The sequence below is a fragment of the Corapipo altera genome, unplaced genomic scaffold (assembly GCF_003945725.1).
Source record: "Corapipo altera isolate COAL_440 unplaced genomic scaffold, ASM394572v1 22, whole genome shotgun sequence".
In the NCBI taxonomy this organism is placed as follows: Eukaryota; Metazoa; Chordata; class Aves; order Passeriformes; family Pipridae; genus Corapipo; species Corapipo altera.
Genome location: NW_020884886.1, coordinates 7,472,903 through 7,617,081, shown reverse-complemented (window position 1 = coordinate 7,617,081; position 144,179 = coordinate 7,472,903).

Here is a 144,179-nt window from a genome sequence, read left to right as displayed (position 1 = left end):
GTGTCACTCAACAAAAAAGTCTGGAGAAGATTCATGTGGCAGTATAAATTGGCAACTAATATGTGGTTTAATCTTATGGTCTTCTCAGCAACTTTTCATCACTCACGTTCCAAATCTGTCAATACAGTCACATTTACTTCCATCAGCGACTTCCATTCCACAGATAGTGGGACTACTTATGCACTTGAAATTAAGCACATATACAATCATTTTAAAAACACAGTCATGAATTTTTTTCTTCACAGTATTTAAAATAACTTGATATTATTTGCTCAGTTCTTAAAGACCTCAGGGTTACATAGCTGGAAACAGGTGTTCCTGCACTTATTCCTGATGATAGGCTGATATTGACATCATGGTTGTGACCCCAGATTCCAGGAGACACATAATGCCAATGTCAGAGCAGTGTATAAATTCTTTTTAAAGAAAAGAAACACATTTTTTAGAATAGAGCATATGTAAACATGAGAGATAGAATTTTTCATGTGGAGATGAATGCTGAGGGCTCATGTACAGTGAGGTATTTATTGTCAAAGGTGTTATCTGAATTCCAGAATTATTTCTACTTCTCTTTTCACAATAAATAACTCCCCTGTGCCACTTAAAAGGCCATGACACTCATTTAATTTCATTTCATTTCATGGAGAATGAGCAGCTTGTTACTTGGATGAAGTAGAATTTACTCCCAAGTGTCAATTTTTTCTTTCCAATTATGAAATATTTTAAGATACCTGAGAAAATATCTTTTATGCAATATGTCAGATGAGTTTTAAATGGCTTGGATAAACTTTTTTCTAAAATAAAAAATAATTATTAACTGTTTACTCATTATTTCCAAATTTCTTTTTGCTGTTAAAAAAGCCATGCTTAATCTTTTTTTTATTTTTTTTCTTCATTTGGAAATATTCTCCTCTGAGATCCTGATCCTTTGCAAGTATTTGGATACATTTATTCAAATCTTATAATGGATCAGACTCTAGTGCCATAGAGAGGTATATAAGGCTGATCTAGATCTCTCTTCTTTATCATTAGCAGCATATCCTTCAATCATGGACATGTGGTGAGCACATGAAGGTAGAATGTTTGATTTTATTCAAGAGTATCTTCCTGGTTTTAACTTTTGATGGTTTGTTGCTCAGAAGTTCTGAAACAGATAAAGTGATATTTATTTTTCTCTTGGCTCATCAGGAAAATTATGTCTGTATAATTTGTGGGTTTTTTTCAATTCTCTCCTTTATACAAAGCAACTGTATAAGGTCACACTACTCATCTCTCCAATGGTAAGCGGTGATGCCTGGGGAAGAGCAGTGAAAAGAGGATGAATAGTCTGCAAGACTTCCTTGACATACTTCCATAGCCTTCTCCCTCTGATGGTGATGTTACGGTGGGTGCACTATCAAGAAGCTGGTCTTCATGAATGAACATATTAGCTTGTTTTAGCTATAATGAAATTTTAAGGATGCCAGGTTCAAAAGTGCAAGAATTCACCAGAAAATGCCACAGCTCTTTGCCATGTGTTTCCCTTAAGAAAGAACTAGACTTTGTGGATGACCTCATGGGCCAAGAGGCTAAAGAAGTGGATTGCAAGGCCTAATCTAAATGACAGGTGTCAACCTGAAACTCCATAACTTCATTTGTGCCCTGTGCTCCGCAGTGAAGACAAGTGACAGGATCACACTAAGAAGAAGTTGGCTGATGACAGGATGCTGTAGGGTGATGGAGCTGGAAGTCCACTTCTACACCTCAGCAGAGGGTGGAGGACAGAGGTACTTCACAGTGGAAAATGGGAACTTGACAATGGCTTATCCTCACACCCGCAGTGGTAATGCTATGGTGGCTTCACTTGTGTGGAAAGCTGAAGGTGGTAGCTCTCCCAAATCCTTTTTCTATAGGAACATAAGAAATGTGGAACAGACCACAGCAAGAGCAAGCAGCCAATCTGCAGCTGTGGGACAGGGTTTTAGTGGGGAGGTTAGCAAGTAGTTGGGTGATTTAGAGGATTCAGAATAAAACAGCAGTCTGAAATCCTCCTTGGGAGGACTTCAGTCAGTTGAACACTGTGATTGGAAATGAAAGGAACATGTGGAAAGGAGTGTGAATGAGTCTCTTTCCCCATGTGACTATCATTTGAAGGGGAAAGAAAAATGAAAGGCAGGAGAGGTTAAACTGACTGTTAAATAGAAGCATATTTCTTGCACATAAAGTTTTATTGTGAGGGTTGTGTTTATGGGCTTAGTGAGAAGGGCTGATTAAATGGCAGGTTAATAAAGGGACAGCATGTGGTTTCTGAACTAGGTGGAAAAAAGTTATAAGGTGGGAGAGAAAAAAGGCTGAGGGCCAAGTATGGAAAGAGGAAATCTTACTTTGACACAGCTCATAATCAGTGCTCCTTATTTAGTATGGAGGAAGCTATTGCTGAGAGGAAAAATAAATGTGGTGTGTTCCATTGCTTTACCACCAAGGCTAGTAAATTCACTACTAGGATCTGATATCAGACTATAGTCGATACCCCTGGTAAATGCAACTTGTGTGCCCTTAAGTTTCAAAACTTCTAGCCCAGCAAAAAGAAAACATGTTATGACAGGATCAAAGTCAAATATAATAAAGATATAAAGAATTGAAAGTTTTGTACATAACCTTGGATGTTAAAAAGGATTTTTTTGTATTTGTAAGTGACCAAAAATTGAAGAAAGAAACCGGGAAAAAATTTACAGTGATGTTTTTAGTAGAAATCTGTATAATAATGCAATTATAATATCACTGACTAGTAGAACAATAGATAATGTGATCTGGTTGTGATAACCACTGCAGAATTTCTTAAAAACTGTGGTGACAGATCCTCCAAGCATCTAAGACTTGGCTTATTAGTGTAATTGCCATAAATCTACACTTACAAGAGTACAGAGATCTCAATTATCTGAAGTAGTTCCTTTTATTGCATTATTTCAGCCTGCTGTCTTTTCCAGTTTGAAACCCTTGCCATCACTCTTATTATTGAAAGCTAAAATACGTATGATTTATCAAAAACGGAAGTAAATCCATTTGCTGTTTGTACATGCATGCACAGGTACAACTGTCTAAGTGTCATAACCAAATTTTGCCAAATCTTCTACACATCTGTGAAGTCTACATTGGTGTTTGCCAGGCAAATTCCATCTGCTTGTATCTGTGCTTATCCTTCTCTGTTGACTTAGCATTTCCTGAAACACAACCTGCTTTGATCTGCGGTCTTGGAAATGCCTATTTAGTATAGCAAATTGTCACTTCAAATGCTTCATCAACACTTTTGGTAAATACCACTGTTTCGGCAGAAATCCATTATTTTTAGGGAAATTTAGATTTGCTTCTCTATAATGCAACATTATGGCAGGATGCCCTCAAGTGGCAAAATACAGACTCCACCCAGTAAAAATTAAAGTGGTTAATATATAGATGTTCGCTGTTAGGAGCCACACTGTTGGTTTAGGTATTGACGCTCTGGATGAACCTAAATATCTCTTAGTTCTAAAACAGTATCAGGAAATGAATTAAAATCACATAATATAACCTTTGCAAGATGAGAACTAGGAGATGAAAGACATTCTCAAAGATAAAAGGTGGTCTAGCTTTTAGCCTATGTGGTTTGATTAGCTTCTTGCCTACAATATTGACTTCTAGTTATTTCACAAGACTAGCAAAATCTTCATATAATTCCTGGCATTTCTAGATAAGGTCTATCAACAGACAGTGTAATTGCATGAATTCTTATATATTTGCATTAATTCAGGCATGAGCCTTCTATTTCAAACCCATACTTACAAAGCCCCATGAAAGTGAAGTACATTCAAATATTCATAAATAATCACAGGTTTTAGGGTTTACAGATTTACAGGTTTTATACATTCACTGTTTTTTGGCAATACAGTGCGCATTGACTCAAATAATTTTCTGAATTCATAGGAAGCTGGCTTGCATGAAGTAACAAACCTGGCAACAACGAAAAAAAAAATATTCAGCAGTTGGTATGAATTTATTTTTTAAATTTCTTTAATTCTTAGTATGAATTTTCATTCTCTTCCCCCTCAAAAAAACCCAAACAAAACCAACAAAATACAAACCCAGAAGATTTGACTAGGCCAATTTCTTTTTTTTCCCAGTATCCCAACAGAAGCTTTACAAAGAATACCATTAATGCTTTGGTAATATAGTTAGTTCATCTTACATGAGATTAAAAAATAAAAAATTAAAAAAAAAAGAAAGAAAAGAAAAAAATTTGTAGGTAAAACAGTATATGTAACTTTGGAATATTCGTTAATAGTTCAAATGCCTCCATGATTACTCTGCTAAATAGAAGAGAGTGGAACTTCTGTGGTTGCTATTTCTTTCCCTTTAAAACAGTGCTTTTTAGCTAAACAGATGTCAGCTACAAAAATATTGGAAAATAAGTGGAAAATGGTTCAGCTAATCCTAAATTCTTCCTCTTTAAAGTCACTGTTATATCTAACATCTGAAGTTTCACTTCATTAGGTCTGTAATCTTCTTAAAACCTCCTTTTTCCATGAGAAGCAGAAGTATTTCCACAGAAGTTTTTTTAAGTAGGTAATTCTACATACATTCATGAGGCTGATGTGACATCATCTGCACTGCTCAAGGACAAAGGACTTTTCTTTATTAAAACATCATGCTTTTCAGCATCTTACTAGGCTAAGTCCTATATTATTTCTAAAAGTACCACACAACATTTTGCATGAAGCTTAAGAAGTTTTAAAAAATGCAGATAACCTTATTCTGATCTTTGGGGGAAAACAAAAAAGAAAAAACAAACTCAACAAACCAACAAACCTACCAAACAAACAGAAAAGCTGTGAAAAATCATTAATGTTACCACAGGTGTGGGAAATGATGCTAGAATAATTCCCTTTTTGCACAACACTCTTTCTCTGACTCCCCACTCAGGCAGTTACGTGCCCACATAATGTGGTCCTTGCCCTCTTACTCTCCCCTTCTGACTGCCTGGGTCAGTCTTTACATAAAAGAACACAAGTTCCACCTACAAAGCCGTCTCTCTGTCTTTATTTTCATGGCAGACACTTTTATATCAGAGTACTTTCATCACAGTGGCACCCATACCAGAGCTACAATACTGTAGTTAAGGGTCTGTTCTTTGGCATTTCTATTCTAAAGCACTATTGTATGAGGTTGCTCAGCAGCTAAAATTCCTTCCATGCTGAGACTTGGCATAGAAGTGCTTAGCTCCAAAGCAATTTAATTTTTTTAAAATTTTGTTTTTAACCCTTGGGTGTTCCTTTGGAAAATGCAAAGGTGGAAAACAATAAATGCTGGCTGTCTTTGAGTGATTGCTGGATCTGTGATGGTGTGGGTTTTGTATTGATACATTACATGTTGTTTGTCAGTAATGTAGTTTTCAGGGACTATGTGAAATCCGCAAATTGCCCTCTATGAAATAAGTAAAACAAGATCCAGTAGTACTTCTGTCTGAATGGATGTTACATTTGCTGAAGTGTGAAGCTACTCTCTTATAGCAATCATTTTTAAACATTATGGTGATCATTATTTTAGAGGTATATATAAAAATAAGTATAGAAAAATCAGAAAAGTTTTAATATCATAATCGCTTTAACCAAGAGATTTAGGAAATAAAATAGTTACCACATGGACTGAAAAAGTACTGGTCTTCTCATCCTCTTCATGGAACAGTCTATGGAGCAAGGTTCACTCTGAGGATTTCACACCATCCTTTGAAGCCATTGTTAGGAGTTGCTCATGATGGCAAGGTGCCAGACTGATGGACTTTTGGTCTGCTCTCGTGTAGTTAAGAATGGAAAGGGTGCCGAGCAGCTTAATGTGGATTAATGGTGACACTTTAAATTATATCACTGTTATTTTAGAAAAGTCAGGAAAACTCTGAACCATGTTACATCAGAATATTGATTTTCAGTTCCTATACACCCACAGACATTGCTAGTAGTAGGAAAAAATACACAAAAGGTTTCAGGGTTGAGGACTTTTCCATTTTTTTTAGGTGACCAAAACCTGGGAATTTTGTGTTAAGAATTGCTGGCAGATTATACAGATTTCCAGGAACAAACACAGGCACTAACTCACAGTGATAATTTTCTACTTAAGATGATGAAACTTGAGTATTTATTCCCACATTAGAGAGAAGGTGAAGCTGTAACATCCCAGCTGTGACATCCTCATGTACAAAACAGCATTGAGGGCAGAACTCACCCACTGTGGGAAGGGGTAATGTGGGAAGCCATATAATTTAATTTGGACATTACAGTGATGCTTGAAATCTGTCAATAGCACATAATTTGCTGAAGATATACTGGTCAGAATCCTTTATTTATTCTCAAATGTAGATGACAAAGGTAAATGATTTACACATTTTCCACAGGTTACCTCATTGGTTATATCTAAATATAACCAATGTTATAACCAATAACTAAATATTGAACTCTCTAAACTGCTTTTTAAGATGTCTGTAGGCCTGTTTGGAAGAATGTTATACAGGTATATAGGGCCCTCAATTCTTTTCATCTGCCAAGCAGTCCTCAAAAGCCCAGTCATGCTCTGAAACTACTTTTTCACATGTTGTCTTCTGAATAATAATCTTTTATTTACTGTCTCTTACAGCCTTGCTTGTATAATTCAGCATATCTCTAAAGACAGAAACAATTAGGTATCAAATGTAGTCTATTCTGAAAAATATTTGTATTTCTGATATTTTTCTTTCCCAACTTTTCAGTATAAGTCCAAAAAATATTTATACTTTTAAAGGCATCTGTATCTCTATCATCTATATCTAACTAGACAAATTCAAATACTGTGTTCTCTTTGATGCTGCAGTTTCTTTGGGAGGATTACAGGTGGTGGAAAAACTGTGGATATGCATAGGATGAGAGCTGAAGAGTGAATTCTTCCCAGAATCGGGCTGTTATTCCTTTTGGGAATATCTAGCACCTCCAAAAATACATAGGCAAGGTATTGGTGGTCCAAGAAAAAACCCCAAGCATGTGAGAGGTAAAGTCCAAACCCCATGTATCTATATTGGCGAAACCATACCTCCATTACTTTCCATTTTACTGGAAAATCAAACAGAAAAGTGTAATTGGAATAGCAGCAGAACTCCAATTGTGAATCAATTGTCTGCTGGAACAGTAAAAGGAAACCTTTTCTAAATATCAGCCAGCTACGCTTTTCTTTTTGTGTAAATATCCTCTTTTTCAACTTAGTCGAGTGTAATAATCATCTCTCTTCTTTTAACAAAATGTACAAAATATCTGAAGCAATTAGACTGCATTACTGTCTAATTACAACAAATGGTAATTTTCAAATCCAAGCTACTGTATTCTCTGTAGCTATATAATCACAAATTAGTAAGATCTTAAATTAGTGGGCTTCTGCTGGAATCACTGGCCAGGTCTTTAAGTACAGTAGAGCAGTGTGAACACACGTCTGTAATACACCCAATTAGTAAATAATTCTGTTAATCATTACCCAATTAAAGATTGCTTTTCTTTCTACACCTTTTTACTCATTTGTGTGAATTTGGATGTTCATGAATATGTATAACCTGTAGAATTAAAACAAGATGCACTCACTTATAGAGTATTATTTATGAGTTATCAAACTGAAAAGCTCTTCTTCACACAGTGGCTATTTATGAGGTTTTTAATTGTGTAGCAAATGCAGGTGATGGATGTGTAAAGATTAAAACCAGATGTCTTAGTCATTTGATCCTGAAATTGTCAGTTAGTGGCACTACTTTTTTTAACTGTTTAATCATTTCTTCTTTCAAAAGAATGTTCTGCATTTTGCTTTAGTGATGGGCACTATTTCCTGCTTTACAAGCTGTGAAGACTGATGAGAAATTTTAACAAATTAAAAAAGAGATTAGGAACATTTTGATTAGACATTCTAATTGTTAAAAGAAAAATAAATACATCCCAAAATGACAGGATAGGGCCACTGTGTAGACAGCTGGAAAAAAACCTCCACATTTTTGTAAAGAAGTAATTACACTGAGTCACTAAATTATTGGAAGTACAGAGAAAAATGTAGAAGCAAATTCTTATAAGAAATTTGGTATAATGTGTATTTTTAATCTCTGAGCATGTTTCATGTAAATAAAACTCTGATTTCAGTTTTAATTGCAGCAAAGTTTCTATAAAATTATAGAAATTTCATAGAATACATAGAACTAGATCATGATTCGGTTTCTTTATAAATAAAGAAATTATACTCCTAAGGATAAATTATTTATATGATTTTAGTTATTAGTTTCCACTTAGTTATTTCTTTCCATTCTAAAACACCCGCTTTTCTCTCTGAAATATGTAAGCTGTTTTCTTCATGTTCTAGATATAGGAAACATACACAAAAACACGGAAGATTCTCATCAGTTGACAATGGGGAGGAATATTTAGGAATATGAAGTCATTATAAGACTATTTGAAACAGTAATTGGATGTGTCTGGGAAAAAAAAAGAATTGCGTCTTAAGCTTTTGCAAGGATGCCTACCAAAGTACCAGTACAACAGTCCTCATCTCAGTTTCTGTGGGCAGTGGCAGTGGATGCTACTTAACAAGTATAAATCCAAACCTGAATGTATTTAGAAAAGAGTCATAAAGATAACCAGGTGAATAAAATTTTACCTTATGAGATGAGAATTAAAAAATCTTAACTTAGCACCAGCTTACTTGAAAAGACCTGTAGCAATGGAATGTCTCCTTTTTCTCCAAATGGTATCTATACCCATGTTTTCAATCTTGCATCCTCTATAGATAGCTACTATCTCAGTTGCAGTTAAAAGATCACCAAAACAGTGTATGTGTTTTCAGAATTTTTCATGTGTTTGGTGTATAAATCTAGATTGAAAAAAGAGTGAAAATATAGTCTCCGTTTCTTGGGTGGCTTCTGTTATTTACTGCTTCTTCGCCAGCAAGGTGCAGGTTCGCTCTTGCAGCACTGTAGCTGATCTACTCACAGTCAAAGTGAGTTTATACAGAGCGAGAGTAATGTAGCGCAAGAGTTGAAACTGATAGAGCTTTACACGTTCAGCATACAGTGAGTGACCAACAGAAGGTTTGTTTAGTGGGTTTTTTTGGTTTTGTGTGCATTCCAAACACAGCAACTTGAGTTTTTCAGGGTTAAACTGTCTGCCATATCTATCTGCACTGTTCTTTTTCCCCCTGTGATATAAGGGAAAAACCAGATTATTGCCATTTGCCTCCAGCATGGATGTACCCCTCTCTTTTATCTCCAGTCACTGTACAAACAGGAAAAAAAAAAGTCGTTTGCTCATGGATCTTGAAATCTAAGGAGTCTTTTTAATGTGTGAAATCTAGATGAGAGTCACTACTTGAACTGCTCACAGCTCATGTATGATTTAACAAGCAACAGCGGGGGTATAAGCATTCCTGAATCTCCAGAGGCAGACAAAGCAGTGGATGGATAACACCACACTCCTCAAATCTCACTCTAGATCTAAATGTGAGTCTTCTTGGACAATGGTGTGTATTGGGTTGATAAAAGATGATAAAATGTTTGCACTTCTCTAAGTACTTGTGTGTGAAAAGGTTGTACACCTGATGTTTAGGAGGGCTAGATTTCAGACACACAATTCTTTACAGCATTTGCAGCTAGGTCTCTTACCTGTTACAAGCTGTTGATAAAAAATAAAAAAAAACGGCCTGAGATTAGCTCAGTTGGTTAGAGTGTAATGTAACTAATACCAAGGTTGTAGGTTTGATCCTGTGTGGGCCATTCACTCAAGAGTCAGACTCTATGATCCTTGTGGGTCCCTTCCAACTCAGAATATGTTGTGAAATTGAAAGATGTGGGTCACCTTTACAGCTAAGCCACCCACCTAATGTTTGGCAAGAAACCTCAGTGGAAAAGGACAATATTGCAAATATATTCATGGAGATACTCTAATTGTTTATGCAACAAGATGGCCCTGGAAAATAGATTGGAATATTCAGGTTTTTTCTCATATGTCATCAGAGCTAGTAAGGAGTAAGTCTTTAGTGGTCAAGCTTTGGAACACTGGCAGAGAAGAAGAGAAGCCATGTGAAAAGGTTAGCCAAAAATGTCAGGTTTAACTTTAGACATAATGCATTCACTCAGAACAGAAAATCCGTAAAATAGATATGGGACCAAAATGAAACCAGAAGCCAACCAGAAAGCCTAATCTTTCATAGAGCTCATAAAGTTATCGCTCATTCTGTATCAAAATATTCCTATTTCATGGTCACTTATTACCTGGACATTAAAACAAACTGATTTACCTTCTGCAGATGCTGGGTACTGCTGAGAAATCAGTCCACCTGGTTAGGTGCCTGAATATGAACAGTAAAGTTTTCCTTTAGGTAACTCTGTTTCACATGTTTTGCCTGACTTAAAATGTCCCAAAGCAATGGACATAAAGGAACTGAGATGTTTTGTATCTGCTCATTCAGTGATGGGGTCACCACAATAGGAAACATTAAGTATTTGGCAATTCAAATCAGGGACTGGAGCTGCAGCTCTCAGCATATTCTGTCAGATGGACTTGCAAACTACTGAGCTGTGCAGACCCTGTGTTCTTCAAAGATGCTTCTTTTAAGGAAAACAACTGATTTTTTTTTTTTCCATTAGACCGCACAGTGAATGATATTCAAACATGTCAATTAAAAACAACCTAATGATTTTCCTTCCCTCTCTACTTCATGTTGCTTTTCATAAGATGCAGATTTGAAAGTTCCCAGAGAAGAATAAAAAAACAGGTTTTTATTTCCTTCTTATTCACACCTGTTAATTTATATTACAGTAAGATTCATTCCTTTACAGTAAATTGAAACGATTCACATCATGGTCAGAGCACCAGGTGTGATTAGGCAATTCATTTGACTAAAATGAATACAATTCTTGTGTTATTTGATGCAATGTATAATTTCACTGTATTAAAATACATCTAAAGGATTATAATTCTCTAAGTTTGCGACCATGCTCCCTAATATAAAAATCCATTATGCTTTTGAGTAGAACACCAGAAAAACTACTCTTTTAAGCCCATCTGTCTTTAATATCACAATGGCTAAACAGTTGAGTGAAATCTATTACATGTAATTTTTTATGGCTTTGAAAGTTGTAGCAAGTCCAGAACAAAGAGTGTTAGCTGACTTATCCAGCTTTGACACTAGGAGAGGTTTTTCTGTATAGGTTCGACATTCAAGACCTTCAAGCATCTCTGCAGGTAGAGACAGAGAGCAGAAGCCAAGATTCCTGAATACCTTTGTGATGCCCCACAAACTCAGTTCTGGTGGAGGATAAACCTGGAATATTTGTGTTACTCAGCAGAGTGTCAACCATTTTTAGCTACCAATGCTTTCCTGCCTCACCCAGGGCAGGACTAGTGAGGTACCTTCTCCCATTGTCCTTGCTCCTCCCTGGAAACATTCAAGATCAGGTTGGAAGAGGCTCTGAGCAACCTGATCTAGTTGAAGATGTCCCTGCTCATTGCAGGGGAGGTTGAACTAGATGATATCCAAGGTCCCTTCCAAACCAAAAGCATTCTATGATTCTATAAAGCATGACATGAAATTTTCTTCAGTTTATGTAAATAAGTAAAGTCTTACTAGGCAGTACTGTAAACCCACAGTGCATAAAATTTCAGAGTTTAAAAAATTAACAAGTATTTACTGAGTGGAAATATTTTAATTTCCTGTTACTTTAAATCATTTGTTACTTTAACATCATTTCTGAAACATTTAAACAAGAAATATTTATGCCTCTAAACTCATTCCAACAGGACTAGCATCAGTGCTATAGATTTCACTAGAAAATATCAGATTTCTAAATTTACAAGAGGTGTGTTTTAAAATAAATGTTGACAGCTTGAAAGTTCATCACCGAAAAACAGTTGACAATAGTTGTTTCTGACACGTCACATTCTTATTGAATTTCTCTACTATTACTGGATGGTTTCGCAGGCATACATATTTTTTACACTTTTTTTAGTTTCTTGTGAAAATAACTTCAAAATTATAATAAAAGATAGAGTTGAATGGAAAGACTGCAGAAAGTGCTAGCAAATAAACCAAAAGATATAAAGTAAATAGTAGATTTGAATTTCCTTCCACAGCAGTCCTGACATTTACTTATTACTTCCCTTTTGTCTGTAAGGCTTATAAGGGTTGTTCTATCTTTTCTATAACCTCATCTGCAGTAAAATTAACTACAATATTAATCACTGGCAGTTCAATTATTTTCATGGTGCAGCTTTCAGGGTGGTGCCACAAAGGAATTAAAAGTTACTTCAACTAGTCATCTTTCTTATTAGTTATTTGGAATTTTAAGATATTGTCACATAATAGCAGTGGAGAGAGACACTCATTCAAAGAAGGGAAGATTGTGAAATACAGAAGTGGAAAATCGCCTTACAAAATTTGGTGGAAAACCAAGTCATACATTATCCACCAGGCTTTGTGCTTCACTTACTATGAAATATAGAGAGCTTATTTTTCGGTGTTTGGGTTTTTTTCCCCACTATACCTATGACAATAATTCTAGAAATACCTTTATTGTGTGCAATTTCAGTAAGAAATTCAGGTATGGAATAAATCTGGGTTTCAAGCTAATATAGCCCAACAATGATTGTGTCCAACACTTTCGATGACTGTTTATTGAGCAAACAGGCTCTCCCACTCCCCAGGGCTTCCCATGCTCCCAGGAGCTCTGAGGGACATGGCAGAAGAGGGGGTGATATTTGCATTTTGGGCAGTGCAGAAGTAAACAGCTGTGTTGAACTACAGCTTAAAAAATGATCATCCCACACTTGTTTTTAGGTAGTAGAGTCATTTTATAAAAGTCCTGATCTGACTCAAATATCCTTGGGAAGAAGTCAAAGGCCATGTCAGAGGCAGCCATTCAAGCCACCACGTGATTTTGCAGTGCTACAAATTTGATAAATGTACTCTTTCTGAAAGATTCAGTTAAAACAATTATTGTTGAAGTATCAAATTTAAGAACAAACCTTTCTTCTTAGCTTTTTTTCCCCCCCTACTGCATCTTGATCTATTGTCAGAGTCTCCTAGAACTTCAGATAATTTTAAGGGAGTAGATCAACTAATATTACCATCACTGAGCATCAGCAAGGATGATACTTCATTAGCTACTCTTATTTCTACTTATTAGCTACTCTTCTCATTTTCAATGAGAAGAACTGCCTAAAAATAATAAGGTTATCAGTTAATGTGAGTGAAAAGATGTGACTTAAATTATTGTTTCCTGACTGTTCAACAGAGGAAAGGCCCACTGGCATGATGTTAACTTTGAAGGTAAGGAGAATTAGATGAAAGCCAACAGCCTTTGGTTTTCACATTGTGAGTTTCAAGTTTTAGATGAAAGGTCCCTGTGACAGCCATGGGAATACTTCTATTGCATCAGGATTATTTTGAATCAGTGCCTATGAACATCAGAACCATAAGTCAGGTGTAAGACATAAGTTGGGTTGGTGCTACAGCCACAGCAGCACAGAGGGTTTTTTGAGGACAATAAATTAGATTTTTATATACTCTATTCTCTGGTTGGACTATGACCAATTCCTACACTTACTATAAAGCAGACTGTGCCAACTCTGTAGACACAACTTACAGAAAAAGGACAACAGACTGCAGTTTAGCATGACTAATAGAAACTTAATCAACCTACTATACTTAGAGGATTCTCTCAGGCTGCCTTGTGTCCACTAACAATTTTCTTTAAGAAGGTACTTATGGGGACAGAACTTTTTAAGAGGAAAAACTGATAGATTAGCTAAAGTTTAATTCCTAAAAAAAAATTTAATCAAACACATTTGTTCTGCCTACCTAGAAGATAACAAGCAAATAAGTAAGAACCACCACTCATTTATTATAATCAAATGTCATCTGTTTTAGTTTTGAGACATATATATTGACTTCACTAAGACTTCTAACATCTTGCATGACTGGTTGACACTGCCACAAGATGAGCATATAGATGGATAAAAGCAAGTTCTGAAGTTCATTGTCAACTTAAAAGAATGTTCTAAGTAGGACTGCACAAAGATCTGGATAGAAGTTATTCAAGAACATTACCACTAGTGGTATTATAGAACACAGACCCTGCTTTCACAGGCTTCACCGGTGGCAGTGACTGCAGGTATACTTGAGTATAGTGCTGGGATTCAATGTAATCATAAAATCACATAAATAATCCTTGAAAATATAGAGCACAAATCCAGAAATGTATTTTTCATGTAGAAATTTGACATGTTTGACATGTAGAAATAATCAATTGTCTCTCATAGGAAGGGTCTAAATTACCCTTATGGGTAATTGTATGAGGATATACACTTTTTAGCAGATCAAAGACTGAACCTGAACCATGGATGTAGCACTGCTAAGGGAAGGCAAATAACACCAGTGTGTATAAATAGTGTAAATGCAAAGCAAATTAAGTGGCCCTTTCAAACTGAAGTGCTGGCCAGGCCAGTACTTTTCTTAGCTTGGACATAACAGTCCAAAAAAGATTTTGACTAGCAGAGGGAAATCTCAAGGAGAGCAAAGAATAAATGCAAAGATCACAGTGATGGTCTTGTTTGAATCCTTGAGTTGTCAGACAAACTGCAAAGAGAAAGAAAACAACTCATTCTCATGTCCACCTTAGTGGGAGCATTACAGTATCACAGAATCAGAGTTGAAAGGAGATTTGACACATTCTTGCAGGCAGTATCACCCCTTTAAATATATTTTGTGTTAAACCTTGAGTTATTAGTCTGAGTGGAAAACTATTGTTAAGAGCTCCTACTCCGACATATAGAAAGCTCTTTCTCAAGGAATCAGATCACAGAAGACTCAAATGACAGAATAAATTCTTATACAAAATGAATATATCCTAAAACCTGTTATGTGACAATTGTTATCATCCCTTATTTTGAACATCAATTGTATGCAATTTCTGACGATATTAGCAGGCTAAGAGTGTAGGCTGAGAATTTTCAAGAACCCTTTAAGAAAATCAATTTTTCCCTTCACAGTTTTTCTTAAAAAAAAGATGCACTTAAGCTTTCTCTATTCAACAGCCACTTAATACTTATTATTATTTAAAATTTAGCAACTGCAAAATAGTCTGAAATCTGAAAAGAATGGTAAATATTACTTTATATAAATCCTTAAAAGAAAATATAACCACTCAGATTATTCCTGATAAAATTAGGCCCAGATAGTTAACCTTTCAAAACAGAGAACAAGATAAACTATCCTTCAAGAGAGCTTGCCAGGCAGGCATAAACTGTTCTTACAGGTTATCATTATTGCTGCTGTAGCCAAACACAATTTGATATTTGATCTATGTTATGTGGAAGAGATATTACTTTATATGGGATTCTAAAAATTATGCCTGTTAAATTGCAGAAGAAACTGAACAGGCGAATGGAGAACTGTGACAAAGCAAATAAAGTAATTGTTGAGTAGTCAAGAAAAACTGTTATATGTCTCTGTTCAAATCCTGATTCTTATACAACAAAATGCATATTTTTTTTCTTCTAAACCAAGTTTTGCAAATAGGACATACTTGGTCCATCTTTGAGTTTAACTCCTCCCATTTTTGCCTCTTTACAGAAAAGGAAATGAGAAGGGATCCTTATTTGAGTTTACTAACAGTATTAAAAAAAAAAAAAAGAATCAAAACATGATCTGTCTTCCATAAAATGGGCAGAAGACCCATCCTGACTCAACCCCAACTCCCCAGGAGTTCATCTTACATGAAATGCAGAAAGCAAAAACACATCTTACATCAAAAGGATGCTTTGTTCTACTGTAGAGTAACAAAAAAAAAAAAATCCCATTTTTTCTAAATACTAATTTTCTTTCCAATTTTATCGTACATTTTTTAAAATCTTAAAGTTTAATACAATTTACAGCCTTCTAAGGTTTTCCCCTTCCTCTTTAGACTTGGTTAGTTTAGCATCTTCTGAGAGGGATAAATTCATCATTGTTGTCAGCTTCAGTAATAAATTTTCATTAAACAAGGAAAGTGAGAAAATTAAAAAGAGCAATAATAACATGCCAGGTAACCTAAACATATATTATAAAGTCTACCCTGTGCTCTTTTGAACTGTTGTAAGAAGTGATCTTGAATGGAGAGCTGCACTAAGCTTTTTCTAAGATCTGAACTGCAGAGAAAGAATTCCTTTAGGAAAAAATCTTTTGAACTTTATATATTTGAATCAACTGTTTTATCTGGAAAACTTGTAAGAGCACTTTTGCTACATGAATTTAGAATAAAAATAGCATATTTAATTTAGTGTATATACATAGTTGGAGGAGAATTTCTGAAACTACTTTTCTTAAGCTCTCTCTAAGCTTTCAAGGGCTTATAGGACTTCAAAAAATAGTTTACATTCCTACAGTTTTAATTGAGCTGTATGTGCAGTTTTACAGAAAAGGAGAATTTTGAAAAAAAACATTCAAATGTCCAGCATATCAAAGGTAGTGTGATAAAATTTTGTTTAAGGTTAACAAGCTGTAACTCACATAGTATCTTAACTAGTGAGAAAAGCCAACAGATAACATTTTTTTCTATTGAGAAAACAGTTCTGTATCATATTCATATTTAAATGTCCTTGAACATTTCTTTGCATCTGTATTATATATAGTGATTTTTAACACACTGATTCAAATTATATAGTAGATCAGATTATTTGGCCAGAAAACACTCAGATCAGGTAGTCCACCTTCCTTCTTACTTCTCCCTGAATTAATTATTGTTTTAACTATAGGGTGACGTCTAAATGCAAAACATTTTAAGAGACGGAGAACTCACAAAACCCCTCGTAGTCTGTTCCAATGGCTATTAACTTTTACTACTTAAAATGTTTAACATATTTCTGGTTTAAATTTTTCTATCTGTAACTCCTACTATTTGGCTTTTGTTCCATTTTTGTTATGAAATTTTTCAGTCCCTTAAGATTTACTGTGATCAAATCTCTCCATAAGCTTTTCTTTGATACACTAAAGAAATAGATTTACAGTCTTTGACTATAAGCCACGCTTTCCAACACTTTGATTATCCTCCTGGCCCCATATTTAATTGTGTTCCTGTGGTGGATTTGCATTCACTTTAGAGAATTGTGTTTACTCTAAAACAAGCATGTCTGATGCTGTTACTTACATTACAAATTATGCCTATGATGACAATACAGTGCTCTTTATCCTGCTACACCAGTTGTATTGGGTCTGCCTGAGCTGGAGTTCATTTCCCCATAGTAGTTCTCACAGTTCTGTACTTTACATGGGTAGCTAGAAGGGTGTTGATAAAACACTGGTGGTTTGGCTACTGCTGACAACAGCACCAACACTGCAACATTCCTTCCTCAGTTGAGGACAAGATCCTGGGAGGGGGCACAAGTAGGCCCAGCTGACCCAAGCTGACCAAAGGGATATTCCAGATCATATGACATCAGCTCAGATATACAAGCTAAGGCACAGAGCAGGAAGGGGGGCATTCATTGTCTAATGGCTGCTGAAGCCCTGCTGCTCGGGAGTGGCCGACCATTGCTGCTCGTGGGAAGTAGAGAATAAACCCTGCTATCTTTCACTTCACTTCGCTCTTGTGTGTGCAAGCTTCTGCTTTACTTTTTGCTTTAAATATACTACCTTATCCCAACCCACGAGTTGTTTTCCCACCTTACTCTCTCCCCTGTCTGACTGGGGAGTGATAGAGCGGCTGGGTGGGCACCTGAAGTCCAGCCAAGGTCAACCCAGCACATCACTGAATATAATTCATCAGTTTCATGACAGTGTTAGTCTTGAGTTTAATAGAAAGAAAGAGTCTGCTGGAATTCTCTTTTCAGCAAAAATTGTTTCAATTCAAACTTTGACTTCTTTTTTGTCCGGTCTTTCCCAATTAGTCTCTCATCACTATGTTCCAATACCACTGGGATACATTCTTCAAAAGTATCACATCTTGATGTGATGCTCATCTCCCATACAAAATAATGGTAAAGCTCCTATTAACCTCCAGCAGCAGAGAGGAGGGAGTGAAAAAATTTCTGAGGGACTTTAGCTCAATTAATTTCTTCTTGATACTTCATAATACATTTATTGAAATCTTACTTTAAAACATGGTGCCACCAAAGTATTTCAGTCTGCAAAGCATTCATTGAGTTGATAGACTAGAAAGTAACAATTAAAGATATATAAATATATATGTGTATATATGTCTCAATGTAATTAGAGAAGCAGTCTTTAAATCCTTAAAAAGCACCCTATCATTTAAATCACTCTGTGATTTTAAGCCCTCTATCTTTCTAGACCCAAACAAAGTTTCAAAGTTGCTGGGAACCTTTAAAAGTCATATCTGGGGGAAATTGGATAATGTAATGATTTTAGAATAGAGTTTAAATTTGCTACTAATTCAAAGAAATTTTTCATAGGTTGTGTCAGTTATCTACTGTTCATGGTTATGCCTTTAAATTTCCTTGTGTCTTCTCATTAACTATTCACTGTGCAGAATGAACAGAATACATTGTCCTTCAAATATTCCAACATCTATATTAGAATTACTAGAAAAGCAGGCACTGGGTCACTGTAAATGCATCTTTCCATGGAAACAAGTAGAAGATGAAAAATTCTACAGAAGCTATTATGCTTCCAATTTCAGTTTCTCTGGAGGATGGTTTACCATAGGGAACAGGAACAAGTCCTATGTTATCTGAAAAGTCTAACAGATTTTCCTGTGCTATGCTTTACACCTCTCATGTGATTTTGCAGAGAAGATATTCAGGGGATGTAGTGATAATGAGGAACAATCTGTCATTTTGTTAATTACCTTTCAAACAGATGTAGGCTGCTATTAGGCTACCCTTAACCTCCTCTTAACCCAACTAAACAACCCCAGCTCTCCCATGGTCTCCTCATAGGGTCTGTGCTCTAGGCTCCTGAACATCTAGTAGTACTCTGCTGGATGCTCTTCAGTTTCTTAACATCCTTCTTGAACTATGGGGCCCAAATGCAGTAATTTATAGCAATGACAGCACATTCAGTGTCTTATTCACAAAGACAGCACAGCTGGCTCATGCTGTCTGGTGCTCATCATAACCTCCAGGTGCTCTGAGAAGGGCACATAGCAGTCAGGCTCTTGACTATTTATTTGTTTATAGAACTTTAAGGTATTATCTTGATTCTATGAATGTTTATTTTTTGATGCTTCTTCTTCCAGTCATACATTCCAGTACAGAAATATTTAAAACAGAAATCTTAAACAACAGACTACCAGAAAACAAATAAATAAACAAATAAATAAATATTCTTATACCATTCATTATTCACAAAACTGTACTGACTACACTGCTGCTAAGAGAGGTTGTAGCTGTATATAATACAGCAAATGACAGTTTATGAAATTCTGCATTCTTCAATTCATCTTCAATTAAATAACAAGATGAGAAGTGAAGAGCAGGGATGGGAGCAGGGATGTAAGCAGGGATTGTTTTCTCCTGATAAAGGGTCTCCATACTCTGTGCAGGCAAGGACATCTTATGAGAATCTTGATTATAATGTTTTTCCACTAATTAGTGAATTTTAAGTGAGATTCCAGATTTCATAGCTGAATATTTTAAAATCACACACTATGGTTTTGAGTCATTAAAATGAATTTCTATTGCTAGTTTGGAACTACCCTCGTCCAGCCCAGTGATGATGTCTAGAAAAGTAAGGGAGCTAGGAAGCCTGAGCTGTGCCATTTAAATTACTTCTAAGAAGCCCAAGTGGACTCTGACATGAAGACTAGAGGCAAGACAAAATTACTGTCTCTGTTGGTGTGTATCTAAGCCCCTGCAGAAGTGAGATCAGTAAGCCAGGAGAGGTCTCCAACATGCAACATGTACCTTTTAGATGCTGCAGCAGTGGAACTCCTTGGAAATCTTTGCTATCACCTATAAATGTTCCCTAGCCAAAGATCCCCAAGGCACATGGTATGAGTCCGGGGACTACTGATTATATGAGGATTTTGATATGTAACTCACAAAGTCAAAAAGTACTTTTTCCAGAAATACTCTAGTGCATATTATTTGTATTTTTCAGAGGGGAGAAAACCATTAAAAACAGACATTAGCAGGAAAGAGGATGTTGTTAATGTGGCACATGATCGCAATCTTATAGAGGAGTTCTAAGAAAATTGTAGTGTTTACTTTGTGTTTTGAGGTCAATATGCTTTGTAGTAGACTCCTTTCCTTTTATTTTAATTCCTAAGTTTCCCTGATGTCAACTATGCATGCTTCCATTTCTTTGCATCAAAGAGGGTATCAATCTATTTTCTTCTGTATTTCAAGGGTTTCTCTTCTGAAGTGTTACTTCTGAACTGTTACTGTAGGTTACTTCAGCACAGTATTTAATAGATCTTGCCATTCAAGTGACTATCCATGTTTCAAATTACACTTCCTTGAATTGTTAACCCAAAGTTTTGTACGATATTTTTAATGTTAGAAACTACAATAATTTTTAACATCTACCTTATTATTTCTGTATACTTGATGATTCTCTGTAAGTTACAGCATGTTATTAACACAAAGTCAGGAGAGATCCCCAAATCTACCTTTGAAATAGCCTGAGTGTCAGTGTATCATAGTTTATTATCATTCAGCTATCCTACATAGTCTCATGTAGCATTGCATTGAAAATTCATTCCAGAATTCTTCTTAAACCTATGAATTATGAAATTAAAAAATTTACATTCAGAGCCAAAAATGAGTGAAGTAGTCACATTCAAACTACAGGGTTTTAAACTCCAGAGTTCCTCCACTTTTATATTGGTATCACTTCATTTGAATCAATGGTGTGATATCTTGGAGAATCAGTATACAAAGGGTTAGTGCAGAATCCAGCTTTATTTAATCTTCATTAGTGATCTGGAGGTGGAAGCAAACAGCTCATTAACGGAATTTGCAGATGCTAATAAATTGAGAGAAGTTATGTACCCAAGGGAAGATTGCAAAATAATAAAAGGGCATCCAACAGGGGTTTAAAATGTGGACAGAAAATAGCAATTTAACTCAGGAGAGCTTATATTAATACAACACAGAAAGTAATTAAAAGCACAAATAGGAATGCAAATTAATTCCATACCTTAAAGTAGAGAATGAGACATTTCATCAGCAGAAGAATATCTATTCTCTTAGGTATTTGGAAAGGAAAGCACATAACTAGACTTAGTATTAGAACTCGTCATCAATGATAGGCAAAACAGACAGACAAAATGGATAGTTAGAGGCATAAGGCAAGATGCTTCTACTTTAGGATTTTCAGTGTACTGATGAAGTCTCTAATTCACTATTTGTGCTCAGTGAATTCCAGCAGTGGATTTTTCACAACTTAGTTGTCCAAATATTCTAATGTTTTAATCAGTCTTTCAGGAAGATGACTGGATTTAATCTTGATGAAAATTTATATGATAATATGTAGTTTGGAGTTTGAAAATAACAAGACTTTTTTATGTCTTTTGACCTTGATTAATTTTTATGAATTAGTAAAGATTAATAATTCTGTTAAAATACATAAATTTAGGAATTGCTGCTATTAAATAAAGAGCAAGTATTACATTCCTTTGACTCAGTAGGAAGTACTCACAAAGCTATATTGGTCTTTAACTAAGTTTATTTACAGAAATAAATAACAATGCTATTATGTTTTAAATTATACATGATTGGTATAATAATTCATTTAAATGTCTATCTTTGCACCTCTGCAGCTGAAGACAGTGATGTGTCAAAAAAAATAAAATCAGTAAAAGCAATATAAGAAAATATTGTACTGCTTGCTTTGGCTAGCTGTAAAGTTACAGCCATGAGCTCATGAGGACATAATGCCATTCAGATGTGAGCCTGAGTTTTGATAAAGGATTTGGACAGTTAATCCCTATTTTGTTTATATTTAAAAAGTTAAAGTTAAAAGTGTAATTAAAAACTTCAGTTTGTTTAGTTCATTGTCCAAACATAATACAGGTTACTGTATACCTAGCATGTTTTGCAGCAGTGTCTACCCTCCAGTAATTTCCTACCCAGAGCACTTTTCTCCTTGTTATCTTTTCTCCCTGTTTATTTGTTCAATATTCATATCAAACCAGAAAATGTTCCTTTTCTATTCCAAATACAACCACTCTTCTTTTTCTTCCACCCTTCTTTTATTAGGATGATGTTTACTGCTGTAACATTTCCTCTGCTTTTCTCTTTCTTCTCTAGTTGCATTGAGGACTATTTGGAATGATTCCCTCTGTCTCTAAAGACTCTTTAGGATCGGATTAGCTGATTAGTTGATTATCTCATAATTTTTGCAGCCCCTTAGTTGGTGATGGCCATTTTGAGCTTCACTTGATATAATCTTCTGTCATTGCCACTCAAGCATATGCGTAACAGCTGTGAAGCTGCAGAACATGCAGGTTTTGGCAGTTATCAAGCTCTCTTTGCATTTGAGGCTGATGAGATAAAAAAGAGCTGTAGCATCCTGAGACACAAATGATCACATATGGGGGAGAAGGAAAGGAAGTAAAGATTATGTAGGCTTTGACCTTAAGTGCACGTTTTTGTGTGACTAGTTGCCTAATGATACACATCTGTGAAATCAGCATTGTATGCCCTCTAAAAAAGGGCAGTTCAATTTGCTGATATTACTGTGGAATGACATGATCTGACCAGCATTTGTAAAGTACAATCAAACTTGAGAAAAATGAGGAATTCTGGAAATACATAGGCTTAGCAGACAGGCAGAGGAGGATGAGCAATGAAATGGAATTTCAGCTAATATGTGTGGTATGTCTGGAATCCCTGTCTGAGATATAGTATTAAAATTGAATTTCCCAGAAGAAATATAGGATTGTCAGAGAAACACCACTGGCAGCATGAGAAAAAAATAGTAATTCCTTTCATTCCGCTATTTATCTGCTTTACAAGCACAAATCAGTCATTAGGCTTTAATATAAAATAGTTAACCTGTCTCTTTCCCCTGTGCAATTCCTCGGGTATCCAGTTTGACAATCTTCTTGACTGTCAAACACACGTACCTTGGAATTGCACACCCATACATTTAGGGCCAGGTTTGCTGTCTTTCACCAACTGTCTTTTCACCAACCCTCTTATTCATCACACTGGGTCAGGTCATCAGACTAGTGCTGGTGGGCTTGCTTGGCCGGCTTCCATGTGTGGCAGCTGCAGAGTGCTGACTGTGATTAATCGTGTTGCATTTACCTTGCTATATTAATTGTTTTGCTTCGCAGACAAAATAAAATCTTTCAAAACTTTTAGGTCTCTAACAAGACACAAGTTGCCATTTCAGTTTCTTTGAATTAGTGTTATGGCACTGAGAAATGGTGTTACTCTCTTATTTTCCTCTTATGATTATGACCCAGGCTACTGAGGATCATGAGGTATCTTCCACTCAAGTAAGCTAGCACTGTTTTGAAGATTTTAAAATAAATTTATAATTAGAAAATATCAAGTTTTTTAATTTATGGTTTCATATTTTCTCCAAAAAATGTTTTTTATCTGTGAAACTCTTGTGATCAATAGCTTTTGCAGTTTGTACAGAACGTAAAGCCAAATTGGCTGAATGCCCTTCTTTTCCCCTCTCTCTTTTGGCTGTAATTGAAAAAAAATTCATACTTTTTACATTTTTGAACAGAAATATAGTCTGGGATGTGAATAGGCTTCTACAGGATTTATTTCCTTTTTGTCCCAAGTGTTAAGTCCAACATGATATTCCTCATAGCTAAACTCAGGGTTGTATCTTTGGCTGGTTATGGTCAGAGTGCTTAGTACCGTTCTGTTGCACCAAGTTCTATCTTGTTTATTCTCTTCAAAATCCATCCTAAAGTTTTAGTTTGTGATTTCCCATCAGAGATTAGTAAGTTTAGTAGTTTCCCCTGCCAAGAAAGACAACACTGTTTCATGGATTCCCACCCTCAGAGTCCTTTCATCTTCCTCACTGTTGTTCATCTGATACATGGTGGGTGAGCTGATGATCAGAAATTATCCACTTGAGTGATGGAGGGAGAGAATAGTGTTTCTTTACTGATATCTTAATTAGTTCACTGTGGAGAAAGAGATGTACCCTCACTGACAGAAGGCAAACAGGCTTGTATGGTGAGAAGGAGTTTCGGAGGGGAGGACAGAAATCTGTTCTGACAGCAGAAAGCATGAAACTCACCTTTAGCATCTGGTCCACAGTTTGCTGGGTGAAATAAAATTGTTCCTATTGGGTTGGAATCCCAGCAAATTCTGAATCACTTGTTGCTTTTTATCGTGCCCTCATAGATTTACTCATGATATTCATAGATGAATGCCCCACATAGGTGTGAATGTCCAGCAATAAACATTATTTCACTGTTTTAGTTCAGTATTGTCCAGACAAATCATCACTGAATCTAGTTCTTCTCTCATTTTTGCCTGCAAAATCATAAGAATCTCTGCTGAAGACAATCAAATTATGGTGCTGCAGAAGTGGACTGAAGAAAGCATCAGGGTGATGGTTCTTGGTTGGATCATACCCACCTTGCATCTAGCTGAGGATGGGATGACATAACTACCCATCTACTTTTTTATTTCTGTTTCAAAGCTTCTAGATCAAGCAAGTTTCTTGTATCCCAGGAAAGTTATTGTCTACCCAATGTGTCTATTGAAAACAAAAAAAAACCCACAAACAAACAAACAAACAAAACCCCCAAAATTAAATTCTGTGTATATGTTGTCCTTCTATTCCCCTGTGAAAGGTTATCTGTTCCTGAGTAGCAAACTGCAAAGAAGCTAAAGGCTGAGGGAGCTGGGATTGTTCAGCCTGGAGAAGAGAAGTCTCAGGGAAGACCTTATTGCTTTCTACAACTACCTGAAAGGAGATTGTAGTGAGGTGGGTATCAGTCTCTTCTCACAGGCAACTAGCAGCAGGACAAGAGAACACTGTCTTAAGCTGTGCCAGAGGAGGTTTAGGTTAGACATTAGGAAGTTCTTTACTGAGCAAGTGATTGAGCATTGGAATGGGCTGCCCAGTAAGGTGGTCCGTCACTGTCCCTGGAGGTATTTAAGAAAAGACTGGACATGACACTTGGTGCCATGGTCTAGTAGACATGGTGGTGTTAGGTCAAAGATTGGACTCTATGATCTCAGAGGTGTTTTCCAACCTAGCTGATTCTGCAGCTCTGTAAATGTTCCACTAGATTTATCTTCACTGGTTTATGATATTAGTACCCTTGGCTGTGTGCCTTGCCTCTCTGCTCATGTTGAATATACTATAATGGATATTTTCTACCCTAAATCCACTGCTTTTCATTACTTGACGTAGTATGTTGATCTGTGAACTTGAATGACCCAGGTAACAAAGTGTGTTTCCTCCTACCTCTGCTGCTATGGGCCATTAAATTCTGATAAAACAGATAAGCAGTGGGTATCATGTTTTATCATATAGCCATTAAAAACACTGATGAACATCTGTTAGAGTCCTAAGAAGCCATACTCTCAGCATAGTTTGGAGCACAGAGGGAATTCTGAAGCCAAATCTTAGCCTTAGAATGCCGAAAAAAAGAAGCTATTTTAGATATTTTCTCCCATCTCATACCTCTCAAAGTTCCCCTGAATGTTTTTTTTTTTCATATAAAAGGCTATGCATTGGAAGAAATCAGTCTGTTATCAACTTATCTACATAAGGTCATGAACTTTCACTTTTAGGTTAATGTAAGGTACCAAAATTTTTTCCTGCAAAAGGCACCATGAGACTGCCAGGCACACTGACAAGCAATTTACTTTTGATTCAGTATGTGATTATATATATATGTGATTATAAATATTTCAATGCATATAAAAACAAGGAGATTGCAAGTTTTATAGTAAGACGATCATAATATAATGCAGTATTGTCATTCATGATTAACATTTGTGCAATATGACTGGTACATGTGAAGAGTTGGAATGTTTTAACACATCCCTTTAGAAACTGGGACAGAAATAAAAGCCGTGCAGACAGATAAAAGTGATAAATAGAACACATCAAATTTTCCAATACATTGTCTCTGAACTATCGCTGTCACCTGGTTTAAAGGCCAAATAATTCAGGAGAAGAAGAAGTAGCTAAGAGTGACCTAAGAGTAAGAGGGATCTCCTGGTGGAAAAGCAGTTCGAAATACATCTGGTGTCTCCGCTGCTGACAGGGGAAACAAAGCAAAGCTAAAAGCAGGCTGTATGGCTAAAACAGCAGCACTTTGATCTTATACTGTGCTTTTAAACAGCTCTGCATCCTTCAGAGCCTGGCATATGTTAAATCAGCTCTTATGTTTCTCCATCTACATGTGGGGACAAATGTTACTACAGAGGAAAACAGGGCTAAAAAAGCTCAATAGTGAGTTTCAAAAATTACGTACAGAGCACCCTTTAATCCAGTCATGCTTACAATCAAATATCTGGCCTTGTAAATCTTTACTGTTCTCAATGAGCAAGAATTTCAACAATTACTGAGCTGCAAGTGCATGTTAAAGCCTCCCAACCCCCAGGTATATATCCAAGATTAGTCAGAGAATTATACTACAAATTCTAGTGTCTAAAGAAATCTACTTTAATTTTATGGTTTGTGAGATATATAAAACAACTAAAGATTCATATTTTTTCTGACTTTGTTTTATGGCAGTTATATTCAACAGATACTGTAATGTGATACATTACACAGGAAAATCCAAAAATTTGTTAAAATATTTGTCATTTTGTCTTCACAGAAACTTGCAGTGGCATAACGCAGTGGTGGAAACATATAAGATGGAGGCAACAATCAGTAATAAAGGCACTGAGGGACAGATTTCATACTTTCTTTCTAATGCTTGAAGGCATTACAGACTCTTACAAAGTTTTCTGCTGAGATCCTCACCAGCTAAAAAATATTAGAGCTGCCTTGATCCTTCAGTTTAATTTTCAAAATCCTTGAGCGGATATGCCAGCTACTCTGCTTCACCTGGATCACATGACTATAACCAGAACAGTTCTCTAAGTCTGTTGCCAAGGTTATTACAGTTTACAGAAGCCAAGCTACATTCTCCAGCTGAACTCACTCCTGAACTCTTGTACTGCAGCTAAGTTTTAGCATGGACAAGCACATTTGCCTTCCATTTTTCCTTATTTCACTATATTCAAAGTGTTACAAGTGGAGAGCACAGAAGAGGGCACAGGAGAAATTATTTCATCTGTGCCTGCTGGCAGATCCACCTCTGTGTAGCTCCCAGGCTGACCCACATCACTGCCTCCTGTGCTGAGGAGGAAGGCAGTAAACCTGTCCCTATATGACAGTTGGTAAAGAACTGGCACAAATTTTCCTCTTTGAAGTATTCTTCATACTTTCCTATCTATTTCCATTCTATTTATTTTCTTAACAAAGAGATTAAAGCATAGAGTGTAAAGCAATCATACTTCCTGTGAGGAAAGTCTGGGGTTTAATTCAACTGTCTGTTCTGGTTTTGTTATGTGTGTCTATTTTAGGAGACCTAAGTGGTAATCACAAAAGGAAACTAAACCACAAGTGCTTGTCTTTCCAACTCACGTTCAATGATATAATTTCCCTGGTAGCTCAGTGCCTAATTGCTATCAGCACTACTGAGAAACACCAGTTGCACAACTTCAGATATTCCATATACTGGTATTATTTTAGGTTGTCTTAGCTGCAGACAATTGATTTTAAGTAAGACACTCTTTAACATCTTGTACCTTCTCCCTGTTTGTGTTCATTTTGGTTGGGTCAGCAGTTTTGCAATAACTACAACCTTGTTCATTAACATCTTTATTGCCATTGCGACGACACTAAACTTGACACTGAGTTACTCATCAACATACTGAAAATCCTGCTCTGGTGGTAGGAGAACAATCGAATTGTCAACAAAGATCAGTAAATTAATGTTAACATTTCCTGTTTGAAATCTCCAGTTCTTCAAACCCTGTTCACAAAACAAGAAGAAAGAATTAATCAAAAACATTGTAAAAGCCTGATTAGAATTTATGTATTGTAGCGGGCATAGAAAAGTTTTTGCAAAAATGAGTCCTGAAGTGTTTTTACATATTCTTCTACTTACTAACATGTTACGAGAGACTCAGACATTTTTCACAAAAAGTTTTTTGACTCACTGGAATAATTTCTGTCTTCTTTCTCTTGCCTTTCTTTGGCTTCCCTTGTTTTATGACTAATTTTGTATTTATATAGTAATCTTTTTTATGTACTTAGATACATTAGTAATATACCTTTTCAGTACTTGTACTTTGGTATGAAGTCTTCAGATTAGGGGTTTTTTTCTTCGTTATGCATTTTTGCAGGAGTAGAAAAAATATAGGCTGTCATTATTTTTGTGAAAAGTTTGAGGATGGAGATTGTACCAAAAAATATTTCCCACTCTTTCTGATGTGCCAAAATATTTTGATTTGATTGAAAATTTGATTCCTTTAATGTGCCCACTTTACCCCACAGTCTTTGTTTAGGCTGTATATAGCGGTTTTAAAACAGAGTACCAAGGCAAGACCAAAGGCCAGGTCTGCAGTCAAGTCAAAGGTATAACTGCAGTACGAGGTAGCTGATTCTTCACATGACTAATGACTCAGATCCAAATATTGAAAATATTAACATCCACCCATCATTTCTCTGTCTTCCTTTGACTTCTGTTGAAAAATATCTGCCCTTCAAAGTATGTATTCCCATACTGTGAAGTATCACCTGGAGCTTGAAGGAACAGTAAGTATGAACAAGACAGTTATTCATGATCCTCTTGAAAATAAGTGTTTCTTGCAAGTTATACAGATGTAGTTAGAGAGATGCCCATCAACTCTCTAGTCAGATGGGTACTGATGGTATAAAAGCATAAGAAAAGTCTAAAAAATCTCCACCCATGGAAAGAAATTAGAAGATTTTTTTCCAAAATACATAAATAAATTCAATTGTGGAGATACTTTTTATTACAACAGTTCATTATTTTCCTTGCTGATTTTTTTTCTTTTTTTTAAAGAGGAACATGGATTTTTCTAGTGCACTGGTTTTTTTCTGGGGGGAGGGCAGCGGTGGTGGTTGTTGTTGTTAACTAAACACAGCAGACACAAAGCCAATACCAGTAGTCAACTTCCTGAGTACCCAAGAACAGAGTTTGCAGACTGCTCTAGGATCCCTGCAGGAGTTCAGCCTCTGTTGGAGAACTACTGCCAGCAAAGAAGAGGCTGCATAAATCTTGCCACTGAAGAGGCAGAAGGGAGTGGAGAAACACCATTTGAAATTGCAATTAATCATAGAATCATAGAATCAACTGGGTTGGAAAAGACCTCCAAGATGATCTAGTCCAACCTTGATCCAACACCACTGTGGTTACCAGACCATGTCACTAAGTGCCACATCCAGGCTCATCTTCAAAACCTCCAGGGATGGTGAATCCTAATATGTAAGGGCTGATGAACCTGTAATGCTGTATGTACAAGATCTATAAAGATATTTTCCCAGCCTGTCACATTCTTAACATACATTTGCCATTCCTAGAGAATTGCTCTGATCGAAAGGATGGAGTGGATGGGAGGGTTGGGAAGGGTCTTCTTACCAAGTATTTTTCTATTTGTTGAAGATATGGTTGTTCTAATTATGTTTTACAGTAGTCTTTACTTAAAAAATAAACTCTGTCAGCTGCATTTGGACTTTCAAGCTCTCATCTCTGTTTTTTACTACTCTGTGGATGGCGTTTTCTAAAGGCTGCTTTGATGGCATGGAGGTGTTGAAATTTTTGTGTACCAAGAAATTGTGTGGTTTAAGTTCATTTGGGCTGAATGGAAATAAATAAAACTCACTCCTGTGGCTGTAACTGTTGTGTTTTCTGCTTATTTCATTCATTTTCTGCTTATTCCATTCAGGAAGAAGTCTGACAATCCTCTGAAAAAAAATATTCTAGAACTGAGGATGATTATGCAAGGAAGGAGGAAAGAAATGAGGGGCGTCTGGAGGCAGTATGGAAGTCAACATCTTGTTAGAGCTCTGCCTCAAGCAGAACAGTCTGCAGAAAATCTGATGTTCAGCAGAATCGCAACAGCTAATGCTAAAAAACATTATCCCTTAGAGCTTCTGGAAGAATATAATAAATGTCCCATTTATAAAGCAGGGAGATAAATTTTGCCTTGGTTCTCAGTCAAATAATTCTGTTTAGACCTTGAATTCTCATTCAAACATTGGCTGCATAATATCTTTTTCAGGTAGCAAGATGGTTAATGACCAGCTTGGTCAATAGGATGATCAATTCTACTTCAGGTATATATTTGTTTTGCCAAAGAGTATTCACAGTGTAATATTTGTTATAAAAATGTGTGTGTGTGTGTGTAAACATACTTGGTGATTCTCAAATGTCCATATACCAGAGGCTTGAGAAAAATAATTATGTAAAAGTGGAACATTAAATATGGTATATCCCACATAGACCAAATTATATCGCTATTCCAGTTTCAAATCTATGTAATTCATGCCAAAATGTGATATAAAGTTAAATGGAATTCTTCTATTAAAAGCACAGCAACAAAAGTGGGAGGGAATATTGTTCTTTTGATAATAACTAGATTTTGCCATGCCTAGTTCTTTTGCATGTATGCTGACAACACCTAATCAATATTTTAACCAAGTACTAGTCAAAAAGTGTTACCAGTAAGCAAAATAATATTTTGTTTATTTAAACTAAGTACAAGTTGAGCTCATTTTTGAATCTGTAGAGGATGTGATGAATATTGCAAAGGGTAGTTGTTTGTCTCTTTCACACTGTCCAGCGTTCACAAGAAATACACCATCTTAGATCCTTAAGATAACATGCCATTCATAGATCCACGGATCATTGTGGAGTGCTTTTTTCAGGTTTTTTGGCTGACAAAGGAATTGTTTTCTCTATGATAGAAGATGTGTGCACACACTAAGCAAAAGAAGTTGAACAGGTAACTTGCGGACTTTCTAACTTGGGAAGGCATGCTAATTTTTAGGTTTGCAGAAAGTAGGCAGGCAATATATAACAAAGAACCACTTCTAGTTCCTCATTTGAGAAACCTAAAGAGTAAATGTGAGAGTACTGTTAGTTCTTACCGTACACACCTTTAAATCAACACCTAAGCTATGTAATACATTATTAAACACATTTAATCAAAGTAAATATGGATCCTTGGCTGAATATTATTCAAATTCCAACACTTGAAGGGAAGGACATGCTGTGATTTTACAAAGACATTGAGACAGCTCATTCTGACTAACCACAAGGTGCAGTCTGACATTTCAATCAGTTTCTAATCTACTTCTATTATCAAATGAAGAGAAAAAAATAGGTTTTTTTGTTCAAAAAACATTTCAATAGACTTAAGTGAATGAATTTGATGAATGGTACATCATGTACATGCTTTATTTAGTATACAGATGCCTCCAATTTTCCCTTATTAAAAAAAAAAAAAAAGAAGAAGAATAGTTTTCAATCTACACAAAAAGACTTGTAATAAGTAATATGGCTTAAAACCTGCAGGTTTTTGAGTGCATGTTTGTTTTACTTACTGTCAAAAGAAACACGGTAATGTTATGAAGTACAAGTGCTGTCTCCCAAGATGCCTGGAGGGAAATCTTGAACCTACTGAGATCAACAGGCATTTTGTCCTTAACGTCAGTGACTTAAGCTTATGTGTGTTTATGTGTCAGAACAGTGACTAGAAGCACAAAATCTCAGTCCCACTTGGGAGCTATCCAATAGTACAAACCTAAGATATAAGTTGAGTAAATACAGAAAGAAAAAACTTTCTTCCACAAGATATGTAAACCCCAAGACTCAGCAATCTAAACACTAATGATTTTGCTTAGATTTTTCAAGTCTCTGTGTCACTTTCAAGTAGCAGAAATAGAAGTAATTTATTCCTAAACAGATCCAGTGAGAATATTAGCCTCTTATGACTCTGATTCCAGTAGACTTTTATTGTCCCCATTGATACTATGCTAATATTTTCTATCGTCCATTAAAAATGTATTATAATGTTAACTAAAGTCTCAGCTTTTCACAATAGTCATTGTAAGAAACAATAGGTAGGTTGCTGAAGGCAAAGCTTTAATTTACATGTGGATTGAAGGTTATGACTAGTACTTAGGTTATCTGAACACCCTAGTAGTAATGTCTCCTGAACTCTATGGAAAGAAATATTTACTTAGGACTGTATAGGTTTAAAAACACCTATACCATATTATGCTGTCTTTAAAAATTAGACTTCATGTTCCATGAATGGAAAATAGTGTTTAAAAACTGCGGAAAAACAAATTGAGTTCCATGTGAAGCACATTTTTCTGCAGCAATAGACATACCATAAGTAATGGATTTATGTCTGACGCCTTGCACTATGAAGCAATTCTTGACAGAGATAAATCAGCCTGAGAAAACTGAAAAAAGCATGAATCAAAAGAAAGGGGGGAAAAGAGAAGGTATTAAGACCAGACAAGTACAAAAATAACTAAGTTAACTGAATAAACATTATGAAAACAAAATATAGCCAAGGGAATAGTAAGGAAGTAGCATAAATACTTCAAAGTAAGTCTTATTTTCATAAAAAAACAATATTATGATTAGTCTCAGTTTTCTAGCCTAAAGGTATTTTTCTAAAATTCTTCTGTACATTATTCATATTCTTAGTATAAAAAGCCATGTTGGCTCTGTGATGATTGGTAGCAGGATAACAACAGAAAGAGCTGTTTTGCTTTCTGCTTTGCATTCTTTCATTAAAGTGAGCTCGAATGGTAAAGTGGCAATGGAATTTGGCACTCAAGTGTCTACCTTCAGTCTCACAGCTAGAATTTGATTCCCAGCATTCATAGCATCTTTTGAAAATGATGAGTCAGACAGATGCTGGCAGACTTCCAGATCTTGGTTACATGTGTGAAAGGACACTGTTTTTCTTTTAAAGAAGAAAAAAATCTCAGATGTGCCCAGAGAGAAGAAGGATGAACTGAATTTGCATTAGAAACCCCTGCACTCAATTAGGGAGTAGAGGAATGTACAGTACCCATAAGAATTTATCTCTTGCATTTCAAACTCTCAATAGCAGAGGAGGACAAACTTTGTAATGATGATTTTTTTACTTTAATGAAAAGTTTTGTAAGGTTGAAAACAATCCTTTTAAAAAATGAATATAAAATAGTATAAGAAATCTATATCTTGAAGCTCTCTTTTCACCTCTCACCAAGTGCAAATTAACTTAACTATATGATCTCAGAGTTTTTTTTCTTCATTGATACCTAAATGAGCCAGAGATAGTATATGAATCTTCTCCCAGGGAGAAATAAGTGAAAAGCTTCAGGCAATGGCGGAGGTTGAATATTACCTGTACCACCAGCAGAAGAACGACATTGCCCAAAAAACCAAAAACTGAGGTGTGGAACCTGGATCCAATCTGGATTCCAAAAATCCCCCAAATTCAGGAAAGGTTGGATATGATATCTTTCATTTAAACCGAGGTCTCTTATTTCTGATGAACTAGAGAAAGGGGTAAAGGGTTCAGATTCATTTTATGCCATACACAAGGATGACCTCTTCTGGTCGAGGACAAAACTGTTGAACATTCTCCACTGATTTTTCAAACCTATTTTTTAAGCTTAAGTCCAATTATTTCCATCTGAAAGGAAGTACACAAACTGATGACTTTACTCATCAGAAAGAGGAAAAGCCCAAATGTTTCTATTCTATCAATTTGAGGTGTGCCATGATTTACAGGTATTTATATTACATTTTAAGTTACTCAACAACAGACTACTAGGTTCTCTGATTATCATTTTTAACTCTTCAAAAGTTCAGAGTGGAAATCTGCAAGAAAAAAAAAAATAAAAAAAGTGTGGAATTTGTCAACTGTATTTGCAGATGCAACTGATGTAATTGCATACAGAAATATAAATTCCCTGCTGTATTTCCAAAGGATGTGGCTTTGTCAGTAACTCCTGCTCAATGTGGTTGAAAGGAACTTTAGGACCATCCCCAAAGAGCATCATAGGCCAGATAGTGTTGGGTGAGAGTCCAGAAGACTAAAGTGAAACCATGATCAACAGAGATGTCAGTGGGAGGTTTGTAATTAGCTCCAGCACACCACAGTTCATCCCGTGCCTTTAAAAAAATTTAATCATATTTTAAGCTATTCTAAATAGACAATATCACATGTGCTGGAAAATTATTTCATGTAAAACAATAAACCAATAACAATTATTATTTTTATAGTAATAATTTACTGAGATTTTCTCAGCAGAAATGTTTTAAAAGTTTCAGCAAAGTAGTAACATGCATAGACCTGTAAATGACCATTTTCAAATAACTTTGAAAACTGGCTATCTTCTTTTGCTATTCAGATGAGATTACAGATATAAAGTCTTTGTTATGGTTGGTGGTTACCATAAGACATATATAAAATATATAAAAGGCTGCTTAAATATTTTCAGTGCAATGACTGAGTCTTCTTAAATATTGTAGATGTTACAACAGATGAAGTTCCATCTGTGGTTGGTAGTAATGCAAGTTTAATTCAACATCGTGTTAAAGTCATTCTCTTGCTGATGGAGTTTCAATCTACCAGACACTAAAAGGGCCCTCTTCCAAGGCAAAGTTAGAATTTTTTTTCCTGGGAGTGATGAAAGCTGTGAATACCACTGCTGCCCTTTTAATAACTGATATTTTATAACATCAGTTCTCAGATTCTGAGTTCTTGAGACACAGAAGCAGCAGAAAGCTAAATTAATTTTTTATTCTCAATTGCTTTTTGAAATATTCTTTGCAAAATACGTCTGTCCTTATGTCTGAAGAGCCAATCCATCATCCTTGAGCTTCCTGGATAAACATCTTGATTATTTCTAAAGTTTTATTTACTACCTCATTATTTTAGGCTTAAAAATTAACTTAATAGGAAATAGAAAATACCAATGCTGCAGTGTTAACTGTACTTGAGGAAAAAATACTCAATCTTCCCTTCCACTGAAGATTGCTGTTAGAAGCTACCAACAGATGAATATATCTGAATTTCCAAGAGGTACAAATGGGACAAGTTTTACTGTAGATCCAATCCAGGAAAAAATTTGATCTTAAAAGACTTAGATTATTCAGTGCTGTGAACTTCAGCCCAGCTTGGACACAGATAATAGAGTTATATAACTATAATTTTATTGATTTAATTCATCTAGGATTTCTCTTTGTGGTTGAAAAGGAGCTTTAAATATATAAGGGAAGATTTGGTCACCAAGAGTTGAAATGCTTTACTTTATTGAGGAAACATCTGGAAAACTTAGATACTTTCATATACAAAGTTGGCAACATCAAAGCAGAACTCCAATCATATTCAGATATAATTGGGAATTCACTGAAAATCTTTCCGTTATAACTTCTAAACTTCCCCAGCTGCTAAGAAAAACACTGTCGCACCACCACCGGCAGTCACACACAGACCTGTTTGAGAGCTCTGACTCATACAATTCAAGTGGCTGGGAATCTCGCTGCTGCTGCAGGAAATGGGCAATTTCCAGGATACCTCTATTCAGGGGAAAAGCCTTTGTTAAACACTTGGCTTTTTGATTGAAAATATGGAGCGCGGTGGGATTAAAGAAAATCAATTCAGTTGCCCAAATGAACTCTCGTAAATTTGCAGCTTGTTGCCTGGTTCCTCCTGTCTCTCTAGGGGAAAGAGAGACAGAGAAGCATTACCACTGTTGTTGGCTTTTGGTTTAATTTTCTCACGTGGATTAATTCATCGCATTTAACACTGAGAAATAACTTATAAGTAAGATGAGCGTATATCTGTGGCTTTGAAAAGGAAATACTGGCCTTGAAACACTGCTTTCTTTTTTTTGGTATTCAACAGCAGAAAGTCCAGGAACAGTCTGTGAAATGCCTCTTCACCCTGAAGGGCTAAATGTTTGGTATGTGCTATCAAAAGCATTCATTAGTGCTATTGTACTGTCTGATGTCTGATTTTGATGTGTAGGTGTAGATTGACTTCGTATGAGCGTCACCATTTATTTTGGAAATTTCAGTTGTGCGTTCAGCCATAGAAAATAGAGAAATAGAGAAGCATGGATAGAGAACAAAATAGAGAAGCACGGATAAATTGTATGGAGGAAATATAACACAAAGTCTGAGACATTGTAGAATTCACGAACATTCTGACAATCTTACTTTACTTCAGATTTTACTATTCTGCATCTGAATTTGTGTTAGATTTTGTAATGCAAGCAAAAATTCACAATTAATAAAATATTTTTTTTAAAGAAACAAATGTACATATAAAATGGGGCAGCATGCAATAGTATTTTCAAAACTCAGGGTTTGCATCATCACAGCTGGATACTTTAACAGTGACAATTTATCAATTTAGAAAAACATTCACAGAGAGTTTTACAAATTATTTTACAAGAAAAGGAGCCAAGTTTCATTTTTTATCAATACAGAGGAAAAAGGATATTGGAGGTTAGGTGAAAGACAATGTCATTACATTGTTTCTTTTCTAAATTTTGCTTCTGCAATTTATGCGTTAGTTGGTCTCACCTTCTGTTACTCTGGCGCAAAATTGCTTTGTTGATCACTCTATAGGAAGCAAAACCCTTTTTCTTTGAGGCAGCATTGCTCTTCAGTCTCTTTAGGTGAGATATTGAGTTTCTCTTGTAGAGGAACTGCCATCTGAGAAAAATCTAGGAAATATTTTGCCTCTTAATGGAGGGTACTTGATCTATATGCTTAATTTTTCTCCTCTACATTAAAACACAAATGTTATCTTACAAAATGCAAAATTGCTTTTATCTTTTTACCTGTGAGACTTACTGCTCTGAGGGACTCTTGAATTTTTCCTATCCTCTTTGAGTATTCTATTTTTAAGTTGCTAATGATCTGTACGTGTAATTTAGTCCCATGAATTAGTCTTGGAATGATCCTATGGTCAGTGTAGAGCATACAGAAAATGTCAAAATAGAAAATACCAAAACTGAAGTAGTTCATAGAGGAAGAAGAGCAGTCAGTTCTCAGGATCTCATCTATTTAAAAGTGAGTATAGTTATATAGTACCACCTCAGTCAACAATGAGACACATGAAACCTTGATACTACATTTGAATTTCACACATCAGTAGAGTCTGATATTCTGAGCACTTTTGCTTAAAGCATCGCTAATATAGCTTGTCCATATCAGGCAAACCTGCAATCCTTTATTTCCTAAATGTCACACTTTTTCACTTTATTGAATAACCACAATTATTCTATACAATAAATACTTACAGGCTTCTGTCAAGAGATGTTGAAACAAAATCATCAAAAGCTTTGTCTATCTACTGTCTTCCCAAAATTTAATTTTCCAGTGATAGATTCCTAAAGATCTGAAGGTAACTGCAGTGAGAACCACTTGGCTGAAGCACATCCCTTGAGTCTTCTCTGGTTTTAAACAAAACAGCACAGTAACAACAAGGTTCAGATCTCAATCATCAGGAGAAGTTTATAGTCTGACTTCCAAACCTGTCTCAAAACCTCATCCACTTGGCTATTTATTTCCTTGTGTGAAGAGAATTTCTCATTCATATGAGAAAAAGTGCATGGGCATTTATTCTCACCTTAGGAATCCTGTACTAGCTAAAATCCTCCGACAAAGAAGTCAACCAGGTCTAACTTCAAAGCTAAATGTGTCCTCAAAGCTAGGACATATTAGATCCTCTTTAGACCATAGTTTTTTTTCTTTTTTGTGAGTCTGTTGGATGAATTTTAGGTTTTCATAAAGTAAATCAAGCGTCTAAAAGACAATAAATATCTGTGATATCTTCTTAATCACAAACGAGATCTAAAGTAATATACTGTCCCATTTCAAGTATTCCATAATTGTAACTTTTGAAAGCATTCCCAGTACATACCACTAAACACTTTTATTAATCTGTCAGGAGGGGATCATATTAGACAATCATTTAACTGGGGTCAGGGTTTCTGTTTCAGACAAGATTGGATTTTAGAGTTCCTCCACTAATACACTGTTACATCATAACTTCAATATATGAGATGGGTCAGTCAATGCCTACTCATAGTGGCCTCCAGAAAACTGCCATCTCTGCCTGAACCTTTCAAATAATTTATATACTACAATGAAGAGGACTGTGGGGTTAGGTCATCACCTGACATTCTGGGCAACACATTTCGGGTCAGAAGTCAGGTCAGCATCCATTCCTCTGCATTCCCACAGATGGTTAGATATCACTTCATAAATCAGGCAAAAGATCAAATTCTAATACATAGAGTAAACCAAAAGGTGTATTTAAAAGTCTTGTACCATCCTGACCAGGATTTCCCTTACCAAATAAAAGATTTAACCTCTGACTTCAAATCTGGAACCTACATCATGAATTTAGCATCTACAACCTCAGTGATTTGTTCATGCAGCAAGGTTAGCTTGCCACAGTCATTTTCTCAACTGTCGATGTAGGTTTCATGTTGGTGTATATAGAGTCATCTGCTTTTCAAGATTATCTTCTAATGTTCCTTTCAAAGTAAGTCTTCTAGTCTGATACTGTTCCTTTGATTCTTACAGAATATTTTCATTTTGCTTCTCTTTCTGCCTTTTGTTAACAAGGCCAGTCACAGACACAACCTGCTGATACAGCTACAGAAGGGGCATCTTGAATGCCATAGTTCAGACATGGTAGTCAGCTAAATATAAAAGAAATATGATGATTGGTAACTACTTCCCAAAATTCGGACAGTGCTATTGTGTTATGGGAAGGGAAACCCTCCCATCCTACTGCCATCCACAGACCTCTTTATTAGTACTAACCTGCTTCAACCCCCACCCTCCCAGGCGAAGGGAAAATACCCTAAAACCTTCCACAGTCATAAACATATATGTAAGTTTCTATGACTTTTTCTATGACTTTTGGGGCTGGAAACCCACCAGCCCTGGATGAATCCCAGCACCTGTGCATGACTTCCTTAAAAAAATAGGACCAGCTGCCTTTTTAAGGGCCCCAGAACTCCCATGCTCTGTATTACTAGAGTGGGGGAGAAACAAATTTCTTAAATTTTACTTAAGCAAGCACTGGAGTAGAAGATAAATTAGAACTTATGAACTCATGAACAGGAGGTTAAGCTGAAGGCAGAAATAGAGTAAGGGCAAAGTTGGGAGGCAGTAATGGGATCTGCTGTAAATCAGGAAAGAACAGTGGGGGGAAAAAAAGAACAATAAGGCTGGAGGAAAACAAGTATTCTGGAGAAGATGTAAAACACAGGCTAGGAAGGAAAATGAGGCATGAGGTACAGTAGAAAAAGGTAGACTAGAATTAATATAAACATAAGCAGGGTATATATAAAGGTGGAAAGTCACTTCTGCACGTAAATAAGGAAAATAAGATCCCAGCTGTTGAATTAGTGTGTTATATTTAGTTGGTTTAAAGTGAAAACTGGAAGAACTTGCTTATAAGTAGCAGCCAACTTAGAAATTAGTTCAAAAGTATGGTTTGGACATGGTAGACCAGAACAGCTGTTCAGAAGCTATTACTGTCCATTGTGCAAATTTTTCTTAGTTCAGTGCTTACTGGTTTAATAGAGTGCTCAGTAGGAATCCTTATGGTCCTCTCTATTAATCTTGCTGTCAGCCCTGTACAAATTCCATACTCAAGAAAATATCCCCAGCCCCTCCCCTACACTTACAGCATGACAAGAATGCAGAAGGAGTCAGACCTACTCTTCCAAAAAGAGAAGGAGGCTGCACAGTGAAGATACTCTGCACTGCAGAGGTAACGGAGGACAAGGAGGCACATTGCTGTACCTGGCTTCTTCTCATTCCCTTTCTCTTTATCTAAACACCTTATTTTTCTTTTTTCTTGACTCTGTGATGCTTTTCACCAGAGTTTTCGTCTCTTCCAAAGTGAAAGAGATCTGTCCCTCATCACGCTTCACAACACCTGGGACACAAGAGTTCTCTTCACTCATCCTTATCTGTCTCTTCCACTCAAAATGACCATATAAGTAGAACTTCTAGCCCAAGGACTGACAGAAATCTTCTTAATGTTTGTTTGCATGAAAGACATCTTTCAAAGGATTACTGCAGGAGATGATATAATTTTTCATTCTGTGGTCAAACAGAGTGTATTTATATATATATGTGTATATATATATATCTATGTATATATATAACTTTTTTTTTTAAGCTTTTGGAATGGTGCTTCTTAGGCAATGCCCATCTACAAGGTAGTGGGTACAGTTGCTTCAAATAGCTAGAGCAAAGGTTGCATTGAAATTGAGTGGGATTTTTTCTAAAAATATCTTCATTATCCAGTATATGCAAAATAGATCCTGAAACTTAATTAATTTCATGTTTTCCCTTCATTCCTGTGCACGATAAATTGTCAGTGAGTTTTTCTTCCAAATTAAGTAAGCTTTGATTTATCTTTGAACTAGATTCCAGGCTAGGGTAAATTTTTCCTAATTGAACTGTAGTCCCTAGAAAAACTGCAGAGAGATGTTGACACAATCTTAATCACTGTGGTTCTGATGGTTTGTTTAGCATAACTGTTTTGAAATAGCGAATTTAGAGAAAAAATCTGTGCATATTGCACTCAGAAAAGCACATGAAGTTCTGTGACTGTATGTAGTAGTTATTGCAAAATGCTTAACTTTCATCTGGAGTTGATTGGTCCTTTGTATATCATACATATTGAAGATTGCAATCTAGCTCATCTCCCTGTACAACCAGAACTTTGGTATCACAGCAGAGCTTTGTCCTGGATAGTGCCCTGAAGTTCATCCTCTTCTGAGATTACTCTATGAAGAATGGTCATTATCTCTTCCTTTTAAAAATGCTTTTACTTACCAGAATCTTTCATGGTGCGTCTAAGTTGTGCATCAGAAGATGAGACTGAATTTTCCAAGTGTAGTAAACAGAATGAATAAAGCAAAAGACTACAGAATGCTATGTAAATTATTTACAGGATTTAGGATGTTTGGTTATGTCTTGAATTAATCAGTATGGTTTTAATTACACTTGCTACAAATGGAACACATTTTTTACTGAAGGATCAAGGAGCCAAATTTGAAGATAACAGACTTTTCACATGTTTTGTACCTTCTGTCATGACAGATCAAGCTATCATTCACTGCTTGATGTGTATTACTCTTTTAACAGTAATGTTAGTTTTCTTCAGGGCAATGTCATAACAAATAAATATAAAGCATAAATGTGATGTCTTTATATCCTTAACATCTGAGGTGTGAGATCGCCTACATTAGCAACTGCCCTTGAGCTAAACAAGATAGCCTGAAAATTCAGATCTGTAGAAGATTTTACTGTTATTGTTATGGTTAAGTATTTATAGATAAAGCGGTGCCAACTTTTACTACATATGTATCTTGGATTTTTTGGATTTTGTTCAACTTCTAAAAGCCTGTTTTGACAGCACAGATTTGTCTATGGGTAAAATAGCTTAAAGACGGCTAGAATGCAGCTTCCCATGTAGTTGAAAATAACCTATCAATTTGAAAGGTATTCTGAAAGAATGATATAAGAAAACATTAACAGACAGACATGGAGTTGCTTGGAGTAAATCAGCACAGCTCTTTCAAATCCAAAGAAGCCACACTGATTTATACCAGATGAGGATCTGCCCATAATAAAATCAGTTTAAAACTTAAATATTTATACATCTGACGTATTACAGAAAGTTTAAAAGTAAAAGACTTTTCTTAATCTCTCCAGTCAAAGTCCCATGACTTTTTGTGGTTACTGCTATGTTTCCACCATGCTGTACTTTTAACCAAATTACTGGCTCTTAATTTGTTGCAGGCCATGATGTATCTGTATCTGCGTGTAATTCTGAGCTGAAAAAATTAAGCTGAATAAAAATAAAATTATTTATTTTCTAAAAGAGCTTTACAATTAACAAAAGTTAATTGTCTTTGAATTACATATACAAGCTGATAACTAGAAAGGTGAGACATGCTAACATCTAACATCTGAGCAGTGAAAAGAATTCTCTACAAAAAAATCTAGGGACATTTCGGTGCACTTATGTCCAACTGAATGTTCTCCATAAATTTGATCTTGTCACCCTTTGAATTCTCCCTCTGGGTGGTATTTAGGCCCCAAGTTCTGTGTATTGCTTTTCACAGATATGTTCTTTTATGAGGCAATGGTTTATTCTGTGTTGGAGTCCTTGTGTGCAAACTGAAGATATTTTGATAAAACCCTCAATGTTAAAGGTGTCTTCTTGAGGATTTTAAAGTACAGTCTTGTGTCCTGGTCCAAGTATACCTCAAAGAACATGTGATCCAGTAATGTTTTGTATAGTTCTTTATGCTGGTCTGTAGTCCAGATATTCTAGCAGAAGTTATCTGGAAGCTTGGGACCATTTTTTTTTTAACACAAAATAATGAGTCAAGTCATCCACTTGGAATAATGAAAAGAATTCCCCCTCCTCCATGAAAACAGCTCAGCTTAGTACACTGATAGAGCAGAAAAGAAAATGTAAATCCTCTGAACTTTCACAGTGTTGTCTGATTTTGAAAGTACTTAGTACATACTGTGCGTTTAGGTAGTTGTTCAAGTGTTATTACAAGTGTTTGGAGTTTCTTTACACAAATAGCTATATCAGGACAGAGTTTCAGAAAGTTAAAAGGTGGTTCAGCATTGCTGAAATGTCAGCCACTTAGTCTTTGGTTTTGCTTTCAGGAAGCAAACATAAGGAGTTCTCCACTGCAGACCCATTTCCAGGGCTCACTTTTTCATGCAAATATGCCTGTACATTAGCTCCACATCTGGAGCTGTTGATCTTTGATATTTATGTGGGTTTAATGAGTTGCTTAAACGAGCATGCACTTTTCAATGGTCTTTTAGGTCAGTATGTAGGCTAGCCACCTTAGTCCCACTATAACCCAACCCTTCTACATATTAGTTAAAATTTCCCTTTGTAATTCAAACTATGATTGTTGCTGTTCTGACTTTCCAGATGTTTTACTTGGCTTAGATTAATTTTAAAACTTTTTTTCAATACTAATATCACTAATTTGAACCATCCAGGTCCACTAATTATAGATATTTCAGAAATCAGAACAACTTCCCCACATATATGCTTGTTTCCATAGAAATATATGTAGATGAAAAATTAAGGGTTGATCTATAAATCTAAATAATAAAATAACTGTATAAGCCCCCTTCCCCCTGAAAAATTAAAATGCCTGTGGCCTTTTAAAATAGTAGCTTCAGAGTTTTTGTTCAGGGTAAGACACATTGGGAAATGAACTATGTCTATATGTTCATATTTTTATTATGTAAAATTTCCTTGAATACTCTTAAATGAGGTAGAGTTCAAAGTAGCTGTTACACATAGAATGAAAATGTTTTAGGCATTGTGTAAAAGAGCATATTTGATGAAGGATATCTTTTCATCATATCAAAAGATTACAGCCTGAAGTTTGTTTAACACCTCAAGCATATGAGACAAATGTTTATTTTAGATATATACATTTTCATCAAGTATACTAGCCCCTTTCAGTTTTTGATATATTTTTCTCACTTGTACAATCCTATCAGATATTACTTTATTAGTGTATTAATTTATTTTCCATTAATTAAGAGAGAATAATCAATGTGCTATTGAAATTCATGGATTACACCAATTTGGGAGAAACTTATTTGAGATTACAGTCACAACAGTGCATGATTTTTTTATGGTTCCTTTTGTTTTACTCACATATGCCCAGGAAAGCATAATCATATATATATATATATATATATATATATATATATATAAAGTATGACTTATCTGATTATAGTATTATGTCATTTTCTAACCACTCCTCTATAAGGTTAACCTTTTCCCTGTTAGAGGATCATGTTGCAATAAGGATGAATGGTAACTTCTAAGTTACCTTTGTTGGCATCAGGAGCCCTTAAGTGTGGGATCTGCAGATGACAAAAGATAATATATTACAGAAGCTGAGCATGCCTCAACTAAATGGCACAGTTGCATCTAGTAGTGTAACAGACTGTCACATTCAGTCAGACCATAAACAATTAGGCAAACAACAAAAATTATGGATGAAAGAGAGTCTAGGGATTTGTCCTGAAAGATATTGCAGCTAAACTTTGACAGAAAATATTTGGGAAAGAATTTTAATGCTGCTCACCCCGAGACAAAAAGGTCTCACCAGCTAGCCTCTCAGGGTACTCAACTACTCCATTTTATCTAACTCCAGCTGTCGTGATCAGAGACCAGGGAGCAGGTGTCCCTCCCTGGAAGGAAGGGTCAGGGCTCATGGGAAAAGGGGAACAAGGAGATTTTATAAAGCCCGTGCATGGAGTTCAGCTAACAGCTGATGAAGAGAAGACGTTGCAGGTAGGATGCACACACTAGGAAGTGAATAGAAGCTATAAGAATCTTTTCAAAAGAACGATGTTAAATCTCTATGTGGCTAGAAAAAGATATAATTTTGGAAGGAAAATACCTCACTAGGACTATTTTTATGTCCTGCGTATGAATAAGAGGGTGTCATTTAATGGGAAGGGAACCTGAGGAAAAAAAAAGAAAAATATTTCTATCTCAAATATTCAGGTTTAATCCAGGATTGTGTGGAGACTGTAGATAAAGGCCAAATCTTGCCTAAATTTACTTTGAAATATGAAAATATTTAGAGCTCAAAATGCCTTTCCTAACACATCTGGAATCATTACATCTTAAGAGTTTTATTCAGCTATTTTTCACTTTCTGAGATGAACTTCACCATTGTTTTTTCTTTAATTTTTTTCCTTATCATCTATAATGCTTGTCAACATTTATGACCTTAAAATGTGTAATAACTTCAGACAGAATTAATTCACTCATGATACTTCTATGCTGAAGCAAATCACCAGTAAAATTAACACTCATTAAAATCAAAAGTATTTAAAATCTAATATCTCATGGCAAAACTCTCCATTTAATAAAACCCAATTAAGATGCAATTAGCTTTATAAGTGATGTATATAATATCTAAGAAGGTCAATTGCTCTGCACTTTATAACTCTCATTTGTTTTCAGATTAGCTAGTGTAATAAAATTTAGAATGGTATTTAAACTTTTCACTTTTAGTATTTGTTTCTATACGCCTCCTTTATTTAAGCATTTTTTAAAAAAGGAAAATAAGAATAATTCATTGTGAATAATTCTGTATTTATTTTTCTGTTCTTCATGATAGCCACTAATGGTAGAATTTCTAATAATAAACACACCTATTTAAAGAAATCTCTTACTTTCAAAAATGCCTAAGTAGTACTTTAATCCACATAAATCAGCATCTTCTGACTTTCCAAGATACTCAGTCAAACTGTAAATAGCTATCAATGGGAGGTTAGACACCTGTTTTATGGTATGATGGATTACTTCTCTCTAGGTAGCTTTTTCTCCTTACTGATCTGTGAAAGATCTGAACAGTTAGCTGAGATGAATGCCTGGGTTCCACATCTCTTACATGATCTGGTGACACGAATCACCACCAACTATATGTAGTAATTTTATTTGGAGAAAATTGGTTACATTATAAATCTTTTGTACTAACTCCGGATAGCAATAAGATCAATTTCAAAAATTTATGTTGTTAAAACAAATGAAAGAAAAAAATCTGTAGCAAAAGCCAGTGTAACCAGTTTGATTCTCATACACATGATATAGCAAATTATGAACCAGGTTGAAGTGGAAACTAAATTCTCAGCTATCTCTTCAGTTGGACTTCAGTGTAAACTATTTAACATCCTTATTTCCTTCCTGTTCATGTTACCAGGATTTGTTTTTCTTAATTACTGATGGGCTGAAAAGATATTCTCCCTTCATTTGATATGCACCTTTGAAATTACTACTTCTGAAGGAATGAAATATGTTTCAGTTCTTCTGCTTTTTATGTATCTGTAAAATGTCACCTTAGTTCTATCATTTTAGAATTTCTCTTCCTCCTATTATGTTTACACTACTTTAGATGTTTAGCTATAAGTTATTATCTCATACATTTCCTTCTCTTTTTTTGCATTTGCATGAACACATTTCCAATGCTCTTTTTTTCCCTGTCAGTTGCTTTCACTTCACTTTGAAGCCAGCAAAGTTTTAGTAAAAGTTGTCTTTGATTTTGAATTTGGTTGAGGTTTGGGTTGTTTTGGTTTTTTAAATTATTTTTAAATATTCTAATAATTTAAAATACAAAATAATATTAAAAAAAATTAAAAATACTTTGTTCTTGGTACTAGATTTTCTTGTTTCTTAGGTTGTGATGGTAGATGTTTTATTTACACTCATAAATTACACCACAGATATAGTTCCTAGCAGGTAACTATGCTTTTCAGTTTTTTAATAGAGAGAAAATTGGTACATTTTCTGACTTCACTGCTAGTTTTTATCTGGGAAATATCAGGTAAAAATTACCCTCTGGCCTTATGTCTGCTAAGTTATAATTACAGAGCAAGCCAGACATTGTCAAGCTTGGAAGAATTTAAATACCTCTTGTTTTGAAACAGACTTTTTTTCTCTAAAAGTCTTGGACAAGTTATTTGGTAGCTTCAGAGGTAGGTATTACTTTTTACGTGAATGTGTTTTGTTATTTTGTTGTGGAATGACTGAATCTGTATGAAACCATTTTGGATGCTCAGGATGTTTACATACCTTTATGATGATCATTGTAAAAATATCTTAGGAAGTGGGATTATGTGGGTATACACACACACATATATATATATATATAAAAAAGTTGTATTTTAACCAAAGTCAGAAACCTGAACCTAGATTTGTCCCATACCCAACACATCTGAGTGCGAGGTAAGGCTCAGACACGGGTTCTGCATGTTTCTGGAGCATGACGGAGGAGGCAATGTGGGTACCCCTGCCCTGGGCAGCACAAAGATGCAAAAGAAGGCAGCACCAGCTGTTCAGAGTGTGTTCTCCATCACCCCTCACAGTGATGTCAGTCATCTGTCCCCTCAATCACTCAGTGCACAAGCAGCCTGTGCCTCTGGGGCCTGTAACCTGAGCACGGGGCAAGCCAGATTTGTGTCATTCAAGTGTGGGTTTGGGGCGGTGTACCCTCTTCTTATTCTAGCTTCTTCAGAGACACAACATATTTGTAATCTATCTATATTCCATGAAATGGAAAACACTGCTGAAAAGTAGAACTTGACCTTGCTTCTCTTAATGACTTCGAGTTTCTAATGAAATAGTTGGTTTGCTTTTTTTCTTTTTTTTTTTTCGCCCTGGTTTCTCATACTTTACTTTTCATGGAAAAATTTAAAATAAAAAAAAAGAGAGAGGGAGAGAAAAAGAGATTCTCATTTAAAAGCAGATGTATTGAAACTGATTAATACCTTCGTGCTTAGTCTTTTAAAGAGAAAAGTATTGCTTATAAAAAAAACCAGCTTAACCCCACCAGGAAATTAAGACATACGTAAGTAAAAAAACCTGTAAGTGATTATCACATTCTCATCTGCATAGATAATTATAAGTACTCTCATGGAAGGTTACAAATAATGAAGAAATCTTTATTATTTCTCAATTATTTCCCTAGTTTTTGATTTATTTTGTCATGAATCTCTTTCAACTGTCTGGACTAATAGAAGCAGATATCAAACACATTTTTGTAATCTCTAATTAGTATCAAAGCAAGCCCAGGACTAATTTCTACGAGAAAAACCGATTATAAATAAGTCTAGATCTATTTGTGCCCTTGTGACTAGAGTCAAAGTTGACAGCTTATTGGAGCACTGGTACGTACAAAAAATTTAGGATCATAACTCCAGAAGAAGAGTGTTGGTTTAAACAGATCAGAAGTTCATTTTTTTTATTTCGGTTGACTAATACCCTTGGAAAATTACTTCATGGTTGTTTTATTTGATGATAAATTTGTAAGAGTCATTGCCTGTAGGAATGTGGTAGATGAGAGGAATATGGACAGTAATAAAATCCAAGCAGAACAAAAGGTCCACAGAGGGACCTCTGTGACAGTTAAACCCCCTTATTGATTGATGTAGCATTTACTCTCTTCAGTTAGGAAATAAGTACTTGGACACTCTGATTTTACTGTCAGCTTTTTACACCAGCTTCATAAAAAGAAGGAAAAAGAAATACTGTTTCCTTAGTCTGTAATTTTGGCAAGAGAAAAGAAATGGTTAAAGCCATATAATCACAATATCTGCATGAAAATCCTGGTGATTTTCATGAACCGTGAACCTTACATGATCTGTAGTGCTTTTCCAAGAATAAGGTAGTTTATACAGTAGATACATATGAAAAGATAACATAATTTTATTAGTATTATCATTATTATCGTGGCTGATGATTATCATTCACCGATATAGAAATGGAGTTTGGATGGCATTGCAGAAGCTCAGAAAGAAATGGCAGTTCAAACAATAAGTTGTATGACCTTTGGATTTCAGAAAAGTGGAAATAGAGAACTTAAGATACTTCCCCTGTAATTGTATATTTGATAGAAAATATGCATAGAATTAAAAAGGACATCAGCTAAAAATGTAGTCATGTGTTCATGAAGGGTAATTAAAACAGATAATATGACTTGACTGGAAAAGGAAGGACAGGGTGCATGCATGAAAATTTAATGGAATATTTAAGTAGGGTTTTTTTAATTACTGAAATTAACTCTATTTTTTTAATAACTTTTAATCTATTCTATAAAATTCTCTACTGGTACCAAACTCATTTTATAGGTTATTTTAAAAGCTAAGTTGATCATGAATAGGTAGCCAGAGTAGGATTTTAAGACTGTTTCTGTTTTTCTATTATTTTTGTTTAGTATTTCAGGACCACAGAATATTAACAAAGGACAATAGGCATTCAGTCCAGGGTGTGATTGCTGTGGGGCCGGGGGTATTTGAACTTTTAGACATCACAAATATTTTAGAGGCATTGGAGGAAACAATGTAAAGTGTCATGAGTATTTTCTTTTTCTTCATTTTGGAAGTATTGTGTAGAATCAAAGACTGTCAAGAAATAATGTGTGTGTGCTGTGGTGAATGGCACCACCACTGATAAAGGGCAGCAACTCTGGTAATGTGCTACATCAAGACAAACATTTGGAAGAAGATGAGATTATTCAAACACAAAACATTGTCATGTATTTGGATAAAAATATGAACAGTTTTATGAATTCTAGTTTCTAATACTCTTTATCCCTATGCATGATTAACCTGGGAAGCAAGTAAGAGGAGATCCAATGATCTTCCAATGCCCAGGGCTCATGGTAGTTCCCAGGCCCAAATTAGTGTGAAGATAGAAAAAAAAGTGGCCTAAAGGAAGGAAGACAACTTATTCATGTATTTTAAAAATGCATTTAAACCTTCAGTAGGATTTTTAATTATTGTTACAGGAGATGATACCCACATACTAGTACCATAAAAATATGGATAAGTACACAGTGTTTTTGAAACATATTTGTTTTTGCTGTTTTTGAAACATATTTGATCTGGGAAATCAGGGCAGTAGTTGAATGCCAGGGAAATATATACACTATAAAATAGGACTTGGAATTCACTAATAATATCTCTCCTAAACACACAGTCTAAAATTCCTGAGAATAAAAGCAACAATCTGGTCAAAAAGCAAATTAGATTTACTCTCAATCATTTTTGTGTCAGGAAAGATCTTGACTCTTCTGTTGCCATAAGAGTCACCGCAAGGCAGGCAATGCCCTTTCAAAATCCAAAGCCCCTCTGCCTTTGTAGCTTATTTTGTGCCAAAAATTTAAAAGCTTCCTTGATTTCTTTTTCTGTTTTATTGTCACATTTCTTCAATTCTGTCAAACTTTTTTCCTTACAGTTCAGGGTTTTCAAGCCTCATAATGACCTTTCTAGTTGACCCTGACCTGTTCTTCATGTTTTCATGATGTGGTGTCATACTGTTTCGGTGAAGTGCATTCTCTTAAGGGGTTAATGTTCCCCTGCCATTCAGCTGTTAGTTTCTCTTGAATTTCCCACTAGACGTCACAAAGGATAACAGAGATGTAATAAAAAGGTCACGCAGGTGCTCCCGCAGAATATGTTATCAAGTCCTACCAGTGAAGGAATGTGAGTAAGCCTATTTGAATGAACAGTGAGGAGACAATAAAAGAAAAGACAGCAGGCAGGTTTGCACTAAAAGAGTAAACAGGATTTACTGTATTCAAAGAGTCTGAAAAATTACACTCATTAACCATGTATCAAGTAAATCGATAATATCATTATGTGTTACAATGAGAATTAGCTTTAACAGCTATTTCATACAACTCAGCAGGGACTCACAGCTAATTCAATTTTTACTGCATTGTATTCACACTAATATTCCTTCGAAATGGTATTATTTTTGGTTTGCCCTTCATTTATCTCCTCATCTTACTCAGTACATCTAAGAATATAAAATATACAGCCATTAAGAAGTGTAGCCTTAACATAAGGTTCATTGCTACTGCACTTTGTGTCAAAACGCTGAAAACCAAACATTGGTCTTACATACTCCCACTGATGCCTTCATTAGCCAGTCAGCTTTCTATTCTGCAACAGATCAATGACGGCCCCCCATGCTTCCTTAAAACAGGTCATCCATGAGGAATGCTGCAGTAAGGATCCTTCTGTCTACCTCTCTCCTTGCCTTTGTTTTGTCAGAGGCTTCCTGGATGGCTATTATTCTCAAGTGCAGCAGCTGCATGCTTAATTGCGAGCCAGCAAATGAAAACAACTTGATGTTCACACCTTTAGTGTGCTGCATGGCTTAATTTAATAAACAAGGGCAGGAAGGAGGGAGAGATACAAATGGGTGCTTTGTGAGAAAATATCCAATAAATATGGTTGGTGTGAATAGAAAATTCATATACTGTTGACAAAACAGAATAAAATGTAAGTAGTGAGTTGTGGCAAGACAATATAAGAATGACATTTAAGACTTTCAGTGTGCAAAGACTTGTGGCAGAAGTTTCAGCCTTTATGTGAGAGAAATCAGGGCAAATATTCAATAAAGCATAACCAAAAAAGTATGTAATAAAATATCAACAGTTTTCCACAGGGTCATTTTCCTTGATAAAGAGATCATAATAAATTTATTTTATTATCTAATTTTGTTTCTTTTACTCCATGAGGATTTTTTAATAGAAAGTCATAAGCAGACCAAGTTTTTTTGTGCTAAAAAAAACCCAAACAAATTTCCAGAGAGAAAATGAGGAAACTAGAGAGATTTAGGGAGGAGAATTGTATATCATTTGTTGCATCGCAACCATTGTTCTTCTAAAATTTTGTCCTATATCTGACCATCTATTCCTCTGGACAGATATACAAGGTACTAAACCCTGAGACACATGAGATTACTAAATCTTACACAATAGTCATTAAAGTTCACATCCACAAGCCATTTCCAGCATCCTAGTGTATGTGGCAAATTAAACATATGCGGCAAACGTGCAGCCCAGATTTCAAACATTGCTTCATAATGTATTTAGCCTATGGTAAGGCTAGCGAACACTTCTGAGTTTCTTCTTTTTCTGAAATTTGAGGTTGCTTTCATTGCTTTCCTGACTTTTATCCAAAATGCACTTTTATACCATTCAAATTAAATAATTTAAAAATATGATATTTCCTATTTGACACCAAGTGAAAGTCTGCCAGTGATCAATTTTAGAAATTGCTCATTAGAATTTATTTATTGAATTTTTTGTTTGTGTCAGATAGCAAATAGATTGAGAAAATTATGCACATATGAGTCCAAGACCAGGATATTAACTGCTGGTGATTATTTGGTCATTACTGTGCATTACAAAATAACCCTTTAGTCATCTTTGATAAAAACAGTCAAATAATTACTTCTCATACGGCATACAGTGTGTACAGGTTTTATTTGAAACCCAGTTGTCCTCTCAGTGTTTTATGTATACAGTGATTTTCGGGGATCCAGACAAACACCTGGCTTCTAAACTTGCTTGTTGCAGATTTTTTTGCACATGATTGTGTGTTTAAAGTTTGGCTGAATAATAATAAAGTAGTTATTAGGTACTATTGGGTAGTTAAAATATAGGAACACGTGTGCTGTTTTTAATTGGGGTTTTTTGTTGTGGGTTTGGGCTGTTGGTTTGTGGACATTTTTTCCATGAGGGAATGCCTAACTGGATGGGGAGGCACCTCTACTGCAGGCTTGAACTGGAGATTGTTTTCAATTGAAAACAAATTTGCGGAAGGTCAGAATGGGTCACTTGTGCGATAGTGAGTGTTTCTAAATTGGCTGTTTTCTTGGTGGCTTATTAAGAGCTTGGTTTAATGTTTGTCAGTCTTTTGCATGTAGAATGTTGCTGTAAGGGACATAGTATCAAAATGCATAAGAAACTGTCCTACCTATGCAAGACACAGTACTGCAGTTTTTGTTTTCAGTTTTCATTGAACAACATTGCTCATTATCAGAAGACTGAGTAGGTTGCCAAATACGATTTATTTATTGAGAACTGATAACATCTGTACAAGTTACATGTTACTTCAATTGAAAGTATTAATAAAATGAAATAAAGATTTTTTAAAATAGACAGAAATTGTAAGAAATTCATTTTGAGAGAAGTCACAAACCATGAAGCAAAAGCCTAGAAGCAGAAGGAAAGAAGAAAGAAAATAAGATCAGAATTGTCAATATGTACTGTGAATAAACCCTTCTGCCACCTCACCCTTTTATATCCAAAGTTGCTGTTTGGGACCACATCCTCCCACATACTGTTATTTGACTGTTATTTGACCAAGACAAAACAACAGAAACCCACAAGATGGTAACATGCAGACTCTGCTTCTGTCTTCATCACTCTCTAGTTTCATGCATTCATTCATCTGCAGCTGCCTTCCCTCATCTTTGAGGCTACATCAAGGCTTCCTGCTGCTAGGCTGTGGCGAGACGTCTCAGCTCAGACATCCTGGAGGCAGAATGAAGGCACCCATGAGTGATTGAAGGTAACAGATAGATGGACTAAGTGCTCATTAACAATACGTGTGCCTATGAAAAATCTGGTGCCCCAGGCCAACTGTCCATTTGGCCCAACCCCAGCATTTAACAGTTGCTCAAAAATATTTGTATTCCATTAGTTCATTTTTTCCACATATTTAGTGTAAAGGATTGCCATAATGGGTTCCAGCTTTTGAACCGGATTGACCTATCTTGTCAAAATCAGAGTCGTGTCAGCAGAAGCTGGAGATTTGTGAAAACTCCATGTGAAGCCTTCAGTACATGATGTATTTCAATACAACTTATTTTCTCTCCCTGTATAGGCCACTGTCTGATGAGCACAGGGTATTCTGTGACGAATGTGTGTGTAGTGAACAGCAACAGAACACAAGGACAGCAAGCTGAGTTATAAACCATTTTATTCTAATAGAATGTACCTTGTCTTACCTTCACTAGGTACACAAAAAGTGTTTGAATTGTTGACCTATTCCTCTCTCTTATAGCTTGTTTTTGGGGAAAAAAAATCTGCCTAAAAATGAGCTGTGGCATTCTCCTATTTTTTAAGACATTACTTTCTGGAGAATAATTTACAGTAAACAAAATAGTGGAGGACGGCTTGCCAGCTAAAAAAATTAATTACATGAAAAGATATAACTAAGATTCTAAGAATGCTATAGTTTCAGAAATTACAAGCAATGTTTGATTATGTGTGAATTTCCAAACATTTTTTGATAGCTCTGCACAGAATACATGAGCATAATTCTGTCAGACTTCCATTTCTCAAATCACTTTTGTTTCTGTCAGACTCTAGGAATTGATTTTGTCATGTGTGAACTCAATAAACTCATTGTAAAGGCATGTCCTTCCGACAGCATTTGTCTCATCTTACCAGTTCTGGGCACTGGTGAGAAGCACTGGCCTTGCAGTCAGCTGCTCAGAGGACTGCTACCTACCAGTTCATGTCTCTACACACAGTTCATGCGTGTTGGGCTCTCTCATTCTCCCTGCAGGAGACGACAAGGTAGACCTTTCAGTTCTGCCATGTTTATTTTCCTTCTGTGATTATGTTGGAAAAAGCAGGCCGAACAAACAAGGTTGGTGATACTTGAGATACTTCTTACTTTCTGTAGGTGCTCAGAGGCTCCAACAGCAGTTTGTGGTGATCCTCACAGCCCTGTTTCCTACACAGTCATGCTTCCTGCTAATGGAGCAGCTGGAGAGTGACTCCTCAACCAGAATATTCCTCCTGAAGCTGTGGGCAATTTTTTTATTTGCTTGCACTCAGTATCAACAAACTGTAAGTCAATATTTACTGGAAAACTGTGCAGGGAGCAGACATTGCTGTTCTTGTAATATTTTATAATGTTCTAATTAGCATAAGGAAGCCAATAAAGCCCACAAGATGAAATTTCTCTTCAGACATGGGTTTTTAATCTATAATAAATTCTGCTTGCATCCATTTCATGATAGCAGATGTCAATGCAAGGGGAAATACTAACAGACTTCTACTACAGCTACACTTCTTTCTGAAGTTGTGGCCCCTAACTCCATAGGCAAGAGAACCGAGTGGCTCATGTCCCTTATTTCCAGGGTGAGTCACTCTAAAGCCAGCAGGTTACTTCCACTTGTCATAGCTTTTAGTCCAGGTCTGTGTGAGCTTTCATGATGCCCTTGTAGTCTTAAAGTATAGGGGGTTTTGTTTGTAAAATCATTCCTCATGTCGCATTATAGTGTCACCCTGAGGTTACATGGTATGTTCAGCAGTGCCATTAAAGGGAGTGTTTGGTGTCCACAGCAGAAGGCCTGCTGAAATAGCCTCTCAATGCTGAAAGGCTGGAAATAGCCCAGCCAGGTGTAGCTTCATCCTTTTACCCATGCCATCAGCAAGGAGGGATCTCTGAAGCAAATTATCCCTAGAACTATACATAGGTTTCATCTCAGAAAGGAATGCAGACATAACTGAAAGTTAGAATGTGAGTTATCTGGAGCTTACAGCCTAAAGTTGTCCCATGACATCCGTATGTTACCCAAGTGTTGAGCCAAAAAAATCATAGAAATGTACATTAAAGTAAAAAAAAAAAAAAGAAAGTTTATAGCACTGGCAGTATTTTCAGGGATAGTGCCATAGTTCTACATTTTGTCCCCTGTTCACAACTTTTCATGTATAGCATTATCTGTATGGTAGGTTGTATGATGGTACCATCTTACTGAACAACACTGTGTATAAAAGCAAATGCTTTCATTAGATACTTTTGACAAATTTTGTTCAATTTGAGCCATCATTTGTTGTCAATATTGTCCTTTTGTCATTCTCACATCGGTTTATAATATGTTTTATAAGAATATTTTAATGAAGCCTCTACAACAAGGATATCGCAATCCCAGGTTGGCAAAGATATCACGATCCCAGGTTGGCACTTCCAGGGCCCTGTAAAATTACAGGTAATAGTAAATATAAAAATATTGTCTTGTAAGAGTTCTTTTTTTCAGCAAATTTATTTATTGCATATGACCAATCTGAAGCCGATTTCTACTACTTTTTCACAACAATTGCACTCTTGTCTTGCTTATCTTTCCATTTATTCCATTCCTATTTTTCTTATAGGTCTTATAAATGCTAATATATGATATTAAATAAAACCATATATAACAATTATTTAAACTAAAAATTTGTGTGTAGCATTCAACCAATAAATGGTAAAGTGAAAGGTAATGAAATTCAATATTTCTTTTATTATCATAAAAGAAAAAAAGAGAAGCTAGAAACATAACCTGGAATATCTGGGCTATTTCCTATCAGGTAGAAAAGCTCACCTGGGTCTTATATAGAAACTGTATACAGAAACCTTTGGAGAAGAAGAGATTGAGAAGGTAATGAACAAAGGGCACCTCACAGAATGCTGGGGCCACCTCCATCATTCACCTTCACACATCCCAGAGGACACCAGCCCTTTCAGCCACCTCCTCCTCATCATGTATCATGGATGTACCACCTTGTAGACAAGCCTAATCCATGTCACTTACTGTTGGGTCAAAATCTGACTCTTTAATTACAGCTGAAATAAAGTGGGCAGCTGGAACAGATAGAAGCAACTTTCATTACATAAATGATCTGGAACAGAAGCAGATGAATGGAATGAAAATTTTTGCACAGAGGTGATGGGCACACTAACACCTCCACTTCAGAGGTAAAATGTGGATAGTTTGGGGGATTTTTTTAGATAAGTGAATTTTTGTATAAATATGTAGCCCTCCTTACTGTTGCAAATAGTCAGCTACCATGGGAATGCAGCATGCAAGGTTTTGTATTTCACCCCAGAACTCTATCCACATATCCTGCTATAGCAGGATTATAGTAAATAATCCGAAGACTGTGTAACATTAATAACATTAATTTCTATTTAAAATAGACTTTGTAAATATTCCTCAGAGAGCTCTCAAGAGTATCTTGTCATATTGTGAGATTTTCTAAGCAATGACAGATTTCTAATGACTGATAGAGAGTGGTATTACTTTCCAAGTGATCAGTGTGGTTTCCTTTCATCTTTGAGTTTCTATGAAAGAAACCTCTAATTTACAGTCTAATATCTTTCTTCTGTTCCCATATGCAGCAGATGGCACATGTAACTACATCCTATTTTCTAATTCCTATGTGACATTTATTATTCATCAGAAAGGAAGTTAAAAATATTATCTTTTCAGCTTCTAGTTTGGCTAATCAAATAAATTAAAGAAAGTATTTCTTGAAAAAAATCATATTTGAAGACATAAAAACTATTAAAAACATAGCATAGGGACCACCCAGTGGGGCAGCAGTATATTTTTCTATCAAGGAGTAGTTCAATGAAGAAAGCACAACTGTTGAAACCTCTCACAACCATTTTCCACTATGTATTTTTGTGTTCATCTGATCATATTTCTTGATTAAGTACTAGGGGAATTGGAGCAATGCACAAGTACCAGTGATCATATATTCAAACATACTCAAGTTTTCTTCTATTTGTGATCACAGAATCATTTTATGAGGCTCTAGAGAAGTGCTTATTAATGCCTCTTTCCAAACTGCAGGTAAGGTTTTCACTTATTTTTACAGGTAATTATCTTTGCATGTATCTTTAATTAAAGGAAATTATTGTTGTTCAATTAAGTGAAAATCTGTATTTTTAAGTGGGTATGTCATACTATAGTACATCAGTACTATAGTATATCAGACATAAAGAGTGGAAGAATCTTGGACAGCAAGGCAAATCTGCCTGAGAAATAAAAAAAGAATTCCTTGCTGGTAGGTAATTTTTCTTTAGGCTGAAGTAGTTCTAGTGTTGGGTCATCAAAGACACTTGAATGTTTTAGAAACACAAATTCTTGGTATTCAAAAGGGCTTTTTCTCCTGGTAAATGATATAAGATTTTTATTGTTTAAATTATATTGTAAAAGCAACTAGATCTTTCTCAACTCACAGAACATGAGTTCCAAGTTTACCTAACACTGATACCATGTAGAAGTTCTGGCCCTGACCTGGAGTTTGTACACTTTCTAAACTGTTTCCGTCACTAATGATGCAAAAAAATTTGGAAGTGCAATTCAGATTTCTGCTTTGGTTTTAAAAAAAAAAAAAAGTAGATTTAACCTAGAATTTGGTGTTTGTTTAGTTTTCTAAAGTAGTAAGATGCTTTGGGCTATGCCTTCCTGCTATATCTTCTCAGCCTCTTGAGTGGGAAAAGATCAGTTCCATGGTAATGCGTTTTTTAAAATCACAGACAGCTGTTCTTAAATACAAAAGCAAGTCACTGGGTAAGATATCTTACAAAATACCTGGCCTAAGGAAAGACAAATAGTATTTCTTATTAATTCATACTCTTGTAGTAATTGTAGTAACAATAACTAAAAAAGACTTCCATGTGGGATCTGTTTATTTCCATTGTAGAAGTCACATGTATCTTGCTGCGTGCTAATAAGCACCTAAAGGACATCAGTGCATGACTTCTAATAGATTCAACATTCTTGAATTCAAGGCATATATACACCAGTTAATCTTGTAATTATTCTTCACTATACACCATCTCTCTGAGCAATCACAGATCCAAATTTCTTAGTTATTGCTTTAATATTGATAATTAAATTCCACTGGCTATAAAGTAAGGTGTGTTTAGCAGAGGTTACACTAATGTACTATTTTAATCTCAATTACCTTTGAAGAAAGTCACCCTGATAACAGCAAAAGAAGATCAGAAGAGAAGCTATAAATTTGCCTTACTTCCTAGTTATAAAACATCTACTTTTATCTTTTTTTTTTCTTTCTAAGCTCCGGAAGGATACAGTTCCTGATTACTTAATACCTTCAGTGATGCTTCTCAGTGGTCTGCTGAGTGATCCTGACACAGATGGATCCAGAATCTTCAGGTCTTGGAGCCATACTCTTTGCCAAAAGGCTATTGTCCTTGTTAAACCTTGTAAAAATTTCTGCCAGAATACAATTATCCAAAAATAATCATAGTAAGGGAGAAAATATGAATATGACTTCTTATGACCTTGAAAGTTTTAATATAAACAGCTTCCCAAAAAGAGGTATCTTTGTACAAGAATCTTGAAACATTTGGAGTCACCTTAAGAGTAGCAAACAGAAATCAGGATGATCGCATAGGGCTAAGTGGTTCTGTTGTGATCCAGGTCTTCACTCATGCTGTCTTCTCAGTGAACAAAAAGGCTCACCTATTTTATTTAAGCTTACAAGATTTTGACACCTTGGTTGATGAAACTTGGGATTCATTTTCAAAAGGCTTACAAAAGCTAATTTTCAAAAATCTTATAATATATTTGAAATTGACTGCTATCTTTATCTGTAGAGTATAGCTTCTTTTTTTATTTATATTTTCAAAGTAATGTTAACCAGTAAGAATGCACAATATCAAACCTTAAGAATAAACCCCTTGCATATAGTCCTTTCAATGTTCATGCGGTAATAACGCCTACTACTAATAGTCTTTTTATCAAAGGCAGTACATGTTTTCAGTTTGAATCGTTTTCTATACCTATGTCCCCATCCAGTTCTTAACTAGTTATTAAAATAACTGAAATTTATTTTCTTCAATATTAAAAAAGCTACTGACAGTTGGATTAATAGGATCATACTCTTCAAAGTTCCTGAAAGTAATTTGCCTCTGAGAGATGGAAATAAAACAGTAATTATTAGTCCGAGGATTCTGTAGGTTAATCTAATTAAGAATCCAGACTTGTTATGTCTTGGTTGGAGTCCTAGTACCAAAAGAGCTAATAGCTCATTTCACTAGAATTTTTTTTTTGCCATCTGCCTACAGAAAAAAAAAAAAAGATTGCTACAGTACCTACATCTTGTATCACACTTCCATAATGCTTCATATTTTTGCTACTACATCCAGATGGGCTGCTCATTTGCTCTGTAGTTAGTAATATTCTTCAGGCCTGATCATAATGGGGGAAGAAGATTTGAAGTATATCTTGCAATTTTTAAATGTATTGTTTTCGCATATACAGCGGCCTTGACCCTCTACCTCACATTTTCTCCTTTTCCCCAACTTTCCCCGTACCTCCTTCTAACACTGTACTTCAGATACCATTGTCATTCATAGTCTGATAGAAGTCTTGATAGATAGGTATTAATGGAATAGCACAATCTTTTGTGTCTTTATTTCCAAAATATTACTTTTTTTTTTGTTTTATTGATACGTATGCATATAATCTTCTTACTAAATTTGATTGCCATATAGTTGCAAGGCTATTTATCTGGTCAATCATGGTACTTCCATAAAATTCTCATCTGTTTGGTAATAACTGACTTCATATTTATTATTTGCTAATACTGTAGTTCTGAGAATTTAAGATAAAAATTGATTTAGTCTTTTTCAGTAGAGCCTACCTTATGAATGCTCTTCAGATACAAATAAAATAATCCATTATTAATTTGGCTTCATTTGTTTTAGATCATAGTTTTCATTTAAAAAAATACTCAGTAAATCTTTTGGTAAAGGAAATGTCTGCCATGCATATATGGGTGTTTTTTCTCTCAAATTTTCTGTACACTTCCTGCTCATCAAATTTCATTCTATTGAAAAGTCTAAAGGGGGGAGTCTAAATATTATTCTTTTTTCCACTGATGGTAGGCTGAGAATTAAAAAAGCAGATACAAATTCCTTCAGCCATTTCTGAAAACGCTTAGATTAAAATGTTTCAATTAAACAAGGCTAAAGAGAAGACAGACAAAATATCTGCATTTGATCATCTCCTTTAGTATGATCCCGTTCTTTGTTTTCAGTTTTATCAAAAGGAAAAGAAAATCCTTGTTTGGCTCTTCCAAAGTAACTACTACTAACAAGTAATAAATGAAGCTTTTAATGCTTGAAAGATAAATATAATCTAAATGTTTTATATTTCATAGCTCCCACAGAACAGTTCTTTGCTTGATCAAAGCCTAGTCTGGCCAACAGACCCACTTTTTCTACAAATACTGTCATTCAGTCATTGGTAGCAGAGACCTACTGTATGTTTATGGTCCTTTTCATTTTATCCTTTGTTTTTCCCATCCAAATTAAATAATAAAGTCTTTGAGCCACAGGGGCCCTTAAAGGCTCCATTTCTCCCTACATTCATTTGCATGTAGGCACAACAAAAACAAGACAAAATGGATGCTATCATTCAAACATATATAAGCTTCAATTTATAGCTAGTTGTTGAATTCTCCTTCCCAGCAAGTGCTCACTTTAGGAAACAGGTGTCCGAAATTAGTTTTGGATTGGGTTATATGTTCTGTGTTTCTAGAAATACAGCTCTTTGAAAAATGTGAATTAAATTGAAAAAGGCTCTCTGAAGCACACGTGCACAAGGTATCCTTTAAGTTTGATCCTTTAAGGGTGGAATTGTTCACAGTAATATTGTTCCTATGTTGGTGCAGTGCTCTCCATCCATAGATCCAGAACTGCACTCATGCAGATGGTGTTCTGAAGACAAAGCTGCCTTCCAAATCCATTGTTTTTTGTCCCTTTAATAAATATTCTCAGAAATTAAAATCTAATGAAATGAAATTATATAGTTTCACAGGATTTTGTCTTTTTATCCTAGTAATCATTTGGCCTTTCTGCTAAAGCTTTATTATTCTCAAACATAATTCTATGATCCCCATACAGATGAAACACTAACACAGATGATAATGTAAAACTCTCCTTATTATTCCTCATAAGAACTTCAATAAATCATTATAGTGTTATCATTATTCAGACTTGTTTTGACAAGGCTACAACCTTCATGTTTCAAAATGAGTTAGGTCTGAATTTATCTAAGCCCAGGGTACTTTATGTGTTCTGAAAATGTCATGAAATTTTCGCTGCCATATATCTTCATAGTACTAATTTACCGCCAGAACCATATGTTCCTAATCTTAGATTACAGCTGTATAAAACGCTCAAAATTGTGTTCATTAAAAGTATGCCTGTGGTTAGGTCAGCCTATCTATATTTATTTTAGGTATGAGGTAGAATTCTTATTCTATTGCTAGTCACTTCGTAGGAACTGTAGCACACATAGGAATGGCACAGAGGAACTGAGAAGAAAAGCAAATGTGAGTATGAGAAATTTTTTTGTCCATAAAGGGAAATTCATATTCTTATTCAGAGGGATGGGTATACATTAAACATTTGCTCAATCCCGAAATATAACTTAAGTGTTGGCATAGAAAGAAAATGCCAAAGGTAACGCTTCAAAATGTGAATTCCTTTTCATAAACATTCAGGGCTATAGTTTTCATTCTGTTTAAGAAGTTGGAGAAAAATATTGTCAAGTACACTGAAGCAAAAAGCATCCAAAAGAAAAGCATCTGGAAAAAAAAAAAAAATTTGAACCTGTGAGCTTATGGTTGCCTTTCCTACTCTTCTCTCAAAATTGTGCATGAAGCAGAGAGATGCTTGCATATATACATGTAAGAGAATTCTTCGAAGGGAATTCCAGTGCAGTGTGTGTTACGAGCAATCCCATGCAGTAATGTTAATTTATTTTTGGTGTTGTTGTTTAAGTAAGTTAAATAGATGCATAAAACTTACATGAGTTGTTGGCACGCAAGTTATTGCTTCCTAGGGACTGCAGCAAGTTACTGAAACCTTTTTGAAATGATGTCATGATTTTTTGTAATTGAATATGCATATTTTACATGTTGGAGCCTGAAAACCACTTTTTTTGGCAGGCTCTTTCAACAGATGCAAGTGCTGGGGCCCTCTTCTAGGAGGTCTTACAACATACATAAGTCAATATTTGTGCATAATTTATAAAACTGAAGAGTGGAACATGGCTTTTCCATCAAATTTACACGATCATATTTCCCTCACTTTGTTTTTTGCTTCACAGGATGTAAAAGCCCCAAGACATCTTGGGGAAAAAACCCTATAATATAGTATGAGAAACTAAACATTACTAGCTAATTCTAGTAGAAATTGACATTTTTTTTCTGAAGGAAAAGTACAAATGGAAAACAGAAACAAAGGGGAGTATTGAAAACTTGTAATTAGTCTTTCAATCCATACTCCCAAGTCTCTGAATGTTTCTCTTTAATTAGCCTGTCTTTCAATTTCTTTCAGGTTTTGATGAAAGAGATAAGCACAGGTAAGGTTGTACTGAACAGAAACCATTTTCAAAACATGTCTGAAGTGTTCATAATATCGAAACATGTCTGAAGTGTTCATAATATTAGCTAAAGAGTTGTCTGCTCTTTATAATGCCTTTGTTCGTTTCAACTATAAGAAAGGGAAGACACACAATAAACATGCTTGTGAGGAAAGTGAATTGCTGTGTCTCAAACATGATGCTATAATGACTGAAGGTCACTGAATTCAACCCACTAATTTCTGCTACCACCATACTGATTAGAAATCCATTGAAAAAACCCCATGTGTTTAATACATCATCAGTCATTTTCTATACAGATCAAAAGTCAAATAGATATTAAGATAAACATTGTTTAATTTTTTTGATTGCTGACAAATTATCAACAAACAAATCCAAGAATTGGATTATTAATTTATTTCTGGTATAATAAAAATCCTGCACTAAGTGCCCTATATATAAGATCTTGATACTTCTCATTTTGGAGCAAGGAAATACTAAAATACTTTTAAAAATCTGAAAAAAAGAATTTATGATTTTTACAGATTCAGAAAACATCTTTCTTTGGCTTTGTTTATCTTACTCAAATTTTATAATGAGTAAATAACTTTGCTTTGCAGTGAAAATATATTAAATCTATTACTGTTGCTATTAAGTAAAACTCTAAATGACAAACCTTTTAGAAGTCACTAAAAACCATAAAATTGGAATGAATATAAAATTCTTTCATGCAAACTAGAGTCGATATCCAGATCTTGTCAAATGCACACTAAGTTAATTTTTTGACTGAAAACTAAGAGAGAAAATCTTCAATTTCAATTTAGATATGCTTTTGGTATGAAGATTTATTTATATAGCTCTAGTTTTTAGTTTAGCCTTCGTTTTATACATTGAGTAGGAAAAACCTTTGGTAACAAAGATTTATTGCTCCACAGATAACAAATGAACAACCATTGTGGCAGTATCACAAGAAGCTCTTGCTCTTGCATGGTGATGAACAGCTATCCTGATGACAAGCATGGACTGCCAATTTTAGTAACAGTTTTCAGTCACAAAGTTTAGATTTGGACATGAACTTTCTAAAGAATACGAAATAATCTTTTAGCCTTTTAGTTTTGGCTCCTTTTAATATGAGGAACTGGAGAGTTTTTCACAAAATACACTAGGTATTGTGCTTCTGTGCACATTTTACCTATAAGTGAGCTCATGTACATAATGACTCCAAATCACACTGCAAAAATCCATGAGTGTCCAGCATATAAACTAGCTGTTGTCACTAATTATAGCCACCAGATCTCATTCCCGCTAGTCAAAGGACTTTTTATTTCACGAAAGATGTCTGGAGATCGGCACTAACCAACTGTTGTTTTAAAACAATCCTGTCTTGAAATATCTGAAAGAATAACTGGGAAAATAGACCAAGACTTAAATACAGCTTTCACATTCCTGACAAATTTTATTGGCATTCTGCTGTAGACACTGCTTTTAACATCTTGCCGTTATAAATTTCAAATAAAATCATAATGATGTCAAAGATATGGTGTTAGATCTGGCATCAAGAACATCATTTACATATACAGTGATAAACTTTCTTATATAATAGAGAGAAGTAGCTAAGAATTCAGCTTTATCAAGCATATCATAATACAACTAGAATAATGAGTCTAAGGACAATTTTCCAGTATGCAGATGTGATTAAATTGGGTGGAACATCAAGTAATGAGAAGTAATAAAGAAGAACTCGAATCACTGAAGAAATATGCCAGAGCTAATTTATGGTAAATAGGCTTTGACAAAAACTGATATATCGTAAACTGCTAAAAGAAAACTCATCTGTGTGAATGGAATTGTGCAGAAGTCTTCTCATTTCAGACAGACAATCCACACCTCTGTCAATACCCTATACAGTATACTTTACTTATATAAATGGCATTTTATATGTAAATATTGTTCCAATTTAACATGCCATGAAAAGAAAGACTGTGAAGCATCATAAGGAAGCCAATGGAAAGGGAAGAAAAAAGAAAAAACATAGGAAAGAGTGGGAAAAAACAGAAGTACCAAGTATTTCAAGTTCTGTTGAAACGTTCAAAGCTAGATTCAAAGAAAGATTGAAGAGGAAAATCCTGCTTTAGTAGGAAGAGTCAGTAGACTGAATACTCCCTTCTTTTCTATGTTTAAATCCTTATTATTCTTTGTGAGATTACTGAGTTCTGGTTGCTTTTTCAAGTGGAAAAAATGTTGTTAAATGTTACCTTTGAAAATGTAGAAGCTTTTTCCTCCTCTCTTTTTTTCTGCATCTCCTTACCTTTATTGAAAATATAAGTCTCAACAGAAATGGATTTTGGAAGTTTAGTAAAGATAAGTGTTTCAAACTTTAGCTGCTTACCTAAAACTTAAACCAAAGTAGCCTAGAAAAGTCATCGAAATAAAGACCCTGTACTACACACATGTACCAAAACATACTGGTATGTTATTCTGTGTGCATTTGGTGACTGCTAGCCCATATGTTTAGACTTCACCATGGAAGGGCTCTTCAGTCACTCTAGAACGCCTCTCTGACCCTTTTTAATTATCCAGACTGTCCCCAACTGCAGTCTAATTCTCCCCTTTATTTACCACAGTCGCCACCCTTGTCCTGAATGCAACTCCAATTTAACAATTTGGTTTACCTTCAGAGTGAGATAACCAGTTTCTCATCTCTTCGGCCTCATGTCTGAGCAATAACCATGAATGAAAGCTAATGCTAAAACTCTACCAGTACCTCCTTCTCCTGTGTAGTACAGAGAGGCAACCGGATTCAGGAGAGCTCTCATTTTGCAGCATTTAGTGTTTTCTTCATGATTCTGAAATGTACATTTATGAATCCAGAAATGAAATTAAATAACCAAGAGCTATCTACAATCTATTGGTCAATGTACATAATTCTCAAATTATTGAAATCTAATGTAAAGCAGAAGAATGACATTTGTTTTAATTTCTTGATACTTGAATGCATCAGCTTCTTGTAATAGCTATCATAGGGATAAGTGTTAGTGCTTCAGTTTTCTTGACTATTGCAGCTGTGAAATCACAAAATCATTTGTGAAATCAACTGCAAACTGGATGTCTTTGTGATTTTCTATTTGTATCAATTTCAGGAATAAGTCTGATGATATATTAAGATGAAATACAAGTAGAAAAGACCTGATCTTCATATCAACCATTTACCATAAAATGAGTGAAATGTTTAACATAATAGAACTTATGCTATACTATTTCTTGTTCTTTCTATGCTGAATTAATATGACAGTTCTTTATGGTTTAGGTTTTCATTGTTAGAAAATGGCTGCCATATATAAAGTAATAGAGGGCACACAAAGCCTGCCTGTATCATTTTCTCTGTGTCTTTCAAAATAACCTCACCTAGAAGGAAACTAGTTTCTACTTTGACTCTGTCTCTGAAGTATACCAGCTCCCAAGGGAAGGGGAAGTATCGATATATTTGTCAAGATAAAAAACCCACACTGAAACATGTTGTATGATCTTATAAATTAATTTTTATATAATCATTGAAAATATGTTTAATTGAATAAAGTGTTGATTATGCAAAGTATACAATCAGTAAATTTCCATAGTAGTGGAATGCTCTGAAACCTGTACTAAATTAAATTAAATGTAATTTAATAAAAACAGGGAAAAATTTGTATTTCCAGGAGTAAAAATTAATTTGAACTGAACATTATAAAATACCCACATATCTCACCACTATCTTCATTCTAACACAAGAATATTTCAGGACTTCTGTCACACCTCAGGAGGATGAATTCACTTCCAGAAAAGCAGCGTAAAGCAAATACAACCAATCAGATTCTACTGTGGTTATATATGCATTTTTCATCAAGAAATATCATAGTTATGGGGTTTCAGCAGGGATATTTTACTATCAGGGAAAAAGGGAACCTCTATAGTAGAATTAATATAACCTTGAACAAATATCTCTTGAAAGAGTCATGAGCAAAAAAAAAAAAAATTGAAATTACCACAACTATTTTAGGGCTGTGCTAATACTAGTACCGCTTTTGCCAATTTTCTGTTTTCCTTCATTTCTTTCCCCGACCTCTCTGTATCTCTTGGCTAACCTGATGACACTTAGACTGTTGAGATTGTCTTCTTGCTGTTTTGAATATGTCTAGTCTGTTTCTTTGATGTATAGACACATATTTCTAACAGTAATTATTATTAGAAGCAGTGCTGATTAACCACTTGTGGTACTTTTGAATTTTCTCAGTCTTTTTAATAAGCAAATGTATGAAGTCAAAGGGAGCAGATTACAATAATTCAAAATCATATGATTCGTGTCAGAGAGAGTGCCAATGACTGACTCTTTTGGATAAATGCCCTGACTTGTTTATGTTTGGGGTTCAGAAAAATTAGTGATGAGAATGGAAGCTGAAGGAAGCCATAAGATCTCTTCATTAAGAATAATTTTTTCCCTTCCAAATAAACAACATTTCATCATTCTATAAGACCAAAGATATTAGGTCCAAAGAGTTCTATTATGAGCCATCGAATAACTGAAGTTGATAAAGAGACACTGATTTCTGTCAGCCAAGGACACACAATCAAGGAGTGTTCATTAGCTGCAGAAAAGAAAGTGATACAACTGGCCATATACTGGTTACTTAAGTGCCATTATCTGTACAGTGCTCTGACTATACTGTATCCATGGTCACTGAAGATGGTACTTCATAAATTATTTATAAACTTGAAGATACTCTTAATGTTCAGTTGGAAAATTAAATGGATCCTTGCCCCTGTCATACTTTCCTTTTCTGCATCTGAGGTATCAGTTTTAAAACACCTGACAAACACACAGATGTGCCTTTGAGCACCAACAGCAGGATTTGCTGAGATCCTTCTCTGAACTTCATGGTTAACCACTCGCTTAACCACCTACCTAAATGAACACATCACTGAGTGCTAGCTCTACAGCTTCTCTGTGTAACTGATGAAACAATTGTCAATGTCAGAACCACAGGCAGATTATCCTTTCCTTAAAATGGTATAAGAATGTATTTTATAGCACAGATGTTCAAAATGTTCTTCCAAGTAAGATATCTCAGCTTGTTGTTTTTTTTACTTGTTATTGTTAATAATAACAGTAATAATAATCACCACCATCATCATCATTTCTATGCTAACTCTATCAAACACATTCAAACAAATTCTCTTTTCAGATGCATATCCCTCTGGACACAATATGCCTTTGAGGGAAATCTTCAAGCAGTTCTGGTTTGCTGCATATACAGCCCAAAGCATATCCAAGGTTGTCTGTGTTCTAATTCCAGCATGTGGCTATTTTGCAGCACTGCGAAGGGTGTTTAAGCTCAGGTAGGAGTGAGTTAAGAGGTTAGCTCCTTTTTGAACAAGCATCATATTTATTTTCCTCTTTAGACACTTGGCACAACAACTTTCGTGGATTGCTGGGTTGTTTGGGGTTTTTTGCATAATAAATATTGGTTTGTTTTGATAATAGCTGGAGGGTATCTGTCAGTTTGTAGCATGATCTTGGAAATAAAAGAAGCATCTACAGTCTGGTAAAATAGAAAATAAATCTCTGCTCAATTTATGAAGCTCTCTAAGGTGCTTGTGTTGAATATTCAAATAAATTCAGAAAACACTGAACTACAAGAGTTTTAAATGTGCCTTCAAGAGGCAGAGTCCTTGCTTCTAAATCGTGTTTTGTTGACTGTGATAAAAATATTTCTCATCTTGCTCTAATGAGAGCCCAGGTAAATGAAAATATTCAAAGCCCAAATAAAAAACTAAAACACATAAAAACTCATTATAGCACTCTGGTCTATAAAAAAAATGCTACTACTTGATGATGGCAAGATAAGTAATAAGAAAGTTGCACAATTGAAAACCATAAACATTGCTAATAAGTGTGCTTTCAGTGTGTTTAATGTTGATAATCAGAAGTTTATTGTGCTGGGATCCTTCTTTTTAATGACACTTTTAAACTAAACAGAGATTTCCAGGAATATGGAAAATATTTTTTAATATTGGTGACTCTAGGGAATTTCAAGAAATAGAGGCTTATAAGATTTATTTTTCTGATTCTCTTTTGTCTGTCTGTTAAAGTATGTTAAATTCAAAATCTCTAGTACAAAAATTTGAAGTATTAATAGCCTCAAATTATTTTGGATCTTATGGACATAGAGTTTGAGCAAATTTTCTTCTCCACACTTGACCCTTAGTTTTATAATAAACTGATAGTTTAACAAGGGATTTGACCAAAAGACTGAATCAGTTAGCATCTTCATGTATAAAAATTCTTATATTAATAATTTTGTAAAATATGAATATAAAGGACTTGCAGCTGAAACATTAATTATTAAACGGGAAGTAATCAAATGAAAGATTTACTGAGACTGGAGTATAGCGGAAGTAAAAGGGAAACATCTAAATCTTCAATAGAATAATGAACTTTTCTATAATTTGCAACCTAATGTTTCCACACACTAACACATGCAGCTCTCTAAGTGACCCTTGGAGAATCATACTTTTTCTTACTACAGTTGAAGTTTACCATCATAAGACTTGAGAAAATATGGCCACTAGTTCCCCAAGAGAACTGGAAAACCTGAAGCTATACAATAGTTCAGAAGATGAGTGATGGCAATGTCCCATTTCTGAGCTGACTCTTCTTCTATGTGCATCTGTAGAGTTCTCACCAATCACAATATAATGTGATACCATGCGCTAAAATAGAGTTTTCCTATTGACTTCAATGAAACAGGGATTTTGCCTACAATTGCAGCATTTTCTTGTATCTAATCTGTTCCAGCACATCTGGCGATATCTCTTGTGAGACATGATTTTATTCTGAATGCATTACTATCAGGATATACTGGAGGCTGACTTGAGAGCACCTGCCCCATTGAGGTCTCTGCTGTGGAAAGTGCTGCTGGTCTTGATGCCTTAAGGTCCTTTTAGTTTTTTGATTTTTCTAATTTTTATAAGTAGTTATATAGCAGAAGTAAATTTAGAAGCAGCAGCATTTCATTCCTTTACCCTTAGCAACTACCTCAGAAACCACACACATTCCCCAACCCTATTACCCCTTTCCATGCTCCCCATATCAATTCTATCCCTGGATTCCATTAAAACATGTTTAGTCTCACTCTAAGATAGGCCTGTTCTGTTTGGAGAATGCTTATATCTTAGCCTAAACCACAGAACACAGTCAGAAACCAGGTGACCGTGTACCCCTTGTACTCTGAAGAAGATGAAGATTGATGAAAAGAGGGTCTCAAAAAGCCCTCAGTCCCAATTCCCACGGGGCAGACCGGGGGTGGATCAGAGCAAAAGCCACAGGGTGGGAAAACCTCAGATTGGACAGGCAGTATTATAAATTGTAACATCTGAGACATGGGGGCGCGTGCGTCTTGTAATCTTATGCCTTGTTACAGATTTAAATCCTTTTCTTATCTCATCCCCAATTAAATTGCTTTGGAATTTTTTTCCCTCAGCTCCTTTAGGCATCATCTTAGGTTGCTCTCCACAGTGACAGGGAGAGCAATAGAGATCTACCTCTAGAGAGATAGATGAAACTCAACAGCCACACCTAGCAAGAGCTGCTATTGAATGTAGCTATGGTAATCAGAATAAAGTTATGGATGCCAGTGCTATCACTAGCCCTGTATCTATACACCCTAATGGCAAGCCCACGTCAGTGCAAGGAAGAGAGGTCTCACTAGCTAAGGAATACAGATATGGAAACCTAGGGTATCTCATCATCAGAAGTGCATTTTGCTGTCTTCTCAGACTACCAAGACACTCTAGCCAGAGTTCAGTGTGGCTGAACCTTCCAATCCAGACGAGGAAGACAGCCAGTTCTGTTCAGGTGACTGAATTCCTGGATCCTTCTGGCTCTATCCCAGTATTCTTCTAAGAGCAGTCTGAAACCACCGCTTCCTTGTCTCCTCTCTTCCAGACTGGCACAATGTGCTGCCATGCTAAGGTGACTGGAGATACACCAGCATCACCACCAACTGCAGCCCATGCTAAGCTGTGTGCTACAGCACAGTGTGTGTGTAGTGGACACAGATCAGGTCACAGCAAGTGCCAGAATCAGCTCAGGCATGCTGCAAAATTTGGTAAAAGAGAATTTTTCTTGATAGTGCTGTCTGTGATACACTACAGGTACTGGATCCTTCAGTACCTCCACTGGAGTAACCTCCAGAAGCAAACAAGCCTATGAAGCTTTTGTCTACCTATTTGAAAGACTATGCTTTAGATAGCCACAGCCACAATACAGAGCACATGAGTAACCACAAAATTACTCGCAAGAGTATAATTAAACCCTGTTGTTCTGAATAATTTGTATCTATTGCATTTATAGCCTTTCTTCTGGCTGTATTTCTCCTAAGAGTCTTTTGGAGCTGGTAAAAAGCCAGACACATTGAAATGGTGGAATGGGATTTCGGTCTCAAGATAGAGCTGAATGCTCCATGTACAGTATGCATCTTTAAACAGCAGCAGGTAACCAGTATTTTGAGCAGAATACTATTTTTTTCTTTTAAATATTACATAAGTTAAATTGGAATATATGAGCTGTGACAAATATTCTATGGTTACCATTTTTAATGTTAATTTTTAAAAATTTTTTAATGTTTAATATCTTAATTGGATACTACACATTGAAAAAACTTATTCCTGTATATGTTATTAATTGACCTGTCATTGAAATATGTATACTGTTTCCATAATGTTGATTCTTCATTTTCACATTGTTCCAGGAACTCAAAATAAAGATCTAGTATTTTCTATATTTCTCTTCATTGTTTCCAGATATTTCAGTGTATGCTTTTGCTATTTTGTGTAGGTTTTGTGCAGTAAAGTTAAGTATGATTCTTGTGGGTCCCTTCCAAACTCAGCATATTCTGTGATTCTGTGAATGCTGATTTATCTGCAAGAAACACATGGAGGGAGAAGACTCATCAGGCACCTGGGGAAGAAAGTACACTTTTCACAAATGAACTGTTAATTTCTTTCTCATTTCAGCACCCATGAAGTCAGGGACTTTGGAGCAGCTGTGAGGAGAATGATGGATATTCCAAACTGGTTACCATTGAACTCCTACAATTTTAAAAGGTCATAGAGTGAAGAAAATGAAAAAACTTTGTTCTGGCCAAAACAAAGTTACCCTGTCATGGCAATCAAGCCAACAAATAGCTTTGTGCTCTTATCACACAAAATCCTAAAACTATATCTAAAATATTTTTTATTTTTATAAGGCTGGTTTCTCTTTAATTTTTTGAGTTTGCTTTATTATTACTCTGTTTTCATTTATCTTGTGATCAAAATTTGATCTCAATGTATTTGTATACTTCTAATCTCTTATTTACACATATTTTGCATCCCTCAAGTACCCAGGCAGCACAAGTATTCCCACACAGTCAACAAATTTATTCTCCTTTTACCACCCCTTCTTCTCTATCAGTTCTGTACCTATGACCATAAGAAAGATAATTAAGATTTTGGGGTTTTTTCAGCTGTAGTTACCTGTAAATTCTTGTTCTTTTCAGCACTAAACCTTATTTTCTTCTAGTTGTCAGTCATATTTCTGTGCACGTCTAAAGAGAACAATACTTTCAGCTAGTATCTTACATGAACATTTTCTACTCATTGTTTTCCTTTGACTACGCAGTTATAGAGCCATGAAGGTAAATATTTGCCTAACTTCTGTTTAGACCTGACTTGCTGATTAAAAAATATCAGAATACGGACCTCTGAATAAGAGTCAGGTGCACAAATATCCTTGTGAATTTTCATCAGTAAAACAGAAATATTCTCACTGTGAAAGCTGAACAGTTCAGGTAGGATTCTAAGCAGTTTCCACTGAGAGTCTGGCAAAGATCTAGTAAGTGGTGACTCAGAGGATCCTTTGTAACCTGATGTTACAAAGAATTAGTTTTTGTCTTAGTGCCCACTTACATCTTTGTTATTTTTAAGCCATAATGAGCTATTTCAAGGCTCTTTGTTCCCCATATCCATACTGCCAGAACTCCTAAAGAATCCCTACCTCTCATACAGGTAACAGTACTTAGCTGCATCTTTTATTCTTCCTCTTACACACAGGAGAGCTTTTCTCCTCTTGATCAGTACAGTTGTTTGGCTTTTTTTTCTAAGAACCTTAGAGTTAACCTTTATTGAATAAGAGTAATCAGAACTTCACACAGTATAAAATGAGGATTCACTAATATCCAGCACATGGTTTTACTGGAAACCTTCTTACATGATAGGATTGAATTTTCTACAGCTGAAACAACAAGTATTTTGCTGTTATTTTGCACTCAACTAATACATCTTGATTTTTTAATTAAATGTAAATATCCAATATTTCTAATGAGTCTTGGACCAGTTCACTTCATAAGAATAACATGTTGTGGAAAAGTGTTGCAATGTTCTATGGATGAAATGTTGACCTATCAACCTCAGTATTCTCCATACAGATTTTAAGACATGGTATGGGCATGTAAATAAATGAAGAGAATAGATACCAAAAGACCTGAAACTGGCTGTTCTTATCACAGACTCTTGTGTGATGCTAAGTGAGACATAAATACTAACAGCATTGTCTCCCATAAACTATGCTTGCCAGCTTGGTTGCACTAAACCCAGTTGGGAAGTGTAAGGTAAACTTATGCAGATATTCTTTCCAAGAATACCAAGCAAGTAGAAGGATTAAAAAAAAAAAGTTTATTTCAGATGTAAGGACCACTTTTTTACAATCCAGCATGCATTGGACCTTCAGGGGCGAAGGAAATGCCCTTCCTCCTCCAGGCTTCTTGTGTATTCTCTCTCTCTTCCCCCACCCTCTCTGGCCCAAAGAGGCCTTGTACATGTCTGCAAACATGTTATCTCTCTGTATACCACAGAGAGAAATATCTTGCTCACAGTTTTTCCCTGTAACTTTCTGTGAAATGCAGAAGAAAGGAAAAAAAATCCAACCCGTTTGAAAAGGCATTTTGCAGTTTTTCTAAGTGAAACAAGTCCTAGCTTACTGTTACAAATTCTTTTGCAATTACACCTATCCCTATCTACACAGAAAGAAACATCCTTCAGTGACCACTGCCATCCAGATTAAACATTCATAAGGTCCAAGAAAATGGGAAGGAGTTCTTTGACAGTTTGTGATTGATTTTCATCAAAAAGAGGGACAAGATCTCTTCCCACTGTCTGAGACAAATATCTTATCAAAACAAACAAACCAAACCAAAAACCACTAAGTAGCCAATTCCAATCCTTCCCTCCTCCACAGATTACACCTGAAGTAATTATGTAAATTCTCTGGAAGCGAAGTTTAAATGAAGTAACAGTCCTCCAACATGTCTGTTAGAAAGAAACAAAGGGTGCTCAAAGTAGAGACTGGGGACACTAAGTTTTCCTGAGGTGAGTTGGATGTATTAATGAAGGTTATCAGCAAGACATATCCTGGCTGCAAAAGGAGTATACGAGGTATGCACCCTGAAGACCCAGTGGAAGAAAGTAATCCAGTCTGCTCACACCTATGGTCTGGCCACTTCAGTGCAATTTCAGGTAAGCAGAACTGTGATGCTTCCAAGAGAAGCCATGTGTAAAGACACTGCCTCCAGAACAGCACAGCATTACATCAAAGCAGCTCCATAATAAGACCTTTGGGGGTGTGATCACCAAAAGATGGAGAGGGGGAAGAGAGATGGGGATGAGAAGGCAAGAGAATTGGAATGTTGAATGTTACTATAAATTTGCTAGTAAGGCACTAATTCTCATCTGTCTTAAGATTGTTTAAGTAGAAGGGCGTAAAATAATGTCATGTAAATTTTACTCAAATATAAATGTTTTTCTGTCTGTTTGTATACTTCCATTTGCTATTCAGAACTAGGAGTTCATTTGTATAATAAATTCAATGCTGCAGGAACTACTGAAACAACTAAAGAGACACTAAATCAGTGTCAATTCCTTTTAATGGATTAAAATTAAGAATCACTTATGAATCCAGACAGTTTTATAACTTCTGAACACTAATAACATGGATAAGGTATCCACCACTAGCTTGGCTTTGTTAATTCAAGAGCATGAATTCTCAGTTAAGAAATAATTTCCGTGACAAGGATTTATCAGAAGACATCATAAGGAATCAGAATTAAAAAGCTTCTGCAGATGACTGGAACCTTTCTAGTAAGTATTTTTACAAGTGAGAAATAGTCTAAACATATATGGTCCAGTCTTAAATGGGACAGATTAAATATAAGGTAAAACTAGATTTTTTTGCCAGAATGTCCAAAGGAGGGCCATGAGAATTGTGAAGGGTCTGGAAGGGAAGCTGTATAAGGAGAGGCTGAAGTCACTTCTTTTGTTCAGCCTGGAAAAGAGGAGACTGAGGGAAGACCTCATTGCAGTCTACAACTTCCTCATGAAGGGAAGAGGAGGGGAAGGTACCAGTCTCTTCACTCCTGTGACCAGAGACAGGACTCAAAAAAAGGGCATGAAGCTGAGTCAGGGAGTATTAGGCTTGATATCAGGAAAAATTTTTCACCCAGAGGGTGGTTGGGCACTGGAACAAGTTTCCCAAGGAAGTGGTCAGAGCACCAAGCCTGTCTGAGTTCAAAAAGTGTTTGGACAGTGCTCTCAGGCACATGGTGTGACTCTGTGAGACCTGCATAGGGCCAGGAGTTGGACTCAATAATACTGATGGGTCCCTTCCAATTCGGCTGAATCTATGATTCTGTGATTCAATGCTAATTATTATAAAGTATCTGATGTAAGTACACAGTTTCTCATTACTAGCCCAAACTTCTCTTTGCTAAGGACTCAAGACTTCCTTTGACTCAGTAGATTCACAGGATATGCACATCTAAACACCAATTTTGTCCCAACTCCTCCTTCCTTCAGAAGGGATTTACCAAATCTAGAAAAAGTGTGACAACTGTAGCAAAGATGATGAAAGACATTCCATACTCCCAATATAAGGAATTACTGGAAGAGTGACACAAGAGGGTACTATAATATAAATCTAAAAAATTATGAAATTACAAAATAGTAAACCTGGAAAAAGATTAAAATTAAGAATCACCCAAAGATGTGATAAAGCAACAAGTAAAAAAGGCAGGAAATAAAGAGTATTTTTTCACATAGTGTGTGAGTAAACTGTGGGATTTATTGTCTCAAAAATAGAAAGACCTAAACTATGAGTGCAAAAAGTAATTAGACACATTTATTGAACAAAAGCCTGTTATGAGCTCCCTAAGTTGCTTGAGCTGCAAGGTTATGATTACTGTCCGTAAATAGTACAAGAGTATTACTCTTGCTTTTTGCACTAAACGTCTGCTATGAGTCACTTTCAGAGAGTCTTGGGATAGATCAAAACTTATCTTACCTAATGTAGTTGCTCTGCACATGCTACGTGTAAATCAAGGAGTCTGACCTCTTGGCCCAGCAAGATACTTAGTTCATTACCTTTAGTTCTACTGTCTGGACTTAGAAAGTACCCAATGCAGTTTCCATAGCACTTCATTGCACCAGTACCCAAACTAATCCTTGTGATTCAGTGGAAAATACTCAGTTCATACAAGTCCTAAGCTTTCCTTCATTGGATACCTGTGGGTATCCAATGCTTCAGTTAGTAGAAGTTTGTTCTTTAGTTTAAATGCTGTCAGATACACAAGAATATGGTTTAGCACATTATAAATCATCATTTTTGGGTAAACTGTGATCATCAAATCCCCATCAAATGCTTCTGATTTAGCTTTTTCCTTACACCTTTGCTAATCTTAAGGTTTCTGCAATAAAGGCTCGAGAGGTTTTGCAGTGAGCTGTATTTGCTTCCCTACTCCCTGTCTTGTGCATTGCTTTTGGGATTGAGAGGATCTCAGAAACAGCTTCATACAGATATGGAATTTATGCCTGATTTTTTGAAACTCAGAGATTAGTAGGTTTTATTACCTAATTTATGTCTTTGTTGAAAGGTTTTGCTAGTAGCTAATTTTACCTGCACAAAATTAGGTATGCTTAGACTTCAACAATTAATTCAATATGAAACTTTGCAAAAGAAACAATGTCTTCCTATTTCCAATATTTTTTGCAACTAGATCTCTACAAACCCGTATTGACTTTCTGAAATAGAGTTTGTACCTCAAAGAGCCCAATTTTCCCAAGGTCAGATTGCTGTGCAAACTCAGATATGATTTATGCATGGTAACATAGATCAAAAGTGTGTCTGAAGAAGGACGTAATTATATGAGACAAAATATGAAAAAATAATGAGGTCGTTTCCTATTCAGGTATCTATATACAGGTCTTAATCCTTTCCAGGGAAAAGAAGATCAAAAACAGGGTATTTCAGATCCAATTTTATGTCTTGTCCTCTTGATTCTGAAACAAGGTTTTCAAAATAAATAAATTAATTAATTTTGGACTGCACTGACCTTTTCTCTCTGAGAAATAATGGGATATAAATTAAGCCACATATACACAGACAAATATAAAAGTACACATATATATCAGACATAAATACAGATCCAAAAGGTCTGTATCTGTATCTGTATCTGGATGAGCACAATTTTGAATACAGTAATAACTAATGAAATGTATGAAAATCTCAATCTTGAGTAATCGTATGAGGATAGATAAGCAGAAAACAAAGGATTTTGTTAATACAACTGAAAAATATACACTTTTTCATTCATGACACTAAGGTAATTCCTAAAATCCTGTAAGTACAGTGTAACTTTAAAATTAAGCATTAGGAACACACTAAACCTTTAAAAAGAACAAGTCAAGGACAAAGTCAGATGCAAGTTATAATAAAGCAAACATAACCTTTTAGTAAGACAAATTTGAATATTTCCCAAATCTGAAAAAAATTATACTCAGTACTGTCACAGGTGAGGTGAAGTAAATCCACAGACAGTGAAAATTAAAAACCTGAAAGATTGCCTTATGCCTCACTCAGGTATCTGTCACACTTGCTCACTGTCTCCCTCCATCACACATCAGGTTCCCTAGGTCTCCAGTCCCCAGATGGGAGGTGGACACTCACGCAGGGAAGTTGGGCAGGAAGTTGTACCAGTATGTGCTGTGCTTGGGCATCATCAGCCAAGGTCCCCAGACATCCCTCAGCATTTGCATCCACGCAGCTCACTGATCTCTGCAACCTTTCCCTACTCCTCAGATTCCTTGTCCTGCCAGGATCCTCACCTTCTACTTCCTGTACTTCCTGCCCTTCCCCCTGACGATTCCCTCCTCCCTTCCCATCTCCAGTTACATGACTGACCTTCTCTTTTTTCACTCAGTAGATTAAGGATGTGACACTTTTGTTTAGTCCAGGTGTTATAAAAAGGTATAGCCAACCCATACCAGCTGCAGGTAGCAGCTGCACCCTTCTCAAACACCCATAGCCAATTGTCTTCTGCCTTGTAGCATTCACATTTTGAGCCACATTTTTACCTATAACTATGCTCTTTGATTACTATCCTACTGAAGTTGAATAGCTAGTGCTTCTTTCCATAGCTGTATTATAAGACCTATTCAACTTAGAAGAAAGAGCTGGAAGGGACAATAGTATTTTATATTAAAAGCATCTGCTATTCTATGATAAATTAATATATGCCACACCTAAGAGTCTGACTATTAGAGAATAAGTAAATCATATTAGATAGTATAAAATATATGGTCACAGAATGTTAGACTTGAAAAGGAAGCTCATTTGCTTACTTCACCCTCACAGAAAGCAGAACTTAACCATATATTCTCTTGAACTTTATCCAGATATGTTTTCACATGTCTGCAGTTATGAGATTTCCCTTACTTTTCCTGAAATATTTTCATAATCTGGTATCTTGGAATATAATTCTGGTATTTTTTTAATTATAAATATAGTGAGTCTTATTGATATTTGATGTTGTACAGTAATTCACCTCATCAAGCTTGGTTGGTTTTGGCTAGTGAAATTTACGATATTGAAAACATAAAGGTCTTTTTGAAGCAGATGCTCATTTTGCACTCAGGCACAGCACAGACAATTAGAATTGCCCTTTACAGGCTAAAGAATGCAAATATCTGTGAAAAAATATAGCTGTAATCTTGTACACTGAAGAGACAACAACCAAAAGCAAATATTTTGTGCAGAAATGACTCTTCAGACAGACTGAAAACATACTCAAAAGTTTGACACAATAATTCCATCCCATCTAGTTAGTGCTGTTGTCTTTAAATATTAAAAATCTCATTAAATATTAATCTCTAAAAATTAATCAATGCAAATATTTTCCAGAAAACTTTTCTTCTTACCACAAGACCTTGAGATTCATGGAAGTTTTCATTTTGTCAGTTACTAGTATCAATTCAACATTTTAGCAGCTAAAAATTAGTTACACATCAGGAGACTCAGCATGCAAGTTAATACTTCACAGTAAGAAAGTAATTGCCTACACCCAGAAAAAAAAAATGCAGAGGAATTACTCTGAACTTTTTACCCAGGTTAGAGTTTCTTCATCTCTTGGAAATTCCAAGAACAGTTCACTTCCAGGAGTGCACAAAAGAGAAAATTGCTTTTTTTCATTATATCTGTCTTTCTAAAGAAAGTAGGATAACTTTTTTTCCAGGCACCCTTTCCTACTAGAGATGTGGACCTGTAATTTCTACTTCCCAAAACGTTTCTTACTGAGCCTGAGAACCTTACAGCCAATGAAAGATAAACAACTCTGAAAAAAAAAAAAAAAGGTACAATGGAGACTGGCTCTGCATCCTTCTCAAAAACACAGAGCTGCTACAGTGAAGCCATGGTGCTGTTACCATATGTTACTATCCAGTGGGATATGGTAGGACAAGGGGTGATGGCTTTAAACTGAAAGAGGGGAAGTTGAGATTAGGTATTACAAAGAAATTCTTCACTGTGAGGGTGGTGAGGCACTGGAACAGGTTACCCAGAGAAGCTGTGGATGCCCCATCCTTGGAAGTGTTCATGGCCAGGCTGGATGGGGCTTTGAGCAAACTGGTCTAGCGGAAATTCTCCCTGCCCATGACAGGGTGGTTGGAATTAGATGATTTTTAAGGTCTCTTCCAATCCAAATAATTTTATATTCCATGAGTTTACTGAAAAATGAATAATCTAACAAAGATGAAGGCCCAAAACTCTCTCACAGTTAAATGAGAGATTCTACCATAAAATTTGTGTATTTCTGAATTTAAAATTTTATTTTAAAAGCACTACAGACATTTATATCATCACACTTACTTTTTTTTTTTTTTTACATAATGGAAAATAATTTGGAAATTATAAACTTGACAGGAAAGGAGTATTGGTAATTTTCTTTCTAACAGTATGTCGTGTTGTACAGATGAGCCATCTTTTGATACATTATATAAAATGTGTTCTGTCTCTTAATTTCTTCTCTGATGACTTTTGCCATCTGTTTAGAGTTGTAAATATCACTTGGGACAGAAAAATAAGGAGAAGGAAGAACCCTGAAATCAAAGTATCAAAATATCAAGATAAAAGTATCAATATTGAAAGATATAAGAAAGCGTAAAAGAGATCAACAGAATTTATTAGGAATATAGTTACACAGGTGATATACAGGAAAAAAATTAGGAAAAGCAAGATTCAATACAAAAAAAAGAAATACTGAAAAATATATTAGAAGAAAGACTAAAAAAGCCAAATATGTGTTCATATATTATAGGAACATTGAAATGGATATATTATGGAAGGGGGTTATAACATCTTATCTGTTATATATTTAAGACACATAATTGCAAGAAAAATAATATTGGAAGAGATTTACAGGTAAAACCCAAACAGTTTCTACTCGCTTTAAAAATATTTTAGTTCCTAAATCCTGGTAATTCTCTTTAGGGAAATCTTACCAGATCAATTAGAAACCTTTTGAGAAGTCATCACAATAACTAAACAAAGTTGACAGTCTGCATCTTAAACCTTTCTGGAACTTCAAAATACCTCGTATGTTTGTAAAACAAGAACATATTGGCTATGGCTTTTTTTTTTAATCAAACATATCTTTGCAATTTCTGTGCCACAGCAAATCACAGCTGATTATATCATATTAAAGTATGTGTTGATGTAACCATATCAATAATTAAATTCACTCTTGGAATTTGTAGGACTCATGGATTCTGCAGACTGTTCAAACATTTGCTTTAAAAGTGCAACATTTTCTTTTTTAAAATCATTTCTTTTTAAAGAAAATTGAGGGATTTTATGGAATGTTCAGACATTAAAGGAGTGGTTGCTAATATGTAGTCTGGTCTAATGTACTTATTTCATGCTAACATTTCTCATTTGCTGTTAATCAATCTGAATTAAGCACAATCCATTTTGCCTGCTACGCATGATGTCTGGCATTTACCAATTAACTACACAATTACATACTGCTTTAAAACCTGATCTGAAAGATATGAACAGTAATTCCCTGGGGAGTGAAGAGTCAAGACCCCTCAGAAATACAACAGTAAGTGACAAATTAGATTGTTTAATTATAAACATGAGTGTAGGTTATTTGTAACCTCAGTAAATCACACAACAATATCTACACCAGGTAGAATTTTAATTCGCCCTTTCAGGGAACATGTCTGACCTATAATTTGCCTTTATTGAGCAATGGAAAGATCAGACGATAAGGCTGAAGTGAGAATACTCAGGTGTTAATAATAAGTCTTTTATTTCACTTTGCAATGAGAATTTTTAAATGCCAGTATTTAGGATGTATTGAATTATTATACTAGTCCATAACATTACAATTGTGGTAAGGAATATAAGTATATGTGTACTTATTGAGTAATTTTCAGAACCTTAAAGAGTGGCAGGTAAGACAACCATGAGATCTTTGGAAATGGAAATATGGGATAGCTTTCTAGAACATGCTTTAATTTGGTGGGATGAGCAAAAGAGCAGCAACAAGTATTTTGGAGTCAATTCTCAATTAATTTTGTGACCAGGGCAAGTATCTCAGGCCCAAATGTAACACTACATGTAATGATAATTTTTTTAATGAGCTTCCATAAGAGCAGTGGCTTAAAAAAATCCTCATTGTGTAGAGGATAATACAAAAATAGGACTATCTATTCTGATCAAAGTTTACATGCAATTTATTACTTTCAAACAGTATGAAATAGGGAACACTTCAGACTGCAACAGTATACAAGTTCTTTTGTTCTTTTTTGTTCACCATCTAGTCTGCACATGAATATCCACATGATTTTGATCAAAAAATGCTCTGGCCAGAATTGTAAAATTTGTTTTCTGAAGGTGGGCTACTAAAATAACGGCCTAATTTTGACTTCTTATAAATATACCAAAATTCACAATACCTCTCCCTGAAGTTTTAAAGCTTTAGATTTCTTTTAGCTACATTTCAAACCAAACCAATTCTAGAAACTGAGCTTTTAATACATAATAATGATAGTAAAAGAAGCTCCAAAGAAGCAGTCTAAAATTCACAAGAGTGGCATTGTTACACTCAATATCTGAGACCTAGCCTTCATGTTATAAACTGTTAAAGTGATTAAAAAGTAGTTTGCAGGCAGGGAAAAAAAATAAAAATATATGAACCGGTGTTCTAAAGTTAGTACATTTTACAAGGCTAAGTAAAGGAGTGGTCTGTATCCATCACAAAATGACATTATAAATCTTCGTACCTTGCAAGGCAGTGACATGAAAAATTAGACTGAACAAGGCAGAGATGCACTATTTGTAAGCCTCAAAGGAAAGGTTAATGCAAGTTAAATATTGACATGTCAGCAATAAGGATTATAGCAATTACAAATTTGCACTAATGCCAGCTGCTGTTTAATTATTATGTGACACTGACAGGTCAGCTTGGAAGATTGACAGCTGAAGGCATTTGCCTTACAGGAATTATTCAAGATATTTGGAATAGGCTCTAATCTCAGTTACACCAGTTCAATTCTACACACAAATCTTCTAGAGTCAGGGGAGTTAATTTATATTCCCAGTGGCAAGAGCAGAATCTGCTATGTCACATATTATATTCCTTTCACCCCGTGTCAGGAAAGTGAATAATTAGTTATCATGTAAACACACAATAACACACTTCTCTTTTCTTTCCTTTAAGCCAGTCTTCTAAGAACTGCACTAGAACCTATGTAAATACTGCTAACTTCTGCCTGATAAAAGGAGGGGAGAGGAGAAGGAAGTAAGAAATGTGCATTTCTACTTTAAATGAGAATGTTTTCATTAATCTCAGTACTAATAAATCTTGAGCTCTTGGGATATGCTCAGAAAGAAAAAATATGGAGTCAATGAAGGAGAATTTCACTGGTTTATAAGGAAAAAACCCCAAGAAGTAATTGAAACAGAAGAGTATTTGTGGAGTATAGGGAAAGTGGTAGATTCAGCTTCTCTGTTGAAATATACTGGGTCTAATTAAATTATTCATCTGGAAAAATTAATTCAATGCCTGCCATTTCGCTGCATGTGCATTGTTCACTAAGCAATCTTGACATCTAAAAGCACACTGAAATTATGGCAGTAAATGCCTGCAAATGATCAACAGAATGCCCATGAATCAATTAAGTTCTAATTAAATGTTAACAGACTAAATGAACAGGATTTAACTTGTGGAGAGGTCTTATCTCCACAAATGCACCATACACTGGCGCATTTCTAAAAGATTTTAAAATTGAAAATTGGGACAGTCATATCTTTTCTCCCTTAAGTTGCATGAAAGAAAACCAACCACACAATTCAGTGATTTCAGTGGGAGTAGATTAAAGCAAGTCTTGTCACTTTTGAACTTTCTAGATCATTCCTTTTCTCTTTTCAGTATCTAAATAAATCAGGAAACCTGTCCCAAAGCCCCATAGAATTCATGATAAAGCTGCAGTTTTCTGACTGACCTCTGTGGTTTTGGGCAGTTTCATCTATTTATCTGTAGTAAGACATGTTTAACTTTGAATAAAGGAAATATGTTGAAGTTCATCATGTAACATCCTCTTAAATACTTTGCTTCAGCTGTCTCAGATTATTTGAAGGAGCTGCTAGCTGAGTCTCAGCTAGTAAGTGAAACGGTGTTTCAGTTCTCAACAACCATTGTTGCTTCCAATCCCTCGGGTAACATTTTATAAAAAATTATGGGGTTTTGCCTTTTTGTTTGTTTTTTTTTTTTTTTTAATTGAACATTATAAATTTTATGGAAAATTATTTCTGGAGGCTTCTATATGCTTCTATTTCTATGTTTGTCCTTTTCTTACACCCAGTCTTACGCATTCACTATGTATAAGGTTTAAACCTTCCACAGGATTCTCTACATTTCTTTTTGTATTCCAAGCTTCCGGTCTAATTCAAATATTAAATTTAATTCCTGGTAAGATGAAACACATAAGCACAGCAGCACATGATTAAACTGCAAAATATCTGGCTTTAAGCTTGAATTGTTGGCATTCTTCTTTCTTTGTTGAAAATAGGATCTTTCACTTGTTAAAAGAAAGAAATTTAAAAGTAACCTCCAAGTAATTTCACATGCAAAAAATTTCCTGTTAACATTTTACATTTACAAAATTAAAACCACCACAGCAAAAGGACCTCTGAACTTTAGATTTAGGTTAAACTTTTGGTATAGAGTACTCAGAATGCATTTCATATGTTCAATATACTATGGAAACAAGTTTACATCAAGCTCATAAAAGAAGATTATTGCTCCCTGCCCTGAACAAAAGCAGAATGAGTGGTAACAGTCGGTGTATTCCTTTAAAAAAACATACTTCTAATTCAAATTGGAACAGCAACATAGACATATCCTGTAATATCATTCCATTGTGTTCTTCACAATAAATGAAGAGATTAATTGAGACCTCTTTATGGCAATGTGCTGTGACAGCATACCATCCTGGCAGCAACTCCAAAGCAGACCAAAGAGGTGACTGAGTCAGTAACTTTTACCCAGATATTTCTACAGTTTTGGAGAAGAAATACTAGAGATATTCCTACACTTACGTAGGTTAACAGACTATTTTAAGAGCTTTTTTGTCATCAAAGTGTAACCAGGTTTTTGTATTACTATAAAAGTTTCAGTGTCAGTAATTAGCGTAATGTTTGCAAGTATGCTGATAGAATGAACTCAGAGTCCTCTCCTATCAGATAAAAAATAAATTAATCAGATGGCTATGGCAGTTCTTGTTCTCCTACACCAAAACTAACAACATCATCATTTGATTTAAAACAAATATATTTATAAGTGTACTTTCAATTAAATGGAGCAGACTGTATTTTAATTACAATGTTTTCTGAATTTCAATGCACAAATCCAATTTGTGCATAAAACTAACAACATTTCTCCAGTTTGAGGAGTTGTAAGGGAATTAAGGCACATGTTTCAAGGACAGAAACTCTTAAAAGATTGACCAATCTCAATTATGTTGTTAATTCCTGAGCGTGCTCATATGAAAAAAGTCATAACGAGATTCAAGGGGTTTGGCAACTGAGCGAGTGCTTCAGCACCTGGCTTTGTACATGCTCTGCATCACAAGCAGGCAGAAAAGTAGAACTCTCTATTTTCTGGAGCACTTCACATGGGTATAACAGTAGCAGTAAGTACCATCATGAATGTTTTGAGGCAGGGAAGAGATTTCATTAATGTCCAGTTTGGAAGAAAATTGTAAACAAAACTGGTTACGGCAAATTTTTTTTTGGATATTTTTTTGATGCAAAGGTCATTAAGCTTAAGCAACCCTAAGCATATCTTCACAGTTCTTCCAATCCCCGCTTGGTTCTCCAAGGTTTAAACATTTTTTGTTTGTTGTTTAAAGAGTTTCGTGTTGTTTAAAGACTAGGTTCGCCTCTACTATTTGGTAGTTATAGGATTAATAACTCTTTCCGAACTTATTTAAATTAATTCACCTGGAAAAAAAAATTCTTTTGCTGTCTTTGTGGCTTTAATTCCAAGTAAATTGTTTTTAGAAGAGTGTAAAATTTTAGCTTTTAAAAACTAGCTAACAAAAGGACTATATTTATACATTTCAAAAACAAAAATGGAATTCAAAATGACCAGATATATTCCTTAAGATGCTTCTTCCTGTAGAAAAAGTGCTCTACAGAAAACTGGGAACTGCCAGGCTGGTTTGTACCTATCATATCTCTAATCATGCATGCTGTCTGAAATAGTGTCCAACACCAGTTTGCAGACGTCATTTTATCTATGCTGCTGCCATTTTCCTAAACAGATTGAATCTTCTCCTCCTTTCCATTCTGACACCACAATTCTGTGGGCTTCTGACAATGTGCCTTGGAATCGGGTTGACTAGAGACTCCCAGGAATCTTTCCTGAGTTGGTGCAATGCACCTGTAGTGTGCATAGGAAATCCAAATACTCCACTCTACTGTGGACTAATCAGTATTTTTTAATTCTGTTTGGCATTATGCCACCAAGTTACTATTCACATAATCCTCTAATATTTTCTTTTGACTTTCCCTGGATTTGACTATTCATGAAATAATTTCAATAAAAGCTGCATCATTCATATTCTGAACATTTACAAATATATTAACACTGGACTTTTCATGGAGATTTGAAACATTTCACTGTCGATCTGATGTGACACAACCTGACCATTTACCATGTAGTTTTTTTCCTTTTGCGGTTCATGGAACACTTCCATAAAGTGGAAAAAACCAAATTCTTAGTCCCAGATAGTTTTCCAGCTCCATTATGAAAAGAAAAAAGAAAAAAAGAAAGAAAAAAAGAATGTATCCCTGAAAATCCTTTGTGGTATGGAATGAGGTTAGAAAATCATTTAACTTCTGAGCAATATCCTTAACTTCTTTCAATGTTTCCTCAATCACACTTAAATATATAAAAAAAGGCTCTGAACAATTTGGTTTGACATTTATTGTGCAGTTAGAATAATTGTTATGCACATGGCACTGAAATGATGAATAGAAGAGTTTTATTATCATTTACAACTTTGAACACAGCAGAGTTTAGTAATGTCAAAGATAAGAGCTGAGCCTGACAGGTAGCTGGAATCAATGAAAGGCAGAGGGAAACCATGAGCTGAAACAGATTTTTTCAAACTTTTCATGTCCCTTTATGTGTGAAACTCTCTCTCACATATATCATGTGTTTGCAAATTACAGGATTCATAATATTTCTGGGATCCCTGTGGAAAAATGGGGACTGAAAGGTAAGGAACAGAGTGAGAGAATTTTCTGCTTTATTGCATGACATGGTGACTTTCTGCAGAAGGCAGGGAAAGGGTTCTGTATGCCTCTCTGCTTTCTCTCAAGCCTGGTGAGGCCCTGGGGATAAGGATTACCAGAAACTTATTCTTTCCAATGGTACTTATGAAAAGCCATCTTTCAGCATTCTTCCATTAGGATTCGCACCAAAGCAAGGTCAGTGGGGACATAAGCATTACCACTGCCCAGTTTATCAGTGAGCGTGTTTTCTTTACTCCCCTCTTCATTCCTATCCACTGGTTTTTCACTGATCAGATGCTGTGTTTGTGAGGACAGGTTTATCCTTTTGGCTCACCAAAAGGTCTGGGTGGAGCATTTATTATCTGTTTGGCATTTATTCTCTATTTATCCTCAACAAAATGGGATTCAGTTTGCATGTCTATAATTGCTACACACTACCATAATTGTGATGATCACTACTACAATGTGCAATTAATCTAACAATAAAATTATATTTGTTGAACAATATATTTCCCACAATTTTTTGTTAGTTGGCACGAATTGTTCTCCTTTATCTCCTTATCAGCAGTGAAAGTTTATCCACTTTTTCATAATTAAGGTTTTATGCTTATAAGTATCACACTCGTCATACTTGTAATTTCTGAATATTTGCACAATTTAAACTGTCCTTGAATCTTCTGGATTTTTTTTTTGCTATCCCTCAGTTTTATTACAAATCAACACTATCAGGCCAGAGATGTCATCAACCAGCTCTTTTGTATGCAACTCTACCAGCTTGATGATTTCAAATGTTTATCACCTCCAGATGTTGTTTAACATACATATGAGTTATTAATCGTCAATATCTATCTAACCAACAAATATATTAATTCTTTCCTGACTTAGGAGTGTTTCTAAGCTCTTTGGTTTTTTATTTCTTAAAACATCTTAATCTTCTCCATGTAGTGAATGATCTCTCTTTCCTAAGACTTCTATTCTACTAATTACCTTAATATATATATTTTTATATAGATCTTAGCACAGAATATTTCACTATTAATATTCTAGCTTGAAACCATCTATTTTTATTGTTTGAAATGTGATTCTACTTTTAGCATTTTTTTCTGTTGCTTTTACCTTTTGACTTCTGCTTTAATTTCACTACTATACAAATATTAGGCATGCAGCCAAATTGACCCCTTTCTCATTTTCAGAATGATATTTTTCATTAAATAAACTCTGTTGAAACATTCTGAATTTTATTCACATGGTCTTTTGTGTTCCGACTGCTGACAGAATTCTTACTGACAGTTTGTTTTCTGATCTGGTTAGACACTGGTAGGACAGTAGATACTAATGGGTTAACATCTCTAAAAAGGAATAATACATTGTTTAAATAAATTTAGAAGATAAATGATTGACATGATGTATAAAGGAAAGTCACAGAGATGTGAAGGAAGGCATTATCACCTGTCAGTCTTGACAATTATGATTCCTTAAGTCAAACCTCATATATTATTTGAATAAACCTTTTTCTGTATGGATATCTTAAATTTTTCCTACTCAAGGCTAATGATTCGATAAGTGCTGGAACTGGTCCATCTCTAGTATTCTGAAGCTGCTGCTCTACAGTAGACTGTAAACTTTGAGTTTTGTGGCATGGGGTGAAAAGCAGCACATTTCATGTGGCACAATTACATCAAAATAAATATGAACTGGCTATAGTGGTTAGATGCCCTTCAAACTGCTCAAAACTTAAAATGGCCTATGACGGGGGATTCTGTATTTTGCTTTGATATCCTTAATCTATTTTTCTGATCCTTAAAAGTACATAGGAACTGTGCTGTTCATAAAGGCACATGTGTACATAGTCTTAAAATCTGCTGGAGCACTTCTGCAAGATTTCAAATTTGTAAATTATAGTCTCATTCTTGCAGATACTTATGAGTATATTTAGTTCACAGTAAGTAAATAAACACAATAAGGATAATGAAACCCCTTGCTAATTTTATTTACTGTTTAAATATTGAAACACATGTAATGTAATAATTTTTCATGAAGTATTACTGCTAACAGTTTTCCTTTTTGTTAACCTTTCCCACACAAGCACTTGTTAATAATTCTCTGCAATCTCTTTGACTGAATAGGACGTGCCTGTCATACAGATGCATTCTCGGAAATACTCTAACTTGTCTTTTCTTGGCTAGAAACATGACAAAAAGTAGATGGGAGTCAATTTGGAAACATGCAACAAAATGTACCTGAAAATTCAAGAAGGTGCAGGTATTTAACACGAAAATTGAATTCCTGATCTGCAACTAGCACATCAGCTCTTTCCATAGCTTGTCAGTGTTGCCTTAGATTTCACTTCTAAGACAACTGGAGGTGATAGGATTGCCTAGAATGAGAGAATAACTGACAGTTCTGCTTATTAACCAAAGAAAAGTGGTTTATTCCATCAGGATGGAAAGAATCTTCTCTCGACTGACTCAAGAAAACAAGAATTTCCACAGAGTCTAAAACCTATTTCAAAACAATTTTCTATGCAATACATGGTATGACTGAAAATAAAGTTATATAATACTGCAGGTATTAAAGAAGTAGAAAAAAAAAATAAATTTGTCATTTTTTTGCTAGAATCAATTTTGGGATAATTTTAAATATATTATTTTTATGGTATCTAATCAGATTTGGAAATGGAAATATCAAAATATCAAAATAAGCAAATGTTAAACATAATTTGATAGTCTACATCACACTTTAAAAATATTTACAGTAATTTATTCATGTCCTTACAAAAATTAAGCCGTCCTAACAGAGGAAACTGGTTTAAAATTAATTCAGTTAGTTTAAAATCAAGCATAAATAGTGTAAAACAGTACCAAGGTTAATTCAGATAAGTATTCCACTTCTGATCCTGGATATTAGCTGAAAACAAAATGAGAATTATTTGTTCCTGCTAGCATCATCAGAAAGGTAAAATATAAATTTAGAGCTTCTTCATCATGCAAATCCAAAGTCTGAGATGATTCTTACTTTCTAAATGGATAATACATACAAAATAGGAAGCTGAAGAGCTCCCCATGGAATGTATAAATAAGCCTTTAATAACCTGTAAGTTAATAAAAGTATTACAGTTAGAGTAATTTGCTCTGCTTTGAACGGGTTCTCCCTAAGGCTAGCAAAGAAATTGTTTCCGAGATGTTCTCTCCCTTAGCACAGTTGCACATGGAAAGGCTGTGAGACACCAGCCTACAAACCAGGAATCTGGCATCAGGTTCATAGTTTGCTCAAGTAAATTTATAATGCAGCCACCAGTTCCCTGGCTGATGTCAGTCAAGACAGTCTTGCAGATGTTTATGGAGAAAGTATCCTGTTACCAGTGGCAAGCACCGGTTAGGATCTTTAACAGTGGTCCCAGGGCAAAAGTATGCTTCAGGAATTACAGATTTTCAGAGCTGCTTAACATTTTAGTTTGAAAAGGAAAGTTTTGACTCAAAGTATCTTCTTTTCTAGTGAAAAATACATTGTTTATCCAAGATTCATATTTTATGTGTTAATACAGAAGCTTATTGAGCCCTTCTCACTTCTCTGCAAACGAACTTTGAGACTCTAAGTTATTGTGCCAATCAACACAGAGAACAAGGTCCTCCTTCAGTTACTCGTCCGTACCTCAGCTGTGGTACATATCTTACATGGGTTAGTACTACCCTGAGCCTGAGAGGGAAAGAGGAGAAACTTACACTTTTAACTCCACCCACCACTAGCCAGTTGATCTGGAGATGAAGTTGTGTGTGTTTCCCCATGAAATTTTTATCATTGTACACAATATGGCTTTTAAAATAAAAATAAACCCAAATCCCTCAGACAACTTCCTTATTGAAAGGCTTGGCAATAAAAATGAGTGCAATGTGATGAACGGATGTAAACACACGTTTAGAAATGTGCAGTGAAATTCAATTTCCACTGTTATATACCTGTTTATATGATAAGTTGTATATTTTAAATAAAAGTCTGGAGGACAATGCTTTATTGTTTTAATTTCAGATCTATTTTAGTATCTGCAACATAATCTTTACCATTTCATCCAAATTTGAAAATGTTAGTGAGGCTTTTTAAAGAGGATAACTAACATCATTTTAGTTTTAACAAAGTGAGAATATAAGACAATATATATATCATAAGTTTTTATAAGATAACTTTAATTTTCTTTGTAAAGCACCTTTTGACTAGGTAGAATGTACATGGAAACTGCATTGTCCTACAATGAAAACATTTTTCTCTTTATGGGAATGCAGTGATTCTTCTATTTCCCCAATGGGATTTGAACTAGTTTAGCAAAATCCAGTTTACTCATAACAGCTGCAGCTTGCACCTGTGCAGTATTTCAGAAAATCATTAGGAACTGTATATTACTTTTTCATTCCTGTGTTGTGGGGGAAACAAATGGGCAGAAAGTGATTACTTAGACCTAATGAATAAGAAACTAATGCAATAGCAGTTTGAAGAGGTATTTTTTTTAGGTATGTAACTAAATGTACAAAAGAATCAAATTTAAGGAACAAAAATGCCTTATTTTCCCAACCTTTTCTAAATTGAAACAGCAGCCAAGCTAGATATAGAATGTTTGATGTTTCTAATTTCTTTCAAAGTGAAGTTGCGATCTTTTTTTTATTTTGGGTTTTTTTTAGAATCTGCTACAAAGGTCTTCATTCTAGATTTTAAAGGTATGGACATAGAGAAGCCTGATGTGTGGTGAACCAATTAGTGGGCGAATTAAGCTCCCACGATGTTAGGAATAATGAATCAGACAAGGGATAGTGCAATGAGGGATTCAAAGCTTTCTCTTGTCAGATGCTGATCTTCCCAACCTACACTGAAGTCATGGTGAGCTACAAGTTCTCACTGAACTAAGGGATGTGCGTTTTGTTGTACACAATCCTGTTTGGAGACGTGGGCTGCCTCAGCACGAATCACACCAGGTCAGAAAGCACAGGGTGCACGTTGTGGCTGATGGAAGGGGACGAGAAACAAAGAAAGCTGTAATACCCACTCCCCACCCCAAATACATCTATATTTATCTCTCCTCTAATGCGTTTCGTTAGTGACAATGTCACATGGCACAAGCCATGCCTTGGAAATCCAATCCTTTTGCTGAAATCCCAATCTCCTTTTTTGGTAACAAAAAACATGAGACAATGAAGAAAATTTTCAACAAATTTTTGTAACACTATTTGAAGCATTTTACTATTTGTTCCAGACAACAAATAAAAATAAATTAAATATATTTATTCCATCCATGGTCTGTGGCAAGTTGCCCTGCAAGTAAATGTAAGTGCATCCCAGCTTCAGGAAAAAAAAGAAGAAAAAGGACAGAATATCTCCCCAGTAAGTGAAGATGCAATAACACTCTTATTTTAGGTTTTTTAAATAGCTACAAAGAAATCACTTAAAATAAAGCATAAAAAGAATGAATGCTATTAAAGACTGTCACCAGGTTTGACAAGTTAATGAGGGTTAGATTAGGAGAGTATTATTGTTTTAGCAGAGTATTATATTCCACTCAGATTCTCCTCCTGACTTCATAGACAAAACTTGCTCAGAAATCTGTGCCAACTATTACATTAGGTTAATGGGACCCTGACACGTAAAACAAGGCAATGTAGTCCTGTTGACCTACCACATGGGAAAGGGATACTGTAGCTACAAATTCAGAAGGGGCACTAAACAGTTTTATTTTGTTCTTTTGAAATGTGAGAATGAGACAAAATGATTAAAAATGTGTCTCATGTAGAGAACACCAATTAATTAATTGTACTCCAAGAATAAACATCATTGTGTCTAAGTGAAGTAGGCTTCTCCTGTCCTTGCAATTTGCTTTTATCTTTAAAAAAGGTAGAATTCTTCCTAGAAGACCCAACAACTGAGAAAGTCTCCTAAAGACACGGTTTTCACTAGTACTTTCTTGAGGATCTGAAATGAAAAAGTCTCCTAAAGGCACAGTTTTCACTAGTACTTTCTTAAAGGACAAATATAATGCTTTTGAGCCTAGGCACGTGAACAGCACTTCTATAACCTGCTAATTTCATTACGTTCTGGACAAGACAACCACAATTACTTAAGCTTTTGTTCAAAAGCACAGCTGTGGCTTTGTTGCAATTTTGTTTCATATAATCGTTCTGTGGCTAATGCATTCCTCTTGAATGCAATAATTTACATTGAAATGTCTTCAGCCTGACAGGGTTTATAGCCACAATCTGAATTCCAGGAACTGAAAGTCTGGGCTGTCTAGTCCAAGCCCTGCAGAACAGGCAAAGTCAGTAATTTAGCAATAAGTATGTAGAAAGTATGTAGGATATCCTGGGAAGCAGTACCAGAGAGCAGAGGACAGCATTGCCAGCCGTGATCCTGTGCAAGGCTGGGCTGCCCTGGGCGTTCACATGAGTTAAATGGGCAATTCACTAAAGCAATTGCTATCTCAACTCTCCTCCTGCAGCTGTGGTGGATTCAGACCTCTCTTTGGTTATGTGATCCATGTCCTACGTCTAATGGAGATTTTTAATCCCTTCTTGGGCTTGCGTTCAGCTGAAGAGTTTCATTCTGATAATTTTTCTTTTGGCTACTTAGAGGGGAAAAGATTGTAAGAAAGCCAAACCTAGTCCACCAGATATCCCTCCCAAAAGAATGGCTACAGAATCTGTCTTTACACATCCTCTGCTAAGATCTGTTGGCCCAACAAGGGAAGATTACACCCCTGCACTGTCACTATTTCATTTGTGCAGAAGAGGGTGATGACTCTAAGTGTTTTTTCTGTATGTTATCATGTTCCTTTTTCAATTGTCACCTGTGTATGTTTGTGGTTATTGTTAGTAGGATGATCTGCTTTTCTTACTGGCTGCTTATAGCCTCTATCCTTCCCTATATGGCTGCTCTACTGCATAACTACTTAATAATACAATTTATATCCTTCAGTTTGGCCTTTATCTGATTTAACCCCTTAATCATTAACTTTCTTCTCTTTGTCACATAGCTTGCTTACTTCTGTCCTGACTGCTGCATCTATTTGAACAGCTATTCCCTTCTCCCTTTGTGCCTGGTTACACTCCTTGTCTCTCCTTTCCCTCAGACACAAGTGGGCCTTTGTTGTCTTGTCATACTTGAGATCAAGGGACTTCAACCAATTTCTATAGTCCTTAATCAATGACTTACAGGACAGACACTTGATTAAGGAGTGAACTTAGGATCTATAATGTCTGACACTGCCCATGAAGCTTGCTGTATCCAGAAAAAAAAAGGTTACACTAATCTTACAACTAACATGACTGTTTTCTGATTTTAGAAATATATATATTTCAACTATGCATCTTTTCGTACCCTTTTGCACATTCTGGTGATTTTAAAATCTAATAAAAGAAAGTAAATGATAACTATAATTATTCTAAATAGTTCAATATTTTAAAAATTAGATATGTATCCTTCTACAGTTTCCTTTACAACTATTCTGTACTGTACTGTATTCCTTCCATTTACAGGATGAGAATAACTCATCTTTGGAAAAAAGACTAGTTTTATGCCCGTATATGTATTCAAATAGATTAGAGAGAGAGAAAAAAAAGCGAGTTAGAATTGCAGAAAAAGAGTTTGGTAAATGAGTGTCATATAACTTTTTAAGCAAAGAAAATTATTAATGAAAAAATTGAACTACACCAAACAAAGATTTATGAATGGAACTGTATGTGTGGCAAAACTAATTTCACCTGTTTTTGTAGGAGAGTTTGGACTTTCAAGCTGTGTCTGGGCAAAGAGCCATTTTGAAAGGCTTTTAAATCATGTCAACAGAATGCAAATCAAGCAAGATGTGAAACACTGGTATACTAGGTACGGCAAATGTTTAAGCTTTGTGCAACATTCCATTTTACCGCAACACTGTAACATTTCTCACTTACCCAGAATATTTCAAAATTTTAACACAAGTGCATATGAACTTTTCCTATAAACTGCAGGCTGATCATCTTTGCCTTGGCAGCAGTATTTGTTTCACATTTTGTGAAAGACTGATGTGCCAGAGTATCCTGGGAGTGTGGTCTCTCTGGATTTTATTCGTGTTTGATCATTTCTCAGATGTACCCCCCACCCCATTACTCCTTAAGCTATGCTCTCTGTTTTTTAACTGATGGTATTTAAGCTGACATAGCAGCCAAAATGACAAGGCAAACAAAGCCACAGAAGCCCCTCTGCTTGCAGTCAGCCTCATCCTTGACAGCTGCCCTTGTCCTACTAATTTTAACTGTCATGCCAATTGGATTTGAGAGCCAAAGCACAGATGAAATCAGTAATACAGAAATATTGTTCACATTTTATGTCTGTGCTCCTGTTCACAAGCAGAAAAGGTAGAAAGAAATCATGTTGCCCAGTCAAATTTGAGGATATGGAGGTCATTTTACGAGTAGATGTATTCACATGGAAAGAATACTATTATGTTTCAGTCTGTGGAATAAGCTTATCAGACTGCAAAGAATAGATCAAGGTCTTCTGTAGTAGCAAATTGTAACTGTAGTCCTATCAGCAGGAGCAGCTTCTATAAACCTCTCTGATGACTGAAACAATACACTGTGATTTGCTTCTGATAAACAATGTAACAACTTTCTTAATTACACCTTTTTCATAAAGTTTCTTTTATGTTTTTTGAAAGTTTGTTTGGGTATCATTTGTTTCTAATCATTCTTATGTTTTTTTTCAGCAGTGCTTCTCAAAGGCATCTCAGCAAATATTTTATACTAATTTAAATATATGTGTACTATATATTTATATATGTTTACTTAAAATTCAGAAACTATTATATTTCTTTTTATTTTAACATTTGCTGAAAGCTGTAAACCCAATCTAATTTTTAATAAATATTTCACTTTTATAAGAATTATATGGATAAAAAATATTGAGTTTCAGGTAGGCAGATGAGGAGTGAAATACAATTTCTTTCTTGATAAGCTTACTGTACTGAGGGAATTCAATAACTCTGTGCCACCTAACATGAAAGTGTCACTTGAGATCCTGTTACCAGAAGAAACAGGAAAATTGCTATTACCTCAAGTTAAATTAGACAGGAAGACAGTAAAAAAATTATATATGGAATAGAATGTAATCACATTTCTCTACGTTCTGTTCTGTCTCAGCTGCCAATTTCTTCTAATTAATCTGCTGAGTGAAGTCATATTTATTCATGATAAAAATTCATGGGAAAAAAAATCTGGCTCATGTCACTGGGGACTTCCACACGAAAGTCGCCGGTTTTGCAGGAACTAGAAAATCTCATGTATCTGTTATGCTTAGAAGTTTTCACAACGAATTAGAAAATGAGGATTTTTTTTTTTTATGTTTTCTGATAGAACAAATATTGACCAAATCTAATACATCTTCCTCTATATTTGTACTCCTATTGAGTTTGTGTTTACACATGGTCTTTTGTTCCTCAATAAAATATACAAAGGAAACGAAAACAAGCCTTGAACACTTCCTTTTCCATCTGTCTACAGAGCCGTCATCTCAATCAGTGACTGACACATTCGTGTGTTTCTGAAAATCCAGGAACCACACAGATTAGCAATTGCAGATGTGCTGGATATAAGAGAGATTCAGGGTTTACCTACGTGATAGTGACAACATTAAATTCAGATATGAGCTTTTAGGAAAGGTGCTATCATTGTGGTATTTTGTTTATACAGTTTCCTGATCCCTGCTGGGAACTCTTACATGAAACCACTATAGAAATTACAAATAATGATTCAAGTAAAGGAAAGGTGTTTTGTCTTTCAGACATGCTTTTTAGAAGTACTATCATGTGCCTATATTTAGTTATTTATGGTAGAGATCTATAGAGAAAGCTATGGATTTTGAAGAAGTGGCAAAGATACAAGGTTAGAAAAATATTACAAAAAAGCTATGACTTATACGAGCAAAATTCAAATATGATCATAGTTCTGGTTGAATCTTTTATTACAATATGCCAAATCAGGAGTCTATCGCTCTTCCCTAACTCTATGGATTTCATAACTATTGGAATCAGTGGACTTGCAAAGGTATGACAATGGTATAAGGGAGCAAAGAATCAGACTCATTTTCCTGTCTATACACAATCTAAAGGATTCAAGGAAGGCTTTCCTTTTTTGATCATACTTTGACCCTAACATATAAGGGGAGAAACAGTCCTACTCACTCAAACAAAAAGTGTTGCAATTCAGTTGATCATAACAACTTAAACTTTTCCTTTCAGCATTCTTTGAAGCAGAAGACAACAAAACAAAAAGAACAAAGAAAATCCTGGGGCTTTCCTATTATGATTTATTTTTCTGCAGAATACCACACTTTCACAGAATGAAAAATTTTACTGACATGACCAATATACATCATCATAAGCTCTATAAGTATTTTTCTTTCAGAGATAAAACTATGCAAGCTGAGTGGTCATGAAATTTCCTGGTAGCTCGGACATGGTAACTCCACCGATCTTTTCTCTTAAGGAATCTGATTTAACTTGAAAAAAAAATTAGTTTAAACTAATCTCTTTTTTTTGTTTTAAATGCTGCCTAGTCTTTGAGAACCACTTCCCTGGGGATCTTGTTCCAGGGACCAACCCTCTTATCAGTGAAAAACCTTACCCTAATGACCAATCTGAGCTTCCCCTGATACAACTTTATTCCATTTCCTCATGTCTTGTCACTGGTCACCAGAGACAGGAGATCAGCACCTGCCCCTTCACTGACCTCTTGAGAAAGCTGACGACAAAATGAGGGCACCACCCAGCCTTGTCTTTTCCAAGCTGAACAAACCAAGTAACCTCAGCTGTTTCCCATAAGTCTTGCCCTTGAGGTCTTTCACCATCTTGCTCACCCTCTTCTGGATGCTCTCTAATAGGTTTATATCCTTATATTGTGGAATCCAAAACTGCACAGAATGTTCAAGGCAAGGCCACATCAGTGCAGAGCACAACGGGACAGTCACATCCCTTGACCTGATACCCCCCAGGCCATGGTTGGCCCTCCTGGCTACCAGGGCACTGCTGACTCATATTCAACTTACCATTGACCATGATGCCTAGATCTCTTTCCACAGAGCTGCTTTTCCAGGCTCTTATCCCCTGATTTGTACCCCATCCCACGTGAAGAATCCATCACTTGGTGTTGTTAAACTTCATATGGTTGGTGATTGTCCATTCTATCCAGATCTCCGTGCAGGGGCTTCATTACCCTCAAGGGAGTTCTCATCTCCTCCCAATGTAGTATCATTGGCACACTTAACTAATTTAAATTCAATTTCTGCATCCAGATCATTTATGAAAACATAAAACAGCTCTGTCCCTAAAATGGAGCCCCAGGGAACCTCACTGGTGACTTGCTACCAGCTTGATGTAACCCCATTTACTACGGCTCTTTCAGCCCCACCTGTCAGTCTCAGTTAACATATTATGTCCTGAACAGTTTATCCAGAGAGATACTGTAAGAGACTATTAAAAATGCTAAAATCCAAACCCACCACATCTGCTGGCTTCCCTTCATAGAGTGGGCTTGTCTTTAAAGGAAATTTTGTTTCTCAAGTAGGACTTTCCCCTGGTGAATTTGTGAAGTTTTAAATATATTACTACTGCTTCTTCACAAAAATGATCCCAAACTAGTGTGTTTTCTATATACATGATTTAATAGGATGACTTTAAATCATCACCATGTAAACACATTGTTTGTGAGATGACTGTACTAATTACTGTAGCAAGACTTTCTTTTGCATATACAGAGTTAAATTACATGGGTACTGTAAAACCAGAACAGATTCTCCTTTACATTATCTCTGCTAACTTGGGCATATTTACCATAACTGCAGGTTTACTTAAAAATTACTAAGGTGATATGAACTATAGTGAAGCCGTGTTTGCTTATGAAAGTCATTTTTCCTTGCAAGAGTAGGAAACAACTTTACAACAAATAAATAAATATATCTACTTATAACCTACAAATTGAGTCTAGGATAAACATTTGCTACCTATGTATTATCAGTTCTGCAGTTTCTACTACAGCAGCCAATCACAAGTAGTATAGCACCTCAGTTTTAGTTCCAAAACTTTTGAGCATTTTTTTGTTTGTTTCTTTCTTTATTTTTCCACAGGGACTCATATCCTAGCTATTAGTTCAGTATCATTACTGTCACTTAATTCCCTTTGAGGTGTTTAAGTGAGAGTACTGTGGCAATGTAGAAGTATATACTAAGTACTTAATAGAATCTATTATCTATCATATCATGTCAATTGATAATGCTAAACCACTAAAATATTGAGACATGAAAGCACTGGCATAATTCTTATATACAGCAGTCAGCTTTCAAACATACACAGGCTCAAGGGAGAGAATTTTAAAGGCAGACTTAAAACAGCTACAGGTTTTAGAATATATGCTTTTTTTTTTACTCCACAAGAATCATCATTCAGTGATGTCACATGCTGCAATAAGATTTCCATTAGCACAGACTGCTTTCTTTAATAGCTTTGTTGGTGCATTGCCTATGTCAGAGTAAATTAAAAGGGACATTCCATGATATAGAGCAGAACAGTTTTGTTTGATAAGCACACATTTGGGGAAAGATAAGGTAGCATAACTGTAGGAAAGAATGAGATGCTAGAATCTAGATGTAAATTTAAGTTTTGCCTCTACAGCTTTCTCAAGAAACTTAGACGTGTGCATGGTCAGTCCAACTGAATGGGTGGAACTACTGAAGTGATCTGAATGCATGTTGTGTGTAAGCTTTGTACTTTTTTGCATTCTCAGGTAAACTATGTTTTGCAGAATAATAGTGTTTTTAAAATGGAAGATCTTATGCTAGATAAAGACCTTAAAATGTGTTTCCATTGTCATCACTCACAGGTTGGACTGTAACATGGTACCCAGCCTTCTTCTTACTATTTAGACTAGCTGTGACCAGTCTTAGCTCTACTGATCTCAATTCAGCTAGCAGGAAAAACTGAGTTCATAATTGAGCCAGTATAGAACGGTTTGCAAGTAAGCCAATTATTTTCAATGACACCGGTTAAGTGAGATGGTTTTATTTTAATGTGTATTCTTGTAATTGGCCATTAGTTCCTTTTCCTAAAGCAAGTTCATAATCCAACAGCAGTCCTGCCAGATGTTCAGGCTCAGAACACCCATTTTCCAGACAGTGGCCCACTCCTCCAAGCCTGTCTTGGGGGCCATTCAGGATTTCCTTTTCTTTAAAAACAGCCTGGTGTGGGCAGATTTCGTACTCATTACATGAACTTCTCTTTCCTTAGACAAAGTATCATAAATCTGAATAGTGCAGAAATCCAAGCTCCGTATTATGTAGCATTTTTCTAACCAAACCTGCAACGAAGAGCAAAATAGGAATGTAAAACCAACAGAACAAAAGCCTCTAACTTGCAATAAGAAACCACTAATTAGAAGGTATCAAGAATACATTCTTTTGATCTGCTTTACAGAAGTACTTCACACATGAGTGTTTTATTGTTGGAATCATTCTGTCCAATTTTATTTCAGTAATAAAATATCAGATCTTTTTTCTTACCAGTATTTTTTCATAACAGCATTTTTAATCTGCCAAATAGATTTATGTACATACATTTTATAATAGATAATTCAGCACAATATAGTTCTTTAATAGGCTTATCAATGTTCTAACAAGATTTTATTTACTGTGTAGCCCCAGGTAAAAACAAGAGAGTGGAGAAGGTAGTACTAAGATGGCTTTTAGCTGGGTAGTACTCCTAAGCCTTCTAAAATAATTTTGGTGCAGTTATTCAAAGGACTAATCTCCTTTTGTTGTTTCTACAGTTTTTACTGTGTAAATTTTGGGTTTCATCACAAATGCTGCAAGCTATCACCCATATCACTGTAATGTACAGTAATCATAAAGAAAAATCTTCAAATATAAAACTCTATGCTGAAATTGTAAAATACTTGTTATTCAAAAATTAATTGTAAGTCTCTGAAAGAAACATAGCAGCAGAAAATACTGATCAAAGATTAAAAATATTTGACATGCAGCTCTTCAAGAAAAACAGAATTTTTGAAACATCAATGTATATAGTTTTGATACTCTGTTCCACAAATCTTGGACACTTGTATTTTATTCCTATTTATAGCTCCAAATTGACATTTATTCCTATGACAACAGCTATAATGTAAGCCATTAAGAAAAATTTGGTATCACTGAATATATTACCTTATATAGTCTTTCTCTTTGATCTGTCACTTTAACTTCCTCTACAAAGTAACATTATAAAAACCCAAGTGACTAAGTCAAATCATCTAGGACCTAAAGCAGTACAAGTGACAAGACCATAGAAATGTAAAACTTAAGAGCAATCTTTCCATAAGTCATTTTGTCAGATCCTGGACTTTTACAGTGTGACTAATGTGCACATGGATTGAGTTCTCAGATCCAAGATTCTTTGAGAACAATTAGAAAACAGGACTTCTTGAGAAAGGCTGATCTTTCCAGTTAAATTTTCTTTTTTCTTTCATCTTTCTGGACAAAGAGAGAGACCAAGTTCTCCTTTCGACAGACTTTTGGATAGATTTTACTTAGAAAGATGGACTGAACACACCTCTGCAGAGGCAGAAAAAGACAGTGGGGTCTAAACACAGCTTTGTCGGTCCAGAGGCAACCTGCAGAGGCATATCTCAGTGGGTGAAACTTTGGTCGTGTTACCAAGCCACCATTTCTGGAATTAAAAATTGGGAATTGATAAGGGGGTGAAAAAGACCAAGGCTTGTGAAGCTATGACTCATGCAAAGTCAAACATTTTACTTTAATTTTGAAGAAATCTCTGGTAGTGAAACCAATTTATATCAGTTGAGAACTGGGTCTTCTCCATACTTTACTGCTTAAATGGTGCATTTTCCATATTGATAATTGCATTGAGAAGTCAGCTTTTCCACAACCTTAGTAAATAGAATTTAGGTACATTTTAATTGAGAAGCACATGACACAAAATAAGTACTTTACAGATTTCAGTGAGGTCCTGTTCGCCATTTGAAATATCTTTCTAATTAATTTTCCATGAGCTGGTTACAAGAATAAACCCTTTACAATTTCAGAATTTATAACGAATTTTTAACTGCTATCTAAGGAGCAGAATTTTAAAAGTGTACTTATTTTAATCTGTTGGGAATACCTTAGATATAAAATATTTGTAATCAGAATAACAGTAGAAAATTTTTTCTATGCCTATAAACACAACTTACTATCATAAAATGTTGACACAAGGAGCATTGAAAGGAAATACTACTAACGGTTGTACTGCAAATATAGATTTATCATTAAATTTTTCTAATTATCTGTAAAGTCCTATAGCTTTCCTCAACAGGCATCATGATTTTTGTTTCTTCAGGTTAAAATTGGAAATTTTCCCCATCTCTGCCTGATTGAAACTTGCAATTTAGAAGAAGGAAAGGAAGAGGTGGAAAAAAAGAGAAGAGGCAAAATAAACATGAGTAGTCACCAGGTTCTTTGGAAGGATATTTATAAAATTTATAGTAATCACAGTATTGATACCAGAACAATGAAGGTAATAGTTATTCCCCATAGGAGAAAAAACAAAGGCAGTTTTTAGCAAGTCAGTGTAACACAGTGTTGTAGTCTATAATTATGAAAGAAGGTTAACCAGGTTAACCTGGATTCTAAGGTGCACCCTTTTTGGTTTGGTTTGATTTTCTTTTTTTAACTTCTAAATCAACTTTATGGTTTTAACAGCAAGTATTTAATGTGACTTGATTTCTATGAACCTGGATCTACCTAATTTAAAATAATCATGGGGTCTTCAAGATAACAAACAAGAGAAAGAACACAGATGAAACAGGATGGGATATTCAGGTGAAGAAGACAGCACCTTCCAGAATTTACTCTTTCAGTAAGGAACTGAAGAGAACAGAGATGTTGCAAAAGTTTGTATATTAAGAACACTTGAAATCTTCAGAACATTTTCAAAGTGTTCCACAAGTTTAGAAAAGCATTTTATTCGTTCCTTTCCACCATTGCTTCCCCAATGAAAATGTATTTTAAACAGTTGTAAGGATTTAGATCTTAAAGTGTGAAAATTTTGGGCTGTGTTACTTACCCTACTGCAAAATTTTTGATGTCTTCATACAAATCTACTTTTCTCTACTGCCATAGCCCATAGTCTACTTTCAGTTTTTCAGTGTATGTCTGTAAATTCTGTCTCAGTTCTTCTACCTGAAGAACTCTGAATCAAAACTCTATTTTCTCAGATGTGACGGTGATGCATTAATTTCTTTTTTTAATTATTTGTTTGTATAAGTTGTGTTAATGTGCAAAATAGTAGGTAAAACTAAGCCAGTGGAATTACAATCCTCACTAGTAAAGGGTATTATCCAAAGATTGCTACTGTCAGTAGGTATACAAAGGATTAAACTGAGGGTAATAACAGAGATGGAATAGAAACATATTAAATTATGGGTTTGATTCCAATATTTCAATATATAATTTAACATAAATATACTGCTCTTCATTCTCTAGGTGAACTGATACCTAGCAGTGAGTTGACCTTTGCTGGCTGCTAGACACCCATCTAGCTGCTTTCTCAGCTCCACCCCTCAACAGGACAGGGGAAGAACACAAGATGGAAAAACTCATAGAACAGGGTAAAGGATTCACTTATCAATTACCATCACAAGTAAAACAAACTCAATCTGGGAAAAATTAATATAATTTATTGCTAATTAAAATAGATTTGGTAGCTGGAAACAAAGAAAACCTAAAACGTATTTCCCCCACTCATCCCTTTACCAAGACTCAAATACACACGACTCCTCTACCTCCCTCCTGCCCCAATCAGCACAAGGAAAATGGGGACGAGGAGCTGTGATTAGTCCATAATGGTTCCTCTCTGCTGTTTCTTCCTCCTCATACTTCTTCCCTGGTCAAGCAAGGAGTACCTCCCTTGGGACCCAGGCCTTCAGGAAATATTCTCCTGATTTGGCATGGGGTCCTCCATGAACTGCAGCATGAATACTTGCTCCATCATGGTCTCTTCACAGGCTGCACAGAATCTCTGCTCCTCTCCTCCTTATTCTCTGACTTCTGTGCTCGCAGGGCACACCTGTTCTCACACCATGCTCTTCACTCCTCACTGCCACACAGTGTGTTGGCTTTTCTTAAATGCGATTTCCCAGAGGCACCACTAGGTTGACTGATGGGATGAGCTGTACCCTGCAGTGGTTCTGTTGTAGCTGATTGGAGCCAGCTGGAGCTGGCTGTGTCTTCTCACAGAGATTTCTGCAGCTCCCTGCTCTGGTGCCCACACCTGGACACAACCTAGAGCCAATACACACCTCCGCTTCCAACAAGCAGGGTCCCTTACCTCTGTAATCACAGAGCTTGCACAGCTTTGCACACTAGCCATGTTGAAGAAAAGGAATCACAGAATCATAGAATAATTTAGATTGGAAAAGACCTGTAAGATCATCGAATCCAACCCTTAACCCAACACTGCCAAATCCACCACTAAACCACGTCTTTCAGTGCCACAGGTGCACACTTTAAAATACCTCTAGGGATGGGGGTTCAACCTCTTCCCTGGCAGCCTGTTCCAATGTTTCACAACCCTTTCAGTGAAGAAATTTTTCCTAATATCCAATCTAACCTCCCCTGGAGTAACGTGAGGCCATTTCCTTTTGTCCTGTTACTTGTAACCTGGGAGAAGACACTGAAACCCACCTGTCTACAGCCTCCTTTGCAGAGAGCGATAAGGTCCCCACCAAGGCTCCTTTTCTCCAGACTAAACAACCCCATCTCCCTCAACTGCTCCTTATAAGATTTGTGTTCCAGAGCCTCGACCAGCTGCATTGCCCTTCATTGGACACACTTCAGCACCTCAAAATAAAAAGTACTATCTATCCAAGATGGAGCCAAAAACATAAAGATATGCTTAAATTACTTTTATCACCTCCTATATTTCTAATTTAACAAGCCCAATCCACATCTCTGATTCCCATGGCAAGAAAATGTCCAAATGCCCTATTCCTCATCAGAACCGGCAAGGCTGTTGGATAAAAAGCAGTGATGAAACTATCCTTTAGATACATGTATTTTAGTATAACACATTTTGAGGCTAAAACAAAATATCTAATCAGTGAAACCATGATTTATTAGACTCTCTTTTGAGATTATTCTGAACTTTGTGAGGTAATATTTTTAAAGAAGCCAAAAGAGAAAAAAAAAAAATCACTCAATTTAAGTAAAACAGAAAGCAATTAGACATGTAGCAAATGAAAAAATACCTAAGTGTAGAAACCGTGATCTAATTAAGGTTTATAATTAGAAATAAATTGAGATTGAAAAGGGAAAAATACATCAAGATGCTTAGTGTCAGAAGGAAATAGTTGTCAGATTAGTAAATGTATTCTCAGGGGTAAACAGGCTACCAAGCAACTAAGATAGAGTAAGATATGGATTAATTTTGTATTAAAGGTAACCAAAGGGATAGAAGAGAGGAGTACCCTGCAGCTGTATAATCTCAAATATAAAAATTAATTAAAGACAATGCAAAATAATGAGGGGAAACAGGGGGTGAAAAAAATAGCTCGGAAACTAAGAGTGGAGAACAAAATCAGAAATTTCAGCCTAACAACACAGGACACATAATGGGAAATTTCAATGATGAGTAGCAGTAGAAAATAAAAAACTTTCTAAAAGATCTCTGATGCACTCAGTGATCAGCCTTTATGCTAAATTAAAAAAAAATCCACTTTACTATTTTTTTAACTAATGCTTAAATTCAGGGAATGCTATTCTATATTTTCACACTTTTAATTTAGCTTTAAATTTCACATGCTCTACTCTTTGTTTAACTCTAGTTTGAAATCAAAATTATTCACTGATCAAAAATATTTACAGAAAAATGTACAAGAAATGGCTTTTCATCCACATACTGCTGCTTACAGTTGGGTTATGACTTTTTTAAAAATGTTTTTCACCTCTTCTTGGAATCAATGTTCTGTTGGAATGAAGAAATTTCACTGAAATTATCAGGAAACCAGGTAGACCATTTTGACCAGGCTGACTGTGCTGGTCAACCTCGGTCTTTTTAGATCCATAAGATCCAGCTCTCCTATGCTGCCCAGTAGAATTTTATTTCCTGCACAGCTAACTGTGCCTATAATTATTATTTATTTACCTAGTAGGCAACAAATACAGTGATCCCTCTAGTATACTACGGATAAGAAAAACTGTGGATACATACAAAAGTTATGTTTTGAAGTTATCATAATGAAAGACAAATCTGATTCCTTTGTGGAAACTGCCTCAGAAAGACAACAAACACAAAGATCCGTAAAAACCATATCAAAGATCCATATACTGGGAAGAAAAAGTGGCTAATACTAGGTGACAATGTGTCTAAGACTTGCTCCTAAATGTCAGTGTAGGTGGACTCCAGAACTGTCCTGCAAGACAGCAGATGAGATAGTATTAAGAAGTCTGGGCCATGAGGTAGGGTCTCAAAAATGAAAAAGTAATGTGAATGCTTACAATTTTGATGAGTTTAAGAGTGTTTAGTCTGTTAGCCACTCACCACTCACAGAAATATGTGACCAAAATAATTGCATTTTTAGCAGTTCTTCACTACTAAAGATACATTTTCCCACTTAATTTATTCTGCACATACCATTCCAGATTCTGGAGCCTGCAGTTCCAGCATACCCTGTTTCTAAAACAAAAGAATATATATGTATTTTCTTCAAGGAACTTGCTGAAAGCAAAATTATAATATAGCAAATGACGATGTTACCAATAAGGAATCATGCAGAAGAGAAATTTGACAGATGGAGAGGATGACAGACATGATGAAACCTGAGAAAGTGAAAAAACTTTGGTTAAATATTTGTGAGGCACATGAATTAATATGCAAATACCATCCTCAGGATCTGCTCAATATAAGTGGTTTTAACTTAAGAGCTCGTAATTTAAATGGCTCTATGGTATATGCTTGAAGTAATAAATATATATGTATAACAGACTGATGTAATAACATAAATAGCTGGAGATTTTTCTTTCATATTTTGGAACAGTTAACATTTACAGTTAAATACTCCTAATACCTTCAGAAATACCACTCATTCAGGAGTATGTTTTCTTTCCCTTGTATTTAGTACTTTTTTATTAAATGAAATCTGCAAAGATCCCGGGTTTTCTTATATCACTAGAACCAGGATTCAGACTTTCAGACACTGGACAGGACTTGAATAAATACTAATCAGCAAATCCATGAACCAAAAGAAAAAAATTAAACCAATCTGAATATATCTTAATCTGCTAGGAGTTTGAGTCATAATAAAAATAATAGTAGCACTCTGAATATCACCCTGCGACTCAATTTCTGTTTATTCAATACCAAGCTCAGCTAATCTATGGAATTGCTGGGTGAGACTTTTATTGTCTCTTTCAATCTCTACTTTCTAACACACTTATTAAGTATTTTAATAATCGTATCAGGGTTTAAAAATTATCAGTAACTCACCTGAGAGCGAGTATATAACATATAATGGATATAAAGGACTTCATCTTAAGACAGTGGTGTATGCATGACATGTCCATCTGTCTTGGTGATTGATCAGGATGTCCTTGACACTAAGACAATCTATGGATCTTTCCAGGTCACACTAAATTTAGCTGATACAGAAAGACTTGCTCTTTTTCAAGTGTGTACAGCATGCTTATTGGGGCTGGGATGCAACTGGGCTGCAGCAGATTATTTGTACATCCTAGTCCAGTCTCTGCATCTCTCATGATGAAGTTTGGACTATGGTCCTCATTAGGATGAAATGTGTTTCTTTGATTGATTAGCCTTCCTAAGCTTTGTTTGCTCCTAATGAGAAACCAAGAGTGCAGACAATGTTATTCAAAATGAATATTCTTTAGAGGCACAGTGAAGGTAAAGGAAGAGCAAACTCAGAATTATTTTACTGAATCATTGGTTAGTAGACAATTATATCAGTAAAAAGAAAATCACAGAAGAAAAATAAATCACTATTTCTAAGTAGAAACTGTTACCCTGACAAACAACACCTATGCTGATACAACAGAAAATCCCTGCCTTTTTCTCCTAAAACTCCCTTTTTATTTCTTTTATTTTTATTTTAAAATTAATTACAGATACTCAGGATAGGAAAAATTACACTCGTGTCAAATGTTATTCTGTCATACTGATATTTAAGTCATCATCCTGAATTATCTGTAACAGGACTAAACTTCTAGTTAATATAAAATGAGTGGAACTTCAGAAAGTTGAAACAAACTAAGCCATAATCAGAGTCATCTCTAATACGAGTGGTATTTGGAGGTTGTCCAAGAACCTGAGTCCATGTCTGGACCTTCTCTTAAGAGTGGTGCTGCTATCACTGTTTAACCTCTTATCTCTTGTGAGTCTTAAGGAAATCAAACTCAGTCTAAAGTTTTCCTTAAAATGGTATCATTGAAGGTTTAAGTCATGACTTGGAAATTCTCTGGAAAGACATCTTCATAATCACAGAATTTAAGGCCAGGCAAGACTATGACAGTAATTTAATTTGACCATGTGCATAGCACAGGCCATAACTTTCACTTCATTATGTTTCTGGTCAGCTTAGAACACATGTATTTAAAACATCTAAACTTGATTTGAAAATGCAAGGAAATGCAAGCATATATTTTAAAAGTTACATTTACTAAAATGTGTACCTTATCTCCAGCTTGGGCATTTCTTACCTTCCAGTTTCTGTCTCCTGGCTGTCATTATTTTTTTTCTCTGTTTAAAGGGTGCCTATGGAGAGAAAATTTGCCTTATGTAGATGCTGACAAGCATTCTCATAAAACAGAGTGCTGGAACTTCCTGAGACCAATAAGGCATCTTTATCTTTTTCATTCATAAGAGCCTGGTTATGCTTACTTCTATCTTTGCCAAAAATTACCCATTTTGCATAGCATATGTTGACTTAGGATCAAAATTTTATGGACAATACAGGTTTTCCTGGAAAAGACTGTAAGAAAATTAATGATGTTTCACTCAGGAAAAGGTCTGGCTTCTTGCTTCACACTGCAGGAGTTTGTTGGATTATGCTGTATCACTAAATGAGGTGAGGATCTGAGGAACTGAAAGGAGAGGCTCATGGCTAGGATAAATAACAGGATCACAAAATAGCTGAGGTTGTCAGGCATCTCTGGTCCAACCATCTAGTCCACCCTTTCCTCTCAACCAAGATCATCTGGAGCAAGTTACACAGGCCCACGTCCAGTTGGGTTTTGAATATCTCCAAGGAAGGAATTGTTTCACAAATGCTTGTTAATTGTATAGTCTTCATTTTCTGAAGCTGTGGGGCCCAAATGAAGACCTGTTCAATATTTTCCAGCACAGTCAAAGACAATAAGAGTAGTAATTTGAACATACAATGTTATATGTAAACACCAACATTGTAAAAATATTAGGACACTGGACAACTTGAACCCTAAAATATCTTCGGAGCTTTGTTCATGTATTGAAAAGGGTATAGTACCATCCACTTCTGGTTTTACAGGGTTGTGAAATAAAATTAACTTTGTCAAGTACTTATGCATTACTGTGATGAGTTAAACAGAAATAACTGCCATTAATGCTAATTAAACTTTGAATATAGAATTTGAATAGTACATGTAATAACCACAGAGCAAAACACAATATGGATAAAGAAAAATTTTTCTGTGTGCATGAAGTAAGCACTAATTAGCCTGTGCAATGAGTCAGACAATTCTGAGGGGAAAAAAATTACATCAAACTGTCCAATCTAAACTATAACATAATGACTCTGTAGATAGGGATAAATTAGCCCAGAACATTCTTCATGTCAATATTTTCCATCAACCATTTTGGGAGAAAGGGTAGTTTTATTAGTTTCTCTAGTTTTTAATGTTAGGCAGCTTTAGAGAAACAGAGATTTCCTTCAAATATTTTCTGAGGTACTTCCAATTCTGCAACAGCCTTTTGAAGTCTGAAAACCAGAATTAGATAAAACATTGCAAAAGTACAGCCTTACTAAATCTATCTTATTATGCTTTTATATATGAGAAATGAAATAATTTCCAAGACAACATTAATTTCCAAGTTCTGTGGTTTGCATGAACACACGTGTTCTGACACTCTTTGCACTTTAATTTATTCTCTTAATTAATCATCCCTAGTTGGAGTCCAAGAAACAAAACAACAAACACAACATTAAATATATCTGCTGAAAAAAGAGCTTAATTAAAAGAATGTCTGAAATAAGCTTTTTATTTGTAATGTTTGGAACTGCTGTTTGGAATGCAGCAGACTGATTTTCAAACTATGTCTAAGAAACATTGAAAGAATTTTAAGTATATGAGAAGGCTTTGGGCATTTTTTTTAATACTATTATTTTAAGAGTAGACATTTCAGAGGATGTAGAACAAATCAGAAAGCTGGTGAAATATGGTGAAAGAAAGAAACTTTGTTGGAGTAATAAAATGTCATTTCTTCCTGGTATCCCTAATGAATCCTAAAATTACTCCTGTTTTGCAAACAGACTTGCAAACAGACCCCTCCAGAACATTAGGTTTCTCATAAAACACGTTTGTTTCTCAAACTTCTCTTTCTGCTTTCTTTAGTGATGACCCTAGAAAAAGATGATAGAGGGTGCTACCATTTCTGGGAGACATGGACATGAGTTTACAAACACGAAGAAAGAGTTATTCACCAAAGATAAGGTTTAATAACAGCAAAGAGTCTCAGAATATTTTAATGAGGAGGTAAGAAGATGATGGGAAAGTATTTCCACTTCTAACTTTCCACCACTTCTTTTCCAGTCTCTTGTATTCTTTACTGTATTTTCTCTCTTCTCACAAAAATTCTTACTGTGACTTGGCTCCCTGAGTCAGACAGAATGTGCAAGGGAAGGAACATTGTTGTAAAGCTGCAAAGTGGTGTGAGAAACCAATTTTCTCAGTTGCTCTGTACTTAACAAGTGATATAGAGTGTTTCTTATGCAGAAGGAACTAGGTGGACCTATACCTATAGAGTGCATTGATCAGTCTAGAAAATAAAGCTGTTGCAATAAGGAGCTAATTATATGTATTGGAAGAAATTAAGATCTTATGAGTCAGCACTACTAGTGGTTTATAAAATTAAATAATGTTAATTTATTAATAAATTAGGTTAATTTATAAAACACATTTCTCACAATTTTCGTGTGAAAGAAGATAGGGTTTTATTTAATTAATGAAAGAATAGATTCTCTTGTGATTATAATAGATATGTTTTCTTTCAACACTGTACAATTATCTCATGTTAAAATTTCAGGAATCCAGTAAAAATTGGCACTGTTTGCTTTTTGTCTGTTCTTCTTAAAATCAACAAGAAATTCCATCAATACATAATCAGCTAGGCTATTTTCCATTATCAGTAAAACACCAATGACTGAATCGTTGCCCTTTTCAGGTACTCCTCAGTGAAAAAATCATATATATTTTACTATGTATTTTAGTGCCTATTTAGTAGAGAAATCGTACAATATCAATATCTGTTTCCTAGCTTTTCTAGGTCTTGGTCTAGAAGCTATTCAGGTCAACAGAATTCATACCAACTTAATAAGATTCAGTCAGGTACCAGTGAACAAAAATATACAACAGTAAATAAAATACACATGTTCACCTGTATTGGCAATGCACCCAGGAATTAAAAGAAAAAACCTCAATCTGCTAACAGTAAGCTCATAGGTAATATATTGCTGCACTTCAAAACCAATGTTTCATTTCATTTGAGGTATTTTCAAACAAAAAATAGCTTTTTCTCAAATAATAGTATTTCTTTTACCCAGTAGCTTTTAAAACATATTTTATCTTCTCTGCTTACTGAAAGAATAAATTTGATTAAGCACGATGCTAACTTATCCAAGTGATAAGACTTGGTTATCAGAGTCAAACAAAAAAAAGAGATTGTCATCAAGATTGTCTGTATATCTAGTCTACCCAAGACTTCAGAAGCCTCCAGATCAATTTTTCAGTACTTGAGAAAGCTTCTATGGTAAAAAAGATATTCAGGATATTTTTCTTTGCATAGGGTATCACATCACTCTCGGTTGTGTTCCATTGGACTACCCCTAATGGAGAAAAGTTCTTTTTTTTTCTTTTATTCTTATGCTCTCCAATACTCCTGAATGACTGCTATAGTCCCTCTTAAATGATCTTAGCCAAAGTGAGGTGTGTTCAAAATGTTGCCTCCCAGTATGGGAGCAATTAATTAAATCATAATAACATGGGTAAGGACTGTTTTCTTTCCATAAATTTTATCTAGCTGAGTTATTTTAATCAAGGACTGGGTATCAAATCAATAGACAGTGAAATTCACATTTTCCTGCACTCTATTGTCTTGGAAACCTTAATGGGGGTCTAATGGGCCTTTCAATACCTTTGAGGAATTTGAGAAAACCTAGCCAGAACCTTCATAGTGGTGTCTGACAGGAGGACAATAACAACCTGAAACAAGAAGTTCTGACTGGATACCAGTGAAAGCTTTTTACACATGAAAACTGTCCATGGGGAAAAGGTTGCCCAGACAGTTGGTATCATCTTCACTCTTGGGTGTTCTCAAGATCCAGATGAATAAAGTCCTGAGTAATCTGGATTGATCTCATAATTGACCCTGTTTTAGCAAGATGTTGAACTAAAATAACCTTCTAACATCACTTCCATTCCAGGAATTATCACGCCATTCTACATGAAAAAATGCAGAAGTAATCAAGTAGGGAAAAAGAAATAGAGTAAAGCAGAAAAAGAAATAATTTGCTTATTCAAAGTTTCTGGGGATATTATTTTATTTTTACCATATATATAAATTTAAGAAGCAAAGCCATGAAAATAAGTTTTCATTCCCTAAGGGAACATCTCACCATCACTGAATAACAGTTTAGAAAAGCATTCAGGTATAGGGAGAGAGGAAAATTTTTTAGTTTTTTTTCCTCATAATTAACAAACCATGTAATATTTCTTGGTAGGACTCTCTTAGAAAGTCATTTGTTGAAAGAATAAAGATGCAGGTAACATGCACATCTATATGGCTCATTGGAGCATTCAACTCTCTTAGCCCTAACTATTGTTAAAACCTGTTTCAAGAATTGCAGTGTTGGGTATTAGGAACTCAATGTAAGTCACCATTATGCCCGAACTTAGTATTCTAAAACATGCAACATACATTCCTGGTTATGTGTGTGCATTTTAATCCAGTCTGTCTCTGTGCTTGATCAGCTATTTAAATAATACTGATGACTACAGGAATTCAAAGAATGGAACTTTTATTCTGAGAAGGAATTGTTTTATTTCTTTCTAGAAGCGTTTTACTGAAATAAATGTTTAATTTTTTATTTCAGTGATAAATGTATTAGAAAAGATTCCTAACAACTTTAAAAATTTAGGGACTTATTTTACAAAAACCTTCTCCACTTTGTCAACAATGTCTGAATACAAATAAATTTATAACGTAAAAAATTATACAGTTTAAACTTTTAAAATTACTTATTAACTTAAACACATATGTTTCCTTTAGTGCCATGCTTCTGGTTACATGGACATTTCCATATCTTCTTCAATTAACTGCCCAAACAAACTCTATGTGATTATAAAGGTCAAGCTGCTTTTTCTCTCATATTCAGCTTTCAGTCACACACATGAGACTCTACTGTCTGGTTGCATGGTTAAAACTGCTATGCTATTCCTGCTCATACATTAACAAGGTGTACTGAAAACTTATTTTTCCTTCAGATAAATATGACCCTAAATATACCTGTGCAATAACCCCATGGCTCAAGTATTTTTAGAAGGGAAAAGATGCTATTTTTGCATATATGTGTATGCACATATATGCATGACACTAAATTTCAACAATACTCTTCTGAGAACTCCTGGTTCAATAGTTTCCAAAAGGCCTTGCCTGTCAAATGTATTAACTGATTGTCTCAAAAAAAATATACAGAATAATACATCTGTCATTACATCACATACTTCCTTAGCTCACTAATAAACTGAGTCAGACTGAGAAACAGTCACACTGATTGATGGCTCACTTTAAAGCGATCTTCTCCTAATCTGTCTGCCATGGCACTCAAAGAGTGAATGCCAGGAATGTGCAAGAATTTTTACCAGTGCCATCCTTAGCTCAGTGCTATGGAAATGGTTCTTTAGGGAACTGGTCATTGCAAGGTGCAGAGGAAAGCACTCTGGAGTGCTTAGTTTCTGCAACTTACAGTCACCCAGATGGGAATTAAGAACATCAATTCCTTGGAAGGCAAGCTCCCACTCAGTGATGTTGCAACTTTGAGAACTAATGTACTGCTTCTGAACCCTTTATAGATTTAGGGATAAATGCCTTTAGCTCAGAACTGATGCCATTATCTCTAAGGAAATGAATAGACACTGTGATTATTTCAAACTTAATACAACATGAATTCATTGGGGAAAAGCTGTTGATGTGTTTTTCAATTCTAAACTAAAGATGTACTGCTAAAAAGAGATAAAGAGTTGTGCTAGCTTCAGTAGGGAATCTTTCATATCTATAACTCTGGTGCAAAGATTTATATGCTTTGATGGTGCAATTACCCACTATGAAGGATCTGGACAGAGACTAGAATGTTTGCTTCATTTTGTGTTTCAGTTTGTACTTGAAACATAAATATGTCAAAGGCCAAGGCTCTCTTCTCTGACCTCCTCTCCTGCTCTTCCCACCCCCCACTCCGGTCTACTGGAGAGTGTCATAAACCTATACAATAGGTCTCATTTATTAAGACTTTAGGGTTTGTTGCTATGAATACCAACAGGTCTAGTGTGAAAATCTTTGGTTGCTGAATTTCAATTAAATAATCAACTCATAAAAGCTGTTATAGAACATGACCTACTGGCCAGACACACATAAATATTTAATCAGGAGTCAAGACCTCCTTAACTTGCTCTTAACACAACAACTTCTTAAAGTAAGAAAAATGGAGATTTTTCAAAACATGTGTTTTAAATACCTCATAAGTGCTGTTAAAGAACTAAATGTTCTTTGTTTTAAAAGGATTTGTGTACATTCAGGTACTGAAATATATAATATACAAATATTATATGCAAACAGAAAACAAAGATCTAAATAATTTTAAACCACTCAGTTCAGGCCCAAACTATAAAGTTAAAATTAAAAAATAAGTTCACAATAATAAGGCATCTATGAGTACATCAGCCAAGACTTTAATAATATTTCCTTAAGGAAAAGTCAGAGTGATCCTAGTGATATTGTGTTGTCTCATGCTAACCAAACACCACTCTTAAGCAATATAAATGCTCAACTCCAAGGCTCCTCAGGGACATGAACCTATAAAACTGCAACAGTTGTTATACTGTCATGGGCTATGAAAGAGAAATCATCTCTCTTATTTACTTACAGTAAAAGGGAAGTGAAAATTTTATAAGAAAAATGAGGGAAAAGTATAACCTTGATAAAATGTATATTGAATGGAAAAAATATAGACTTTCTCAAAGCCTCTGATTTTGTTTAGTAACATTTGGTTTTGTTCTCAACTGAAGTGCTATAACAACCTCAGGACAATTCAGGCAGAAGGAATTAGCTTTAGTCTTTCAACACCTCTCTTTTATTATGGAATGTGAGTTAGAGTAGTTAGGTAGTACAAACAAGTTCTAAATGTCATTAATCTTGTTGCCCATTCTGTTCCCAGCTGTGCAGTCTCCAATATGGCAATAATATTTTGCACTTAGGCAGCCACCATCTACTCAGAAAGAAGAATGATGTCTAATTTTAAGAACATTTGCCCAAATTGTAACAAATACAATATTGCCTTTACCATCCAACATCTAGAATTACTATAGTAAGAGAAATGCTTCTTTTCCTTTTTCCACACATAACAAGGTAGGGGTGGGGGAAAAAAAGTATAATACATCAATTTCCCTGTTTCTAGAGATCAAGCAAATTTCAATTGATTTCATTTAGCCTAAATTAGAGATAGGACAAATGGAACCTCCCACGCAACTGTTCTAAATGTCAGCAAGGGGTTGTTGAACTGATGTATCTCGATGGCTATGACTGGACAGGATCTGTGCTTCCCTTCCCTACTTTGAATGTGACAGTAATCATGTGAGAAGAATCATACTAACAGGATTTCAAACCAAACTGGCAGTCACCTCATAAGAAACACTAATCTCCAGAGATTTCCCACCAGTTAAGCCAAGAAACAGTGAGAAATATTTACAAGCTTCCAGCTAACATGTGTGAGTCTAAACCTGCATCCTGGGCTGAATGAGAGCACTGCTTCCCTCGCCAGTTTTTTCTGTATATGCACATGCCATGGCTGTTTCATGGCACCAAGAAGATAATAAAGTAAAACAAAGAGGAATGGTAAAAATATCATCAAAGTTTAAAATAATTACTATTAACTATCCTTGACATTTCAGAACTAGTTTATAAAAGTATAATGGAAAAGTGCTGTTAAATAAGTAAATAATAGCATGTACTGCAATACTGAAAGAGAATGAATGTGTAACAAATTATATAGTATCTCTGAAAACACTGTGTTGGCTTTATATGTACTTTTAGACAAGTGAACATTAACAATAAATTGCTTTTTAATTCTTCTTAAAGCTATCTTAAAAATTCATATCATCTGCAATATGTGCAGTGATGTACAGTTAGATGAATAACACACGTTGTCATTGTCAAGAAGGAACTTATAAATTATTGGATAGAGATATATGACTAAGAATCTTATTTAGAAACTGGCTTAGGTCTACAAAAGTAGAGAAAAATAAGAAGAAAATAATTCCTAAGATATGTCTATCATTCCTCAGGTTGATATGTCCAAGGTAGCTGTCACAGGATTTTCCCAATCATTCTTGCTATAAATACTGACCTCCAGCCTGTCAGGTCATGACTACAGCCTTGCCCCTCTATAACCCCTGAGCTTATTCTATTTGACTTGCTTGACTTGCATCAGATGGGTGAAAGGTTTTGTTTTGCTTTAAACAAGAAACAACAAAGTACCCACCAGCAAGCAAAGGCCTGTCTAAAATTAAGTGACAGAATGGGAGTCTCTTCGTTTTCCAAGACAAATCAAGTTTGAATATTGTTCACCTAACCCCCAGTCTAGGTGTGTTATAAAACCTGCTAGGAGTGTTTATTGACATATAATAGGTCAACATGAAAGATGTTTTTCTCTGGAAGAATAAATGTGAAAAGAATGGGGATAGAAAATTGAACTATGCATATCTGAAAATTAAACAGTTGTCAGAATGAAAAATTGAATGATTTTCCTGTGGTTTGTAAGAAGAAAATGCATAGACCCAGCCCACTCAGAGTGTAGGCTCGTGTCATTCACAGCGAGCAGCTTGGTTGGGACACCGTTCACCTGCCACATCAGTTTTCTCTTCTACTAGGCAGAAAAAAACCCACAAACAATGTCAGTATTGTAACATCTATGTAGATGAACCTTTCTTATTTTTCATGCACAAAACAAATTTAATATGTAAAATTAGGTCTATTAAATTAAGTGTATAAAGATATTTGAACAAATTTCGTTAGTTAATAATCGCCTGAATTACATCATCCCATACTACAACTGTCTCTACTCTGCGTTTAATACCATAGTTACAAGCAGGAGACATGGGCTCATCTGTTTAGGATTAGCACATTGAACTGTTGCAACAAGAAAAGAAGCAGCTAAGCTTTGAGAAGAATATTTACTTAAACAACTACTGACTCTTTAGCAATATAACACTGGCTTTCTTTGGCTTTGCTATGATTCCTTATTTTTTCCCTTTATTTCCTTTTTGCCTTGCCGTAGTATAAGCCTACCTGGCTTCACTCAGTTATTGATATCTCTTTGGGAAAAAATAGTGTGAAATATAATCTATAATTTGGAACAGAAGTACAACATTACCAAACAGTAATTCTGAAGTAACTTACGTTATTTTCACTGATGGAATTAGAACATTTCATGTGTAAATTGAGCAGCTACTGTTATATATAAATTATATAAAAATTAAATACATATGCTCCAACCAATAAGAACAAAACCAATCAACTAACATTAGTATTCCCGAGTTTCAAAAAAATGTAGTGCTAGAGGGTGTTCTAAGTCAACCATCTAAAAAACAAAATGTAACCAAAAGTAGTAGCTTCTCTTAGTGCACGTAGCAATAAGAATTGTAGTCTGCCACCAGTTTTCTCTACTCTAGACTCACAGTTGGTCTAACATACATATCCAATCTAATGTGTCAACTGTGTCTCATTATAAACAAAGCATACCAACTAAACTGAGGGATTTTTCCATTCTCTATTTCTAGACCTGCCTTTAATTCTCAAAACCTATGCTGATTTTTTTTCCCAAGAAACACATTAAAGGAGTCATTGTTTGTTGCGTATTTATGGTCATATCCAGTGAAATATTCAAAAGGAACAATACCTAATATTATATACCTTGCAATAAAGCATTAAGCACAATTGTTCTGATACCTTATACAGCATATCTAAATATCTGGACATTTTTAAATCTTCTCAAAAAAAATCTTAAAAAAAACCCCAAAACAAAAACAAATAAAAACAAAACAAGAAACAAACAAACAAAAACAATTGGCATCCTGAACTAGAAGGTTTGAGTAAAGCTACCAGATGAATGATGAAAATTAGGATAATGGTTTAACATTACCTCCCAGAAACCTTCTCCTGCTCTAAAGAGCTGCATTTATGTATCCAAATGACATCTTACAGTCCTTATCTTCCAACTGACCAATGCAAGCATCATGCCAGAATATGTTGTCCTCATTCCTGAACTACACATACCTTGTCTCCTTTCCCTTGAAACAAGGCCCCAGGACACAGGCAGAGCATGTTCAGGTCATTTGCTCAGTCCTAGTCATGAAAAAAGACTGTTGATCTATCTGTAAATTTTTGCGTTCCTGTGCAGTGCATTCCTCAATGCCTGGACCTTACCTTTTGTTTGGGGTTTTTGTGGTCAGGTTTTGGTAACAGGGGGGCTACAGGGGTGGCTGCTGTGAGAAGATGCCAGAAGCTTTCCCCATGTCCACCAAAGCCAATGCCAGGTGGCTCCAAGGCTGGGCTGATCAGAAAAGGTGGAAATGCCTCTGTGATAACACACTTAAGAAGGAAAAAAAAGTTATTACACAGATGTTATTGTGGCCAGAGAAGAGTGGAGGGTGAATATGTGAGAACAACTCTGCAGACACCAGAAGTGCAGAAGGAGGGGGAGGAGGTGCTTCAGGCACCAGAGTTGAGATTCCCTTGCAGCCCGGGGTACAGATCCCAGTGAGGCAGCTGTGCCCCTGCAGCCCATGGAGGACAGGGGGATGCAGAGATCCACAGCCTGTGGAGGAGACTGACACTGGAGCGGGTGGATGCCTGAAGGAGGCTGTGAACCCATGGGAAACCCTGTACTGGAACAGGGTCCTGGCAGGGACTTGAAGACCTGTGGAGAAAGAAACCCACACTGGAGTAGGTCTCCTGGTAGGACTTGTGACCCAGTAGGAGTCACAAGGCTGTGCCTGAACGACTGTGCCCCATGGAACAGTGACCCATGTTGCAGCAGTTCATGGAGAACTGTTGCCTGTAAGATGGACTCATGCTAGAGAAGTTAGTGTAGAACTGTCTCCCGTGGAAGGGACCCCACACTGGAGCAGAGGGAGGACTTCTCTCTCTGAGCAATGGTAGAAACAACCTGTGATGAACTGATTGTAACCCCCATTCTCCATCACCTTGCACCACTGACAGGGAGGAGGAGAACTTGGGAAGGAGGGAGGGGTGGTAGGAAGGTGGGTTTTTTAAGATTTATTTTCCTTTTCATTATCTTACTCTGATTTTGTTAGTAATAAATTCAGTTAATATCCCCAGTTCAAGTCTGTTTTGCCTATGAATGTATTCAGTGAGTGATCTCTCCTGGATCTCATCTCAACTCATGAACCTCCACTATATTTTCTCTCCCCTGTCCAGTTGTGGAGGGGAGTAATAGAGTAGCTTTGGTGGGTGCCTGACATCCAGCCAGGGTCAACCCACTACATATTAATGAAAGCATTAATCTTTTTCTTTTAAAATAAACCCTTAAAAAAGGAAGAGAGAAGAAGAAAAAGACAAGCAGCTTTCTATGTCAAGCAAGGGAGTTAACATGTTCCTTTTCCTGCCTGAGAAGACCAGCATCTTCCTTATTCAGTCTCCCTTCCTGCTGAAAAGAGACTGAAATACTAAGACATATTGTACTTAAATACTTGCCACCACTGTTTATTCTGTGCAAAAGAATATCCAGAAGTCATTGATTTATAAGTAGACAATAATTAACACTTGAATTTATAGGCTCCGATATACAGAACCACATGAAATTTTTAGCCTTGAGCTTTGGTAACTATTCCCAGGAAATTTCCTGCGTTTTACAAGCAGTCATTGAATAAAAGTCATGAATATATCTCAAAAGAGTGAGGTGGAACACAGATTCCTTCTCCCCTGAATGAGGGATGTAAATTGAGAAAAGTGTTCCACTTTTGTGCCTCCACTGTCAAAACAGAGGTGTTGAGACATGTGTGTAAAGAAATATTTGGGATTGAATCTGAGAAATAATGTAATTGAATCTGGGGCAATTTAAGGTAAAAACATATAGAATCTGGGAAGCTTGAGCAGTATCATCATCAAGGGTCAGCTAAGCTTTCAGAGGCTTTCAGAATGGCGAGTTTAGTCTTAAGCGTCTAACAGTTGCCTGCATCTCTTGCTGTATCTGGTCCATAGTTTTTTCAAGCAAACTTGTATAGGCTTGAGTGTAGCTTTTATTTGAAGACAAGTCCTGGGAGAAACATCTAGTTCTTAAGCTAGTTCTAACCTTTTCCTGTGTAAGCAAGCATGTTTCATTCTTAAATGCATTTCTATTCACACTGTGTGAATCTCCTACTGCAGAGTATTAATGTCAACAAAAGGTTAATAAAAAAATAAGGGTTTGAGCCTTTTTTCATGCTCATCTGCTCCCACCTGATTTGTTTTATTACTGAAGTTGATGGTTTTCAATAGCACTTACAGCAGCAGCAGTGGAGTTTTAACTCTCACTTGTTATTGAAAAAACCAAATCAAGAGCTGAGTAGTATCTGTTACTTATCTCTTCTTTTTAAATAAAAAGCAAAAGTTAAAAGCTGACAGGGTCATGGGTAAGTGTTATTGAAAGTCACAGCCAGCAAGCATTTTGCAGCTGGAAGAAAAAAGTCCTTTCCCCTTCCTTTTCTGTAGTAAGTCATCGTATTGCTATTTTTCAGTGTTTTTTTTTTCTTTTCTTCCCATGCCCTTTAACCAGCACTGATGATCTGTCTTGAAATAAAGTTCACCTCTCTTATTTTTAGATAAAAGGTAGCATGATCTAAGGTTTGTTCTTGGACCAGAGAACTCTGCAATCTGGATTTTAAACCTCGTATTTCTCAATCACTGTACCGTGACCTCAAATCACTGTGCCACTGATTTTTAATTCCCTCCCCTCTTCAAATTGCCAGTTTTAGAGCAAGAAGTAAAGGATAACAATACTATAGTAAAGTACTTTGATATCTACAAAGAGAAAGGTTCAAATATTATTTCTTCAAGGTATATACTGGTATTACAGTCCATAGAGAAGACAGGAAGCAAACTTGGAGTGTGGAACATTTGGGAGTTCATAGATCATTTAAAAAAAAAAGTGAAATATATTTTACAATAAAGAAAATCTGCCAAATCTAAAATGTGTAAGATTAGCTCTGACAAAGATGCTTCTCCTCACTCTTACTACTTGTGGAGTGTTAATGTTAACACATCTAAACATCATGTAGGATATTCACAAATGAAATAAATAATTTGTAGAACTCATAAGAAAAGGGAAAGACAAAGAAAGACACACAAATACTAAGAAGAAGATATGGACATTTCCCTTTTACCAAATCTGAATGTGTTAGCAAAATGTTGTCCAAATGATTTATTGTGACACGAAGTTTTGACTACTACAAAAAAGATTTTTTTATCTGATCTTGATATTTAGCTAATCTCAATGAAAAATCTTTCTGACTGATAGTTGTAGGAGATCCTAAATTTTAGTAATATACAGAGCTTTGACAAACCACTACTACATTAGTAAATGCCTGTTCACCGACTCCAGTGTATTATATGGAATTATACACATCAAGAGAAAGCTTATCTAGGAAAGAATTTAGGTCCATAATGGAAGGTATGGACAAAATGAGCTATAACTTCCAAATAGTCAGCTGATAACAATGAAACCTGACCAGTCAGTTCAGACATTTTTCGTGACATGAGCCAGACCAAGTTTCAGAGGAAATTTTCATCAATTTCACTTTCTCTCATTCCAGAAAAGTGACTTGGCCAAATAACAATATGGTCAAGGCAGAACTGTACTCTGAAATCTGATTTCATTGAAGAAACAGTAGAAAACCTTATTTTCATCATGCAGTGGAAAAGGACACTACTTTTTTTTTTTTTTTTTTTGAGATCTCAGAAATTTTCTAATAATCAGAAAACCACTTTCCACCTTTCTGTCCTGCCTTTATAGCTTGTTAAGTACATCAGTGTTAAAAACTGAGTTTGTATTTATTAATTTATTTTTTCACAGATTGAGCCTGCAAATATTGGAACATGCAAACTGCCTAGTACTGGCAAAACATGAAAATGGAATATTGATATTTTATTCACAATTCTTTTCAGATCATCAATTACATGTGCTTAGCATCCTTCTCTTTGACTGTAAAGTACAGTTCTTTTTAAAAGAACCATGCTGTTTCCTTCACAACTTTCTGCTTAACAAGGTTGCAAAGCATAATGTTACACTTTGTTACTCTCTTGACAGATAGAACTGCCAAAAAGCCATTCTCTCTTTCTTAAGATTCATTGGTCTGTCAATCTTTATCCTCAGCTGTTCATCCTCAGTTGTTCCCCTTCCATTTACATCACAAAATGAAATGATATTTACAGAAGAGAAAATACTGTTCACATTACATTTTAATTGCTGTTGAATTAACAAGTAATTTTATTAACAAGGTTTAAATCAACATATTTATTATACTCTGGTGGAAATCCCCAGAATTGATTAAAGCAAGCTAAGGATTAAGCTGGGGATTTACTGACAAGAAGAATGTCACCTTTATCTACAGACAGGGATGTTTGTCTCAGCTGGAGAGTTCCCAGTGCATTTCAGCTCTTTTTTGCACACTACCTTTCTTCTCATTTCCACCATTTTCAAAAGAAAAATAAAATGTATTTTTAAATCTGGGAATTATTTGGGGTAACTGTGGGAGTGGGAGCTGCATCTACTTGCAGGAACACACAGTTTCTTGGGCTGATGGAAACAAAGTTCAAAGTAAACTAAAACCCCACCAACAAAACAACAAAAAGAACCCAACATAACAGAAAGGGCCTTTCCAAACATTTTTTCTCTTTTCCATGACAAGTAACTCAAAACCCAGAGGTACAAATGAAGTTTCTTCCACCAGAAAACCTGACACAGAAAAAGTTGATGTGCTCTGTCTTTGTTCAGCTAATAATTGTTTCATTGGTTTATATAGTCTGGTGGACCACTGCTCCTGAAAGAGGCATTTTAGTAATATCTGTTTGTACATCACTTAATATGCAGCAGTGGTGATTCATCAAAATGCAAATCAGTCAGGAAGACTCTAATAACAGCATAGAGGAAAGTGATTATAAGCTCCTGTGAATCACAGCACTGGGTGTCTTATGTGTGATATTTTTTACAATAATCTGTTTGACTGCACTTTGCACTAGGCTAGCTGATTTCCCATAGGCTGTGTTTCAAGGCAATATCCAATATAACCTGCACAAAAACCAAAACAGATATGAAGGTCATTTCAAGCAGAATAGGGAGAACTTGCAAAAGTCTGCCAGTTGAGCACACTCACTTTTCCTTATAATTCATAAAATTAAGCTTTCTCAGCTGATGAGGATAGCTTACTTATACCTTTTGATTTTCTTATAGTGATGGATGAATGAAAACCTTTTTCATACTTGCTCCTTTCAAAAAAGTTCTTGCTAAAATCAAAACACAGAAAATATACACAAATGTCTTTCTTACACTAATTTTTCAGCCACAGATTTACTTGAAATCCATATTTCATGGCTATTCTAAAGGAAAGCACAATATGGGAGTTCTAAAGAACTCAACTAAATATTGTAACTCTAATCTTTTCTACCAATTCCCAATTGATGCAGACAAAGGTCATAAAAAATTATAGAACACTCATATTATAATTAGAAGAATGTTATTCATGCTGCTCTTTGTTAAGAAGAGGACTAGACTCATTATTTGAGGCAACAATCTCTTTGCAGTAACCAGATCTGTACAGCAGGAACCAGCAGGTGTCTCTGATATCCACAGTGTCACACCTTAAAAATTAAACTCTTGTTTCGGGATATAACTGTTAAGGTGGTGAAGTAATTCCGTGATTTCACAGAACTTTCCTCAGAATAATACTGGCCCCACACTACAAGGTAGTTTGGTATCACACACTTTGGTGAGCCTTTTAATTCACTTTATTTGAAATATCTGATAAGCAAAATATTGTATAGCTGATTTCTGAAACTCAGAGATCTTCCAGAGGGGCACGAGACAGCACCTAGAAATAATATTAGCTCTGAGGCTTGCGAACAAGAGCTACTCGTGAACATAACATCGAGAAGTGATAAAATATGACAACAGGGAAGAAGGATTCCAAATGGTTTCACACTTCTTGTCTTTACTATTATACTTTGGAAACAAGGCTACAAGAGTTTTTTCCTCAGAGAATGTTTAAAGCACTCAGTCAGGAATAATCAGATGGACAAGCAGACTCTCACTCCAGGGAGCTGTAACAACGAATTACTTCTGAAATCTTTTGACAGATACAAATATGTAGGCTTGTGCTGTGTTTTAGACCACTGAGTCCTCTACACGGTTCATTTCTGTGGTGAAGGGTGTGAAGTGCTTGACTCTTGCTGTTTGTAAATCCAAACTCTGCAGCAATGGCGATAGTCATCACCCACTGATTGCCCAAGTTAATTGTCCCTTTTCCACAATTACACCATTGGCAATAACAGCCTTCAAAGGATGCACCCAGAACTTTAACAAATGCATTACCCTCAAGGCAGATTGTCTTTGATCTAATCTACTCAATACAGAAATCAGGTTTTGTGTGTGAGTTCTGTGAGGGCCATTTGTTCAGTACACTTGAAAACAGAAAAAGGAAAAGGAAAAAGGGAAAAGGAAATAGGAAAGGGAGAGGAAAAGGAAAAGCAGAGGGGAAAGGAAAAGGGAAAGGAAAAGGAAAAAAAGGAAAAAGAATAAACTGTCTTCTGATTGTTTCATAACTCAGAATAAAAGGTCAAAATCTGCAAATTCTGTATCTGATCTATGACATAAAAGAAATGTCAACAATTATGATATTTAAAAAAGCAAAATATATTAAAAGTCTTAGTCGTTCACTCTGCTGGACTTTCTAAAATAAATATACATTTTTCTCTGTGTTTCTGTTTACACCATAGAGGGTTTTGGTCTTCCTGACTATCAGGACTTTTTCATTTACTTAAGCTGTTTGGAAATGGAGTGTTTGTGCTTCATGCAAATGGCAGACTAAAAAATTTACACCTCAGGAAACTAAGTTTAAAGTACTTAATTTCAGGCATAGAAGCACAAGGCTGTTCAAGCTTGCAAAGGAATAGCAAGTTATATTACAACTTGCTTATTCCTTTGGACTTCAAGGCACATTTAATAATTTCACTCATAGTTTTTGCCTGCACTGCAACAAAAATGTATACAGTATGTCAGGAGTACTTTATTCTCTGCATTGGACTGACAGTCCTGGCCACCTAAGGTGATTTCTGATTGGCATGGCAGGGCCTTTACTTCATCCTATATCTTATATGTGTAGGACTGATCAAACAGTAGCCACAAATAAGGAAAAATAATCTGAGGTAGGAAGAGAATGGAAGAGCGAGTAGAAGTGTATGGTTATCCCATTTTCTGGTCAGATAAAATGCCTTTAATTTGACTTTTAATTCACATTTCTCAATAAAAGTAGAAATGTCTTTCTGTTCTTATCATCTTTAAGACCACTGATAAGGAATAACACGAAAGGTTTGGGGTGGTGAAACAGAAGAGAATATGGTCAATCCCCTGCTTTCTAGCTAGCTACTCAAAATATTTGAGTTCTTCCTGAATAATCATGACATGTGAGAACATACAAACCAAAATACTAGAAATCTTTTCTTAGGTAGTTCAGCGGGTGTCAGCATCATTATTGTCCTTAAGATTACATGACTTAAAGGCACATTCGTAACTTACAGCTGTAGTGAAAGACATTGGAAAACTGAGAAATCTATGACTGCAAAAGATGGAGCTCTGAAAAAACATGGGATTTATGATTTATGCATGGCACAAAAATAGTTCAGTATCTTTTAACTTTCAAAAGAATAAGTTATATTTTATTTCATGCTCTGTAGTTACATATGCATCTGCTTGAAACAAACTTTCCATATGTCTTCTGAAAAAAGACGTTATATAGAGTGATTTAGATTTAGTCATGCAAATGACTACATCCAAAAAGACTTGCAAGATTTCCTGATTACAAGTAATTTCATAATTTTTTTAGCAACACTGTTTTGAAACAAAAAAATTTCTTTATGCCTTTATGGATTTCCAAACAACAAAAAAAAGAAAATTTGGAACATTTGGATGCCAGAAAGACACTTCAACAAAGTCAGGAAATATGTGACAAATACTGAGCTAATACACTACAGTTTTACTTTGCTAATTAGAACTAGAATAATGCAATAATTAAATTAAGGTCTCTACTAAAATTGAATAAATATACTAATAGATTAAGTCACAAAATTAGTACAACAAGTAATCAGATCAAATTAACAGATTGACTCCACAGTGAATTATTATGGATTGGAAGATTTTAAGGAGAATATACCTCCTCAGTGAAAAGCAAATTGCTTTTTCCCCAAAAAAGCTGGAAAAAAGTTAGAGAAGGAGACTTATAGGAATTGTTGTCAAGAAGTTGTCCTCAACCTCTTCACTGAGGTAAGAGCTGTTAAAACAACAATCAACAAAACACTCTTTTATAAGACGTTTAATGATAAAATAGATTTTTTTTCCATGCTTGCATTGTTAACAGCAATTGCCTCTCTGTTTTCAGCATTTTAAAAATATCCTGGACTTTTTAATGTCAAGGAATTGGAGAATCAATTTGAGCTCATAAGTCATGCTAATGTCTGTTGATAAAACATGAGCTGCTTTTCCATTTATCAGAATTCTACTCATAATTAAGCAATTTTCCCAGCTGTACTCAAATTTCTGCTTGAACACTTCACATGATTAAGCACCTTAGTCCTTCAAATGTTGCATCTTTCATTAATTCCTGGCAAGTAATCCCTGGAGTCCCCGTTTGTGGTAAAAAACCAGTTGTTTAGTTTTCTAATTCAGGGACAATGTTTATTTCAAAGCACTTCCTATGCAAGTAGTTACTTTTTTCAGTTAAATCATGAGATGAGAAACCCTGCTGCTCTTGCTGCCGGAAGGTCAAAGGGTTGTGTGGGAGAAAATTTACCATGGAAGAAGCAATCTTGCTTTACCTGGGTGACAGCAATTATGCAGAATGACAAAAGGAGAAGTTAAGTTACAAGATGAGAACTCTAATAAACTCTCCCCAGGGTCTGCCACTCACTCAGCCATGATAAAAACAATGGCAGACTTCATTTTAGTAGTTATGTCTCCATAATGCTGTGTATGCTTATCATACACCCAGCAGACTTTGTTGTTTTACTTCCCGGGTGTCTGCTCCTCAGGTTGCTACCCTTAGCTTGTCATTCCTTGGAAGAAACAAAGAACAGCCCAATCAATTTTTAATTTAAGTGTCCCCATGAATAGATAGTGAAGTTATAACTTTCTTCAAAAGGCAAAACCTGGGCACACCTTTAGCCTGCAGTGAAAGAGAAATGTGGGAAAACGTATGGAACGACATTCACAGTATATTAATATACAAATCAAGAAATAGAAATATCCCTGGGGAGAGGATTGTAGAGGGCATGGATTCTCCAACCCTCACAATAGGAGAGGTGCAGCAGGGGGGAGAACACATTGTCTTGATTTGGGTAGGCACTTCAGGAGAAAATACTTGGAAGAAGTATTCACCCATTCACATTCCCCACAGTAATTCCCATTAAGTCCTGAATCTAATGAAAAGTGAACTACAAATGAAAAATAAACACACCTTTACCTCTTGTGTTTAATGTATGAAAGACACCCAAAGGTGGAATTTATTTATTTGTTTTCTTAGGTTGTTGTTTGCATTTTTGATCAATTAAAAAGTAGGTCATTTTTTATCTGAAGTCACAACTCCATCCCCTCCCCTGAGTATATTTCAATCACTCTAGCAATACCAATCATTATCACATGTAAGAATATTAACAATAATTGTCACTATTTCCAAGCTTGAAAAAAAAAAGACTCAGAAAGATCAAGATATTGCCCAAAAAATGTGCTGGTTCCATGAAATAAACTTCACTGCCCCATGAAAGAAACTGAAGCACTCTGATGCATTATCTTGTCTCTAGACAACAACAAAAGGCCAATTGTTCACTGAAGATCACATTACACAATTACTCAGACAATTACTTTATCCCTTTATTAGCAATTATTGACTGAAGCACAGGCTAAAGCCAATGGGAAATCTAAGAAAAAAAGCTTTCAGACACTTGTGTGGCAGTTAAACTCTGCTTTAGTTTATAATGAAATCATTAGAATAATTGTTTCTAATATCAATTAAATAAGAATAATAAAATATACCTAGGATAAAAACATTTTTCCTTAGTAAGTGATTAAATAATAATACATAATAGATAGTATAAATTCTTTGAATATGTTTAGTTTACCTTTCCTTAGCAAAAATCCTTTCTCTATACACATTGATATGTATAACAATACACACATTAATCTTTCACAATCTGATGAATTTCAAAGGGTGAATACTCTAAAACTGAGCAATTTTATTAGTTTCACTGTTGTTTGTTGGGGCTTTTTCATTCTATGTGTAAATATTTATATTGATCAAATGGACAAAAATAATGTACTGCAAATCCTGTATTTTGATCCAAATTTTTGTGTTTTGGAGATCTTCTTTTGATAAATACTACTAAAATGTGTGTTTGACTTATTAATTGTGAAAATGAAAAGCATCTTTTTCTAAAGGACATTTCCTCTGTGCTGTTTTATAAAGCTAAGATATATTTTTATTTTATTTTTCTTATTCTTCATGGTTCCACTACTTATTTTAGCAAATAGAAAATACTTCACATGGATACTTCCTTTCTCTACTTTTCTCCTCTCTTTAGCTCCTTAGGTGGCTAAATATGGAGATTGAAAACTTTTCACGCTTTCATTTTCAACTAGAAGATTTTTCTAATGACATTTGCACTTATGTCATGGGCCATTAGAGAAATCCTGACCACAAACATCAATAACCTGAAAGGCAGGCAGAAAACACCTCAGGTAAAGCCACATTCTCAGCTTTTATTAGAAACTTATGTTTAGACCTTCCAGTGAATGCTTCAGAAGGAATGAAAAAGTTTTCTCAGTGTTTTGCAATACACATTGCATTTAAGAAACACATTTATGCACGTGTTTTATGACTATATATGGCCACATTTTAATTATGTTTGTATGTATAGGTATCATATCCATGATGTATTAAAACTTACTAGTCACCAAATACCCTGGAGGATTTACCAGCTTCTGGAAGTAGCATTATTAATCTCCCAACATCAGGTGCCATCCTCAAGTCCAAGCCTGCTGATGGAGCAAGCTACACTCAGGAAAACACCGTTCCTGCTACAATATGGTCTTAGTAGCTACTAGTACTGGAAATCAGTTAACATGTCACTACCAACTTAATCTGGAGTGTCCAGGAGTGGGATAAGTGAGCTAGGACTCAAACTGTGTCATTAAGATGTTTAAGTTACCTATGAGGGTTTTAATCACCTGCTTTCTGGAACCCATATGGTTCTGGAAAGCACACCAAAACAATGAAGTTATTGGACTTTTTCTATGACGTCTGCTCTGCATTACTTATCTTGCTCCTGCTTTACCTTCTGAGCACTGTAAAACAATGGGTCATTTCTTCCTCTGATGTAAATTGCTGTTCACCACTGACTTAGTGAAGATAGTGGAACCACATAGATGTACACCAAGGATCTGTGTATACCATATTTTTTAAGTCATCTTACCACAGAAACAGTCTCACATTCCAAACTCAATGAAGAATTTAAGAATTTTCATCTAATTTATTCTGTCCACTGAGCAAAACAGATGAATGTTACAGCTCAGAAGCAATCTCTCAAGATTTCCCATGTCTGGGAGAAAACCTTTGTCTATTGGAAAAAAATATTTTTCAACTCTTGTTTTCTCAAAGGTCTGAGTTTATAGGAAAATTTGTATTATTGACTATAAGGATCCAGTAGAGGATACCCATCCCTCTATTGTCCCTATACATTTACTAGGGCATGAGATATATTTCTCCAGGAGGCAAATTATTTCTAAACCAAACTGTTGTTCTGAATCATTCTTTGGAAGACACAGAAGTGCACAAATATTTCTGGTCCCTATGATTTCCCCTTATCCACCTATAATAGTCAAAAAGTGGAGGAAATAGTCTCCTAACTAAGACTTCTGAACTAGATATCTAAAGAGAAAAGTAGCTGGAATATCCTGCATTCTTTCTATACTTGGAAGGTCCCAAAAATATCACGTAGGTAAATAATTGCAGGACATTTATAAAAATGTTTTTTCTTGTTGCAACTTTTAAGAATTTTTGTATGTATAAATGAGTGAGAACAAGGTTACAAGTCAAAACCTATGACTTGGAAAATGAGGGAGAGAACATTTTAACTTGAAGTGTATATTGTTTTCTGTGATTTGTGGTTTTTAAGATAGTATTTTCCACTACCCTTTTCCTTGAAGATGCATTTATATAATTATTATGTTTGTAGTAAACACATGCACAGCTAGCACTTTCAGTGATATATCGAATAGGAGAAAATCATCTTGGCAAGGATATTTGCTTTCCCGGAAACAGCTAAGACTGTGTAAATATTTAACTATAATTATGCTAAAGCAGTATTCTTTTATGCCACAGTCACTCACAAAATACAATCCTATAAATTCTTTTCTAGGGATTTGTTACATGCTGGCTTTCAGGCTTATGGGAACAAATCTCTCTCACTGCTCTTGATCTGTTCTTTAAATTATTCTCCCATGAGGCTTTCAGCTAAGAGCATCTTTTTCTTGAATCCCTTTGTATTTTTAATTGGCTTATGTTTGTTTAAACAAAATCACACCAGTGCCTTAGGCTGCAACCATCAACTCATTGCATTCAAAACCAGACACACTGTACTCTAGCAGTCTTCACTTCTGTCCTCTACTGGACTCATCTCTTTGGGGATGAAATCTGTCACAAGGACAAAAAAAAAAAAAAAAAGGCATACAAAATTGCCTTTGGATTGGGTTGCCAGGGACATTGCTGGGATTTGCATAATGCTGTTAGAGTCCTAAAGATGAAAGGAAGGGTAGATTGTGCCATTTGTCTGTAAGTTCTGGCTGGCAGGTGGTGAGTAGACACTGCCCCAGGAGGAGTGCTGGAGAGATGCTGCCTCGGGCAGCCCCAGACCTTCCTTCCCCCAACGTCTCTGAGTGGGGGGATAGGCTTTTTGTAGTTTGCACTTTTCTCTGACGTGTCACTAAGGGCTCTCTGCCTTTCACCCATCCTACTCCCTCAGGTGAAATGAGACTGTCAGTGCTGCAGACTCAGCTTTTTCCTTAGCTCTGTGCATCAGTGGATGAGTGGTTCCCAAGCTCCCCCCATTCAAGGGAGCACAGGAACTGCTGTTGTGTGCTGCCCTCATGCCACTGTACAAAGAGAAAGTTCTTATTTCCCCTCTACCCCTCCTTGGCTGAGCAAGGAGGTTTCAGAACCAGAACACAAAATAAGACAGAGAGTATGGGTGGCAAAAGCAATACAGAAAAACATTTCTTGTCATTCCAGTTTATTCTTATGCACTTTGATCCCAGATTATTTTTGCATAGTGTGAAGTGAGGCATTTTCAAGGACTTTTAGCTTTATCCCATTCTTTTAACTGTTTCCAGTCAATTACCAGCTGCTAAAGCACTTTTCTTCTTCTGTACCATTAAAAGAAGAGAAAGGAAATACAGTTCTGCTCATATTCTACTATGTTTCAGTTTAAATTGGTATGGAGCCAAGTCTTTACAGGTCATATGGGCATGCTAACTATACAGTCCAGTCTGGGCTCTATAGCCCACATCCGTGCAGTACAGACTCACACAGCATTGTCTTCACGTCACAGTCTCTGGTAACAATTAGTCCCTAAAAACCTCCACTCCTGAGTGCAAACCTGTTGTGCAGACAGTAATATTTTTCAAGAAAAATAAAAGTTCACCTGGTATACTCTTCTAGAAGACACATACTTCTTCGACTGTAGGCAAGCATTGAAATGCATCACTGATTATTGATGACATCTGAACTAATAATGTTTGTGGCAAGGTTCCAGATCCTCCATGATACCAACCTCTTGGTTAGCTCCATTCAACCCAAGCTTAAGAATACTCAGTCTGCTCATTCTTATAGGAACTAACCATGAAAGTTTGGTATTGATCTATTAATCTCAAATAGTTTAGTTCATGCCAAGGAATGAGAGATAGATATTGAGCCACTAGACTAGAGGACAAAGTGCTGGGCTATGTGAGTACTACATTGTAGTTTCCCATCTTGGGATTTATCCAGTCAGTATCATGTTATGGAATCATAGAATCAGGATGGTTGGGGTTGGAAGGGACCTTAAAGATTATCTAGTTCCAACCCCCCTGCCATAACAGGGACCCCTTCCACTAGACCAGGTGTCATCAGATATTTTGAGTAGAGAATAAGGCAAATTACTCACTGAATGCCATAGTATTAGAATAGAACAGCATTCAGTTTGATTCAGTCAACTGATTGACTCATAATAGCTAAAGGAACATACCTCCTTGTGCAACCAGTGGTGAAGACGTAGAAGTTGCTTCCACTGCAGGCTGGGGAAGGTGTTCAAACCATATCAACAACAGAAAGGCACTAAAGCAAACAACAGAAGATATCCTCTATGATCCTTAACCCACCAGCTGTGAGTGTTGGGACAGGAAGGACAGAGTGTCCTACAGAGAGCAGCCAGACTCACAGGCTCTCCTCAGATATAGTTGCCTGCTGCCATATCTGAAAAGAGAGCACTGAGCTACACAGGTTACTGCTTCAACCCCATTCAGCATTGCATCTATTCTCATATCCTTAGGTTATACCTGCAAGAAGCAATTAATATAAATAGTTTCCCTGCAATCTTGCCTAAAATATTTAAAGGACCTACTAAAGTTACACACTACACAAGTGTGAAACTCAGACCAGCTATGCGAACTAGGAATTTTACAGACTAAATACTGAAGCATTGCGATAACTCAAACCATTCAGAAGAAATTCTACAACTCTGGAATATTTGCAAATAAGTCAGGCTTTCAGTCATGCAGGGATGACAAAAGTTCTTTTCACAAATAACAGAAATCATAAGTGGCTATGCAAATTCACCATCAAAAGTGAAATTAATTGGAACGGGTTGACAGACATTTAAGTATAAGAAAAAAATTGAACTCCTTTGATAAGGTGTTTTACTTCTTGGGTTTTTTATGGGCTCTGGTGACATGAAGAATTAATAATTTTGCATTGCCTACATAAAAAAAAAAAGAAGATAAACAGAAAATCACTAATACTTTTCAACTCACAGTAGAATGCAGTATAAAACAAACTTTATCTCAGAGCCCTAGAAGTAAATATATTCCTACTCATTACTATCTTGATTTCATATCCTTTGTTATGCTTCTTCATATGCTGTCCTCTAAATAAGATCATTCCAAACTTCTGCGCTGACAGGGTTGATAAAAATATTCAGTTATTGTCAGATGTCAAAACTTAAAAGGGAAAATTTAATTGAAATTTGCATCCTAAAGGCTTGGAATCTGTTTTTCCAATGGTAGAGGTAGTGACTCCCAAGATGCAAAAATCAGAGGATATTTGAAAGGAGAAGGCAGGAGGTGACCATTCCATAGTTTACTTTTCAAAGGAAGTGGCAAATATGGTTAATTAATTTTAAAGTCTGAATTCAGGTAAACTTTTGAAAGTTACAATGTCAACATATACGCAGTATTTCCCACTTGCAGAACTCTGTAAGATTGGTTATTAATGAAAGTGTGAATTCTTCCATTAAAGAAAAGTAACATCCTGATGATACAAAGTCAAAAAAATTGCTACTGGAAGATGAGAAATATTTAATGTTAACATCTTAAAAATATACAGATGGCAGTGAAAATGCCTATAAATCTGAAAGTTTTGGATCACTATTATTGTTTCAGTCATATTTTTCCAGTTTATTAATTAACAAAATGGTTTCTAAAGCACTTATTAAAAAATCCAATGCCTAATGATTAACTTTACATATAGTAATGTGATATATAGAGAGAAGAAGCATTTTACAGAAGTGTAAGCTCTGGAAATGTTTTACTTAGTTTTAAAAAGCAGTGCTACTTATCACTTGATGACTATTGAGCCAGATGGAGACAGTTAAAGTGACAGGAGGCTGCCCAGGGGTACAGTTGCCTCCCAGACAAGCGACACAGAGGGCATACCGCAAGAAGCAGCACTAATGCAAGAGGGGAAAAAAAGAAGCCCTCTGGTAAACCTGTCATTGACCATTGTCATGTCCTGTGCATGTTAGTCTTCTCTATCCAATTTTATTTCCTTCTCCAGTTGCTGTTTTTATCTATACTGATGTTTACCCTTGGAATTTTACTCTGTCAGATCAATGGGAGCTGATTTAAGAGGGCATATCAATGTGATGAAAATGCACCTTAGCATTTTTGGCAGTCCTAAAAAGAAAACAGCCAATATTATGGGTCATACTGGAAGTTCAGTGGGCTAACCAACTCAGTTGAAATGTGGGAGAAGCACAGGAGCTAAAGGTTTGAATTGACTTTGTCATGACTATGTGCTTATATTCAACATTATCTTAAACAATTGGCTGACTCAAGACCAGGGAATTTTTAATACACTAAGATCCAGAGACCGAAAAATCTGTCTGAAATAAAGGCAAAGGATTAAGAATCTAAGCTAGGGGATCAGACTAGCAAATTACTCTCACTCCCTTTACTATTACTTCAGTGTCGTCTGATACAGAACATGTACTGCAACTTTTTCTCCATTTTCTTTTCCACAGTTCTTTGCACTTGCTCCTTTACTAGCTTATGAATCCATCTTGCATTTACCAAGTGGATTTTTGGGGAAATGCCTGGCTGCTAAATGTGCAAATCGAGGCTACATGGGAAGTACAGCCAGGACAGCTGACCTCAACTGACCAAAGGTGAGGTCACACCTCAGTTTCATACCATGTGACATCACGCTCAGTATACAAAATTGAGGGATGAAGGAAGAAGAGAAGGAAGGCAGGGGAAGTTTGTAGTGATGGAATTTGTGTTCCCAAGTAACCACTACACATGATGGAGCCCTACTCTCCTGGAAATGGTTGAACACCTGCCTGCTCATGGGAAGTAGTGAATTAATTTCTAATAATTGTTTTACTTTGCTTGTGTGTGTGACTTTTGCTTTCCCTGTTAAACTGTCTATATCTCATCCCACAAGTTTTCTGGCTTTTATCCTTCAAGTTCTACCCTCGACCCTGCTGTCTGGGGAGTGAGTAAGAGGCTGTGTGGGGGCTTGGCTGCTGGCTGGGGTTAAGCCATGACAGTAGAGAAAAATCTTCCTCTCCTTAAGAGGCAGTTTTTAAGTTTTCTGTTTATAAGGAACACTTTTAAATAAATACCACCATGGTAATGTAAACAAAGTCCACCACTTAAACTAGAATAATATCCAAATATTAACTGGTACAAAATAAGAATATAAAGTAGACAGAAGCCTCACAGAAAATTTAGATGTCATAAACGTGAAAATTTAGATACAGTCACATCTGAAGTAGAGGAAATAAATAAATGCCCCATTGAAGCCAATGCAGATGAAACAATTTATTTTTTCATATTGCTATTCAGTTGTAAATATATTAAATATTTTTCCTGTCTTTCAAATATTATTCCTCACTAGATCAGTGTTTTCATTTTCATTGGTAGCAATGGTAGCAATTGAATAGACACAACCCACAGTACCAAAGTCTTATGCCTACAAATATCATGGACATTCAGAAGAACACTTCATCAGTTCTGTTCTTGTGAAAATTATTACCCTGTGAGAGAAAGCATCTATGGTAACCAAGGAATCTGAGATAAACCCAATAAGACTTTAAAAGAAAAATAAATAAAATAAAATCTGTTACTAGGGTTGAATACTGTCCATTCAACATGTATAACAATTAAGTCATTCAGGTCAAATGAAATTATAGTCAATGGTCATCATCTAGCTTATATTTTCCTAATTCTTGCTTTGAAGTGGTTTCAATTACGTAGTCTTAATAAAAGCAAGTTTTAAGCACCTTCTTGTTATGTCTGCTGTAAAAGAAAAGCAGATGGAAAGAGAGTATTTAAAGATAACTGAATAGGAATATTTCTTTAGAGAATTATTTTTTCTTAATGGTTAATCAAACCTATCAAAAGTGCTAAGGAAGACAAACATCATTCTTGGGTTAATATTCATATCTCTTTGTTGCTTAGAATTTCTAAAAGTCTGAACACTGCATCCAGTCACTAAGAACAGAATTCACTAAGGGTGTTGAAGGATGCTGCCCACTCAAATCTTGCAGAAGGTTTACACCCTCTTCAGAAGGAGGAGATGGGAAAGATTGTGAGGGGGGTGTTGTGGAAGGCGACAGAGTGCTGAGGGCAGAAGACTTTAGAATGAACTATAAAGTAGAGAGCAATGATAGGCAATTTGCAGCTTAAGAGTTCATTCAGGAAGAGAAGTAAAAATCTTTAGACAAGCTTAGATAAGAGATTTATGTTTAAGCTGAGGAAGTGAGTTTATTCCAGATGTGTTTGACAGCATGAGAACAGAAATGGAAGTAGCGCTTTTGGTAAGGAGCCAGTACTGGGGATTAGTCAGGTGGAGAGCACTGAGAGGGGAGTGAGGAGCTGAGAGCACAAGGGTGGGAAGAATTGAAAATATAGGCTCTGGCAGCAAGCAAAGGGAATGAAAACAAAGAGAGAAGGAAAGGAATTAGAGAAGCAGAGAAATCAAAGGGAGGTTTAAGAGCAAAGCCAGCTTTGGTAGAGATCACAAGGAACGAATAAAACCAAGAAGGAAGGGAGAATAAGAGCTACTGAGAGAGGGATGGTGGTGGTTGTGGGGAGGTAATAAAGGGACTGGAGATGATTTGGGGCTACATTTCAACATGTGAAGACGAATCTCTCAGACTTTCCCACGTTATGCCCTGCAGAAGGGGGTTTATGATCACTGTTATGCGTATGTGCAATTAGTTCTGTTGGTCTATCTGATTTTGGCTTTGTTTTTTCTTCCATTTTCTCTTTCAAACCTACCCTCTAAGGACTTTATTTTTATAAGTGTCATTTGCTTATGTACAGTCTTCCTTTTTCCTACTTTTTAGCATACGGTCAATACATGCAAGCTGTATTGTTTACATTTTTACTGTCAGCCTACTTCTACCCAGGTGTCCGTGTCCCTGAGAGGCATTTAGAGGAGCAGCAAGCTCTCTGCCATGGAAGAGCATTGTGATCAGAATTATTTCTTAAGGCAGAGATGGCTGACCTGGGCAATGAAGTACATATGCAGTTCACAAACGGGGAGGTGGTATGTCATCTGAATACATTTTTTAAAAAGGATTTTTAATTTAGGCAACTCATGTACTTACACCCATATCTGTCTTTGGACAGATTACAGGACTATATTCTAAGTATCTGTCCATCAGCTTGTATGCATGCACATGTGATCTATAGGCTTTAAACTTACGTTGTATGTATTACACTTCAGGCATATCTAAACTCAAGACAGCAATTGCTTTTCCACAGAGAAGTAAACTCTGGGCTGAGAGTGAACGCTTTACTAAGCAGAAAAGTTATAATAATATTGAAATGAGATCCTGGTGTCAGAAGAAGGGACAATGCACTCTCACCTTGGCATCTGGACATCTTGATGTCTTCACAGAAATATTAAAAATGTGGGAGATTTAATTCCACGCAAAGTGTAAGTCTCAAAACTCATTGGTTTAGACAGTTGTTGACATCAAAAATAGAACAGCTTGTGAGCCCTCTGGTGGTATTTATTTTTTTATTTCTCAGATATTAGCAGGATCCTGCCATAGGAAAAACATGTGCATGTACTTTGATATATGTGCAGTGGTGTGTGTGTCTCTGTGCATATTTACATATGCATACACATACATATAAATACATATATACACATAAATATAAATATACAGGATTAATTTACAGCAGACAAGAGTATCTTGGTGCATTTTAAGAGTCATTGCCAGAGCAAGGGAAAGAAGAAATCACCTAACATCATGATCTGAGTGTTTATGTGTAAGTGTCCTATGTACCTGAAAGAGGAAATATGATCATATACTAACACTATTATAAGAAATTTAGAAAAATCTTTGTTTTTTCATATCACAGGCTCTACCTATATTATAGATAGAAAACACCTGTTGAAAGCAAAAGAAGTCACTATTATGATATCAATGAACAAAATGTAAAATTATTTCCCTATAAGGTTCCAAATGGATTTGACAAATATAAATGCTTAAAAATAAGACAAATTGCTCTAGATCACAGCAAGTTTCTCTTAATGTAGTAATAATAGCAGCTTTCCAGTTAAGAGTGATAGACAGTTTCCATTTTTCCTTACATCTGCAAAACTGAAACATATCAAAAAATTTTTTCCTATACTGAAGAATTTCATAATATCACCATGCTACAGACATTCAGACATTGTAACCTTAAGAAAAAAAAACAGAGAAGAACCTAATAGAATGTCATGTCATTCCGAAATTGGTCTACAGCAAATTTCAATTAAGTTATAAATAAGGCTCCATGTTTGCTACACTAATTCATCACTAGCTTGTCATTATCATCCCTTTACCTAACTTGTGAGGTAAAATTTACATTTTAGATGTTACTCTTTGACAAGGATAATAACCAAGTTTCATTTTCAGAATACTCTTTGTTATTATAAATGACTGGGGATTCCTGGTTTAAATTTAAATTTAAATGTAACTGTAATACTTCAACAATTACTATTGACAGTAGAGATAGAAACTCTACCATAAGGGAATTTTCATAATCCCTCTCTTTTGGATGTATTTAAGTATCATTTGTCTTTAGGAGGAGTTTTAACTAGCTTCCACATTCTTTTGTATTTTCGCCTCATTAAAAACCCTAAACATATTAATCAAAAAGCAGGTGACCAAAGAGTATAACTAAGTTGTTACATACACACAGGGTTTGGAGGGATTTTCACTGCCATACTCTTTCATTTATGGCTTTCATTGGTAGGATCTGCAATAAAGCATTATGCTTAAAAATTGACAAATTTGCTTGACTCTAATCATCCATTTCCTATTGTCCAGTGCAGGTGTTCCATTTTCTGGCACAAAGAAGGTTTGAAACGTCAGTGCTGTGCATTTCATTTAATGCTCCACTATGTTTCACGTCTGCTGGGAGTCAGGAGTGGTGAGTAGTTACACCTCCCCAAAGAGCTCTAGGAAAAAACAACATCTCATGAGGATACCCCTGAACTTCTGGACTGCGTTGCGCTGTGGTGCAGCTGTGCTTTTTCTGTTTCTTTGGACGGGAAGAGAATAAATGTATTCCTGGAACTGCAGTGCCTTTGGAGCTCCTGTTCTTTTCCGGGAGGGAATATTTTATATCAGACCATCACTAGAGGCAGCCCCCTTTTCCACCCATGCTCTACACTGCTTAAGGCCTGCCATTGCTCCTAAATACAGTGTGTTGTTATCATGAAATTAATCCAAATAAGTTTTACTGTTGGAGTATGTGATGAGAATCAGCATTTCCAGATGCCATTTTCAGCCTTTTCAATGAGCTGATGAGTGTCATTGGGAAATCACTAACCTAAAGGCTTCAGTGAATTTGGTTTCATGGTCTTTACTCTCTATGCATTAATCAGTGTACCTGTAAAATGTGTTTAACAATTCCTAGATTATATCCCAAAAAAGGCTCCCCAAAAGTTTAGATCACTGTTCTTTCAGAGTACCAAGCTCTTTAATGTCGCGGTTTAAACCCAGCCAGCCACCAAGCCCCACAGAGCCACTTGCTCGCTCCCTTCTTCTTCCTTCATCCCCCAACTTTATATATTGAATATGATGTCATATGGTATGGAATGTCCCTTTGGTCATGTTGGAGTCACCTGTCCTGGCTGTGTCTCCTCCCAGTTTCCCAAGCATCCACAATTTCCTCACCAGCCTGGTAGTATGAAAAGCAGAAGAGGCCTTGGCTCTGTGTGAACTCTGCTCAGGAATAACAAAAACATCTCTATATTAGCAACCCTGTGTTCAGCACAAATCCAAAACACAGCCCCATACTCATTACTGTGAAGGAAATTAATTCTACCCCAGCTGAAACCAGCACAGTTAGTCAAGTATGAAGCAGAAAAATAAACCATGGTTGCAATCTTGACAGTTCACACAGGACACATCTATGCTGAGCGATAAAGTTGGAAGATTCTTAGAGAAGTAGTGATAGCTGTGACCTTTGAATTTGAACTTTTGACAGATGATTTCACTGAGCTCTTGTCTCCACCACTCTTAGTGCAAGGATAATTCTGTCTGTTTCAGACAAAATAACACACATATCTTCTCAGCTCTACCTCATATAACTTAAATGTTTGAGTGTTAAAAATATATGAAAAATTAAAAACTATATTGATAGCATTGAGCAAATTTCTTTGAAATACTATTCACATAACCAGTGTACTGAATGTGACTTCCTTGCAAATGATTTAGTTATTTTTGAATACCATTTGTGAAATAAATAGATATGGGCTTAATTTAGTAAGGTAGTCATTTGTCTTCCACAGCTCCAAACTGGAAATCAAAATATAATAAAATATAAAATGTTTATTAAATCCAGATGGATCTTCATATGAAAACAAGACCTATGGTTAAGACAACCTTTAAAGGGCACTGCCAACTTAAAAAACATAAAGCAACTGAAAATCTTTTACGTCTTTTTGTTGCAAGTAACCATTTTTTTTAATTTTAAAAACACAGAACAAAGGAGTTTTCTCAATGTTCCTATTGTTCAGTGGTTTTTAAATTTCTTAACAGTAATTTTTACTGTTTTTCCTCTGTAGTAACATAATTTTATTTGATTTTTCTAATTTCAAAATCTACATACTGAGATCCAATGCGAATTATATAAATATTTTAATATTTGTTCAGAGGTACCTAATGGGATTTAGGCTCACAACTATTTTGTTAAAAAAAAAAGAAAATGTCCTGTAGAAGTTCACAGTTCAAAGTTTTCCAAATAACTTCATTTGTCTCTCTGTACTCACAGAATTGCAGCAGTATTCCTTAAAACAACCTTAAAAGACAGATATCGAAAGTATTAATTCCTTTGTGGGATATGCAACATACTTTAATCCTTCAATAAATTCTACCAAAAGTGCTCTCTAATAACTTTTTTTAAGAGATAATATTGTTTGTCTTATTTATTCAAATATTAGCAGTGAGCTGTTTGCTGCTGGAAATGTCAGGGGACTAGCCAACAATTTGCAATGATGTGATACCACATTTGCATCCATGATGCAAAGTGACAGAAAGCAAATCAGGGGCAGTGGCATGGCTGGAGATGGAACTATATAAACAGCTTTTGAAACCATATAGTATTTCATTTGTGTGCATTGCATTAGAAATGGAAACATTTGTGTTTGGAATGGGTCAGTATAACATCATCATGACAGACAGAGGTAAGTTCTCCACAGAAAAGGATTTAGAAGATCAGCTCACCTCCACACACAAAGAAACCATCAAGATCTTCCCTTTGATATTTTATCTTAGTACCATCTAGGTTTCTGCTGAGCTGCAGTACTATTTTTTTTGTCATTTCAGAAACTGTAGAGGTGCACAAGAATATCACAAACAGATGGCAACCAGTGAGACATATCACATCAGTCCTTCCTCCTCATTTCTCAGGATAGGAGTCCAGTAAAGAAGTCACAACTTGGCACTTCCTAGGAAATGATATATATTATACTCAAATAAAATTTCAGAAGCCAAAAAAGAGAGGCACGTAAAGATTAGGCAGACTGAACTTCCTCGCTGCCACATCACTCATCAAATTTTTTTCCTTTTGTGTGTACATATTTATACTGTTAGGAGTAGAGGAACATATTAGTTACCCAGAACATCCATTTCAGTTCCTACCTTGTCTAGCTGAGGAAGTGTTTGAGCCACGTGTGGTAGACCACATCCTTTCTCTTATGCTAGTAGATGATGAAGGAACACATCTGGATTCAAAATTTCATTTTCACCCTCAACATTTTTTGTATTAGCACACTGTCATACTTAATATAAATTGGAAAACACTTAGTCCCATAGCACTTGATTTTCTGGAAGAAGACAAAGCATGACATTGTGGAGTCCATAAACAGCAGGGGGTATAATTCATAGTAAAGCTATATAATATGTTCCATATACATTGCAGCTGTTGATAGATTTTATTACATTTCAGTTAAGGGCCTTATTACATTTGCAGGCAAGATTTATTATATTTGGTTGTATTACTTCTAAAGTTCAGGATATTTTCACGTTTGTAGCTGGCTTATTTCATCTATGATCACTGAGTTTACATCATAACCTTGTTATAACTGTAGGTTATGAATAATGTCACCTGTTGTTATGACGCTTGCAGTCAGTTTTCATTACAACTGTTTCTAATACTTCACAATGTTTTGCAGGTGTTGGATATTAGATTGCGGTTTTTAAAGGCATATTTTGAAGTCAACGGAAACATAACAGAGAAATATCTGAAGTAAAGCCTCTTGCAACAGAAATGAGGATGTTGGTCAGTGGCATGAAAAGAGAGGTAGGAGATTTCTGCTTATACACATGCAGATTACTTAGCTACATATTTATGAACTGGAAAGTACTTCTAATTTCAGAGTTTTCAGGAATAATAATATAACATAATGAATGACATCCTATCTTTCTTTGTTCTTAGAAATCTAAAATTCATCCATTTCTTAATGTCCCAGGGCCTTGGTGTGGCAAAGAAGTGCTGGGATTTTTGGAACATCACATGAACATGGCTGTTTTTTATGCCCATCTTTACCTACCAGGTCCCAGTTTTTGCCCATTAGCACTTAATGTCTTCCAGTGCTAAACAAACACTGTAATAGTGTCTTTCATCCTGTGTCACCACTCTTAAATCCACCAATTTTAATGAGAAATAAACCACTTCATAAACAAAACATAAATTGTAACTAGCCAAAACCATTGAACTAGCTGCGCTATACCTAAATTCTGATTGAATAATTGAAATTTATTTACATTGTTGCAGTATAAAATAAAGATTCAGAGGATCCAAGTCCCTTTCTTCTAGCTACTTCTTTATATGTCAAGACAGCTTTTCTACCCTTTATAATTTTATCTATGACAAGATGGAAGTATGCTTGCCACAAAGGGAGGAAACAAATGTCACGTTGATTTAATGAAAAATCTTCAGTGATTTACCATGATAGTAAATGTATAGTTTCAAGAAGCATTAATTCAAGCTAATGAAATCACTCCGTTTCAATTGCAGAAAAGGCAACCATCAGTTATTAACTGTTTTTAGGAACCACATTAAACTGCTTAAGAGATTCCATTGTGCATTCACATATTGAATATTGTTTCAGTCTTGTGTGGGGAGATAATATGAAACAGCTCTATTCCTTTGCTAATTGCTTCTTTTCATTTTGCATGCTGAATCAGTTGTGTCCTTAATATAGGAGCTTTTTTCTACCTGATGACTGGGGTAGAATATGTTGACCAGAGAGTGTACTTTAAAGGAATCTATAAGAACTCCTCCTGCATGAGTTTAAGTCCTGTCTTGTATGGTATAGAAAAAGCAGAAAAGGCACTGTGTGCACCAGATGAGTGAAACTGTACAGTCCATATCCAGGAAACTGTGCTGTTCATATCCAGGAAGTTCTGCTCATCCTTCTGTACTTTTAGTCCCACATATAGGCCTTGTCCTAAACAGTCTTCATGGGGTTTAATTGTCTGATTAGACTTCAACTGAGAAGAAAGAAATGAAACTTTTTTAAAC